This window comes from Lampetra planeri, chromosome 21 (genome assembly GCF_965212315.1).
Source record: "Lampetra planeri chromosome 21, kcLamPlan1.2.h2, whole genome shotgun sequence".
NCBI classification, from domain to species: Eukaryota; Metazoa; Chordata; class Hyperoartia; order Petromyzontiformes; family Petromyzontidae; genus Lampetra; species Lampetra planeri.
Genome location: NC_136127.1, coordinates 4,808,838 through 4,953,016, shown reverse-complemented (window position 1 = coordinate 4,953,016; position 144,179 = coordinate 4,808,838). Strand labels below are relative to the sequence as shown.

The following is a 144,179-nucleotide window of genomic DNA, read 5'->3' as shown; positions in this document are numbered from 1 at the left end:
TCAAATGCTCAGTGGATTTTCCAGCATGCCTCTCTTAATTGTAAACGTTCAGCCTTTTTTGTTACATTTGCTTTGCCATTGTCCATGTTTTTGATTTATTTGTCATCATAGTTAATGGCATCCAGAATAAACACCTCATTCGAGACCAAAACATTGCACCTGGCGTTGGCATTGACATTCCTCGAGGTCACTGGTGTACAATGAACTGCATCAGAACATCAACGGGCTGATGCGCATGTCTTTTAAATGAATGGAGAATTAAAAACAAGCCAGAGTGGACTACATCACAAACCACTCTAGTCTGTGCTCTTTCAACAGAGGAAGAGCAAAACCACACAAGCTCTCTCCTGAAGCCCTCTCATGATTAGAAGACGTCAACATTGGCATGCAGCTCCTAAACATGTGTCCATATTCAGGAATAGCATCATAGTCAATATGTTTTGGTTGAAAGCTGTATTATTGAGGCACATTGGTATGTTACTTTAGAATTTGAAGGGGCCTCCAGTTTGTTCTCAAGAACGACCTTCAATAATTACCGTGGGTAAACGTGTGAAAAATTTGTTAGTGGACTGCGCTATGAACCTAACGTTTTGAGATTCATTCCCAGCCCAGGCTAACATCAGTAGCAAGTGATATCTGCACCAACAGTGACGATCATGGTGAAGTATAGTCAGGAACCCCCATGACTGAGACATCACAGTGAGGCCTTTAGCCGAAAATGGACTGACAAAGGTCTGTAAATGATCATTATTTTTCTGGACAAAGTTTGCACAATACTTATTAACCTCAGGCTGAGTCAACCTAGAGGAGGTAATCACCATTTTCCAAGTTTAATCGGTACATTATTGGAGGCTGTGTCCTCCTTGGCTGCGGTGGAGAGATGTTAACTACCTCCTCTGGTATACATGAGGTCGTTGGCTGTGTCCCAAGCCTGACTCCTGTATATTTGGCGTTTGCATGTTTCCCCCGTGGTCGTGCGGATTTTTTCTTCAGGTCCTCTGGTTTTTCCCTCCACATTTAGAAACGTGCCTTTAGAGCAGTGGTTCTTAACCTTTTTGGAGGTACCGAACCCCACCAGTTCATATGCGCATTCAACTAACCTTTCTTAATTGTAAAAATAATATATGATTTTTTCAAATTAAAAACATAGGTATATTTTTTACTGGTGCACAATCATATGAGTCGGGTGTGTGTCTTAACCTCCGCCGAACCCCTGAGACTGACTCACCGAACCCCTGGGGTTCGATCGAACCCAGGTTAAGAACCACTGCTTTAGAGTATTTGATTGAATTTCGATTTAAAGCTTTCGTGACTGCAGGGATTCATCTTATTGGTTCTTTTGGTAAAGTCACGTAGAAGGGAAGTAATAAAATAATACAAATAAAACAATAAAATAATTCTCACGACGTTTAGGCTACAACGCAAGCCACTCCCTTGAGCTATCATTTGTGGCCAGGTCACTTCTGAAAAAAGAGCTATATCGCTTAAGTGGGCATCACCTGGTGAAAAAAAAAAAATGTTTTAGGTTTATATCTGACCTGCAAGAGATGGGACTCCACTGACTAAACACAGCAGCAGCAGCAACTCCGTGTGGAGCATCCGAGGGGGGCCCACCGGCCGGGTAACCACCACCGGCACCCGGCACAATTCTCACGGCGCGGTAGGGCAGGGCACAGCGCTCGTAACCCGCGTGCCCTTGCGGGAGAGAAGAACTTCTGCAGCTGATGACGAACAAACCCCGGGGCAGTTGTACACAAGGGTCATGCCAGAGCAGCCGAATGTATATTTACTCAGTGCACAGCAACCTTCGGCTTCACCCCCTCCGCTCCCCCCCCATGACAGTTCTGAGGATTTGGGAGACGAGCGATCTCAAGGTTTTGGCGGTGTGGTCCCAGCTCCATTCATCTCCTGCTCGGCCGCTGTTGCAACTGCGGGAGGAAAGAGGTCGTAATTTTTTGCCCCAGCACCAATTAACCTCTTAATTGAGGGCCGCTGTTCGTTGGGTATGACTGAAGCCTTCACTGGAAGCCGGATTTGCTGAAAAGCCACTCGGACTAAGCAGCACATAATTGCAATTACGTGTGCGCTAACTCTATTTGAGCACAAATGACTTCCACTTGTTTAAAGCCATTTGCGAAACAACATTGCATCATTGAAAACAAGCCCTAATTACCCCTGAGAGTGTGTTTTATATTTACAAGGAGAGCTTTAAAAACACGTAATGAAACATTGCCTATCTCTTGGGGATATTATAATACTGATATTATAATCACCCAGAAATGTCTGTCCGTCCCGCGCGTGACGTCACTCCACATGAGGCCCTCCCCCCTCATTAATATTCATGAGCGGGTGGATTTTTCAACTAACGCAGAGGAAGGTCGAGCTAATTTAAATAATTTATTACGCAAATTCGCTTCAAATATGACGTTTCTTTACAGAAAGTGACGGTAAAAAATAAATCTACGCAGCACAGTGCTACATCCGTGCGTGACGTCACTGCAAAAGAGCTCCCCCCCCTTCATTAATATTTATGCACGTGTGGAAATTTACACTAACGCACAAGAAGGTCGCACACTCCACAATGTACGACAGGGTGCGAGTCACTGAAGAATATGCCAAGGTGAGGTTTATCTGATGATAAAAAATTACTGTATTGACCCAACCCTCGATATCATTACCGGCCCAGTTGTGAAAATAGTTCAATGGTGAGACAAAAACAAGAGCAAAATTATTAAGCATCCAGATGTCTAGATGGTACAAATAATTATTAGTGTTGTTGTGGAAAATATAACATGGATGGCTTGGTGTGGTGCAATATGCGTGGCAGCACAAAGACGTGGATGTGTGGATCAGTGGATCATGCACCAATGAAGCTCACCTGGGAAACAATGAATTAAATGCAGAAACTCGGTTGCTGACCTATTGACATTATAGGCGCGTGGGTTTTCTCCTCGCACTACTTTGATATCCTCCTAGACAAGCAATGCACAGGCCTTTATCATTCCACTGCTGGATGAAGGCCTCCCCACGTCATGTCAATCATGCGGCTTGTTCAATCGTGCGTGAATATGCTGGTCAGTTCGGGTTAGTGAACAGCAGAGGTGTGGACTCGAGTCATGTGACTTGGACTCGAGTCAGACTCGAGTCATGAATTTGATGACTTGCGACTCGACTTGGACTTGCATAACAATGACTTTGTCCCACCTATGAGATGTGGACTCGAGTCATGTGACTTGGACTCGAGTCAGACTCGAGTCATGAATTTGATGACTTGCGACTCGACTTGGACTTGCATAACAATGACTTTGTCCCACCTCTGGTGAACAGGGTACTCAATAGCTCAGGGATCACCTACCACTGGCATACTATTCCCCATTCTACCATGAAGACCCAATCAGGCTGTGTTAAGTAATTTTTTCGAAATATTGTTATTATTATATCCCATGGACACTGAGTTGAGCGGTAAGTCTTCGGTGAGTGCTGCGTTAAACAGCATGAGAGTCATAGTCATGCCAGTTACAACAGTGCGTTTAATGCAAATTCAAGATGCAGAAGGGAGATAAATCCAAACGAACCACTGAATGTCCTACTTAATTATTATACATTTGTGGCGAGGGGGGGTGCAGGGGAGGTGTGCCACGGTTGTGTAATGGTCAGCACACTTCTGCAATCCAGAAGTTGGCGGTACGATTCAATCTCCTGGCACGGAAGTTGAACTAACAGGCCAAGTTTGTTAAATTCCCCTCACCTCCCCCTCTGTCCACCTAGCAGAGGAGGATAAATGGCTACACCACTGGTCGTGTATGGTAGGTTACAGTGTCGGTAATCCTGCCTCTTCCTAGGCATCTGGCCACTGTGGAAGAGTAGGCCAAAATCCCTTCTTAGAGGGGGCTTTCTAGAGCTCCCTTTAGCAGAGGCCCTTCTACCAGCAGTAATGTGAGCAACCACTTGAAGGGTTGTCCCTTTGCCTATCCTTTGTTATGTAATTAACTCTTGTTTGTCCATCCAGGAAATACAACTTTCCAGATGGTTGAAAATGTTCGGTTAAAATGGAACTGTGGTGAAACATTGCATTGGTCACCATTACAGCATTTGTATATTTCAGGCTTTATACACTTAATAATGTCTGTTTTGCAAATCTCTACAGAGCAATTCTGCGTGCATTCCACACGCCCGTAAACATGGCGGCAGTTTCACATTGGCTCCTTCGCCAGCTATGGCCTCTCTGAATCTCCCGCCCGACATAATTAAATAAATAAAGTTCGCTTGTGGAAAAAAACCTGCAGTAACAAATTAAAATCTAATTGGGGTTATTTACCAGACATTCCTGGCCTCCCATTGGCTTTCAATAGCAAACGCTCTGTGTGCATGTAGCCATACACTCGAGTATACTGAAATGGCATTCAATTGCAATCCATTTGTCTGGGATATTTTTTTTTGAAAGAAGGAAATGTGGCATCGTGACTCCCAAGTCTGGAGTCAGAATGAGAAATCAAGAAACACGCGCTCCTACCCAGAAGAAATGCATCCCACAGAGACCGTAAAAGACCACCAAATGCACATGAAATGTCAATTACACGTTGGCTGCAATACATTACATTAATGCTGCTTCAGCAAGGCTCATAAACAAAACAAAAACACACTTGAAAAGGCGAATGCATAAAGGCGCAGCCCTGCAGTCACCTGTTAATGCCACTGCTGGTGGAAGAGCCTCGACCAGAGTAAGCTGTAGAGCCCCCCCCCACCGCCCAAGATGGTATTTGGCGAGACGTTTTGGAAGAGGTGGGGGTACCCACACTTTACCCCACAACCACACACGGCCTGCCAATCGACTCATTGTAGTGACCCCCATTAATATTTCTGGATGGACAGAGGCAGTGGGGAGGGGGAATTTAAGACAACTCGTACCATTGTTTCAGCTGCCACGCTGGGAGAGTGAGTCAAACTGGAGACCTCTGGGTCGTACGTCTCTAGTGTGCTGGCGATTAGACTGCGGGGCAGCAACCCCAATGCGTCAACGACCAATGGGGACAGCGTTCTACAGAGGCTTTGAGCCAGTTGTGTAAATTCTGCATTCCCACACCAGAGACCAGTCTCTCTACAGGACTAATCGCACAACCTCGAAGGGATGATTAATTAACCCTAGACTGGGATTTAAAACTAAACCCACTCCGACTAAAAAGTTAGTTCGATGTGTTTGGAGTAAAAAAAAAACTAAATTCTTTATCTTTGGGTCAATGTACAATTCTCATTGAATCAACGTCACGACAAACTATATGTGGCAGCGAACGTATGGTACTACTTTTGATGTATGGTTTTACAATGGAGCACTCGCTTCCCAGAGGCAGAGTTCAGTGAAATCTCAAGTGTTAAAAAAACTACACGTTAAACTAAGTTATTCAATGAGTAGAATTCACTCCGATTGGAATTTGGATTTGCTCTTAAAACCATTCCGTAAGAACATATTGGAAAAAAACAAAATCTCAAAGCAGTCAACTGCAAATGTTTACTTTGAAAAAAAAAACCACAATAATGTCGGCAAATGTGCAATGTGCATTGCATAGCGCTTGAGTCACCTTTGCACGGCATTGTTATCACATATTTTCTGGTTTGCTCAATGCCTGTTATGGAATTTTAGCTCATGCAGTCACTGTTTATGGTTATTCTGCCCCTTGTGAAGATGTCATTCGGACTGACCACACCCGGTAATATGTTTACAAAACATTAGGGCATGTATATACATTCGTTTACAATCCACTGGAGAGCCCATTTAGATACCACTGTTGTTTTTTTTTCCAATTTGAATTCACGTACACTTGGTTTAGTGGAAAGGGCCGGTTCTAATGTTGCTTGACACTGACATGAGCCGTGGCCAGGAAATCGAACTCGTCTGTCAGTCGCACGGCGTGCGCGCCTCCACATGCGCTCCGCACGCAATTAACACACGTGGAGAATGTGATTCACACACGTGGCTTTTGATAGAAGCCTCTACGTGAAAACCCGGTGTCGATTTCGAGAGCCTCGCTACAGCGAACGCGACTGCCAAACAAACGCAATGGGCGCCGCAAAACATAAGCGAGCATGGTGGCGTTTGACTCTTTGGAGCAACAAAAATATAAATACTTCCAACGGCATCAATGAGACTATTGAGCGTGGAACGCCGTGTACCCTTGGCCTAAGGCGGCATCTATCATCTGGCCCCCGTGAGTGTTTACTCCGGTGATGGCACAAATGTACGTCAGGGTGCGAGTAACAAAAAAAGTAGCCGTTGAACGGCGCTGCTTTAGAAAGCGCGCATTTTTTGCGTCGAATGTGCTTCGTGTTGTTTGCTCCGTGAATGTTAGGAAACGCACAAAATGTTGGGCCACACCTCAGACACTCGTGTATAAATTCGACTATTCACTGCCCAGTGTGCTTCGCAGCATTTATTCCTGAGAATTAAAAACTGTTTTGAATGCGTTTGTTGTTGCCTTCCATTGATTGCTGCACGGCTTTACAAGTTATTTGGGTAAATGTTGTTCTTCTGGTTTACGACGACCTTAATGTAGCTTTGTTTTGCCGTTTCGTGCCTACCTAAATGTATTTTACACGTCATTTGTTTGCGAAACCTTCAAAGGTGACATTATTTATTCTAAAACTGCGTCGTTTAATTGAATACGCCTGCGAGGGCAGAACCTTTTAAAGCAAAACGCATATCCTATATAACACACTAGGTCACCGTTCCACATTCAATTTATTGTTGCGATTTTGCGAATGCACATTACGACATGTCATTTAAAAATCATTTTTTTGAAGGTTTAATGACCATGTGTTCTGTAATTTGTCTAATTTGCAGGCTTTCAAGCAAAAACGTGCACTTTCAGCTCACAAATCATTTACCATAATTACAGAGCGCCATTTGCCGATATGTGGCCTATTATATATTTTTCATTTTAAGGCCACAGTGTTATTGACGAATGTGTTCAGTTTTTTTGTCAATTGTTTTTATGCACCCCTAGAAAAAACACATCACCAAATAACTTCTCAAATAGGTGTATTTTGAGACCTCTAAATTGAGGCCAACTTATAGCCACGATTACTGCAAGATCCGAGAGATGTTGGTGACATGGACTGGATGACGGCTATAATATCGCGTTGCTACTAATATGGCAGTGTAACAACCACTCAAGTCAAAATAGACTCAGCAGTTGTTTTCCATTGCCATTCAGAGTGGTGAAAAAATACTTTGACAATTTGGATGATGGCATTCTGTAAAACATAATATGGGGTTTGAGAAAAAGTATCACAGTTCGTAAAGGAATTATTCATACTGTTACTAGAAACATGTGCATTATTTCATATTTTGACAGGAACACATCGTACAATAGTTGTTCTATTCTTGCATATGGCAGCAGAAATACGTTCAAGAGCTAAATCCCAATGTCGTGGTCTCCTAGCCACGAGAGGGTTTCAGGAGAGAGTCCGTGCAGTTCTGCTCCAATTATATTTTAAAACTGAATGTTACCATGGCAAAAAATGTTTTACCGTATTATGTGCCGAATGAATGACAGTTTTCCTTTGGCGACTCTGGCCCATGCCATAGGAAAGTGGGATTTCCAGCTGTGGCTCAGCATTGCCAATGGAGAAAGAGCCACTCAGTGAAATATTAATTTGAGCAAAAAGGTTAATTGGTGACTGCCTGCTATTTGCCCATCATTACACTACTTTTTGGTGGAAGGATGGTCATATTATAACAAGCTTAATTAAAAACAATCCAAATTTTCTAATTGACGTCTGAATATGCACAGACGTGTGCCCATTCTGTCCACTAAACTTGCCACATTCGTAATCCAAAGTGGCTGGCGTTAGGGAGGAGCCAATCCAGATGGGGGAAACGTTTAGCAAATATACAGAAACTGTAGAATCACGTCACTCATGATTGGGAGGCATGGCTAGTACAGAGAGCGCTGAGAGGGCGTGATGTGCCAACTCCACACCATTCTTTGGGGCTGTGGTGCAACAGAATGAGCTCATGAAACATGGAAGGATTGTGCAGCCTGAGCCTAATGTAGCCAAATGGGAGAAGTGGCACACAATGACCAACCAATGGAAAGGGTCGTTGCATGCATGTCAGTGATAATGAAAATAAATTACAAAGGTGGTCCTTGATGATGAATGTTTACGAATGGATGCTGTTGTTTATGCGTTGCGCTGTGAATACGGTGACTTTTGTTTGATTACTGACTACATCAGTGGTCCCTGTTAGGAGTCTCTCCTGTGGTTGACTAAGACGTAGATGGGTACCCAGTGCAGTGTGTGCTTTCATGGACACGGTTTGTGAATTGCAATGGGATAGTGGCTGTGTGGGTTCGTGGATTTGGCGCTGATGGATCATGAATATTTGCATCATCATTGGGCCCTTCCTGCAGAAATAAATAAAATCATCCTCATCATTACCATAATCACCTTGATCTGGCATCATCCCCGTGAACATCATATTAAATTATCATAATTACCATTAGACCCATTAGTGTTGTTATTATCATCATACTCATCTGAATATAGCATTACCATAACCTCCGATTATCAACTTTGGCTACATACGGTGCGAAAGAAGTTCAACATACATCAACATACATATGACATATGTTCGGTGGCATTTATTTTGCGGACATTCTGGCTGGCTCCTGAAAATTCCCCAAAAAGTGTGCAAACAAACGTCGCTTGAATCAATCACTTCAAATTGACTTAAGCGTAGAAAGAAAATCAAACGTTGGGGCTTTAAAAGTGTGCATATCAGAGTATACTTCAAAATAATAGTGTTAGTCACTTCCACTTATTTTGCTGCCAACTTATGTATAGATAGCTTAGTCATGTTCCCTGCAACAGTTTCCCACTTGCATGATCTAATGGATGGAGAGTGAAACCCAAGTCAACAGTGAAACAGGGAGCCAACACACGGGACAGCAGCAGGCAGCCCAGACGTCCAGCATTACTCGCAAAGGCATGGAAACTAGTTTGTTTTGGTTCTTGCATAAACCCAACAAAAAATGGGCAGTAATACTGCCCCTAGGTTGACTCAACCTGAAACAGGTACCCAGTTTTATGAAATTCACGGGAATGAGTCAAATGTCTAAATTCTCACGTAAGCATTTGATGTTATTCATCTTTCATTTACAAATATTAATACTACCATGAGTAAGTTTCGGAAATTCTGCTATTGTATGGTGGGGGGATATAGTCATATCATACAACAGTGCATTTCAGTAAGAAGGAATACATCTGGTCAGGGTGGCCTCTAAGTGCATGAAAAAGAGCAATGTTTGTTTAAGAGGGGTAGCGTAATGTAGACTGGAGTGCGTAGGTAGTGAGAGGTACGGGGCAGAGATGGTGGGTCGGGTATTTGGAGAAGGCTTGAGTGGATGGGTGTGGTTGGGAGAGGGCGCATGCACGCGTGCGTGGGCAGAAACGTTGACAGGTGTAGCTGTGAATGCTGGCCGAGATTATTCAATGTCCACTTCCTACTGAGAACGAAGCACTTTCTTAACGCTCTGCGAAAATGACTGAAATTATCTCACTCCGCTGATGGGAGACGGAGTGTGTCGAAATTGGTCCAAAGATTTCTTGTCTTGAATTCATGCTGCTGAAGTGTTGTAGTCCCAGAAGGCCTTGAGGCTGATGGGTTGCGTATTATTTTTTTAAATACTTTAATTGTTTACGTGGAGAGACGATATATATAATGTAAAGGAAACATATTTGTCGGCTTATTTATTTGTTATTCATATTCTAGATGCGAATGATTATTCAAATGAAATACAGCCACTAATATTTTTCAAGGTAGTGTTTTTCAATTAACCAGAGCCTTCATTCACAACCTGTGAACCCAGACTTTTTATTTGCAATGGAGATATTGAAAAGTACCGCATGTATAAGCACGTAAAAAGTTGCATGTTTGTAAGCATAATTTCTTCAAGAAATTTATTTCAGAAATTATCTTTTATTGGTAACATAAAGTAACCATGAGAGTCGTTGTGGAGAATATAAGTACCGTATCAAAATAAATAAGCAGGCGACTTAGGTCCCTAAAAAGTATAAGCTTGTTTTCTACTTCGATAACAGGAAGTGTAAACTCACTTGTATTTCTTACGTGGGAGGGACATGTATCAGTAGAATTTGCCTGCTAATTTATTCTGTTATTGGTAACAACAAATATAAGCAGAAATCAGTTATATCTTCACACATACAGAAACATATGTTTTAGTCCATATGAATTGATGGTTTAAATCCTATGGTAATCCAGACATTTCTGAAGGACATTATTCATCTTAAAGGGATTCTACTGCATACAGGTTGCAGGGTCGATGCCATCTTCCTATGCAGCAGTTCAAACAATGTTGAAAGTTTAGTGAATACCCCCTGCCTCTGTCCACCCCGGAGTATGAATGGGTTCACCACATATTCTTGGTTCTTTCGGTAAAGTCACGTAGAAGGGGAAAAATAAAATAATAAAAATATGAAACAATAAAAAAAATTCTCACGACGATTCGACTGCAACACAAGCAATCATCATCAGGTGTGAAATGCACAGCAAGAAATTTAGAAAAAGTGTTCACCACAGTTGATCAGCAGGTAATGTGTGGTGGGGTAAAGTGTGTACACTTGCACCTCTTCTAACACGTCTGATCAGCGGGTAAGCTTCAGTGGTGTGTCAATCCATGTCCCAGAAAGGCACGCGTGTGGGCTGCAGTGGTCAGGTTTCCTGTTGGTGCTGGGAATTTGCCAGATCATGGCTCGCTTGGGCACTTGCATCAAAAGACCACCCCCTCTGCAGCTACATACAACGACACTTTCTCCCTGCCCACTCGTTTTTTCCATGCAATTCAGCAACATTTCGGCAACAACCGACTCTTGCACAATGTACATAGCTCAGTGGAATTCATCAAATGTTCGTGCCCAATTGGCATCGTTTATATACTTATGCGAACAACAAAAAAGTTGTGGGTCTTGCCTGCTTTGACGTGGTTTCAGCTTCACAATCCATTGGAGGCATATTACTTGGTTCACCGGTGATGAGCATTTTTCACGAGACCTTAAGAAATTTACAACTTTTGGCTGAGCCTGTCCCATGAGTGAAACCCATCAGCCTCTGCACCTGTAATATTTGAGGACCAAATTAGAATTATTGTCGTAATTATGAGCACAGACTTCATTATAGTTGTGCCAAATGTCAGCTGTTTAGCCCATCTGGAGCAGCATTAGAATTTTCGTCAGTTATGATCAACTACACCTATATATGGTTTGAATGGCATGTATATAACACCAGTCAACAGAATGGATACTTTAGTTAGACTCAAATCCCAGTCAGGAACAACTCACCATACAATTGCTGTCGGTACGATCAAATGAACACTAGCCACTTTTTAGAAAGATAAAAGTGGCCAAAGGAATATGGAATTTCTATGAATGACGGAGCACCACGCTCTTCAGACGAGAGATACACTGGCTTTGATCTACGTTTGTTAATATAAATGGTAATAAAATATCAAGGAACAGGCTCTTATCTTTAGGCTCTATGATGGGTCATGCTGCCATAGATATATTAATCGCATCCACAGTAGTGCAGTCAGAACAGCTCTCTTATGAAAACGCAGACCAATTTGCAGTGAAGTTGTCTTTAGTTGATACGTTGATCCGTACCAAGTGACTGACTCGGCACCTAAGTAGAACTGTCCAGATGGCCACAGTGACAACATTAACATAATACGAGTCAGCCATATTGCATACATATATGGATTATTATTTTTTTTATTGACCAACAGACATTTAAAACTGGACATGATTCTCATGAAACTTTTTGGGCTAAAATAATAGCAGCTGATGATTGAAAATGTGGGCACATTGGAAATCATGAATGCACCTCCTCACCCAGCCTTGAATGCTATTTGCAAAAAGATGCATTTTATCTGTCTCTGCCTATGTCTCTCGTCCAGTTCACTCTCTCCTCTGTCAATGAGCCTGTCAATTTTACGGTCTTTCAGTGGGAAACAAAAAATTAACTTTAAAAGGCAAAAGCAAATCTGGCAATCTGTAGCCTTTCTATTTACATGCCACGATGAGAAGAAAACAATAACTCATGAAAATAACTGTAAATAAAATAAAATAAACCGAACGCGTACATACATTTACAAGAACACCGACAAAAAAATGCAACATGACCCCCTTGTGTCTAAAGGCCCAGACAATCCCCACCGGGGCCGGCTCGGTAAAATAGGCCTCTGCAACAGCTGTGGGCCTCATTTTTTTATGATCCCGGTAACAGGATCGTCTTGGCAGGCCTGAGTCACGCCGGCCCTCATGAGCTGCCCGCTGCTATTTTTTTTGTCCTTGCATGTGTTTGCACACGTATGTATGGATGGGTGTGTATGTGCGTGTGTGCAAGTGCTTGCATGGGATATTGCGGCTGCGTGAGTGGGTGTACGTGGGTGCACACGCACGTGCGAGTGAATCAACAAGAAAAAAAACACTGCGCTTGTCCAAGCTCGGGGCATTTTAATAATACATATTGATTCAAAGGCTTGCTAGCTGAAAACAAGTATTCAGTCATGAAGAAAATGAACATAGTATCTTCATGGTTTTTTGTTATTTTTATTTAAATATTACATTCTCGCTAACGAAATGTACTTTCTTTTTCAGGTCGAGTGAAAAGTTCTCTCTGCTCAGAGTAGTGTGGGGGAGGAGTGATAATCTCCATTGGCAGCTCTGAGCCAACATTCTTATGGCAGTTTATAACAATTAAAACCATTGTTAACTTGATGTAAATCTACAAACATGAAATGCAATTTCCCATCGCATACTGTATACGCAGTACAATATAGCAAGATGAATGTAATGAAATGACACTGAAATATAGCAGCGTTGCTATCCAACATTTCACATGTAAATCAGTGGCATTCTTCGCAATACCCTTAGCCCTTTAAGTGCCTCTTTATACTTGAATATGCATTCAACACAAGAGGACTGTACCCGTTTGAGACACGAGCACCACTTTGTGAGGGGGAGTCGACATTGGTTGTCCCCACCATGTGGACGTCTAATTTCCACGCCTGGCTCAGGGTTGCAAATCGGATATGAGCACAGCCTCAATGATCATTTGAGCAGGAAATCACTGAATATGAGTATAGTATGATCCTAATAGCCCGCTGCCACAATTTAAGTTGCGGCTCGGGCGCAACTTGAAGTGGGCTCTGCACACCTACTTATGTGACAGTGTGTGGGCATATTTAAATTGTTTAATTATAACTATTTCAAAAGTTCCGTGGCATGTGTGGCAATGGAGTGTACTGTACACGAGTGGTGGGTGCAGTGGTTATCACGCTGCTCTATGAGTCCAACAGTAATGAAATCTATAATGACGAGATAACCCATCATAACAGAAAAATTGTGCACGACAGAAAACCAAGGCTGAAAAACACGGGAAAGTATAGATTTGAAACTGGCGGTTTCCGGCCGATGCTATTTTCTATTACGATGGGATTTTCGTGTAATTTACAGGCCTATATTATGTTGGCATTAACCAAGTTAATGAAGAGTGTGGATATGGGGACGCCACATATGGTTCTCAGAGGCAGACTTTGCAGCAGTGAGCATTGGTGACTCTTCTTCTTCTTCTCTCGTATGGATTGATAGCAGATGAAAGATATAGTTTTAGATTTCTTTATCCACTCAATTGTCCGTTGAGAAGCAGAGTGGATCTCGTCCATTCATCTTTTAAACGAGTGAAGACAGTAGCAGTGGAGTGTTTACGATGTGAAATTTCGATTTAAAGCTTTCGTGACTGCAGCGATTCATCTTCTTGGTTCTTTCGGTTTTATTTTTATTATTTTATTACTTCCCTTCTGCGTGACTTTACCGAAAGAACCAAGAAGATGTTTACGATGTGGTCGATGGTTTTCAATGTGTGGCCGCACTCGCAGGCTGCCGAATTTTCGATGCGCCATTTGTGGCATCGGGTGGCCAGCATGAGCTACGTGGCCCGGTCCTGATTTGGTTGATGGTCGACCATTGACGGCGCAGTCCAGACTCGCCTCCATCTTTCGCCTTCATTTGTATTTGTGGCGCGGAGTGAGGCTGCTGTGATCCAGAAGGGGTGGCGTGATTTTAGACGAACAGGCGGCGCTGGGGTTATGTCCCGATGTTTCTGACGGTGCGGGTTGTCGATACTTATTTCGTACTCCTGGACGGCCGCTGTTTCAACGAAATGATTTGCACGATTGGTTACGTACGGTGCGAACGAAGTTCAACATACATGAATGAGTACCTGGTGCATTGTGTATAGTGGTGCTGGCCACCCACCCCCTCGTGTGCTGTGCAGCCTTTAATAAGTGCTTGGCAAGAGCACTTGCCTGTTGTCTACAGAGCTAAACAGGGGGAGCGAGATCATTGTATTCATGGGTGGTCGGGAGAGATGTTTACCAGTATTCCCAGAAAAGAAGTCCGAATATGAATGTATGGGTGTTGAACTTCTTTCACACCGTACGTAGCCAACCGCGCAAATCGGAGCCGCGAATACTTTTGTTCACTGGGAGGGAAAATTCGTTTCCCTGGTGCGAACCGGGTTCTGACAGTGGCACTCACACAAACGATGTCGCGTATTGCTGATGACTGTCTGTGTGCTTTGCGTGCGCTTGCACACATGTGCTCAGACGTGCGGCCGCGCATCACATCGCATCACGTTCTGGCCGGCAATGTGTGTGTGTTGTGTGGTGGATGAAAGGAAGTGGGGAAAGTTGGGAAGGTGTCTCAGTGGGGTAGTGGGGGGCCGAAGTGTGTGGGGGGGGGGGGGTGCTGCCCCATACGTGTCCCTGCAATGGTTGCACTTGCACGCTTTGTAACAACAAACCGTGCGTGGAGCAGCCGGTCCACAGGCCCAGCCACATGGCCCTCGAGCGATCAATCACTCAGGGGGAGCCCAGCTCAATATTTCATACACGCAAGCCAATTCCTGAATTCCTAAAACACAACAAGCCGAATTAACACGTCGATCAAAGTCATACAAATTATCTGGTGAGGCTGCTGCTGCTGCTGCTGCATTGGCAGTGGAACACAAGCACAACTAATAAACGAAAACTCAACACAGCTGTCAAACCACGCAGTCGTCAAATCACACTGAGCATACAAACAAATGAATAGGTTCCATTTTGGGCAATGGCCCTTCTTCACAACACAGAGAGGGAGAGAGAGGCCAGAAAAGGTATCGCCTCTGTCTGCCTCTCAGGTCCCTCTATTTAGTCTATTACAATCACATTCCCCTCTTGCAATACAGCATAAATAAATGCATGGGTTTGATTGTTTGAACAAACAAAGAAGGTGCATTATATTTAGCTCACTACAGTTATCATCTCAGGTGAATATGCCCCTTAGAGACAGGTATGCATTAGCAACATGTACATTCATGCCAAGTGTAACTGCACTGATATCGTGGTTAATATATATACTGTTCATGTTTGTGCATTAGAGTCTGTCCGAGTCGGAGTGATTTTGCTGCTCATATGAACATTGATGCCGTGCTTATGTCCTGTGTACAGTCCTGGGCTGGTGGTGGACGTTCCCGTTCCTATAGCCGGGGCGAGCCTAGCCTTAGGGCAAACCAATGTTAACGTCCTCACAAAGCGGTACCTGCTTTATCGACCCCAGAGGGATGTTGGGCTGAATAAACCAAGATTTTAACTCGCAGCCATTGCGAGCTGCTCGCTATAACGCTGACCGATCCGCCATTTATTTAGGAAAGTAAACCCTGAATCAAGTTCAATTTCACTTAGACTTATCAGCAGAGTGAGGCCGGTTAAATGCTGCTGGCTAACCTGGTGTTATGGACAACCAATGCCAACAGGTTCTCATTGATGTTTGGATTTGCTGCGGTTGCTCGCATTCATGCATTACATTTTTTAGTATGAATTTAAATCAACCTACAAATTAAAATAGGGCATTAAAACATTACATAGCATTAAATAATGGACAATGTAGACCTTGTGTATGTAGGGCAGATATTGAAGGCGCACTATAATTATTACATGTTGACAAAGGAAATGGAGCAAAATCTCAAACGTACTCAAACAAGCCTTGGAGAGATGCATGCTGGGAATGATACACAAAAAAAAGAAACCGTTGAGATCAGAGAGCAACTCCGCGTTCGAGAAATGATGTTGACTGCTAATAAATATAAATTGACTTGGGCAGGACATGTCGTTCACTGGGATGATGGGCAATGGGCAAGACCGATGCGGGAAGGGCAGTCAAAAGAGACAGCGCATCTGAAAGGAGGACCACAGTGGAGATGGAGTGATGAGATCGGATAATGTGCGGGACCAACATCTTCTATGGCATCGCAAGCGCATGAGGAATGGAGATGACATGGGGAGGCCTTTGTCCAGAAGTGCTTTCATCGTGGCTGTTCACGATGATGATGAGGAACACTGAATTTGGTACGTATTTTAAGGAAGTCAAATTAATGAAAAAAGTTGTAACCATCTTTACTTTTACATGATTATTCTGTATGTACTGTACTCTTATCGAGTACAGTGCATGCTATGAGTTGAAATTGATTGCAGGTTAGCAGAATGTTGAAAAGACTAAAACCCCTGAGCATGCACAACAGTATGTTATGCTTAACAGCGTGCAAGCCTTAAAGTTGTGTTTATTTATTTTTTATAAAATGTTCTGCTTGGCAGAAGCACAGGAAAGATAAAACCAGGCTGTGAAAACTTTACATCAATGACACTGGGAAGAGCTGAGTAATACCAGACCTTCCCCTGCATCACAAGGTAAAGATGTTCACTTCATCTGACATAGTCCCACAGCTGAATTGGGCAGTGACACGGCCAAGTGGTAGCGCGTTCGCCGCTTTTTGCAGAGGTTCACGGTTCGAATCCTCTTGTCGCCATGAAAATTACCGCGGGTGTATTAATCATGATAATGTCAGCCATACACTTTAAAGTGGACGTACAAGATACCATGTCATCATTTGCAAGAGTAGTAAATTGTGTTCCAGCAACAGGGTCCGAATTTGAGACATTCGAAAATTAACCGCAATTACTCAATTTGGGGTTACACACACTGGCGGAGCCAGAGCTCTTCCCTGTCACGATGCGATACTCTACCAACTCACGAAGTTTCGAAAGGACATCCGTACATTTCACAAAACACAACTCGCATCCTCGTTACATTAATTACGATTCATGCTGTGGTGGGATTCGAGCTTACTGACCTTTGCAATCTGCCACCTCAGTGACAAATTAAATCACCATTAGTTTTCTTGGCAAGAGTTGGCTCCCCAACTCATTATTCATTCATACAAGAACTATTTTCTTGTCAAGTATGAAAAAGCGTCGGCAATATTCCGCGCTGAAACGAGTCCTTAATTCCGTGGACAGTGGCCAAAGTAAAATTAACGTGAGTCAAGCGATAGAAAAAGTAAATTATACGTAGTGCGCTGGAGATACGTGCGGCGTCGCTTAGGGAAAACATTACTTGGCAAACGCTCAACTTTGCGCTAATTTCACGGGAATGCTGTCCCCTGGATATATTTTAACAAACACCCTCCAGTCTCCTGTACGTCAGCTTAGCGAGTATTGCCAGTGCATGCCTTTTACCGCAAAAAATCTGTAAGTGTCAACATAAACACCAGATGCATGAAATCCTCTCCATGGCACATATGGCTGTAATTTATGTTCAGCAACTATCAAATTCCCTCATTTATTTTAATCACAATAATGTAATACGTTGGGAAAACATATGATTTGCTATTGTCATGTAGTGGTTCATCGATGCATTCTTTCAAATTGATTCTGACACGCAATGTGCATGATCTAATCATGCATTGAAAAATCAATAATTTGAAAATCATGGAAATGTAATGTAATTTTCTCTAGACTTTCATGGCTGCAGGAATTCATATTATTGGGTCTTTCGGTAAAGCCACGTAGATAGATCAAATAATAAAAAATAGCAACATCACGACGTTTCGATGGCAACACAAGCAATCGTCATCAGGTGAGAAATATTGCGGGAAAGCTGCTGAGAATATATGGTGGGAGTGCTGCTAAGGTAAGGAGTTATAAAGGTTTGGGATGGGTGTAGCCCAAGAGTCAGTGGGAGGGGCTAGAGATGAAATTTGTATGTAAATGTGAGGTCGGGTAAATCTTGACAAACGAAGCTGTGGGGGTGGCCATTATATTGTGAAAGATTAGCATGTCAATGTAAGAAATTGGCTTGTAAATGTAAGCTCGGAGAGAGCATCGCCACATGGAGGTGGACAAGGATGGCAGGCCGCCATTTACTAATACAGCTAACGGTGACTGTGTTAGTGAATGTTACTCAGAGAGTCGAAAATAACTGCTAACATAGGTAGATAGGGAGGGAACATCACAGCCAGTTATGACCTAAACTGGTTAATAACGTCCTTCCAATGATTGCTCAGTTTGTACCCATCTTCTCAGTTGAAATTGTGTCTTTGTTTATACATCTGGATGGCTTCATGAACGAATCTTTGCTGATAGCCAATGGGCTTGCAGAGTACCCTCGTCTTGGCAAAATCTATTTCGTGTCTGCCCACAGCGTTAAAATAATGATCAGCCACGGCTGAGGTATTAGTCCTGCCGTGTTTCAGATCTGCTTTGTGTTCACGAACCCGGTCCGAGATATGTCACTTAGTTTCCCCAATGTAACAGTTGCTGAAGACAGAGCTTCGTTTGTAGACAACGGGGTATTGCATGTCAAGGATCACATCCTTCACAGATGGGATTAGATCACGAATTGTATGTACAGTGTTGAATCGTACCTGGATCTTGTGTTTGCTCATGATTTTGGAAATCTGTTTGGTGACCCCTGCTATGTATGGCAAGGTGATGGTTTTGATTGGGTCCTCAGATGGTTCTTTCCCAACGGTTGGGGTGATAGCTTTACAGATTGTGTAGTCTGAATACACATTCTTCTTGAGGGCGTGGTGTACGTGCTCCAGTTAACTGGCTATTTGGTCTATCTACGTGGCTTTACCGAAAGACCCAATAATAAAAACATTTCTACTTTAGACTGATGATCTGATCGAACAAGGAGGAAGATATGATCATAAAGGAGTTCATGGTTTAAACCCAGTAGGCCGCGCTGGTTATTACTGCAAATTATTCAATTGGAATTATACCTATTCTTGGGTCTTTCGGTAAAGTCACGTAGATAGGTTCAAAGAAAATAACAAAAAATAACTAATTATACCATGGCACGTGCCAGGCTAGGTGCACCTTGAGGCATCAGTTTAACACGTAATTTAACACAAGTAGTTACATATATAATGCTGTCTGTATATGTTGATGAAATAACTAAATAACCATTAATCTCACATTTTCTCCATGTGTCTCCATAGATACCTATTAACCTCCATATGCAATATGTTAATCAACTAATAATGTGTCAATTCAAATGGACTCTCACAGAGAAAGAGAGGTGTCTGGGAAAACTCACAGACAAACTGGGAAAGCAGCCAGAACCGGTGTTAATATTTTTCCCAAATTCTATGATCCTACAATGGAATGATTTCCAAAACCAAAACGAACAAAAAAGCAATGCACACACTACCTAAAATGGGGCTGGTGTCCATGATCCCTGCCACCCTCTGTTGTAAAACTCAGCTAGTAGGCTAATGTTACAGCAGAGCTTGGTGGTCAGATGTCGATGGTACACCAGCCACAGGATCTGCAGAACGAAGGAAGTGATGCCGAAGTCGAATGATACAAACGACATTTGGTATGATGAGCCCTTTAACTTGAACTTGAGTGCATCCCCACCACTCAGAGCATGGCAGAGCACAATGTTTAGGGGTGGGGGGAAACTGTTGTTCATTAGGGGAGCAGACTTACCCCCAGGTGGCCTCATGGAATTGGCACTGCGGCTAATGATCAAACCTAGGGCTCTGCTGCTGCTATGGCTGCTGGACGCTAAATCTGCTGTGTGCCCACAGAAGTAAGTTTGGGCAGACTGAGCGAGATTCCTCAAACACGGGTCTCAATTTGGTTCCCTGACCGGACCTCAGACGGCTGTGCAGGAAGGGGTTGAGTGACTGCGGTTCGGCCTTCTGCTTATGTCTGAAAGTGAAATCAATTGCCCAAGGCATCTGATTACCAGCTTTTCAGCTCCTGAGCTCGTTTCAAATTCTCCACGGGAAGTAATGATTTTTTTTGTCGATGATACAGTTAAATAAATGACGCAGGATTAACAGATGTTATTGGCAAGAGCACTCCATATAATATATGGCAATCCAGCAACATTTGTTTAACTGCATCATTGCCTGGCTCTGCTGATGAGACCCACCATTTCCAAACCGGTTCATAGTTTGCTTGTTTCAACAAATGCTGTTCCATAATTAATGCCTGGACAGCAAACAGGCTCATAGAATAAAATATATTTTATTTGTAGTCAGAGCATATGGTTCTGCTTCAACAGTACTGCATGTGTTTGTACCCATAATGACCCATGGCAATGCAGAATTAATGAAAATCTAAAACCTACTTAATAATTTTATAAATATAATAAATGTACTTTGTAATTGTATTGTAAAACTTTAAAAATAGGTTTTGCTGTCATTATTTAAAGCAAAATTTCCATCTAAAAATCGCTTCTGGTCTCAATGAACTAACTGGGTTTAAAGGTCACGTGTATACTTTAAAGGTCATATGATACTAATGATTAACAAATGTTAATGACGTTAAACAAATGGATATCGATTAAGGTGTTTATCCATTACTGTTTTCCCTCCAACGATCACAAGCTGCACACTAGCGCGTGGTGAAAGACCCGATTTAGTGCCGTCAAAAAATAAACACGAACTAACATTCTGACAACATAACAAAAAAAATAAACACATTAATCAATAACACTGCGGCCTTCAAAGGAAAAACATGTCTCACTAGCCTTTTGCCCGTCCAAGGACGGGTGTATTGCAGTACATCTGAAACTTGCAAGCCAAATGCAGACCGCGACGTGATATTCATTGCAACAATACGTGTGCAGTTTGTAAGGTTGTGGTTACACAGACCTATTTTATTTTAAGGTTATAATCCCTTGTTCATCATGACGTCCATTTTACTTCGATGTCTCAACAGCGTTACGGAGACCGCGTGACGTGAGGGTTCTGCCTTTGTAGTGAGGGTTGTCAGTTGACGCCGAGGAGGGGTGCGGAGGCGCCTCGCCCCATGTGGAGTGACGTCACCCGCTAATTATTATGAAAGGTGGGAGGGGGTGTCCATTTTGAGAACGTCACCTTATAATGAGTATTAATGAGGGGAGCTTTTCGATGTGGAGTGACGTCATCTGCTGATGATTTTTAATGAGGGGGAGGGTGCTCCATGTGGAGTGACGTCACCTGCTCATGATTATTAATGAGGAGGGGTGGAGGGGGTGTCCATTTGGAGGACGTCACCTGCTCATGAATATTAATGTGGGTGGCTGGTCGATGTGGAGTGACGTCACGAGCGTTAAGGACAGATTCCTGTGTGATTATAGTTGTAGGTATAAGTGATGTTTTGAGCAATGTTGCTTGGTATATATGTAGCAACATCGTGGATGTCACTGGGTAATGCCGGCTCGCGCGAAGCACGGCGTACGATGTATTATCATCACGGACACCCCGTATATGTGGGTGTAGTACCAGCCCCAGAGGGGGCTCGGTGAGCGCTGGGCCATAGCGCTCAGTGGCGCCACGCGAAGCGTGCTGTGAGAGTGTCAGCCATTGGATGAGGTTACCCCAGGCCATGGCACTCTGGTTGACCCTGGAAGGCACGTGACAAGCAAGATCTACACAAGGGGCTCCAAGTGGGGGCTGGGGGTGGTGACGTGCCGGGGCGAGATCCTGCTAGAGAGTTCGAGAAGGTGGTCGTTGGCCAAGGGTGGAGCCAGCCACGGCCAGCGAGGGTATAAACCGGTTCCCTGAGAGGGACCGTGGTTCTGTGTTGCCGTGGTCATCTGAAGATCTATGTTCGACGTTTTACGTCCAAGAAGAAGTCACCAACACGTGGGCCTGGACCCAAGCTGGGGTCCGGTCCATTGTAGCTACTCCCAGTGTGATTAGTGTAGTTAGCCTGGTGGTCCACCACCATCGGATGTTATCTGGTAAAGGGGCAGTTACCCCTTTGTGTTAAGTGTGTTGGTATTAATAAATGGGTTGCCTCCAAAAAGTACATCTGCGACTCAGTTGAATCCACTACATATATATTCCTTTCAAGGCTTCGGTGTTATTAATGGATGTGTTGAGGTTTTTATTATTTGTGCTCGTGCACCACTGCCAACGCAGTAGCATCGCCTCATAGTTTGTTTAATTCCAACAACATAGTCACCATGTGGTGATTAAAATGACCATCTTTATGCTTTGTCTGAACTGAAGTGGAGAAGGCACTAGAACAGAGAGGAATAACATGGACACATTAGCAATAGATTATGATGATGATGATTATCGCCAATAGTGGTTACTCTCAGTAGCTGTGAGGTTCTGGGGGATTCCGTCTGCTGTGCTTATCTGGTAGGACTGTGGTGCTGGTAGGATCCATGTTCTTTTTGTTTCCTCCTGGGAGGGAACTCTGGGCTCATGTGAGAAGCTGAGGGACCTCTCCAGGCTTGGTGCTATGGACACTTTTGTGGTCACTGCCTCGACTTTGTCTGTTCATATGTCCGTACATATGTTGAACTTCTATCGCACCGTACGTAGCCAACCGTGGTTATCAGAGGTGCCGTTCGTCTTATGTTTTCCTGCGTATCAATCTTGATTGAAGCTTTTGTGACTGCAGGAATCCATACTCTTTGGTTTTTTCGGTAAAGTCACGTAGGTAGAAAAATAATAATAGATCACGACGTTTCGATCGCAACACAAGCATTCGTCATCAGGTGGGACAACCACAGCAAGAAAAAACTGCTGAAGGAGGTGAGAGATCTGCCGTGGAAAGAGGTTATATAGGCCTCCTCTCTCCCCCCCCCTACTGCCTAGGCCTATATAACCTAGTGCCACGGCAGATTTCTCGCCTACTTCAGCAGTTTTATCTTGCTGTGGTTGTCCCACCTGATGACGAATGCTTGTGTTGCGATCGAAACGTCGTGATCTATTTTTTTTTCTACCTACGTGACTTTACCGAAAGAAGCAAAGAGTATGGTTTCCTGCGTATCCTCGATGTTGTTCGTGTTGTGTCTCTCTGTATGTGTGTTGTATTTCTATAACAAATAATATCTGGCTCTGTGCTGTTCAGTGTCCGGGGTGAAAAGTAGGGCTATGTCTTTTTCCCAATCCTCGCCAGCTGGCTCAACATCTCAATGTATAAATGAAATAACAGAAACAAATTAATTATACTTCTTCAAGCGGAAATACTTTACTTTAGCATGTACTGTACAAGTAAAAAAAACAAAACAAGATATAATTCTTCGCCAATGCTATGTTCATGTCAAGACATATCCGGATCTTTGCTCAAATTTGACATTCACGGAGAGTGCTTCACTATTACAGAGTTTGAACTTTACCGTGGAATCTGCCAGTAGTGGTTTGTTTTTGAACGTTTTTTTGTGCATCAATGGCTGATAGGGAGACAAAAAAAATCCCACAGAACTCTCGGTAAAAAAAATAACAAAGGGGCTTTAACGAAACGCACACTGCGGCGCTGTCAAACGTTTTTTTTTGTAAAAACACGACTCAATGGGTTCCTCAAGGTATAGAGCTCTTGTTTTTTTTTCTTTTTTGCAGCAGTCATCGTTTCTCAGATTTTATCAGCTGTAGACACAGCGATCATGGCGTCCACCTGTAATCTCACTCTCATAACACAGGGTGGAAAGATCTCTTGCGGGATCAATGCTACACTGTGCCTCAAAGCGCATATACTATAAATTATTATTGTTATTGTGTACAACATATTATTGTTGAAAAAAAACGTACGGTCCTTTGTGAATCCACTGCTGAATGAAAGACTCCCCGTGCCTTGACGCTTATGAGGCTTGTTTGATCATACTTCACCACGCTGGGCAGGGCAAGGCAGGTTGATGAAAGTGGTGCCCAGGTTTGGCTGAGATAGCACTCACCACTGATGTTTGGCATAGCCGGGCATCAAGCTTGTGTTTGTGATTACATAGCACATTGCGCTAACCACTGTGCTACCACTCCCCTCCCCATACATATAAATAATACATAACGTATGTATATATATGCATTATAACATTTCTTCTTATTATTATGTATCATATATTTCAAAGCTACTTGCTCACACGATGTGCGATTGACTTTAAATCCCAAAATGACATCCTTCACAGGCATTAATACTTCACAGGCATTTTCGCACGCGAAGGGAAAATAAAACACTGCACAAAAAGGAGACTCCTCATTATTATTGTAGTGAGTTCAACTGAGTCGTAGACGTACTCTTTGGAGGCAACACATTTATTTAACACCAACATATGGGGTAACTGCCCCTTAACAGGATAACAACCTATGGTGGTGACCACCAGGCTAACTACACTAATCACAAAATAAATAGCTACTACGGACCGGACCACAGCTTGGGTCCAGGTCCATGTGTTGGAGACTCTGGAGAACGTAGAACATAGACGAAGGTTTCTTCAGGATGAACAACAACGCCGGTCCCTCTGGGGGACCCGGCTCATATCCTCAGCGGCGTGGCTGGCTCCGCCCTTGACCACGCCCACCTTCCAGAATCCTCGAGCAGGATCTGGACCCCGACCACGTGACCACCCCGAGCCCCCACTTGGGGCCCCTGTGTAGACTTAACCGGTCAAGTGTCCTCTGGGGTCTACCAGAGTGCCAAGGCCTATAGTAACCCTATTCCCATGGCTGGCACTTTCACACCCTATCCTGTAGGGGTCGGCACTGCACGCCAACCGTGGTGCCATCCAGTGCTATCGATCAGCGTTCAACAAGCCCCTCTAGGGCCGGTACTACACCCACATTCTAGTGGTGCCCGCGATGTCAATTCACCGCACGCCGTGCCTCTCTAGGGCCGGCATTACACAGTGATATCCGCGATGTCACGACATAATTATTATTGGATGCAAATCTGCAGTGGGGCAATCTTTGCAATCAGAAGGTTGGGAGTTAAAATCCTGGTCGGGGGTTGTCTCATCCCTGTGGAGTCGAGCGATGTTGCTTGTCCTCCAATGAACAGCCTTTCCGAGAGTGCACCTAAGCGACACACAAAGGCCCATTCATGACTGCAAGTAAATCTCTGCCAAGGAAAAAAAAACTAACCAAAAAAAATCACGAACCAAAAAAAGAAACATAATGCAGAGAGTTAATTACCCATGTCTGGCATTAGGGTTTTGTGTATTTACTTTCAGCCACTGTGTCGTATTAAGTGAAGGCATTCTCCTTTTCACCTTCGACAACACAAAGTTGTGTTTTCTCAACTGCGGTCTCTGTGGGCTGGCTTACAAATGCTGCTGTAGATAAACAGCAGCGAAAGGTAAGTCTCTCTCTCTCTGCTCAAATGGACATTATAGTGATGATAATTCCACATTACCACGGTGGAGGATAGTATATTCACGGAATGACCGCTATCCTTGTCCTGCACAGTGGTCTTTATTGTATCAACCGGAAAGGGATGATGGTGATTACGGGGATTAAAGACAAACTGGTCTCATGGTGTGCATTATAAAACGTATCTTCATTAAATTGGCGGTGATTTGTAGCTTTCCAATATGTAACCACAAGTAAGAATTATTTGCACAACAATGATTACATTATTAAAATGTAATCATGCATGACCATTGAGGCTTAAATGATTGAGCTTAAAAGAAAAAAGTTGCTTATCAGGGGGCTAACACTCAGAGCACCGAGCCAGCACTGATGAGGTCCTGGGTTTGAACACCAGGCAAACCATGTATGCTTAAGCTGAAAACTCAACACATCCGTCAATAACACCATGGCCTGAAAAGGAAATACTGTATATAGAATTTCAAACGTTTCAGGCAATCCCCCTTCCAGGTGCTGTGAAGAAGGACCATTGCCAAAAACGTCGACTATTGCACTTATTTTGGCTTGGGTTTTTTGTGACTTGTGCTTGTGCTTCTGCATCACTGTGTTGTGGCTTGGTCACCCAGTGACAGCCCAAAGTATCATCGCATTCCATTTGGTTTTTGCTTAAGCAAACAGCAGCTAAGATTAATAATAAAAAAATCTCAATTCGATTGCCACATCACAATACACATGTGTAGCAGCAATGTGTGGGCGGCTGTTCAGCAGGGTACAGTGGGAACACAAGCAAATGCTGGACCATTTTTGACATACAGTGTCTCACCAGGAGAATCAGGCTTGTTTGAACAAAGGCTGGTGAAATGGAAGATGTTAGAGGTAAGGACCCTTTGTTTAAGATAGGTGTCCTAGCTTGACGCAAAATTTTATGACATTTGACACAAAAAAGTAATCATTAGCGTTGTTGTCGAGATGTAAGTGTAGTGAGTCCAACTAAGTCGCAGACGTGGTCTTGGAAGCAACACTTTATTCAGTAACTCAACACAACATAACACAACCTACACTTGGGTGTTGAATGCCCATCTCGCCACGCTACAGCAGAACTAGACACGGTTCGCTATCCCGGCCCGGACCACGAGCTGGGTCCCGGACCACGTGGCTAGAGGCTTCTTCAACCCAACGTGGATCTTCTTCACCAGCAACACGAAGAACCCCGCGTCCTTCACAAGGCCCTCGTTATATCGGCCTGGGCTGGGGCTGGCTCCGCCCCTCACCCCGCCCACCTTCTAGATCTCTCGAGCTCTTTCCCGAAGGCTCCCGAGAGCTCCTCTATACCACGTGACCGCCCAGCGGCCCCCGTCCATCGGTGGCCCTCATCCAATATCATCTGGTCACGTGTCAGCAGGTCAACCAGAGTATCATACCCGAACGTAACCCTGGCTAGCTGACACTCCCTCTCGCTCCCTCACCGGGAGCCCGCACCGCACACTGTACGTGGTGCTTCCGTGCTGACCAGCGCTCACCCAAGTCCCGCTAGGGCTGGTACTATGCCCAGTAAGTGGGCTACACATAATGCCAACACATTATCCGCCGTGGCTTCGTAAGCCCAGCACCACACAGTGACAATTACATTCACTACATAAGTAACATTGACGACCAAAGCAGGAGGATTTCTCCACAATTCTGGCTGTCGCCCGATGAGGCTGGTTGTCATTACCAGCGAAACGTCGTACTCGAATTGTAAATATTGTGGGTGTGCTGAAAAAGTAACAAATTGGCATGTTTTGTTTATGTGACAAACCTTACTAATTGGCTGTGTCGGGCGGTAGTGCGTTTAACTACACATTTATATTTATGTGATCTAACCCAAAAAAATCTCTATTTTCGATAATATTTATATCTCTCCCTCCACGCAAACAAATGAAAGTATTTGTTTACACTTCCCGTTAACACAGCAGATAATGATGGTCACAATTGTGCTTTATTTTACCAAACCAATAAGTCTAAAAACACGATCGGCCACTTGCCTCCTTTCCCAGCTTGCCATTTACTCTATGAATGAGGTGCACAGTAATATGAATTTTCGATCTATAGCCTGAAAATTAACACATTTGAAATTTGTTGGAAAAGTATGCTTCTTCATTGTCATTGGAATCAATTTTAGAAAACTCTATTGCCCGTTAAACAAAAAACAGTCAACTATTGGTAAGGGTTTATATATATGTCACTTTGAAATTATTAATTATTTGAACGGGATGTCATATTTTTGGGGCTATTGTCTAACATATTGTGATTGCATGCTTTCCAAAGGAGCCACAAATAGAAATGTCTTCATTTCATACAACACGATGCCCATCGTACAATTGGAATACAAATGGGAATATATATCCAACCGTCACATTTCCACTCTGACCAATTAACCGGTCCACACCCAGTGCATTTTTGTGAATGGTGTAACCGTAATTTTCTGTAGATTGTCGCAATCTGACTTTTTTCACACTGAAAAATGTATTCCTGCTCCCACGTACGTTTATACATTCACTCACTTCTAATGCAGAGCAACGTTCATCTAAAGCCGTTGGAATTTTATTTTTGTCCGGTAGCCTACATGAGCAAAGTGTAACTTGAATTTTAAAGATGTTCACATACCAAACTGACCTTTTCACTTATCCGTCTATACCTTAGTACTTACCTAGTCGCATATGCAACGTTCTACTGTATGTGTATATCTTTTATCATCGGTCTAAGCTATAAACTAAACTACATTTTGATTTAAAGCTTTCGTGACTGCAGGGATTCATATTCTTGGTTCTTTCGGTAAATTCACGTAGAAGGGAAACAATAAAATAATAAAAATATAAAACAATAAAATTATCACGATGTTTCGACTGCAACACAAGCAATTGTCATTAGGTGTGAAACCACGAATTTTCTTGCTGTGGTTTTCACACCTGATGATGATTTCTTGTGTTGCAGTCGAAACGTCGTGATCATTTTATTGTTTTATATTTATTTGATTGTATTGTTTCCCTTCTACGTGACTTTACCGATAGAACCAAGAATATAAACTACATTTATTTTTATTTTAGTAGGAAAGGCCCACGAAGCTTTAATGCTCTTTTTTCAGAAGCGACCTGCCCACAAATGTGAGCTCAATGAAGTGGCTTATCGCGTGGAAATTTATAGCAGCCGAATATTCTAAACGCTCAATTCTAAATGTGGAGGGGACAATCGGAGATCAACGGAAACAAAATCCACGCGACCAAATGAGGAGAGACATGCAAACTCCAAACATCCAGGCGTCAGGGTCGAGATCGAACCCGCCTCCTCCTGTATACTAGGAGAGGTAAGTTAACATCTCGCCGCCTAATGCTAATCAGGATGTACTTAGCAACTATTTTAGACATCGTGTTTCGCACTGTTCTAAGGTTTTAGTTGTACCCCCTCCAACTCCCACTGCGGATCCGCAGGACATTTCAGAGAGGAGTGGGAGCCAAGAGAGGGAACAACCCACGAGGGGGAGGGGAGGATGACTGAAGGGAAAAAGCAACACAACCGCGAGGCGAGTAACGGGAGGGAGATGAATCGCAGTCAGCATGGAGCATAGGGCAATGACGTCAAAATAGGGAGGCCTCAGTCCAAAATAGGGAGGCCTGATAGTGGACAATGACTCACGGTCGCAACAGCAGCCTGTGTTAACCATCACGTAGAATCAGTGTTTAGTATAGGTTAATATTTGCAAAGTTTTTGTTCCGAGATAGTGAATCATTTGTTCCTTTTTGCGCCACATTTAGTTGCGACTTGCTCCATTAAAACATATAGTTAGTTGTTACAGTAAGCTGTAACAACTAACCCCCATCCGGCAGGCGGTCTCGGCCCTCCCTCCCATCTCCCCTCCTTTTTCCCTTTCTTTTAAATATAGTCTCCCACCCACCCTCTCCCTACCATCCCTCCTACGGAATCAAAAATGTGCCCCCCCCCCACCCTCCCATGCCAATTCATTCCCCACAGGGAGAGTCACGAGCCCTGAGGACACAACCCGCAAACCCCCCCCCGCCGCTGCCGAGTGTCCTCTCGCCTATAACCGCCGGACATGCAATGGGTTCGATAATAACAATAATAAAAACAAGCTTCTAACAACTATGCAACGGTCATTATCACCATTGGTGGCTCGGAGCCAATGGAGGGAATTCCATGCTCGTTTAAGGAGGGCGAGTCTGTCCAGCGGATGACCGCTGTTGACTTCTCACAAATTGGTACTTATTTTAATGACACTGGGAGGGTTGTGAGTTGAGGCAACGCCAACTAGGATTTTTGCTTCCCGGAGAATGCTTGAAAATTATGGCTTTTGCATCCAGGGCCACCCAACTGGATCATGATGTCAATCGATCACGGCAGCTATACTTTATTCAATGTAACGGCCTCGATGAAGATGTCTCATTAAGCTTCTCTTTGAAAGTTTGTATTAGGTCTGAGAAAAGAAGCACCTGAAGATTCACGCTTTCCATTAGATTGAGAGGAGCACATCAATTATAATCCTGCTATTAATTTACTTGTTAATCCAGAAAAAAAAACGATGATGCAAATAACTTCTTTTTACAGGAGGGCCCTGATTTGGGACTACTTTGTAATATGTTTTCAGCCAATTCGTGATGAGTTTATATACAAGTTAGAGACAACCGGAGCACCCCGAGAAAGCCCACGAGTGAGAAGCCAACACTGTATCCTCATACAGGTAGAAACAGACTGTGATTCGTCTACTCGCTGTACCTTCTCCAGGCTTTGGTTCCTCCTCGACACGCGCGGGAAGGAAGTTTCACAACATTTGTGCAGCGATCCCACAACACTCGTCTCCAGAGTGCTGGATTACAGGCATGCATAGCCACTACCGCCTGGTTAAAGGGTGTCCATGAAGGTATCATGCATCGTTAAATCTTCATATGTCATTAGACTGCACATAGAGTGGAGCGCGTCTGAGACGACGTCCACTGAGGAGACAGAGCAATGAAATCAGAGCGATGATTGCATCCCAGGATAGTGAAATGTTGCAGCGGCTTGTGGAATCTATTAATTATCCAGCAACAGATTGACCGTGGCTGATGATGACTTAAACGACCCAACTGTTTACGGATGAGCATTGCAGTTAAATGGGTTGTCAATGACGTATCGCAAAGCACTTTGGAAGCATACAGTACTCGCAAATTACCAAAAACAGAAGTTCGGAACGATAAATAATGAAAAAATTTGGAATTAAGTATTTGTGTTTATTTTGTGCTGAAATGCCATCGAATTTTAACGCGTGTCACAAACATCATCCAGACAAAATCTCAATAAAGGTATAAAATGGAAAAATATGAAGGGGGGGGACAATAAAACCATGTAATTTTGGACAACATAGGGAGACAAAACAGTGGCGATCCGTGCCCACAAAAACACAGCGAGAAACCGCCACCCCACCCGCAGCTCGCGGAGCCCTCAGAGACGCCGACAGCGCACGAGTGTCGAAGACACCAAACGCTTTTCTTAGTGGGAAGCCAAAGTAAAAAAAAATGGCATCTGAACAACCAAATAATAAACCAACTGACTTTTAATTGTTAAGACATTCTTATCCAGCCGAGTATGCTGGTTCCCGTCTTGGTCGCGCTCAATCTTTGTCAACGTCTTGTTGAACACACCATGAGGGCATGTTTTTGTTTGACGGTTGTTAAGTATGTACGTAATGCCACACGAGCCCAATGCTATCATCGCATCTGTGCTGTGAATGAAATGCTGCACTGTGTGTGCTTGCTAAAACAAAGTCCAATACACAAGCCGAGTTGTTCATTGGTGAGACAAACTCAAAACGTCTGTCAATAATAATGTAGCTGTAAAAGGCAAAACATTACATAATAGGCAACGATGGCCCATCTTAATTGCACGTACAAATAACAATGTATTTATAACGACTGTAAATCGTTTTTTGTTGTCACAAGAATGGTTGCCCAATGGATGTTGTAACAACTACAGTACCAGATAACATTTAAATAGTGTACATTTTGTTATTCTTTGGGTCTTTCGGTAAAGTCACGTAGATAGAAAAAATAATAAAAATATCACGACGTTTCGATCGCAACACAAGCGGTCGTCATCAGGAAAAGTGACGACCCGCTTGAGTCGCGATCGAACCGTCGTGATATCTTTTTTTACTTTTTATAATTTTTTTCTATCTACGTGACATTACCGAAAGACCCACAGAATATGAATTCTTGCAGTCACGAAAGCTTTAAGTCAAGTGTACATTTTATCAGACGATATTTGAATAGAAAGAAAAGTTGGTTAGAATTTCACCAAACTGTTCAGAAATAGCATGAAAAACCACCTCCAAACATTTGTATAAATATATGAAAAGTGATCTTGAACAACAACAAAAAAACACACACACCAGCATTCCTTTGGAGAAAAATAATCAAAAATCCCAGCAGTAGAACTCCTATTGGCATTAATATCGATTAAACTGAACTGAACCACGCAACACGTGGTCCAAGTGCTTAACATCCAGTCCATTGATCAACTTATATAATACCATATTCCCATGGGGGGAGTTTGGGGGGGGGGGGGGCACGGGGGGGGGGGGCAACGCCCCTCTCAAACTGGACACCTTTATTTTATCTTCAGTATTGCAAATAAATTGATTATTTGCACCCGCGATTCCTAATGTGAGGGACAAAGCGAACCCCCTGCCCCCCCCCAAATATAGAAGTCAAACTCCACCTATGCATATATCGTATTCATTGTGTGGACAGTGATTATAGCGGTTGAAAAACATGTTGACATTGGCACAGAAATCTGAAATTGAAGCAGTTTGGGGTTTTTAATGAAGGGTCCATCGTGTGTCCTGCTGCCAGTCATTATAAATTGCACATGTGAGTCATAAACTAAAAGCCCTTTCCCTATTAGGGCTGCTGCACATTCTTACGTGTTTGAAATATTGCGCGTGAATGCAGTTTACTGTGAAAATATCCCCGTACCAAAACCACCTGTCATTTCTAAGAAACATCTTCAACCCACCCGCATATCTAAGGTCTCAGAAAAAAAATTATCAGCTGGGTGATTTAACAGAAACTTGCTTTGTGCGCTAAACATCGGGTCTTTCCACCAAACGGAAACAGAAGCGGGACTTCTCACCCCCGAGAATAATATGTGCATTTATTACAGGAGAAGTTAATCAACTTGGAAGTTCGGAATATAATGTGGCAAGAAAATAATTTCATAACGAAGAGGATGTTGTGATGAGTGGGGCCTGTGCATGGGCTGGAAGAGGGCAGGTTACCAAGGCGAGGGATTGCATTGGCACTCAGATATCGTACGGCCAAGGGGAGCATTGAAGCGAGACAGTGAAACATTGCGAGAGCAGACATTGCATCCTGCAATGACCTCTTGACTTTGACCTTAACCAAATGACCAACTCAAGCAAACCGAATTTAGCTGCTCGTGCAATTGGACACTCTTCTGCCTTTTTTTTCCCAACCGGTGGCAGTAGGGGCCTCAACAAACCTAGCGAGTGCTGCGCCACTTTGTCACATCAGACTCTGACCCAACGTCAATAAGTTATAAGCGGCCGCTATGAATGTCCGGCCGCTGTGAATGTCCTTGGCAAGGCCACGACCAGCAATGTTCCAAGCCGCACAAGTGGACTCGCTGTTATTAATTTACCGCCCCCATCCCCCCTCCGCCCCACCCCCCCTCGCCCGTCTGTGACCTGCTTGTTGAGTGCAATGAAAGCCATAGTGTACCTGCTGGCGGGGGCGAGCGGGGCGAGTGGGGCTCTGGCAGCTTCAACTCATGCACAATCCAAGTGAAAAAGCAGGCAGCCTTCCTTCACGGGGCTGCAAGAGCGCAGCACCTGGCGCTTACGCACAGCGCACAACACACAATCAGGCACAGAGCGTGTTGTCCTGCATGAGCCAAGCACGTTAAATATTCCGTTAAATAATAATAGTATTATTATTTTCTGTCATATTAACATATGAATGCATACACAAAGCCAAATATTACTTCTGTGACCTTAACAGACTGTTGGGGCAAGTACTGTTAGTGAGCACCTATTACGGCTGGCATGGCACACAACGGGGTGGGTGGGCTAGCACCACTCCTGGCCACCTTTGTCTTCCGAGTATTGATGTTTACACATCGCACCAGGATGAGTCGACCACAGAGAGGCCTAGGACTGGTTAAAATATTCGTCACTGGTGCTAGCCGCGAACCACTATGCTACGATACTCTTAGGTTTTTTTCTACGCTACTGCTCCCCACATTGGCGCGTGGCCCGAAGAAACTGCTAAATTGTGTTCAACTCTTGTTCATAATAGTGGCACATCATCTTTGAACCTATTGGCGGTACACCGGTGCGCGGTATATATTTAAAAAAATGTAAATTTTCCCGCGATTCGCAACCCCGGTCAGAACATTTTCCAGGCTGATGGCGTTGGTGCGTCAAAATCAGTTCTCGTTATGACGAAGCGGTCGGAAGACGGATGTTTATGAGCAGCTGAACACGAAGCGTCGCAAGTCTGTGGCCGTAAAGCGAGTAACCCAACCTTGATGACGAGTGGCTGGTTCCGTGTTCGGTCGAACGCTTCCTCGATTCAACGGACCCAAATCAATGGTCAACATTTTTTGAGTAAGTCTCAGTTGCCTAAATAAATATTCGAATCGTGTCAAACTTGTCGATGGGGATAATTAAAGACCGATAAACAGGTTTTGCTGATTCAAATTTTGATTTTAGACTGTTTCATGAGGACCGATGTGTTATGCTCCACCGGTGTACCGCCAATACGTCCAAATACACATACGCATGCAAGTAAAGACTGTGCAACGCACCAACTAAACCCACAACGTCACATTAGAGAGTGGATTGGGCCAGGACCATGCTCAAGCTGCTTTAGACTCCCCAGTCAGGGCTGATGTTTATATTCTGCATCGAGTACCGCAATCATTTAAGGCCGTGCAAACCTAGGGGAGGGGATACCGTTTGCCACTAATATTATCCATGACCAGGAACAAAACCCAGGAATTTAGAATCATAAAGCGGACGTTAACCACTGTGATATAACACCCCACCTAAAACACACACATACAGAAACATACATATACTTGGCACAGGATATGTACACGCTCTCCTAGTTAGTCTAATAAGGCTGCTGTTTGCATAAACAGCAGTCCCACGCATGGTACACCACCCCTAATAACCACTTTTGTCTCTCTCAGTGTATATATTGATAGCACCATCGCCTCACATTGACTCAGTTCATGTTGTGAGTTGACCTATGTCAAGCCCATACATCAGTTAATGTGCATGGCCAGGTTTTAGATACCTGGCCATAATAATACACTCGCGACACACAACACATGCACACACACAGGGCCGTAGGGCAACGCTACTTAATGCACAAACAGGGTGCTCAAAACAAGCCACTTCCCTTCCCAGTCTCTTAAAAACACACAAGCTGCATCACTTCTCAGCGTAACCTTCAGCTTAAACCAATTGCCACTGCTGTTACTGACTTTTTCCAAGGTACAAGGAATATAAAACACATGCTTATTTTTTGTCGTTTCCACAACAAGCAACCACTTCCTGCAAGTCCATTTAAACAATAAGAAGAGACCAAGTTTCAAGAGGAACATGCTGAGCACAAAGCACGCGCACAGTATGCTGGACTTGCCGATGCAATGCTCGCATGATGGAATGTGCTTTTGTTGAGAGTAAAACTAAATAGTTGAGGTCTCTTGAACACTGTCCGAGCAGCGGCTGGCTTTGGAGTGAACCAAGTCATTAATTAATGTATTCAATGCCCCAAAAAGGTTCTGGTCATTGTGGGTGAGTAGTATTGACCCATTTTGGAACCTGGGGATCTTACCCCTGGTGCATTTGCAAGTGAGGATTTACACGGTTTTAAAAATGAATACTGTATGCATATTGATAATTATTTTCAAATAAACGTAAGTTTACTAATAGGGGTTTCCCCTTTTTTTCTGGTAACAAAACTGACACCTTTTGCAAGGAATCATGTTTACATTAACCACAATACTTGCAGTCAAATGCAAACAAAAAAACATAAGTTTGATTGACTCTATTTCACATTGGTCAGTGTCTCTAGGACTGAATGATTGGTAATCATGAACCTCACATGAAAACATCACAGAAAGTAAAAAATAGTATTGTGTATACTGTATATATATACATCCTAACACTAACATGGTGGCCAGATATGTTTTCCCTTGCCATGTACACAGGAAGTCGTGGGTTGGATCCTGACCCTGACGCCTGTGTGTTTTAAGTTTGTGTGGTTTTTACCTTCCACATTTAGAAATGTGCGTTTAGATGATTTGGCTGCTCCTATCAATATTTCCACATGATAAACCACTTCGATGAACTCAGAATGAGAATATTTATTTAGACTGGAGAAATCTGATGACCTGTGAAGTTATTTTTCACAGATGTCCAGGCACCCCGCTATTTCTCAGCACTAAGCGCGCATGTTGCCAATGACCCAACAGGACAAGACCTGAGATCTGCTCGTGATGATGGTGACCATGATGTAGATTGTGGTGGTGATCATTTGTGGCGATCGTGATGGTGGTTGTGATCATGGTGCAAATCGTGGTGGTGATCGTGGTGGTTCTGATTGTGGTGGTGGTGGTGGTTGTGATGGTGATTGTGGCAGTGGTGATCATGGTGCGAATCATGGTGCGAATTATGGTTGTAATTGTGGTGGTGCTAATCTAGGTGGTGATGGTGGTGATCGTAAGCAGTTACTGAGACTGCACGTTCCAGGAAGCGGGCGCCGTTGCATGCAACGAGCTACTGGACAAACTCACAAACAACAAGCGCCTCGAGTTCAACCACTTCGAGCAAGACCTTTACATTCATTCAATGTCCATACTGCGATGATACGGAAATGCGCTATTAGAGATGGTTTTAAATGGCTATTTACATTACATTTCCATCAATTTGATAGGCGTGTCGGCCGTGGGGAGGGTGCAAGAGGTGACCGGCGAGTCATCCCTCTAAATTCTCCTCTATCTCCTGCAAACCGTGGAGTTTCCACCTCTCTCGGCCAGGTCCAGACCTCTACGTTGGTCATCCAGCTTTCCCTCTGTCCTTGCACTCTGCCGTTGAAGTCTTGCGTTTGCCGGTCCGTGACGCTGCTATCACATGGCCAAACCACCGCAGTTCTGCAGCCCTCTCCGTATAGTTGCGAGAAAGGGCTGCCCGGTCACTCGCTTTTCCTCGTGATGTCCGAGCGAAAGGGCACCTGTTTGTGCAGTGCGCCGCGCACGGTGCATACGTATGCGCGCAAAAAAAGTCGTCGGAAACGCGGCACCGCAAACCGTTTGTGCACTCCGTGTCCGCTGTTGGGCGACCAAGATTCACGACCATGAAGAGCGAGCACCGCGGCGCAGACAATTGCCACAGGACACGTTTGTATCTCACCTGGAATGTGTACTCTGTTACACCAACGTCACTGGGTAACCTAACGCTTTGGCAAAGTTGTGCCTATTTCCATCTAAGCGTGAAACATACTAATTATTAGACTAAGTTGCTGGGGGGTGATGACAGGAATTGAGCAACTGCATTGCGGCGAGTGGCAGTGTAAACAAGCGCACTGCCCTACTTGCATTGCAGTGAGTCAGCTCGAGGGAATTTTAGGTGTGCGTCAAGTTCTTTAATTAACAGGCACACATAGACAACTACAGTCCTGAATGCCCAAGGCAAAAAAGCCCTTTCCGTTCACCTTCGCTCAAGTGAATAACGCACAGTGGCGTGTGAATGCATGGGGAGCTGCCACAGTGGTGTAATGGTGAGCACACTGGACTTGCAATCCAGACGATCGCTGGTTCAATTTCACCTCCCGGCGAGGAAGTTGATACAAATGCATTATTAGAACGCCCCTGCCCCTCCCCTCGCCACTGTCCACCCAGCAAGTATGAATGCTGAGTGATCGACAGGTTAATTGTGGTGGACTTAAAGTGTGGGTAATTCTAGATTTGAAGCTTTCGTGACTGCAAGGATTCATATTCTTAGGTTTTTTCGGTAAAGTCACGTAGGTAAAAATTTTAAATTAATAAAAGTAAAATAAAAATAAAATAAAAATCACGACGTTTCGGAGGCAACACAAGCTTCCGTCTTCAGGTGGAACCGTCACAGCACGATACCTGTATCAAGTGACTTGATAGCTGTATCAAGTGACTTGATACAGCTATCGTGCTGTGACGGTTTCACCTGAAGACGGAAGCTTGCGTTGCCTCCGAAACGTCGTGATTTTTATTTTATTTTTATTTTATTAATTTAAAAATTTTACCTACGTGACTTTACCGAAAATAAACCTAAGAATATAAAGTGTGGGTACTCTCACCGCTTCCAGCACGTATGCTCAGCATGGAAGATTAGACCAGATATACTCCAGAGCTACCTCTCAAGTGGAGGCCCTTCGTCCAGCAGTGACTTGTGCAAGCACCTGCAGGGCTGCACCTTTATCTTTATTCTCGGTGCGAAGTGCTTGGCTCAAGAGGCACTCTCTCTCACGTGAGAGAGCCCCCTGAGGAAAGCTCCTTTTGCAAAGGCGATCTCCGATTTCAGATTGAATTACCGGCCACACAAACAACCAGTAGCAATTAATATCTGGACCCGGCCCTTGCCTCTATCAGATTTACATGAGCATCTGGTGTGGTGTATGAACAGCACTAGGGAGACCGAGGCCGTTTGACATGGTGCTGTGCACACCAACCCGCATGTGTGCCAGTCAAGTCTTGGGGAATATCGTTGTAAAGTGTACGTACAACATACACCACGCAGTGATATGTACAAAGAAGCAGCTATTATCATTGACTCTCGTCTGCAAATCCAGTATCCATCCCCCAAGTCCACAACAACTCTGAACTACTTTATTTTAGCAGATAAGGGCCACTGAGATATACAGCTCTATTTCAGAAGCGACCTGGCCACAAATGATAGCTCAACGAAGTGGCTTATCATGTGGACATGTAGAGCAGCCAAATGCTCGGAAGGCATGTTTCTAACCTTCACATTAACCGTGATTTGTTACTGATAGATGAGGAATCACCTGAACGTGGGTGTGGCAGGTGCTTGATTCCTCCTATTATCTGCAAATGTGTATTTTGAAGAGGGGTCGCATTCAAAATGAATATTATCCGTGTTCATCCACAATTTTATTTGCTGATTATAAGATATGCAGAATTTGTCAGCTAATAAGGTGAGAACTCTTTGTTTGCTGCTAATTTCTATAAACAGCAGCACTTGCTTAAATGCTGATAAAGAGGTGTTCCATTGTGCACACGGGTGAGCATGTGTGTGTACGCACTCTATATAAGTTTGTGTTATGCATTCTCTAATATCCCATTATCAGAACAGTACACATACTTCCTGAGTTTAATTTAACCCGTAGGTTTTTGCGACCAATGTGGTTAATGTTTTTTTTGGGGTTTTGCACAAAACGCCTACCACAAATGAAATCCGCAATCCAATTTGAGTTCCACACCCAATGCCTTCGTAACCCATTCGGGAATGTATTCTGGTCAACCACCCACCAACAACACAAACATCTCCCCTCCTCCTCCTCCTCCACCCCCTCCTCCTCAACAACACATCTACTTTTCCATCCTCAAACCACAAAAGCACATTTCATAATTCTCTAGATTGATGTGAATTGCTTTCCACAGCACGGTGCCGTCAGTTAACCTACGGGGCCACAAAAAGCCCATTTATGAGTTCCTCTGCTACAAGCAGAACACAAGTGTTCATCTTTACACATGCAACACACATGGCCATTGTGCATATTGGGCCGATGCGATGATATGCTGAAGGAAGATCCTTGTACGCTTTTAGATTTGCCTTCCCCGGCTTTACAGACTTGCCAATAATAGAGGTTGCATTTAGAGTTATTATACGAAACACACAGTGCTCGTTTTTCCATCAGCGTTATAAACAGTGCCCCGTTTTAAATACGAGTTGAGCCCTTTAGCAGTCTTCTTCCTAGCATTGTTCCCGCTGTGGCACAGGGTCCGCTTTTCGGCATTGTCTTCTCCATTTGGCTCGGTCGAGGGCATCTTCGGGGGATGCGTTGACCGTCTTCATGTCTTCCTTTATTCGATCCATCCATCGCTTCTTCGAACGTCCGCGTGGACGGCGGCCCTCTGGCTCAATACGCATGGCCCTTTAGCAGTATGGGTAACAAATTCCAATCTGTGCTCCATAAAGATTGGTGGTGGCAGTGCCGGCCTTAATATCTGCTCGTGAACAGCACTTGCCCCAACAGTCTGTTAACGGTTGTCCTTGGTGGTGAGGGTCACCTGTAATGCTGCAATGTTGAGGTGGGGTAGGTAGATCCACGAAGAGACGGTGCCTTACTTTAAGAAATACAGTTATGAATTAGTTAATATTGAATGCACAATGTGTTGTATTATAATGAATGCTACCTAACGGATGTTGACTTGATCGCATTAAATGATATGAAGGTGAAGTGATCCTCTTGATTCGAAATCGGATGGGGTGTGAGGTAAAATCCCATCATAACCTCGAGGTCAATAGAATGATCTCCAATTTGTGTATAAGCCAAGAGTGGGCATCCCATAGAGGACCTAGCTCCTGCCATGGGAAGGGGAAACTTCCACGACTGGGCTCAGGACTGCCATGGAGATGTGTGATGCTTCCATGATCATTTGAGAAGGCATATTGGCTTTTATAATTGCAAAGGTAAGCCTGCTGCAGGTATAAATTCGGTTTTAAATCACTCTGTGTCTCAGCACGATTGTTGTCAGTATTTATGATGCTGAATAGATTATAGAGTGGTTAGTATTTGCATGGGCAATTACAAACATGTGACGTCATCATGAAAGTAGCACTGCAAGATGCCCCTACAGTGTGGAAACGTTGGCCCGGGATAATAAAAGATTGTAGAAATTGCTCTACATGTTTCGGACAGGTGCCAAACACAGGCGTATATGTCCTTCATCTGTCCCTTTCTGGGGGCCTCAGCTCCAGACGAGGGAGTTTAGAGGGCCATGGGTGGGGGCTGACGGCTGTCTGCTGTAACGCACAACCAATTGAGAGGGCCAACATGGAAGATCCCTGGGTTTGATCTTCCACGAAGCTCGTGGGCCACCCTAAACCTCATCCGCACAAACCATGGCAGATGCGGATACCTGGTGGACAAATAGAAAATTAAAAACCCTCCAATGATGCAATTCCCGATCCACAAATACAAAGGAAATATCACAGCAATACAGTCCGCTGCTTCTGACGCGGTTATGTGGCTTGATCACCTGAATGGGAAATTGTAGTTGTTGCTGCATCTCCATACGAAAGAAGAAGAATGGAGAAGAGAAAGTGGGAGGTGGGGGGTGGGGGCTGGATTGGCAACTGAACAGCGTGCAGGAGAGTTCGCCTGTGTGAGCTTGTGAACAGTGAGGCGCTTTCCTTTCCTATATTTTCTAAAAACACCACAGCACACCTGGGACTTTTCCACGGTACATTGGTCTGCAGCGGTACACCGGTTGCAAAGCACCGTGCTAGATGGTAAGATGTTCGGAATGTACAAACTACCTCAATGGTCTCAAATTAAATATATTTTAAAACGCCCTTAACTTATTGAGGAAAGCCTCAATAATTTGCCGGATTATTTTTTAGATGAGTCCTACTGCATTGGGTTCGTTTGGTAAAAAAAAAATTAAGTGTTTGTCTTGCGGGAAGAAACAGGAGTACGTGGAGAAAAAACGGTCTGTTCTTAAATATGCAATAGTGTCTATATTAACTAATGCCATGTATTTTGAAAAAAAAGTATATATGAATTAAACAAACAATGAGTAATTAAGATTGAGGGTATATGAAAAAGTAAGTGAACCCGTGGTTTCATTAGCTCAATTAAGGGAATAACTAGAATGAGGTGTTTAAATAATTAGGTAGCTCTTCAGGGGCGAGTTTGCATGGCTCCACCTTATTTAAAGATCAGAAACTGTGTCCGTTTCACCATACAGATGTGTGGAAACAAGTCATGCCACGATCAAAATACATCTCTGAGGACCTCAGAAAAAAAGTGTTATTGATGCTCATCAGTCGAGAAAGCTTTACAAAACCATTTCTAAGGATTTGGGGCTCCACCAATCCACTGTCAGACAGATAGTCCACAAATGGAGATAGTTAAAGACAACAGTCACTCTACTCAGGAGTGGTCGTCCTACCAAATATATCCAAAAACAAACTGGAAAACCATGAAGGAAGTCACAAAGAACCCCCAGCGAAATATCCAAGGATCTGCAGGCCACTTTCGCCTTGGCTAATGTGAGTGTTCATAGCTCAACTATCAGATAAACACTGAGCAAGAATGGTGTTCTTGGAAGGATAGCAATGAGAAAACCACTGCTCTCCAATAAGAACATTGCTGCCCATCTGAAGTTCGCCGAAGAGCATATATATATGGTCTACAAGACTTCTGGAACAATGTTCTCTGGACAGACGAGTCAAAGGTATAACTCTTTGGCCTGAATGAGGCACGATATATTTGGTGAAAACCAAACACTGCTTTCGAACAGAAAAGAAAAACCTCATCCCAACCGCCAAGCATGGTGGTGGGAATGTGATGGTTTGAGGCTGCTTTACTACCTCAGGACCTGTAACGGCTTGCCATCATTGACACAACCATCAATTCTGCATCCTATCAGAAGATTCTAGAGGAGAATGTCAGGCCATCTCTCCGTGCGCTGAAGCTGATTGCAGCAAGACAATGATCCTAAACATACAAGCAGATCTACAAAAAAATGGCTGCAGAAGAATAAAGTCCGCATTTTACAACGGCCTAGTCAACGTCGGGACCTAAACCATTAGAAATGTTGTGGAAGAACACTGAAGCGAGCTGTGCAAGGCAACTCTCAAATGTCACCAAGTTGAAGGAGTCCTGTAAGGAGGAATGAGCCAACATTCTTTAAATCCGATGTGAGAGACTGACCAACGGTTAGAGGAAACGCTTAGTTGCAGTCACTGCTGTTCAAAGGGGTGTCACAAGTTCCTGAATCTAAAGGTTCACAAACTTTTTCACACGTGGTTATTGAATGTAGAATCATTTGAGGATAAATAAATGTTGAAAGAGTACCAAGTTTTAGTGTCATTTGTTTAATCAGCTTATCTTTATCTATTATTTGGACTTAGATTAAAATCTAATTCAGATATAATTTTCGTTTTTGGTTCTTTCGGTGAAGTCACGTAGAATGAAAATTAATTCAGTTATAGAGTACGACGTATAGATTTCAACACACGCAATCGTCCTCAGGTAAAAAACAAACCTAGTGAACTTAGAAATACAATGCAATCCAACACAGAGAGTCGGCTAACACAACAGTCAACACCTTACCTGGTTGATTACGTTCTTCTAAAGATTTCTAAATTTGAGAGAGAGACAAAACACAGACACGGGGACACACAGACAGACACACAAGCAGAGAGACAACACAGAGACACACAGAGAGACACACAACATAGACACAGTGTGGAAGAACGTAATCAACCAGGTAAGGTGCTGACTGTTGTGTTAACCGACTCTCTGTGTTGGATTGCATTGTATTTCGAAGTTCACTAGGTTTGTTTTCTACCTGATGACGGTTGCTTGTGTTGCAATCGAAACGTCGTATTCTATTATTTTATGTATTTCCTTTCTACGTGACTTTACCCAAAGAACCAAAGAATAATTCCTGCAGTCACGAAAGCTTCAAATCAAATAAAATGTTAGGTTTGAAATGTGTAAAATATGTGAAAATCGTACAGGGTTCACAAACGTTTTCTCGGCACTGTAGATTAACATGGCTATAACAACTGCGGTTTAATGTTGGGTGGTTAAGGGATAAGTGAGTCACAGTCCTTTTACCATTAAGAAAATGTACACAGTTCCCAAATGACTGCACCGTTACCAAATAACTGCACCTCCGGCATTGCGTAATTCACACCCCACAGCATTTGCCTATTTTAAAAAGGAGAGAAAATTACAACCCTAAGCACATTTACATGTTGACTTACACAATCCAACCGCAGAGCGGTTTATTCCATGATCTTTGAAGGACAATACATTCGGGAGGGAAATACATACGCAACCGAACAAAGTATCGAGTTACTCTTTGGAACTTTCGGTAAAGTCACGTAGAAATAAATAAAATTAAATAATAATAATAATGAATTCATTTCTACGCGACTTTACCGAAAGAACCAAAGAGTAATTCCTGCAGTCACGAAAGCTTCGAATAAAAGTATAGAGTTTTGGGCACGACCGAGACTATAAATAAAAGCTGTTGTCCTTTAGCAGCTGTTATCGCTTAGGATGCAGCGGCCATGTGGTTAGAATTGGCGATTGATAAGAAGTTGACTTGCAGGAAGTATGCTGTTTATAAGGAACGCTACATCCGGGTCAAACACATGTTAATCTGCTCAAACCGTGGGTAAATACTCGTGTCAAAAATCATTTTAATGAACGCAACGTTGCAGCCTCGCAATTGCTTTCTCACGCCACTGCTGACACAAGAACTACACAGAGAGGAAGCTAAAGAAAGCTCCTCTTGAGGGCATTTGGCCGAATGTTCCACACTGGTCAGATGTCTTGGAAGAGTACCCACATTTTACCCCACCACACGCGACCCGTCTGATTGACAAAGTGTGAGGCACCCATTTATATCGCTGGGGGGAGAGAGATGGGGGGAGGGGGGAATTAAAGAAACTTGGCTAACATTTCAACTTCTCCACCAGGAAATCAAACTAGCGACCTCTGGATTGCAAGCCCTGTGTGCCAACTATTACACCCTGGAAGTTCCCATAATGTTATTATAGTCCTTTATAAATCACTTATACGGACTTCAGTAATGTCAAAGTGTCCAACTGCTCAAGGGAACAATGGCCGGTGTTAGACTTTTTTGTTGGCCCTAAAGCACTGTTAAATGCCCACAAAGTGGTACCCATTTTATTGACCTCAGAATGACGTTAAGCTGCATTGGCCATGTCAAATTTAACTTGCAAACCTCCTTTAACTCTTAACATGTCACGATGAATGTCATTCAACTGTAGTATTGCACATAATAACATGTAGATATTAATAATATGGCAATGGAGCTTGTAAAACCTTGGGAGCTTGGCATTTGCCAAAATATCAGAGGTAAAGGTGCAGCCCTGCTGGTAGAGAAGCCTCTGCTTGAGGAAAAACCTCTCAAAAGAGTATTTTTAGCCTGCTCTTCTATGTTGGCCAAACGCCATTGAATAGTGGAGAGATGATAACGATCTCTCCTGGACTACAGGAGGTCGTGGGCTATATCCCGACCGTGACGCCTGTATATTTGGAGTTTGTATGTTCTTCCCGTGATTGCGTAGATTTTTCTCCGGGTCCTCCGGTTTTTCCATCCACATTTAGAAACAACATGCGTTTAGTATATTTGGCTGCTATAAATGTTGAGATGATAAGGCACTTCGTTGAGCTATAATTTGTGGACAGGTCGTTTCTGAAAAAAAACTAAGTTGCTCAGTGGACCTTACCTGGTCAAATAAAAATAGTATGTTTTAAATATAGTTTATAGTTTTTACCGCATTGCATGCAGCCTGCATATGAACCAAATTCCACCCTGACCCAATATGGATCCAGTCACTTAGTCCAAATATCCACTTCTCAAATGTCTTGTTGTATCGTAGCATCCTTATGTGGCAAATACGTTTCCAACGAGACCAACAAACACATATTGTAACTTGAATCTATCCGAGCGACCTCACTGAGATCTCAACATACGTTTCCAATGTCTTTTTTTCTGTGTCTGGCCGCGTGACTCAAGGGTGGATGCTGACCGAGCTTATGTAAGCAATCGCAGCACCAGAGATATGCATGGATGAAGAAAATTCTCATAATCCTGACTCATTTATCCCTATGTATCATAAACTTCATAATCTTCGTATTATCCATTTTATGAACCTCGTGTGTATGACACATTTTCATGCTTTGGGCAAAATCCTTTGAGCATCAAGAGTAATATAGGAAAGGCATTAACATTAATCCAAAATTGATGAGATGGACTCCATGTCCTATCCAATAACTAATACTGTACATGACAAAATAACATGTGGAAATTTCTCACCACGCCTTGCCAAACCACAATAGAATCTGTGCATACCCTGTACCATGTCATCCTACATGTGCCACCATTTGTTTTATTGTCCACGTATAGCCCTTGTAGCATTCCACTGCTGGATGAGGGCCTCTCCTTGTCGTGCCAGACGTCGGGGCTATTTTACCACACCATGCTGGCCAGTGTGGAGTGGAGAAGGCGGGAGCATAGATGTTGGAGCATAGTACAGTACAACATCAGACTATGGTAATGCCACCTGGTACCCACAGAATATCACAGCAGTCACCTATGACACATGCATGGTGGTCACCCTGCCAAACAGTATCCAGGTTCAAACCTGCTGAGCTTTTGGCATCTGATGAGATCGCGTGCACACCAGTTGATGTGGTCAAGTTATTTATAAATGTTAAAATAATAAAGTAAGAAAGCCGTCATTTATTCACCTTCAAATAAACATGGACCAATGCTCATCTTCGTTGGGGGCTCTGATATGGTTGTGAAAACTCCACATTCTTATGCAGGGTGCCAGTATTTACATTTAGAGTATTAGGCTGCTATAAATCTCCACATCACAAGCCACTTCGTTGGGCTATCATTTGTGGCCAGGTCGCTTCGGAAAAAAGAGCTATATAGCTCAGTGGGCTTTACCTGATAAAATAATATATATATACTGTACAGTATAACCAAATTTGAAAAAAATATTCAGAATATTTGTATGTTAAAATGTAGCCTGTTGCTGACGCACCACCGTGTTGCGTGCAAGTCAAGACAAAAACTAGCCGGTTGAATTTCGATTTAAAGCTTTCGTGACTGCAGGGATTCATCTTCTTGGTTTATTCGGTAAAGTCACGTAGAATGGAAATAATACCGAACTAGATCAGTTAGACAAGACACTCTACAAATCACACTTATCTTTGAGTGCAACAATGTCGACATCGGATTGGGAACACGTGGAAAAAATGACTGCCTCTTCAGCTGCCGCTATGTCGACTAAATGTAAGGACAACTTGATTTCCAAATTCAACCGCCTCTCAAACAAGAAACCGGACCCACACATTGAAAAACTAGATGTTAACAAAGTCGTAATTAATCGCAGTAACAGTCCTATTTCTGAAGGTTTGAAATCCGTTTTAGCTAAAGGACTAAACTTTGCAGTCACACCTAGACACATACCAGTTAATGATATAATTGCTCGAGTAGATGTAGCTCTCAAGGGCTTGAGTCACATCGCTGCAGACGTAGCAAGATCTGAAATCTCTGTAACCCTCAAAAACGCTAAGATGCCAGCTAGCAACATCAGCAAAGATGAGCGTTTTGAATTAGCTCAATTAAAAAAGAGGGATGACATTGTCATCCTCTCAGCCGACAAAGGTAATGCCACTGTCATCATGGACAAAATAGAATACAACAACAAAATTCAAGAACTACTCAACGATGGCAGCTATACAAAAATAAAAAGAGACCCCACCAACAGCCTCGTCTCCAAAACCAACAACATCATTTCTGCTTCAACCGCATTAATTGATCAGATCAAACAGTTCTCGTTGAAACCTTCTGCAGCCAGGCCACCAAGATTGTACGGCTTGCCAAAGATACATAAAGAAGATACACCTCTTCGTCCCATTGTCTCTACTATCAACTCCCCCACTTACAAACTGGCTCGTTTTTTGTCTGAAATCCTACGGCCTTTCACTGGAAAAACCACCTCTGCAGTACTAAACTCTACTGACCTGGTATCGACAATCAAGGGGATTGCCCTGTCCCCAGACGACCTGCTTGTCAGTTTTGATGTGGTTTCCTTGTTCACCAAGGTGCCTGTGCCTGACACCATCACAATCATTGAAGACTTGGTTCATCAAGGACTAAATGCTGGGGTACCCCCCCTGGTGAGACACTGCTTAACCAATACATACTTCACCTGGAATGGAACCTTCTACAAGCAAATTGAGGGCACCCCAATGGGCTCCCCCCTATCTCCGGTTGTAGCCAACATCTTCATGGAGAAATTTGAGACGGACGCCATCCAGACTGCCACTCTACGCCCGACCTTATGGAAGAGGTACGTAGACGACACTTTTGTCATCTGGCCACATGGCCGGCCTGCTCTAGACCAATTTCTCGACCACATCAATTCCATACACCCAGCCATCAGATTCACCATGGACGTCGAAAATGATGGCAAGCTACCCTTTTTGGATGTCCTAATCAAAAGGAGACCTGATGGTTCAATGAGCCACTCTGTCTACAGGAAAGCCACCCACACGGATGCTTATCTAAAACCGGATTCCCACCACCATCCATCCCAGAAGAATTCCCTCATCAAGACTCTATATCATAGAGCCCAATGCATCTCCGACCATGAACACATTTCCAGTGAACTCAAACACGTACGCCAAGCTCTTAAGGCTAATGGTTACTCCGACTACACAATCCGCAAAGCCATCACTCCAACCATCAAGAAAGATCCTGTTGAGGAGCCTTTCAAGACCATCACCTTACCCTACATTGCTGGGGTCACAAAAAAGATCTCCAAAATCCTGATTAAACACAAGATCCAGGTCCGATTCAACACAGTACATAAAGTCCGTGATCTGGTACCATCTGTAAAAGATGTGATTCCAGACATACAGTACCCTGGCGTCTACAAACTAAGTTGCCTCTGTGGAAGCAGTTACATTGGGGAAACCAAACGACACGTCTCAGACCGCATTCGTGAACATAAAGCTGATCTAAAACACGGTAGGACAAACACCTCAGCCGTGGCAGACCACTGTTACAACTCAGTGGGCTCACATGACATTGACTTCTCCAAGACGGAGGTTCTCTGCAAGCCATCTGGCTATCATGAGAGATTCGTTCATGAGGCGATTCACATATACAAACACAGAGACAATTTTAACCGAGAAGATGGATTCAGGCTTAGCAATCATTGGAAGGACGTAATAAACCATTTCGATACACATTAGGGTGAGTTGAATAATACATAGTGTTATATTAAAATGTATAAAGTATAGGGTGGTTTACAGCAATACAGTATATAATTTAATGTTGGGTTTATCTATGGCAGTATATAGTACTGTATATGCTAAGAGAATAAAGTTTAGATGGAAGTATATTATATACTTCTTACGACGTAGAATTGTAATTTATTATTTGTTGTTAGTAACTCAGCTTATTGTAGAGTATAGTAAGTTTCAGTTTATATTTTAGTTTTTTATGTAGTTTTTACTTTGGTTTTCTACGTGGTTGTTTGGTAAATGCAGCTACATATCACTAACATTCCTTTCCTTTATTAACGCTGTTCCTTGCGCCCCCCCCGTGGTGCTGTTGATCCTGCTTAATGCATGGGCATAATGGGACTTTGAAACCCCTCCGCCCACCTCCTACGCATTGTCCATTGGTATGCTAAATTCCTCTTCATATGCACATTCTTTTGTTAAGGCGCTCCTCCTCGCAACACCTATATAAGCTCCTAGCTTGATAATGTTCTCATTCTTCGCCTGAGGACGGCTGCTTGCGTTGTGGCCGAAACGTCGTGAGAATTGTTTTATTATGTTTTATTTTTATTATTTTATTACTTCCCTTCTACGTGACTTTACCGAAAGAACCAAGAAAATGAATCCCTGCAGTCACGAAAGCTTTAAATCGAAAAAAAAAAATATTGTTTTATTTTTATTACTTTATTATTTCCATTCTACGTGACTTTACCGAAAGAACCAAGAAGAAAAACTAGACGGTGTTCATAGAAAACAATCAGACTTTTCTGGTAGGAAAGCCCCAAAAATAATGCAATCTTGAAATCTTCCTCGTTCAACGTCCCTCCATTTTTAAATTTCAAAAGTCAAAGTACCTCAATGCTCAATGGCAGCACTCGTCGCTTTTGGCTGCCCTGGTGCGGGGGCCAGTTCCTACTTTTGGTACTTGTGGTACTTAATTTACTTAATTTAGCAACTTCGGAGATATGATGGGCTTAAGAATATTCATTTGTCACTCTAATTTTAGACGGATTTATTTTTAACATGTCCCGATTTATATTTAGGCGCACCTTTTTTTCTTATATGGCTAGAATATAAAAGTAGGCCAAAATGCCCCTCCGGAGAGGCGCTCTAAAGTTCACTCTAGTAGGAGGCCCTTCCACTCAGCAGTGGCATGAGCAAGGAACTACTGTGCTGCTCCTTTACCTCTTTCTTGAATCACCAGTTAAACGTCCGTTCACAACTCACCACTCCCATGTACCCGGACCACACTGATGTCAAGTCAGCGCCACGCTAAGGCACATGCCAAGTCCTAAATCTGCTTATACTTACGAAATGGGGGTGTGTCAATGTACTCGGCGATCGCGAGCGGGGAGTGTGCGTTTGCTTAGCGCAGAGCGCAGCTGTTTCTGTGTGACTGTTATTGCGCCGTGCGCATGTGTTTGTGCACAGTGCTGTAGTTCGTGTAAAGTGCTATTATCCCCAGTGACTGGGTTCCATTCCTGAAAAAGAACATCATCGCCAGCATGAATTGGCATCTGAAACTGGCCTGGGCTGTCTATAGGTTGACTCAGACTAAAATTATTAACATTCAAAATAGATGGGGGGGGGGAAGGGCAAAACCCAGCAAGGTGCTCCCCACACTTTTTTTATCCGTATTTGACTGTCTTCATGTTGTTATGTTTGTGTGTCTCTCTCTCTCTCTGTCTTCTGCCTCTCTTATTGTGTCTCTGTTTCCGTCTCCGTGTCTTCACGTGTACTCAGTCCCAATCTGTCTCTTTATGTCATCAGCCACACTGTCTCCATGTCTCTCTGTTTGTTTCATGGCAACCACTCACCTTGCTGCCATGCTTCTGCCTAATTCCTTCCCTGTCCACATCCCTGCCCCGCGTCCGCTTGCCTGCGTCCCACCAAAATAATGTTGTCCCACGGTCCAGTGGAATGTCAACATCAACAATGGGCAGACAAAGGCAACTTGGCCCGCATAGTTCTAACCATACCACTGTCATGTAATGTGCCAGCCTTAAAAGGAGCTTGCGAAGAGAAAATTTCGTGATAGTTTTAACAAAATATTTGTTTAATTTGAAAAGCATCCACTCCATATCTGACAAACAGTGGTATGAATCAAATTCCATTTTAAAAGCATATTTTCTATTAGCCTTTCGTTTAAGTTTACTTGTTTTTTCTTGAACAAACAATTGCAAAATCCTTGTGTTATAGGACACAACCAAATGCTTATCCAAACGTTACAAATGTTTACGACACTACTACACATGTGTTTGCAGCTGTGCTCCATAGATACAATTGAATTCAGTTCCCGAAAAAGCTATCAGGACCTCAAAAACACATCAGAGAGCAGTATTTACCACACTTCATTAGATATGTCTTGCATGGACCCTCTGTAACTCAGAGCCAAAACCAAACAGTTTCAAGGTTGTTTTATTTAACTAGGTGGGAACTATAGAGGCCAAGATAGTCTCATTTGCAAAAGTGACCTAAGGTTAATTAGGATTATACAACATTTATCCATCATTGCAATTGAGCAATTGGTGACAATTTTTTTTACTTGACAAATTTGGATCTAACGCCAGCATGCCACGACCCACTCTTGCGAATGACATCAGGGGAATCTTTTCAATTCTATGCAACATAGCAAACTTTGCAATCGTATGTAATGGCTATTACACACCACAGTAATAACCAGGGCGGCTACTAGATTCGAACCACGAACCTCTGCGACAAGCAGCTAACGCGCTACCACACTACCACTAGGCCACATCACTGCCACAGTAACAAGTGTAATACAGTAGCATGGCAATGCAGAGCACATTCAATCACGATATAGTAGCATTCAACGGTTTCTTTGCTCAACTCATATCCATAACATAATATTATGGTTGGGCTGACAACCCGTATAGAACGTACAAAGTACACAGTTACATACATGCACATCAATGAGCCTAGCTTGCATGGCAGGGTTGTTTTCATGCGGGTAATCACACACACACTGTTCCTGACATGTCTGTGCACCTGCGTCCCTTTCATACTCGCTACCAAACCTTCATAATTCACATGCAAACCACGTGTCACAGAATCTGTGCAATACAAATTGGATCTATGTAGCATCTAAATATGGCTGTATCCCAAGACACTGCATCCTCTATGTAGTATATGCAACTTCATGCTATCCTATTGTAGATTGCCTATTTGGTATTGTTCAAAAGTAGTTTCATTGTGTGTCGTCTGAGAGTCTGAAAACACAACAGCTGACTGGAGATGGGACCTGGAATGGCAAGAGTGACCGGCGGCAGGATTTACAGCAAGTACTGTGGTGTTACTCTGCTCTCAATACCTGGCAAGGTTCTGGCGAGGCTCGTGTGCATCTGGCAAGGGGCTGCAATCATCTGCTGCAGATTCCGTGCCTCGAAATAGTCTGGCTTCACACCAAAAAGAGTCAGCGGTTGACCGAATGCTATCGCTTTGTGTTCTTATCGAGTGCCGTCCGATAGTTTGGCCAGAAATCACTTTCAGCCTATGTTGGTCTTAAGAAGGCGTTCAATCAACGTGTTTTGATTTATGTTTGCTTCAATGCTGTGTACTTTGTTTTGCTTGTTTGACTTTTGTCATTGTTTTTCCAGGACACTTGCAAATGAGACTATATCTTGGTCTCTTGATTTCTCACCTAGTTAAACAAAATAAAATAAATTAAATCACGACGTTTCGGGTGCAACACAAGCGTGGGACAACCACAACAAGAAACAATTGCTGTGGTTGTCCCACCTGATGACGGACGCTTGTGTTGCGTCCGAAACGTCGTGATTTAATTTATTTTATACCTACGTGACTTTACCGAAAGAACCAAAGAGTATGGATCCCTGCAGTCACGAAAACTTCAAATCTCGATTGGTTAAACAAAATAAACTTTCAACTTAATTCGTTGCCTTGAAAGTCCTGGAAATCTGTGCAATTCCGGCAAACATGATGGATCTGATGGTTGGCCTGAATTCAGGAACTGAGCACTATGAAGTGTGGTGGGTGTACCTCTGACTTCTTCCCAGTGAATTATGGGGGAGATGCAGGATGCATACTTGCCCAAACACTTGAATAGACAATGTGCTCTTCGGGGAGTTGACCATAGCCTCCAGAGTGTATCTATTGCTGAAGTGAGCCACTGGCCTTGATATTGGAGATGATTCTGTGATGTTCACGAAGTCACTGGACATCATTGTGTTGGCTATTGTAGCCCTGGATATAGAGACAGTGCCATTAGGAGTGCAAGTCTCTTTGGTTAACAATAAAGTGCAGGCTTTCCATGTCTCTTTTGATGGTGCTGTACAGCCTTCCCGAGTGTGTGGTGATCATATTGAGGTATTTGACAGGTTAACTTACCTTGAGAGCATTATCCAGAACACAGAAGGTTCAGAATCAGAAGTGCCAAGACAGCTGGGACTGGCCTACGTGGGAATGGATTGCTCTAACCACAGTGCTTGGCTCTGATGTTATCTTAGCAGAATGATGAAGCTCCATGTTTTCAAGGCTCGTGTGCTTCTTGTATTGTGCTGTGGAGCTGAGATGTGGACACCCAGATCATCATTAGGGGTACGACTGAAGACCTTTGTTACCAGCTCTATAGAATCATAGGGTACCGATGGAAACATTTGTAGGCATAGGATACTGCAGATGATGCTAGCTAACTGCATGATATGGGAAGGCCAACTATGGCACTTTGGGCATGTGCACCCCTCGCTTCCCCCTTGGTTGACCCTGCCCACCAGGCCCTGTGAGCTAGAGAACCTCGTGGGTGGAGGAGACCGAGGGGTCAACAACAGGTGTTGTGGCTGCAGCAGATCGACTGTTACTGTCTAAACTAGGTGATAGGATCAGATTGACCATTACTGTCTAAACTTGGGGATAGGATCAGATTGACCGTTACTGTCTAAACTTGGGGATAGGATCAGATTGACCATTACTGTCTAAACTAAGGCATAGGATCAGATCGACCATTACTGTCTAAACTTGGGGATAAGATCAAATTGACCGTTACTATCTAAACTTGGGGATAGGATCAGATTGACCGTTACTGTCTAAACTTGGGGATAGGATCAGATCGACCATTACTGTCTAAACTTGGGGATAGGATCAAATTGACCGTTACCATCTAAACTTGGGGATAGGATCAGATTGACCGTTACTGTCTAAACTTGGGAATAAGTTCAGATCGACCGTTACCGTCTAAACGTCTGAATAGGATTAGATTGACTGTTCGTGTCTTAACTTGGGGATAGGATCAGATTGACCGTTACTGTCTAAATTTGAGGATGGGATGGGAGCTCGCTTGGGAGCTTTGCCAGGAGGGACCATAGGCGTTGGTGCCGGAGGGAGGATACTGCTATGTGCTTTGTTTGCATATGCTCCGGCATTATTGGCCATTTAGGCTATTTAAGTTCATAACAGAAGTAGTTTCAGCTGCTGCCATCCTAAGACTGATAAAAAAGAATGATAATGTACAGTGCCCTTGACAATCCATTACTTAACTCAGGTCTCGACACACTGCCAGTTATGGGATTGTTTGACCATACTACAACACGCAGGTCAGTATGTGGTCAAGTACTAATGATAACAGTTATGGATACAATTTGCATTGATCGTGACTGTACAGCATATCTTTGCTGCGTTCAGGTCACAGCATTGAAATTGGTATATTGACAGTTTATTGAGTGGCACATTTATTATACGTATTATCTCTGATAATAGTGGATAATTATGTAGTAATACTGAAATAGTAATAATAAAAGCACTAAATAGTTTTGCTATCATAATATTTATTATTATTGAACAAAACAAAGTACGAATTATATCTTCAGATCACGGAAGCTAAGCAGATCTGAGCCTGGTTATATAAGTGGCAATCATGTACGTTAATAGAAAATTGGCAACCTTGGTAAGTATTTGAAAGCTAAAGTATTTGAAATGTGTTCCTATAACTTGGCCTTGTGCTTTCTAAAAATGTGGCCCTGCCTCTTCGTCTTGGGGGTACATAGCAACACCTGCAAGCTGAAAAATTGCCCTGGGGCCACTGTATATCAACTGCTGCATTCATTATCTGGGACATTTAGACGTTAGAAAGTCCATCCATTTATCTTTGCACCTGGAGAGTTTCACCTGCACACCCAAGTGTCAGGAATTTTTTTTTCATATTTAATTGTTTGCGAGGTAACTCGCCAATTTTGTCTGCTGTCTCATTTTTGGCTAGCTGTGTTTATAAATGGGAATTTAAAAAATATATTATCCAAACTAGTGCCGCAATGGAGTATTACCAGAAATATTGTATTCTTTAAAAAAAAACGTCATTTTGCCGACAAAATCTTTATCACTTCTGAAATGATAAGATCTTACTTGAAGTTACTATATCAAATGTTAAAAAGCACAAATGTTTTTTTAAAATAGATCTTGTTATCCCGCAAAACACCAATTCAGGAGTAGTTGTATAAGGCTGAATGTAAATACTCAACAAGTAATTTAAATATCCAGGTCAAATTTATTGAGACAATTAATTGCTGGCGTTTGTGGTGGCAGCGTGCAGCTCCTGTGTTCCTCCATTGAACGATCTTGTGGGGCAGTGTGCGTTTAAATTATATTATCACATTCTCACAACTCTGACTGGCACCTCGCAGATTTATTTATTTAATCCTTTGGCCAAAAAGTCCGTAACATTAATGATGTGCCTCCAGGGACTGAATTGTCAACACACATGGGGTGTGGCGCAGAGGCATGTTAAGCGCTATTGACTGGTTTGGCAACCTTTCTTGCAAATGCTGCTGAATGACACCCAAACCGACAAAGCACACCGCATTCTCGTGGTAAAGCAGCCTTAAGGCTGAAACAACAGACGTATACTGCACGTACATTAGGCAGTGGAAGACCTCTTAAATGCATCCCTATTATCCACTCTCATTGTAATCCGCGCCTCAAAATATTTTTTTTATAAGTCTATTATCCACTATAATGTTACATAACAATCTGTAATCAACACTTATTTGTGTTGATTCATCGGAACACTCAAGCCAGTACAGTAGCATAAATGAAGATGTTCCTATGGCTTACGTTCATACCATCGTGTTGTATATTAGAGGTGAACACTTGTAATCCAGCAGAAAATCACCTTGAATTGTGAAACTCTCAATGCTGCTGAACTACTAGGTGGTCATGTGATGGCAGCACAGAAAGTGGGTTCATAAACTCATCCGTGTGGATTCTAGATTTGTAGCTTTCGTAACTGCAAGGGTTCATATTCTTGGGTTTTTTCGGTAAAGTCATGTAGGTAAAAAATTAAAATTAATAAAAGTAAAATATAAAATAAAATAAAAATCACGACGTTTCGGAGGCAACACAAGCTTCCGTCTTCAGGTGGAACCGTCACAGCACGATAGCTGTATTAAGTGAATGTATTATCGGTGTGGACTAGGAGTTTCCTCATTCACACAAAAAGATTGGCTCAACATCCCCAAAGCAGGGCCCTCCATGAAAAGAGTCGAGATTCAGTGATGTTTTTTTTCCTGGCTGGACATATTATAAGGATTTGGCACATATACAATAGCACCTTAAGCATATTGTGTACACGGTGTCACGTACGTTATAACGCGTGGCGATTCATCACAAATGTACACGGTACGTGTGTATAGCACACTCGACTTGCGATCCTAGTCTCACATGGTGTTGGACCAGTTGACGCCAAAAGGCGCCTTTTGTGGTCTATTGTGGTCTATGCAAACATGACTCCTTGTAAAAAAGGTGTCAGTTTTGTTGCCAGATAAAAGGGTAAAAAACCAATTATCATATTTTTTACTGGCAAAGGAGTTTCCAAAGGTGTAAACATTCCTATTCGTAATGGATTTTTGAGTCGGCTCGCATAAGTAAACCGTGTTTCGTAAACCCTCCTCCACCCAATGAAGTTGTCATGTGAACAAACGCGTCAATGTCTTACTACTTCAGCTCACCAAATGGGTAGTTTGAATGTTTCACTGATGGATACAACCGCCATCATCAGGCCGTTGCCAGAATTGTGACAATGTTCTCCAGCCTTGGGTCTTAAATAGGCGGTGTGGTGTCATCAATGTGAGGCCAACGAGAGAGCAGGAAGTGGCAGAAAGTGATAGGGGATAATGTATTCACATCATTGAAGTTATTTTAGCTTACAATCGCTTACGTTAGCGGTGGTAATATAAAGGTTACTATTAAGGTTACTTACGTGATGAAACGAGTTCATCAAAGCTAATTCGTCATACTAGATGGTTGTTAGATTATAAGTACATTGTGATATGAAGTACACATATTTTTTATTCCGACGCTAGTTAGTGATAGTTAAGTAGTGATACTAAATGGTTAGTAATGTTATACTAACATCGTTTTAGTTTCAATAGATGTAAATACACGTAGTTACTACTTTATAAAGGTTGTCACGTGATTCACTCATGATGCACTTCCAAGCTGGACTGAGCCTATGTCTGCCAGCAATGTTGAAATTATTTGGGTGAGTTTATTACACCCCCTCTCGCCTCTGTCATCCCTGCTGTATATTTGGGCACTCCACAGTTGATCAGCAAAGCCACGTGTAGACTCCCAACTCTTCCACGATGTCTGCTCAGCATGGAAAAGAAGACCAAATCCCCGCTAAACGGGGGGCTCCTTTGAACGCTCACTCCGCCAGCATTAACAGGTCTGCACCTTTATCTTATTATCTTTTACCTCAGTTATGCATTACACAGCAATGGTTGTCCGATGCAGAGACTGGCCCCACCAGAGGAATATGGACTTTCCATAGCACATTGGCTTGAAATCACAGCATTACATAATGGCATTGCTTACCTAACAGCATCCCCATGTGTTCACGTATGGCTTACGTGTGGTGATCGTGACCGCCATGTGGTTTATAAACAAAACAAAAAGGTCGACCAGTTGCTCATGATAGCCCGGAACCACTCGTTGAAATTCCACATTCCTATGGCAAGGGTGATGACAATCTAAAGTACAACCATTGTCGACTTCCCACCGCAAAGTGGCACTCGTGCCTCAAAGTGGCATTAATGTGTTTTATGCCTCTATAAATAGTAACTTAAAGCACTTACGGCACCACACGGCTGTTGTATATTTGTATACATTATGGACTTTTTGCAATTTAAGCAATTTACATCAAATCAAACTGCATGTGCAATAACAATAATACATACATACACTGTGTCCGCATGTTCAAGCAGGCTGAACGTGCAAAGTGTACAGAAGCTGACAGCATTGGCACCTGTCTGGGTTTTTTGGCCGCAATAAACATTTGGCTGTTGGAGCTGTTTGCTTGATGAGTCACTCGGTCTCCAGTCCAGATGCCGCTTCACATACAGCACTGTATTTTACTGTGCCCATCCGACTGTGGATGGAATATAGCTCTGTTGGGATACAGCGAAAAGCATCCCTGCCATAGGATCATGAGTTCAACGTCCATCGTGGTAAAGCTGACAGCAGCCCGCGAAGATTGAAAAACGGACTCCCACGGGGATGTGTTTTTACCTCGGGGCTGTTCAATCTCTACACAAGAAACATTCCGGCGACATCCTCCCGCAAGTTGACATGTGCGCATGACATCGCACTGTCAACCCGAGCCCGGACAATAGAGGACACTGGAAAAGTCCTGGGGAAAATAATGAAATACTCTGGAAGCGAACTTCAAGAATTGGCACATTTAGCCAATCGCCTCCGAAAGTGTCGTCTCCGTCTTCCACCTGAACAAAAGCCAAGTCGCGAAAACATTAAATCTCAACTGCTGGAGAACGCCGCCAAAACACGACCGTCACCATTCCAGATATCGACGCAAGCCCTTGTCCACTCCATTGTGGAGCACTGTGCTCAGGTGTGGAGTGCCATCGCTCACACAAACCTCGTCGATAACCAAAATCAACACCCCACTTCGTATCATCCACGGCACCGTCGCCCGGAGTTCACCCCACTCCCGTGGCTTCCTGTGTTTGGAGAACATCGTCCCCACCAACATCCGACTCGATGCCACTCTGATTAGACCTAAGAGAACCCGTACACCATAGGCTGAGATCCAGGAAACCTTTCTGATTGTGCGCCTCCATTCTAGCAGCCGAAAATAAAAACATCGGCACTTGCTGGACAGAATCGTGGTGTTGCTATGGACGTGGCTGACTGTAGAAGCACTGTGCTTCTCTCTCTCTCACGGCAACTATGGACCTCGTTGAACTGCACTCAGTTTCATTCCAGTTTCAGTTTCATTTATTTGGAATATCCCTGTGAGCCATTCGGCTCTTGATTCGCAACGTGGGAAATGCGCATCCTCCCTTCCACAAATTGAAGGTCAAAGAATCGTCGTACTGCAACTGTGGTGTCCAGGTCATCAAACGCATCACTAACGAATGCGCCATCCACGTACGCGATCCACACAGTGTCTATTGCCTTCTTAGATTGGTTGGAAAAAAAACCCCGAGCATTCAACGATAACACGATTCAAAACTGTTGATTTTCCCTCTTGCCATACGAAAGAGACAGAGACCACCGGCACATTAATGTTGGCGAACCTGAGCTGGTGGTTGGAAATTCCATATTCCTCTTATGGGGGGCAGTTTTTTCGATTGGACAATCACTGTTCTGCCAAACCTCTACATTTCCCCTGCACAAACAAGAAATAGGGCAGTGCTCATCGACACTAATGACCCCGAGCCAACAGTGACATTTCCACATTAACATGACGGGGGTGATAACATGCTTGTACAATATTTTATATATACTGTACAATATTTTATGTATGTTGTTGGCAGCAATGGGTACTGACTAACACGGTGAAGTGTGGTCAATTAATTCCCCACAATGCACATGGCGTGGGAAGGCCCTCGTGCATCAGTGGACTGACAAAAGGGCTGTACTGTAAAGTAGTTCAAATGTACAGTGAATTTCCATATAACTGTAAACACGTGGAGCGCGCCGTTGGAAGAACCTATAATTTTCATTTATCCGCAGAAACTGCTTTCAGTTGTTATCTGTGGGCAAATGTGAACTGGTTCAATTTTCCTAACAATTCCGGATGACGCCTCGGATAACAAGAGGGAATTTATTGCTTCCCAGAGTTCACTCCTAATATCCCGTGGGGAAAGATTGAATACTTTAATAGAAATAATCAACTTTTAAAAAAACGATAGGTTTGTTTTGCTATCAATTGGGGTCAACGAGTATCAGAGACATCATGGGACCTCCTTTGCCAGTACCAAAATATACCAATAGGGTTTTTCCCCTTTTTTCTGGCAACAAAACTGACACCTTTTGCAAGGAATCATGTCTACATTAACCGCAATACTTGCAGTCAAATGCAAACAAAAACACAATACTCTGGTAATTTATGCATTGTCTTTGAAACTGATTGGTCCACACCAGAGACAGCTTTCTTTGGAGCCTCGTCTCATATGGTGTTCGACCAGATGACGCCAAAAGGCGCACGACTTTTGGCGTCATCTGGTCGAACACCATATGAGACGAGGCTCCAAAGAAAGCTGTCTCTGGTGTGGACCAATCAGTTTCAAAGACAATGCATAAATTACCAGAGTATTGTGTTTTTGTTTGCATTTGACTGCAAGTATTGCGGTTAATGTAGACATGATTCCTTGCAAAAGGTGTCAGTTTTGTTGCCAAAAAAAAGGGGAAAAACCCTATTGAGTATCAGAGAGTTTGGGTCTCAGGAAATGGGATAAATATTCCATTGCTAATTTGGACTAGCACAGTTTTTACGAGTCATTTAAGAACAAGTGAAGTGAATTCTGAGTTGGCAGCACTGAGTGTGGTGATTGTGCTGGGAAATGGAGGGGGGTGGGAGTCTCCGAGAGTTGGGGGTGGACTTGGGAGAGAACTTTAAATGCGTGGAGTTTATCATTCGCACCGACCGGCTGCTGACGTCTAAGGCTACGCTTTTGTCACGGTAAATTGTTGTGAAATTCACGGCCAAGATGCGGTGGGGTGGGGTGGGGGGAAACGATAATTCACGAAGAGGGCACGGTGGGGCGGTGCACCCTCCTCTACTTATTCTAGGTGTGTGTGTGTCTGTGTGTGTGTGTCTGTGTGTGTGTGTGTGTCTGTGTGTCTGTAAGGGGAGTGGTAGTGTAGCGGTTAGCACGCTGCGCTACGTGCCTGGCCACCCGGGTTCGATTCCTGCTCACGGCCAACACCAGTGACGATTATCTGAACCGGTCTTGGGCCTCCCCTGCGTCGACTCAGCCTCAAATGAGTACTCGGTTCGGTGTGTAAACATCGTCACTAGGGAGACAAAGGCGTGGTGCTGGCCACCCACCCCCTCGTGTGCCGTGCCGGTCTTCATATGGGCACTTGCTCCAACAGTCTGTTAAGGCTACACGGGGGGCCTTTGTCTATATGAATCTCCGTGTCGATGTGTGTCTCTCTGTCTGTGTATATGTCTTTCTCTGCGCGCACATATCTTTGTATCTCCGTGTTGTTTTGTATCTCCATGTCCCGCTTTGCATATCTCCGAGTTTCTGTGTGTGTGTATCTCCGAGTCTGTGTGTGTATCTCCGATGATCTTTGCGCGGATCTTCGTGTGTTTTTGTTGTTGTATGATAGTATGCGTGCGTCTTCGCATGTCCGTGAGTCTACGTGGCTCTCCGTCAGTGTGTCTATCTATCGGTGTATCTGTGTATCTCCGTGTTGGCGTGGATCTCCTTCTCTGTCAGAGTGCATGTGTATCCGTGTCTGTCTGTAGATCGCCGTGTTTATCTCTCTGTATCTCCGCTGGCTGTTTTCCGATTTGGTTGTCAGGGCCGGGTTTTCTCCCAACCCCCCCCCCCCAACATTCCAACCATGGAAACGTCTAATCTAACGTGTTCCAAATTTTAACAGCCGTTTCTAATATTTCACTGGACATTAGTGTCATTCAAACTCACCATTTCCGTGATGACCTCTTATTTACAAAACCGCAGCCACGGTTATTATCCCCACCATGAATGTCCACACACCAGGTACTCGTTTAACAAAAAGCGGACCTTGCAGAGACCAAAGACGAGATCAGATATCGCTTACTACTGACTCATATTGTGCGTGGTCATGGAATCTAACCCAGGTAAAAAAAACAGGTTGGTAGTGCAGCCAATAAACGGGGCATCTGTGACACACACAGAGAGCCCTTTAGCTTACACATTCTTGATCTGTGCATGGGTATAGTTTTACAAACCCCTTGTGCCACATGCCCTGTGACATCCCTTGACTTGGAGCGTTTTAAACAAGTAACAAAGCTCTATCGCATGTATTGCTTTGATATAACAAACCAAAAAAATAATTAAAAATGCAAAGACAAAGGCCCCCCCCCGTGTGGACTTATACTTTTGGGGCAAGTTTGCTGCAAGCGATGTTTATCGGGTTACTCATTTTAGGCTGAGTCGACCTAAGCGACGCCCAGACCATCGTCAAGAAAGAGCTCTTTCCTCCTGATGACGATCGCTTGTGTTGCGATCGAAACGTCGTAGTTTTTTGTCATTTTCTTTGAACCATCTTCGTGACTTTACCGAAAGACCCAAAGAATATAAGATGAAGGGCCCCCATTAACAATCTGCCGGGCGTGGTGCTGGTCACACGCCCGGCCGCCTTTGTCTCCCAAGTAGCGATGCCTTAACACGCCGCACCAGGTGCTCATTTGAGGCTGAGTCGACCTAGGGGAGGAGGCCCCGCACCGGTTCAAATGATCGTCACTGGTATCGGTGGCCGTGTGCGGGAGTCGAACTCGGGACGTGGTCGGGGGGTTCCTAACACAGAGGGCAACACCACACACACAACACAGAGGGCAACACCACACTCACAACACAGAAGGCAACACCACACTCACAACACAGAGGGCAACACCACACTCACAACACAGAGGGCAACACCACACTCACAACACAGAGGGCAACACCACACTCACAACACAGAGGGCAACACCACACACACAACACAGAGGGCAACACCACACTCACAACACAGAGGGCAACACCACACACACAACACAGAGGGCAACACCACACTCACAACACAGAGGGCAACACCACACTCACAACACAGAGGGCAACACCACACTCACAACACAGAGGGCAACACCACACTCACAACACAGAGGGCAACACCACACACACAACACAGAGGGCAACACCACACTCACAACACAGAGGGCAACACCACACTCACAACACAGAGGGCAACACCACACTCACAACACAGAGGGCAACACCACACTCACAACACAGAGGGCAACACCACACTCACAACACAGAGGGCAACACCACACTCACAACACAGAGGGCAACACCACACTCACAACACAGAGGGCAACACCACACACTCAACACAGAGGGCAACACCACCCTCACAACACAGAGGGCAACACAACACTCACAACACAGAGGAGGGCAACACCACACTCACAACACAGAGGAGGGCAACACCACACTCACAACACAGAGGAGGGCAACACCGCACTCACAACACAGAGGAGGGCAACACCACACTCACAACACAGAGGGCAACAACACACTCACAACCCAGAGGGCAACACCACACTAACAACACAGAGGGCAACATCACACTCACAACACAGAGGAGGGCAACACCACACTCACAACACAGAGGGCAACACCACACTCACAACACAGAGGGCAACACCACACTCACAACACAGAGGGCAACACCACACACTCAACACAGAGGGCAACACCACCCTCACAACACAGAGGGCAACACAACACTCACAACACAGAGGAGGGCAACACCACACTCACAACACAGAGGAGGGCAACACCACACTCACAACACAGAGGAGGGCAACACCGCACTCACAACACAGAGGAGGGCAACACCACACTCACAACACAGAGGGCAACAACACACTCACAACCCAGAGGGCAACACCACACTCACAACACAGAGGGCAACATCACACTCACAACACAGAGGAGGGCAACACCACACTCACAACACAGAGGAGGGCAACACCACACTCACAACACAGAGGAGGGCAACACCACACTCACAACACAGAGGAGGGCAACACCGCACTCACAACACAGAGGAGGGCAACACCACACTCACAACACAGAGGGCAACACCACACTCACAACACAGAGGGCGACATCACACTCACAACACAGAGGACAACACTACACTCACAACACAGAGGGCAACACCACACTCACAACACAGAGGGCAACACCACACTCACAACACAGAAGGCAACAACACACTCACAACCCAGAGGGCAACAACACACTCACCACCCAGAGGGCAACACCACACTCACAACACAGAGGGCAACAACACACTCACAACACAGAGGGCAACAACACACTCACAACACAGAGGGCAACACCACACTCACAACACAGAGGGCAACACCACACTCACAACACAGAGGGCAACACCACACTCACAACACAGAGGGCAACACCACACACACAACACAGAGGGTAACACCACACTCACAACACAGAGGGCAACACCACACTCACAACTCAGAGGGCAACACCACACACTCAACACAGAGGGCAACACCACTCTCACAACACAGAGGGCAACACCATACTCACAACACAGAGGAGGGCAACATCACACTCACAACACAGAGGGAAACACCACACTCACAACACAGAGGGCAACACCACACACTCAACACAGAGGGCAACACCACCCTCACAACACAGAGGGCAACACCACACTCACAACACAGAGGAGGGCAACACCACACTCACAACACAGAGGAGGGCAACACCGCACTCACAACACAGAGGAGGGCAACACCACACTCACAACACAGAGGGCAACAACACACTCACAACCTAGAGGGCAACACCACACTCACAACACAGAGGGCAACATCACACTCACAACACAGAGGAGGGCAACACCACACTCACAACACAGAGGAGGGCAACACCACACTCACAACACAGAGGAGGGCAACACCACACTCACAACACAGAGGAGGGCAACACCACACTCACAACACAGAGGAGGGCAACACCACACTCACAACACAGAGGGCAACAACACACTCACAACCCAGAGGGCAACACCACACTCACAACACAGAGGGCAACATCACACTCACAACACAGAGGGCAACACCATACTCACAACACAGAAGGAAACAACACACTCACAACCCAGAGGGCAACAACACACTCACCACCCAGAGGGCAACACCACACTCACAACACAGAGGGCAACATCACACTCACAACACAGAGGGTAACACCACACTCACAACACAGAAGGCAACAACACACTCACAACCCAGAGGGCAACAACACACTCACCACCCAGAGGGCAACACCACAATCACAACACAGAGGGCAACACCACACTCACAACCCAGAGGGCAACATCACACTCACAACACAGAGGGCAACAACACACTCACAACACAGAGGGCAACACCACACTCACAACTCAGAGGGCAACACCACACACTCAACACAGAGGGCAACACCACTCTCACAACACAGAGGGCAACACCACACTCACAACACAGAGGAGGGCAACATCACACTCACAACACAGAGGGAAACACCACACTCACAACACAGAGGGCAACACCACACACTCAACACAGAGGGCAACACCACCCTCACAACACAGAGGGCAACACCACACTCACAACACAGAGGAGGGCAACACCACACTCACAACACAGAGGAGGGCAACACCACACTCACAACACAGAGGAGGGCAACACCGCACTCACAACACAGAGGAGGGCAACACCACACTCACAACACAGAGGGCAACAACACACTCACAACCCAGAGGGCAACACCACACTCACAACACAGAGGGCAACATCACACTCACAACACAGAGGAGGGCAACACCACACTCACAACACAGAGGAGGGCAACACCACACTCACAACACAGAGGAGGGCAACACCACACTCACAACACAGAGGAGGGCAACACCGCACTCACAACACAGAGGAGGGCAACACCACAATCACAACACAGAGGGCAACAACACACTCACAACCCAGAGGGCAACACCACACTCACAACACAGAGGGAAACATCACACTCACAACACAGAGGGCAACACCATACTCACAACACAGAAGGCAACAACACACTCACAACACCAGAGGGCAACAACACACTCACCACCCAGAGGGCAACACCACACTCACAACACAGAGGGCAACATCACACTCACAACACAGAGGGCAACACCACACTCACAACACAGAAGGCAACAACACACTCACAACCCAGAGGGCAACAACACACTCACCACCCAGAGGGCAACACCACACTCACAACACAGAAGGCAACACCACACTCACAACACAGAGGACAACACCGCACTCACAACCCAGAGGGCAACATCACACTCACAACACAGAGGGCAACAACACACTCACAACACAGAGGGCAACAACACACTCACAACACAGAGGGCAACACCACACTCACAACACAGAGGGCAACAACACACTCACAACACAGAGGGCAACACCACACTCACAACACAGAGGGCAACAACACACTCACAACACAGAGGGCAACACCACACTCACAACCCAGAGGGCAACATCACACTCACAACACAGAGGGCAACAACACACTCACAACACAGAGGGCAACACCACACTCACAACACAGAGGAGGGCAACACCACACTCACAACACAGAGGGCAACACCACACTCACAACACAGAGGGCAACACCACACACACAACACAGAGGGCAACACCACACTCACAACACAGAGGGCAACACCACACACACAACACAGAGTGCAACACCACACTCACAACACAGAGGGCAACACCACACTCACAACACAGAGGGCAACACCACACACACAACACAGAGTGCAACACCACACACACAACCCAGAGGGCAACACCACACTCACAACACAGAGGGCAACACCACACTCACAACACAGAGTGCAACACCACACTCACAACACAGAGTGCAACACCACACTCACAACACAGAAGGCAACACCACACACACAACACAGAGGGCAACACCACACACACAACACAGAGGGCAACACCACACTCACAACACAGAGTGCAACACCACACTCACAACACAGAGGGCAACACCACACACACAACACAGAGGGCAACACCACACTCACAACACAGAGGGCAACACCACACACACAGCACAGAGGGCAACACCACACTCACAACACAGAGTGCAACATCACACTCACAACACAGAGGGCAACATCACACTCACAACACAGAGGGCAACATCACACTCACAACACAGAGGGCAACACCACACACACAACACAGAGGGCAACATCACACTCACAACACAGAGGGCAACATCACACTCACAACACAGAGGGCAACATCACACTCACAACACAGAGGGCAACATCACACTCACAACACAGAGGGCAACATCACACTCACAACACAGAGGGCAACACCACACTCACAACACAGAGGGCAACATCACACTCACAACACAGAGGGCAACATCACACTCACAACACAGAGGGCAACATCATACTCACAACACAGAGGGCAACACCACACTCACAACACAGAGGGCAACATCACACTCACAACACAGAGGACACACACCACACTCACCACACAGAGGGCAACACCACACTCACAACACAGAGGGCAACACCACACTCACAACACAGAGGGCAACAACACACTCACAACACAGAGGGCAACATCACACTCACAACACAGAGGGCAACATCACACTCACAACACAGAGGGCAACATCACACTCACAACACAGAGGGCAACATCACACTCACAACACAGAGGGCAACATCACACTCACAACACAGAGGGCAACACCACACTCACAACACAGAGGGCAACACCACACTCACAACACAGAGGGCAACACCACACTCACAACACAGAAGGCAACAACACACTCACAACACAGAGAGCAACACCACACTCACTACACAGAGGGCAACAACACACTCACAACACAGAGGGCAACACCACACTCACAAAACAGAGGGCAACAACACACTCACAACACAGAGGGCAACACCACACTCACCACACAGAGGGCAACACCACACACACAACACAGAGGGCAACACCGCACTCACAACCCAGAGGGCAACACCACACTCACAACACAGAGGGCAACACCACACTCACAACACAGAGGACACACACCACACACGCAACACATAGGGCAACACCACACTCACAACACAGAGGGTAACACCACACTCACAACACAGAGGGCAACACCACACTCACAACACAGAGGACAACACCACACTCACAACACAGAGGGCAACACCACACACACAACACAGATGGCAACACCACACACAACACAGAGGGCAACATCACACTCACAACACAGAGGGCAACATCACACTCACAACACAGAGGGCAACACCACACTCACAACCCAGAGGGCAACACCACACACACAACACAGAGGGCAACACCGCACACACAACACAGAGGGCAACACCACACTCACAACACAGAGGGCAACACCACACTCACAACACAGAGGGCAACACCACACTCACAACACAGAGGGCAACACCACACTCACAACACAGAGGGCAACACCACACTCACAACACAGAGGACAACACTACACTCACAACACAGAGGGCAACACCACACTCACTACACAGAAGGCAACACCACACTCACAACACAGAGGGCAACACCACACTCACAACACAGAGGGCAACAACACACTCACAACACAGAGAGCAACACCACACTCACTACACAGAGCGCAACACCACACTCACAACACAGAGGGCAACACCACACTCACAACACAGAGGGCAACACCACACACACAACACAGAGGGCAACACCACACACACAACACAGAGGGCAACACCACACTCACAACTCAGAGGGCAACACCACACTCACAACACAGAGGGCAACACCACACTCACAACACAGAGGACAACACTACACTCACAACACAGAGGGCAACACCACACTCACAACACAGAGGACAACACCACACTCACAACACAGAGGGCAACACCACACTCACAACACAGAGGGCAACACCACACTCACAACACAGAGGGCAACACCACACTCACAACACAGAGGGCAACACCACACTCACAACACAGAGGGTAACACCACACTCACAACACAGAGGACACACACCACACACGCAACACAGACGTCAGCTAAACGCCAGTCTCATTCGCTACTCCCCCCTCCCTACCCCACTAGCAGTGTGACTCACCGCCTACACATTTCCTCTGGCAGTTATTTTATTATTTTTCGTGTTTTCTTAAAGAGACTCACACTTTTTGCGCATAGCTCAGTGGGCGAAGTTGCATCGCAGCGAGAAGTTCTCCCACTTCTTCGTTTTAACACTTTTAAAAAGTTAACACAGCGAAGGCTGGCCGAGGTGGGCCATCACCGTTGGTGTCAGATTTAAAAGTGCCATGCCACCTTAAAGGGCCCTCCCCCGCCTGCCTCTCTGTATTGGCCAAAGTTGTCACATTTCTTCTTGTTAAAGTCTGGGGCGTACGGATAATATTTTTTTTCCAAAACGCGCGTATATCGTATCCCCATCATGGGAGGCTGCCTCTGGCTCACGGTTTCCGGTGAGTGGATATTTCCGCAAATGTTTAACAGTGATACAGTAGTAAGTCCGTGGCGAAAGAAACGAAAGTTACGTACTCTATGCCTTTATACAAGTAGCGAAATATGAGTTCATTTGTGCGAAGTTTTGCGTTTTGTATTTCGCTTTTCGCAGTCTTCTCACAAACAACCTCGTTGCAGTGTAACATTAAGACAGTTAACGGATGTTACGGCTTGCTGACGGTAAACACCTACTTTAATGTTAAATACAATACTTGGAGCCTTAATAAAAAGAATATGCTCACTTGTAAAGATGAAGGGTAAACACTTAAATAGTTATCAGTTATATCACGCGTGTGTGTGCACTGTCGTCTGATGCATTGTAGTGAGAACAAATACGTTGTGGGAAGTCAGAAGTGGGTCGACATTTGGTTAGACTGGCAACCTGGCCATAGTAATGTGGAATTTCCACCATTGGCTCGATGATCAGAGCCTCTAACGGTGATGAGCTGCAGCTCAGTGTCTCATTTGTACAGGGGGAGACACTGACCTCACCTCGAATTGTAACGTTTTAACTTAATTCATACAAAGTTCCAATTAATGCCACCGTATTCATCACGCACCGTAGCATCATTGGTGCCGTGCTTAACACTGCAAATGACACAAGTGAAAAGTCGTGGTGGTTATTGCCACTGTCGAACCTGCGACTCGTTGTTGTATTGCTTGCTAATTTGGACTGCGTCACTGCTGCGAAAGTCCAAGTAACAGAATACGTAGATTATAGGCTGAAGATTTAAATGGGCCCCTACAAGTATGAGCTTCTAATCTTTGGATAATAGCTTGGTTGCCTGGTGGCAATGGCTTGCATACAGTACTAGTGAAACCCACACACGTGTGTTAGACACGAATCTTGTGTTTTATGTATGACCCACAATTCTAAAATTGCAGTACAATCCTAATGATGATCAGAGTTCAATTCCGAGCCATTCAGTATCACCACACACGTGCACTGTGTATTGGATCTGGTCATCATCCGGATGGACTCGGGACAAATTAATTTCCAGAAATATTCTGCTGCTGGATTCACTCCGAGTGTGCAGTATTCGCTTAGGTGCATTAATAGATGATTGCTAACAGAACCCTGAAGTAGCAGTGTGAAATGAACTTGGGGATCTTTGTATACAGTAATTGATATCACCGTGTTATATCTATAAACTCTTTCTACATCATTGCATTACATGGGGTAATGGGGTCATGTGAGATCTTTCCACGTCAATCAACAGGTGCACGTAATTCTGCTTATGGAACTTGCCCACCAGCATGGAAAGTTACGAAACTGGGATGTCTGGAAAATGTGTGTTGCCGTCAACTCGTCTTGACATTAGCAATGCTTCTTCACGTTTTTCATTTGCCTTTGACAATGCAGAATTTTACCTTTGAAACACCTCCGAGTGCGCTTTGTATTGGGAAAAAAAGGCGCAGTTAATGAAGTAAAGTAGCAGGGAAACTGGCTAAACGGGACCAAACGTGTAACCAAATCAATATGAACTCTAAATAAATAAACTCTAAATTAAAACATCCGAATGTATCTTGACTTAAAGCTTTCGTGACTGCAGGAATTCATTTTCTTTGGGTCTTTCGAAATGTTATTTTCTTTGAACCTATCTACGTGACCCAAAGAATATACATTTGTATATATGTTGAACTTCTTTTGCACCGTACGTAGCCAACCCCGCTAATCGGAGGTGAGAACGACAACAAACTAAACACCTCACGGGGGCTTCGTACAGGGTGCTTCATTTATAGACATCCCAATGGCTTCGAATAACTCTCTTACAATGTTCGCAATACTTTGTTCAATATCGATTGGCAATGTTGGACAACGTCTATCAGGAAAGCGTTCATACACTTAAGACAATCATTATATTGAGATTGGTGGGAGATAAGGCGAATATTTTTCATAAAATTTAGTTTTATCTGGAATTTCACTCTAGTTGTGCATATTGTATGTATATGGCACGGTATTATATATGTATACATTTATCACCCTGTATTTTTTGGGGGAAACATTTGAGTGGCAGAGTGTAACACGCACTGTGCTATGAGTGACCATGGCTAAATATCGGTGGCGAGTGATATATGAAGTTTTCGCAGATCCTACCTGGGCCCTCTCCGCATCCCACACTCACCAGTGTGGTGAAGTACGGATTTATTAAGTTAAAACCTACATCTGAAAGGCGTGGGGACGCCTTCATCCATTAGTGGACTGACAAACAGCTGAAAGTTATTATAAATAAACATTTAGTAGTACAGTCAACGTAATCAAGACTAGTACTATACTTGTATAGATACAGTACAGCAGTATGGTTTTCCAAGTAGTTTTGGGCGTACTTTTTGTGGAATTAATGAAATTCTGAAATCTCAAAAAGTATTCCATCAACACACGGATGCACACGTATTCACTGATAAGGCTGCCAAGACAATAATGCTATTCTCAGTTGTTATAACAATTTGAAAATGAGACACTTCCCAAAAACTGAATCACACATTGTTTGGCCTCATTTGGAACACATTGTGTAATTTACAAATCACTGCTATGAACTCGGTGCTACGGATGCATACATTGGGAGTTCAATTTTGGTCAAGGCTACCATCAGTGGCGAGTGATATAATGAACCTATCTGGGAATCCCCTTAACCTACGAAACTTTCAACTAAATTCTTTTTTATTTACCAGGAAACTACCACTGAGCTATATAGATCGTATTCAGAAGCGACCTTGGCCACAAATGAAATCTCAAATAAGTGGCTTATGTGGAATTTTAAAGCAGCCAAATACGCATGTTGTTTCTAAGTGTAAACATGCAAACTCAAAATATTTACGCGCCATTTGTATTGAAATAGCATCTAAATGTGACCACATCTCAATGCTATATGGACAAAGGGCTGTACATGATATCAATATAATAGAGGTAATTTCCAAAAACAGATGTATCAACACAAAAGTGTGTGCTCAAAAACAGCAGGAAGCACAATTGCCATTATTCCAGTCTTGGATGCATTTCATGTAACCACCATAGGATGCATTTCATCCTATGGTGGTTACATGTAACCAACATACTGCATATACCAGTGTTGTGCGGTGAGGTCAATGGTTGGGGAGGCACTGGCTAGTGTCAGAGCCAGATTCACACACTGAGGGGGGCGTGTCCTCACTGAGGGGGGCGTGTCCTCGGTGAGGCAGATGTGATCGCTGCCTCCCCTGGTGCTTTTTCATTGCAGTTGCATGACGAGACCAGCGAGCCTAAATATCTTTATACACATACGTGAAATAAGTTACCTGGAGTATGAAAGGTGACGACATGAAATGAAGGGGTCTACAAACATTACATTGGTGACATACTGAGATAGTAACAGGCACGCGCTTATTGCCCGCGCTCCATCCAGTTACTGAGGGGTTGCGCAATCGGAGGGGAGGCTGAGCTTTTCGCTGCCTCACCTCTCGTCTTTTCCTGTATTTGCAGTGGAGCTCCGCAAATTTGGCGATTTTGACTATAAAAATGATTGGAATCGTACAGAAATGACATTTATAACACAGATCAGTGGAAAAATCGTAATATTTATTTCATTTGATTATTCTTTTGTTTAACTTTTTGTAACAGCTATTATAATTGGAGTATGACAGGTGAGGCTCTGCCTCCCCTGCCTCCCCTGACCGCACGCCCATGGCATATACAATGCTCCCAGCCTTGTCTATGCCACCAGCACGAAATAAATGAAAGCGTGGCCCTATATTTGGGCTGTGGGTAAGGACCCAATATCTAATTCCGTGTGGTTGAAATGTGATTCGAAGGGAACTCTTCAAGTAACGCCTCGACGAGACTTTAGGATCAGAATGCTCACAACAAGTATTCTGTTCTTGTGTATGGCATGCGTATAAGATCCAGACATGCAAATGTCTGGATCTTATAAGCATGAGAGGGCATCAGGAGAGAGTTGGTGTAGTTTTGCTATTCCTGCGTGAAAGGAGTGCAGACTATAGGGGTTTACTATACGGCCCGTAGCTTTGGTTGCATGGCGTGTCTTAAATTGTAATTTTACATTCAGGAAGGAGATGTGCACATCGACCTGTTGATGTTCTCACGTGGTTGCTGGTTTCACCGACGCCTTCGAGGAATGTCAAGGCCAGGAGGTGCGATGATGTTTTGTTCTCGAATGAGGTGTTTATTGTGGACGTCCGCATTGTTCCACTCTAGTTCGCCAGCATTTTTCAGGATCTGGGTGACATTCTATGATGGTGACAGCAGCGTTGATCTCAGAAGGGGGATCAGGACTTGAGTCAGTGGCGAGGTTACATTGTTGAGGTCTTGGTGTAATGGGAAGGTTGTCATTGGCAATAAAACTTGTAAACTCCCTTACAGTTTGCATGTCTCTGCGGACAGCTGAATGACCTAGATGGACCTAATGGGCCCCTGTGGTTTGCAGTAATTTCATGTTCTTACGCGAGGCACTTGGGCTGTGCCCACTTGTGTTGTTGTTGACATTGGAGCTTGGCTCACCGACCTCACAGGGCAGTTCCACGTGTTATGATGCGGACCAATCGAACCCACATGCCACAGGGAAGCAAACAGTAAACACGAATGGGCAAACCGTGAATGTAAAGTAGGGGGCATTGAATGTGGACGTTTGTCTCTCTCGGACACCATACTGTATAACTGCAACGCAGAACCGTATTTGCCAATAACCCCATTGGCCATATATGATACTTAATAGATTTTAATTGTATCAAGCTTACTTCCCTGCCTACTTCATATAAATTGCCCTATCTCTGTGTACCCTACATTAATGGACATCTGTGAAAAAGAGCTTTATAGCTCATCGGATTCCTCCAGTATAAACTAATATTCTGATTCTGATCTTCTGAATCTGATCAATACTGTACCGTATGTATGCACACGCGTACTCCCTATAGTCGTGTATGAAATACACAGCACAGTATATAAAGTTTTTTTTGTAATGTATTTTACTTTGTACACAATTAGAACATGTTTTGGCCTGCCTGGCAATAAAGCAAGTGTGAAGATGTTCAAACACCAAATAGAAACCTTTTGCAAGGAATCAAGTTTGCATTAAGCACACGTACTTGTGGTGAACATGCAAACATGCACCGATAATATTGTATACGCATTGCCTTTGAAACTTGATTGACCTACACCAGAGACGGCCTTCTTCGTTGCCTTGTCAAATGCAATGCAAGTATCAGCACACTTATAGCTTGGGTAGGCCAATCAGTTTTTAAAACAATGCATATATTATCAGAGCATATTTGCATGTTCACCACAATTACGTGTGCTTAATGCAAACTTGATTCCTTGCAAACGGTTTCTGTTTGGTGTTTGAACACATTGACACCTGTTTTATTACCAGAAAGGATCAAACCCTATTCTTATTTTTCATACTTTGTTACGGGCAAAAAAAGGTCACGTGATATTGTACACATTCTGTTCTGCGTGTTACCTCATATCTGCTTTTCAAAAGACAAGTTGTCGCAATAGAATCGTACTTGTTTAACTGAATTGCTGGGTGGATTATTCCTAACCTCTCGTCACACCTGTGTAATGATGTAATGTAAATCTTTCAACCGTTTGGGTTTGGTCGTTACATAACTAGCTCCAGTATCAGTTGTGACCCGAAGGCAATCATTTGCTGCTGCTGCCCTCAATTGCATCATGGTTTAATTATTTGCAAGAAAACTATTCGAAAAATTATTGTTAACACAAAGGAAACCCTATTTCTCTGCATCCTTTCTCAATTTAAAGGTAAAGGTGCAGCTGTGCAATGGTTTGCTCATGTCACTACTGTACTTACTAGAGAGCCCTCTAGCGGGTGTTTGGCCTACTCTTCCACCACACTGGCCAGACGCCCTGAATATATGGGAGCGCCCACACTTTACCCCACCACACGCACACTACCAAGTGACCCGTTAATACCTCTGGGTGAAGGGAGGCATGGGGGCGGTTAAGAAACTTGCCCAACCTTTCAAACTTCCACGCCAGGAGATTGAACGGGCGACCTCTGGATTTGCAGTATCTGGTATGCACACTTACATCAAGGCAACATCTCCAATGTAACCACGGTTTAAACTAGTTTTACCGTTACACTATGTTGTAAGCTATCGCTTTGTCACAGTTAAGCCACGGTGACTTCCTACTGAAGCAATGGGGTGACATCCAGCTCCATTGATGACCCTGAGCTCGTGGCATAAACTCCACATTGACATGGCCGAGGCCAGTTAGGGAAACACCTGTGATATCCAACAAAGTACTGCGTTATAGGCTGAGTGGACCTTCAATGATACATTTAACTCGCAATCTTCCAGAAGAGAGTCGAGTATAATCCCTATCATCGCTTTTGCCATTCTGTCCAGTATTTCTGTCATAGTAATTGCACACTGTGTCCATAATATATGTTCACCGTTATCGTGTGTTTTGTCATGTGACATGATATTTATATCGTTAATCATTAGGTCATCTGCATTGCCCATGTAGTAGCTGGTGTGCATTCTCTTGCTCAGAAAAAATACAGTATGGTAGTCTACTCTCCCCACAATAACACCATTGAGTTGAGTGTTAATTCAGGGTAATGATCCATACAATGTATTTGCATGTTGGCAGTGTTAACGCCACACGTACTACAGTGCCGTCATGTTTGTGCACCTAGAAATTACATTAAATGAGGTGGCAAGGTGGCTTAGGGGTCAGATCACTGAGCCGGCACTGCTGGGATACCGGCTGTGAATCCAGAGTAGGCCGCCCATCACTAAGCTAGATTCTCAAGTGTAGGGAGTTGATGTTCTCAACCTGGTCAGCTGTGATAGCGCAACAAAATACCATCATAAAACGGCTGGCTACGTACCTCCGATTAGCACCGTTGGCTACGTACGGTGCGAAAGAAGTTCAACATAAGTACGTACACATTAAATTTTGATTTAAAGCTTTCGTGACTGCAGGGACATATTCTTGGTTATTTCGGTAAAGTCACGTAGAAGGGAAATAATAAAATAATAAAAATATAAAACAATTAAAAAATTCTCACGACGTTTCGACTGCAACACAATCAATCATCATCAGGTGTGAAATCCACAGCAAAACATTTTTTTGCAAGAAAACTTTTGCAAGAAAATTGTAGTTCTTTTGACAGCGTTTTCTATAATCGATGTCTGACACAGGGTGATGCACTACTAGCTGCATAGTTCTTAATGACATGTTTTTCATCTCGTGGCATGTGCCAATGCTCTAGCACAGCTGAAATGTCATTGGCAAAACATATATAGATTAACTGGTTGGGTAAGCAGGCGGTACACCAAATGTGGACTCCACCTGTTCCAACTTTGTGGGATAGAGTGTTGCCCCCTTGCACGTGTGGGTTTTCCCTGGGTGTTCTAGTTTCCTTCCCCAAGTAAATACTCATTGAGGCACCACGGTGGCGAGATGTTATTTGCCTCGCCTGATATGCTGGTCTTTGGTTCGATCTCGACCCTGACGCCTGTATTTTCGGAGTTTGCATGTTCTCCCCATGGTTGCGTGGATTTCTCTCCGGGTCCTCCGGGTTTCCCTCCACATTTTAAACACGCATCTTAGAGTATTTGGCTGCAAGAAATTTCCACGTGATAAGCAACTTCGTTGAGCTATCATTTGTGGCCAGGTCACTTCTGAAAAAGAGCTACGTAGCTCAGTGGGCCTTACCTGGTGAAATAAAAAATATAATCTTGATTTGAAGCTTTCGTGACTGCAGGAATCCATACTCTTTGGTGCTTTCCCACCTGATGATGGACGCTTGTGTTGCGCCCGAAACGTCGTGATCTATTTTATTTTATACCTACGTGACTTTACCGAAATAACCAAATAGTAAAAAAAATGTACTTCATAGTTTAATTGTCCAGTAACGCCGTAATATATAGAGGACTGCAAAGCATGGGTAGGATGGGGGGGGCGAATCGGGTACTGCCTGCATTGTTTGTATAGTACAGTATGTGTGGTTCCTTGTGCCTATGAGTCGTTCCTTCTCATCGAGAGTCAGCGAATTCCGTGCTCGTTGCAAGTTGAAAGTATTATTCATGAGAATGATGATCTGGACATCACTTAGAGGATAGCCTGTCAAAGTTTAATTCGGTTCGTCTAAACCATAATAAGACCATCAAGTAAAAATCTAGTTTATAGCACCCTCTAATTACACGACGCTAATGAAGTAAAATTAAGTCAGACATCAGTAATTTATCTTGAAGACAAATGTGGAAAAGTCATTACACATTACATAAAATATCTCCCATCTCGCCAGGTAGACTGCTGCTGCAAGCGCTGTAAGCAAGCACTTCTTGAAGGCAGGCACAGCACATCATGGGGTGATGTGGCCGTACTGAATACCTTTCTTTCCCTAGTGCTGATTTGTACAGGGTACTCATTTTAGGCCAACTCTGCATAGAGGAAGCGGAGGATTGGTTGACATACCAATAGCCACTGGCCAAGAAACATTAGATTTCAACAGTGCTCTCTACATTACGTTTTTGGCACTTCAACTCGATGGTCTTGGGTTTCGGATTTTACAATGATCATTCCAGCAAATTACGCTTCAGGTAAAGGCATTGCACCTTGAAAATCTGGCTACTCATGCTGTGTCGGTCATGGAAGTTGACTGACCATACTTCATTGGCCTGGTCAGTACAGGTTGGTGAAGGATATACTGTACTGCATAGTATGCTTAAAAAATAATACCACACACCATGCTATATATAACATGCAGCAGTCATGGGAAATCAATAAGAACAATGTCAGCCAAATAGCTAATAAATCACGACGTTTCGATAGCAACACAAAAGCCATCGCCTTCAGGTGAAACAACACAGCAAGCGGACTGCTGAGGCAGGAGGACACGTAGCGAGAAAGCCACCGCAATCAGAGGCCACAAACGCCTGTGCTGGACACGACCCAAGGGCAAGTGGGCAGGGCTGGGAATGGAATTTGCAAGTCGCATTACATTTGCTAAGTTTGCGAAGTTTGATAACTCTTTTTTCAACGGCTTTACTTAACTTGACTCCTATGTTTGTCGTGGTCAAATCTTGTAATCAAAAGTTAGTCTACTTCCTGTTGCCCAATCAATTCCAAATTTTGCACACGTACTCAGATCCGGTGACAATGCATGCCGGTATCAAAATCGGCATCAATTAAGTGGCTCTTTTAAAGCAATTAACATTTTGTATGGTCAAAAAAGGCCGCGGTCCCTAAACTGTGGAATCGCCTCGCCCAAGAAGCAAGCGCCACGTGTCTCGGGCGCGCCTGCTCCGTGTCAACGAGTTACGGGCACCCTCAATCCACACAAACAAAAGTTGTACATTGAAGATTCATTCATAAAATAATCAATTAATTCAAGTAAGCGTTGATGTGGGAGCAGGCGCCGCATCATTGACGAACTTCTCGACGGTGAGTTAAACGAAGTTGTGAAAAAAAGTTATTTAAACTTCGTTCCTCTGTATATATGTCGTGGTCAAATCTTGTAATCAAGATGTCGTCCGCTTCCCGTTGTCCAATCGAGTTATTTACTTTTTAGTGCACTTTAAAGTCAACCCGTTGGTTTCAAACATAATTTTTGAAGGAGTTTATTTCTCTCTATCAACTTGTTCCCTCTGTAAATTTCACCCCCACCCTCTCGCCCGTTGCGGCGGCCCCTCCCCCCTCGGATTGGCCGAGGTGGGCGAGCTCTGCGATCCTGCATTTACTTGCAAATCCCATCCCTAGTCCCGCCCACTTGCCCTTGCGTTGTGCCCACCACAGGCGTGTGTGGCTTTCTCGCTACATTTCCTCCTGCCTCAGCAGTCCGCCTGCTGTGTTGTTTCACCTGAAGACGATGGCTTGTGTTGCTATAGAATTGTCGTGATTTATTAGTTATTTTTTTCTATCTACGTGACTTTACCGAAAGAACCAAAGAGTATGAATTCCTGCAGTCGCGAAAGCTTCAAATCAAGAATGTCAGCCAAATTTATTTTTGCTTTGCTAACACAGGAGAGTATCTTTACTCAAACGTTGCAGCCTTCTTAAGTTATTTAATAATAGCTTGTAGGTAATTATCATTGGTTGTTATAATGGTTGTCTTGATGGTTAATATTTGCCTAGATTTATTTCTAAACCTTTATTTTTCCAATATATAGTGAAAACATCTTCTCATATCACTCTGAATAGCTTTGCTGAGAGCATTTTTCATTTCTTACTTTTCAATGCAATCTTAACATAGTTATTCAATATTCATAATAGTTTTGTAGGACTTATATCCTGGAAATATATTTATTAAGTCCTTGGTTTCTGAGAGCCAGATACCTGCTTCGGGTTCCACTGAATCAAATCACTTTTCATAATCTACAAAAGTCATGCAGAATGGCGTTTAATATACAGCCCTGTATACATGTGTCTTCTTGAAAATCTGATCGTATGTATTGAACCTGGAGAAAGCCTTTTGTAAATTCAACTGTCTATTTGGTTTTATTTAACCTTCGTGAACATTAATGCATGCGATGGACGGCTAATTGATGGGTGTGTAATTTTTAACCCTCGTGCATCACGTCCACTGTGGTACAACTGTGCTACGATGTGTTGGCGTTTTCAGCCAAGGTGCCATACGCTTCAAACATCTGCCACATGCAGTCCTTCTCCGTTGGCCGTCAGCAATTCAGTGTGGCCACCTAGTGGTGGAACACGTGACTGCTGACGGCAGAAACGCAGTTGGCAGCTGATTTGAGGCTCTGTGTCCGCTGCATTGGACATTATCAGAATTTGTGTGAATCAATTCTGTGAAAAATGCTTCACATGTTTGGAGGATTCCTTGACTGAGACGGAATTACATAGAAATAAATAGTTCGGTTTTGCTTTTCGTACGGTAACTTATGTTTGAGAAAGCTAAGTGGTCACATCCGTATCACAGTTTTGCTTATACTTGGAGTTAGTGTGTTAGTTAGTCTAAGGTTATGGCAAGGTTTGTTTTATGTAGTTGGGAACACGGTGTAAAAGCATGTGACTTGAAACCTTAATACAAACTCAGGATCTCAGCAATGTCATTTCGGTGCACTGAGCCAACGCCATATTTTCAACTAGTCCCCCACGCCCCAGCGCCAACTGCAAGATAAGATCAAAGTTCAATTAAATGCTTGCCCACCTGTATCTGTGTGTGTATGTATGTCTGCATCTTTTGGATTCCTCCCGCTGTAGTTGGAGTCTTCCTGCCGCTGGTCTCCAGCTTCCCGAGGTTCACTGACATCTTACCGCTGCAAGGCACGCAGAACTCCGTCCTCTGCAAGTTATGCGATGACATGAGCGGCCCGTTCGCCATCACCACGGCCACGTGCGACCCTAAGAGTGATCTGTGCACCAGCGGCTGCGACCGTAGCTCCACATGCAGCGACTCCTACTGCGCTGCTTTCTGGTAAACACCCTTTCCCAGCAGCTGTACTCCTATGGGGCTTTGTAGACTTGTGCGTCTTGATTGCACTCGTAAGTAGTCCGTTCTGAGTTGGGGAACGTCTGCTGTGATGGAAACCCAAGTAATCAAGGACGATTTAATATTGAGCCTGATTGAGTTAAAATTGTCGTGCTTCTGTGTCACAAAGGTATTTGGAGTAAACTCATAAGTTGGTTAATTGCATGCACTGTCGTAAAAAAGTGTTTTGAGTTCGAGCTGGCAACCTCTGGATTGCAAGTCCATTGTGCTAACCATTACCCCCCTCCCCCCCTCCGTGGCAGCATCCTTGGGATGGTTGCGTCGCAAACTGGCTGAGTACAAATGCTTTCCTGATCAATCGAAATAGGAAGCCTTGCCGAGCCTTTAAGTCTCTTGGCGAGGCATCCCCCCGCCCCATAACTGCCCCCCTCCCCTCCCGGTCGTGAACTATTATACTGGTCAACACACTTTTTCTGGCATAAGGTATTCGAACGGTTTTAAGGTAATTTAGGGGTGCTGATTCCAAATCTGGCATCAGTTTTTGTCTATCACATCAGATATCCAATATTGAATTTTCAATAAAACTGCAGAAGAAAAATATTAAATAAATGTGGATATCTACATAAAATTATATTATAAAGACACCCTAAAAATAAAGCACCATATTTTAACACTAAAGCAGTCACTGACTCGCAATCATAAGTGACAGAGTTAATTTCGGGTAAAATCAATGAAAATGGGGTATGCCGATAGCATAAAAATGAGATGTGATAGAGCAAATCTGAGATAAGATTTGCAATCAGCACCCTGAAATTAGTCTAAAACAGCTGCAAAAGTCCAGGCCAAATTTGTTGTTGTTGTTGTTGTTGACCAGTGTTATTCTTGTCGGCACAGGAACGACGACGGCAACTCGATAAACGTGAGCACGCAGTGCCTCTCCCTGGAAGAGTTGGTCGCCAAGCTCCCAGGGTTGAACAAGAGCACCGCCAACAACACCAGCTGCGTCAAGCAGACCGTGCCGCCTGGCTCCAACTTCACCGGGGCGTGCGTGTGCAAGGCCGAGGAGTGCAACCACTACCTGCCGATCAGAAGCCACCTTCCTTCCCAACAGCCGCCCTTCAAGAACAATTCCAGCACCGACAGTAAGCACGGCCACCGCTCTGCGGCAATTGGGGGTGTGCATTGTCTTAAAATACGCTGCCAAGCTTAGCAGTGTTCATTAGGACGCTGTCTTTCTGACAGCTCTGTTCTTCACCTGAGGACGGCTGCTTGCGTTGTGACCGAAACGTTGTGAAAATTGTATTGTTTTATTTTAAATATTTTATTATTTCCCTTCTATGTGACTTTACCGAAAGATCCAAGAATATGAATACACTGCAGGAGATTGCAAAATGCAGTGCGTTAATTATTACTTTTCTGTTGTTACTGGTCGTTAATGGAAATCAGGCCCCGATAAGTATTTTTCAATATCCATATGCTTATAAATGTGTACGCATTAACACATTATGTTAGAATTGCAGCAATTTGTCACTTTACTCGAATTTAAATATTTTGATGAGAGCACTGGATTGCAGCCATATTCCACTCCCAAATTGCGTCGCATTTTAATTATTCAGAATGCACTGCATTGGAATTTCGCAAGCCAAAATTGAGTTGTTTCCCATTGTATCCAACTCGTGCCAATCACAATACGTTGAACCGCTGTGCAGACGACGACGATGGGCAAAAGCTGTACCTCATCATCCTGCTGGCTCTGCTGCCCGCGCTCGCCCTGATCGCGCTGGTCATGCTCACCTTCTACACGCTGTGCGAGCGGCACAAGCGCCGGGGCCCCCACGGCGCTGCTGCCCTGCCCTCCAAGGAAGGCATCAAACCGCCGCTCGGCAGGGGCCTCTCCGCACCGTCCTCGGGAAGGACGGCGGGCGGAAGAGCGACGGCCTCCGGCGGCCGGAGGGCGGCGGGTGGCGCCGGCGGCGAGAGCAGCGAGCGGTGCGCGCTGCGCGACGACCAGTCCGACGTCAGCTCGACATGCGCCAACAACATCAACCACAACACGGAGCTGCTGCCCATCGAGCTGGACGCCGAGGTGGGCAAGGGGCGCTTTGCTCGCGTGCGACGCGCCAAGTTGCGGCAGAGTGCGGCTTCGGACCACTTTGAGACGGTGGCCGTGAAGATCTTCCGCGCGGCCGAGTTTGCGTCGTGGCGCTGCGAGAAGGAGATCTTCTCCGACGCCAACCTCAAGCACGAGAGCATCCTGCACTTCCTGACGGCCGAGGAGAGGCTGACCACCGAGCCGGAGCACGACGGGCTGCACGCCGGTGAGTGGTGATGTTTAATCTCGCCAATCGAGCACACGGCTCGAGAGGGATCCATCCCTGCGTTTGTGTTCCAGACTGTGCGACATGACTTTGGAGCCTCTTTGGTCGCGCTTTGGTGACGTTCAAGCGACGTCACACCTTTTAACGCGTCAACGTAGTGACATTGCTAGGAAGCCATGGCGGAGCACCTTATTGGAATTTTAGTCCTTTTTTCTCAATAATTAAGCTTAAAATGCATGTTGGACAACTGAGAACACAAGGCCTAGCTGTGTATCCCCAGCATATTTGTTCTTTTCGGCTGTGTGTTTAAAAATAATGTTTCTGCGTACGTGGTCGTGGACTGCAAATTAGTCGAACTTCTCTTTCCGTGATGCGGACACTGATTGCTCTGCTCATCATCATCACTAAACCCTGCCAAGGTCATGCAGTAATTGTAAGAGTTAATGTAAGAATGCAATTTCTGCACGATCCACCAAACCTACTACACCTGGTATCTGGGCTTAGCTAAATTAAGCGAAAAGCCAAACTAGAGAAGGTTTTATGTGTAGTCATGTGACCGGGCTGAGAGGATTAACTTACTACTCAGTTTAATAAAGCATGGTTTAAATCTACATTTGCATTCCGGTTGCGAGTTGTGTAACATTAGTAAAGTGAAATTTCCCATTAGATCTTGCTGATTTACGTCGCAAACTAAGGGAAAACCTTAAGCTGTTTCTGCAACTGATCACGGGGCCTTCATGGGAAACTGAGCACGCATAATTTTCAAATGTCCTCTGGGATGTCAAATCTTGTGACAGATGAACATCAAAAAATATGTCGAAGCCAACATTTTTGCTGATGCTATGCGTGGCCCCTGCATTGAGCTTGATATCGATGATGACGGTAATGGCGTTAAGACCAGTGCCCTAACATCAATGATTCATGAACCCTCCGGAAGCCACCCGTCCGCTATGATTGCTGACCAACTCGATGTGGCGCGACAGGCATGGCAGGCGGTGGCGGCGGCATGGTGAAGGAGTACTGGCTCATCACAGCGTACCACCCGCGGGGAAACCTGCAGGACCTGATTCTGCGCAAGGTGCTGAGCTGGCGCGAGCTCATGCTGCTGGGCGCGTCGCTCGCCCGCGGCGTCGCGCACCTGCACAGCGACCGCACGCCCTGTGGCCGGCCCAAGATGCCCATCGCGCATCGCGACATCAAGAGCTCCAACATCCTGGTGAAGGCGGACGGCACGTGCTGCCTGTGCGACTTCGGGCTCTCGCTGAGGCTCGACCCGTCCCTCAGCTCCGACGAGCTGGCCAACAGCGGGCAGGTGAGAGTCGCAAAGACGGAGGCACAGATCCCCCGTCTAGCCTTTAACGCACTGTTGGGGCAAGTGCCTCTTAGCGAACACCTATTTAAGGCTGGCACAGCACGTAAGGGGGTGGGTGGCCAGCACTGCGCCCTGCCGCCTTTTTCTGCTCAGTGCTGATGTTAACAAATCAGCACCAGGTACTCATTTCAGGATCAGTTAAGATATTCGTTGCCGATGTTGGCTGTTAATGGGAATAGAACACAGGTGCGTAGAATAGTGCGCTAACCACTACACTGCCGCTCCCCACGAGTGAGACACACAGATGGATAATATAATCAGATGGATGATTGATAGACAGATGGACACTGACAGCCATAAAGACAAAAAAATTGACTACCAGATGGAAATATGGATGGAACTATGCTAATGTTTAAAAGATAATATTGCTGAAAATGGTGTGTCAGTCTTTTAGTTTGTTGATCAAAGACCATTTTTAACTGATCTGCCTATCTTTTTTCATAAAGTTCCCATTGGACACTCATTATTGTCTAAAGAACCATCAGGGTCTGGTTTGTCAGTATATTATATCAACATAGATCTATTCGTCTACTGCGTGAAGAACCCATCAGAGACCGGTGGTCGTCATCATCACACACGTTGAGGAAGGGGAGAAGTATAATGAGAGACGGAGATACCATTGAATACACAGAACTTTGTATGAGGTAAAAAAAATGTTTCAATAATTTGGTGAACACACTATAAGATGATTTAAGTTGTCAGAGCATCCTATGTCAGTCTGTTGTTTAAAGACCGCATCAGAGACGGCTCCCTCAGCTTCTTGTCCATGATGACATGAGAGCTCACCGATTTATGCATGGACTGGCAATGGACACAGTGCGAGGCTCTCAGTAATATGGACTCTGCTGCGACGGTTTAGCTTGCCATGTAAGCAATACTGCGGGTGACTGCTCTGCAGGTTGGCACGGCCCGCTACATGGCTCCTGAGGTCCTGGAGTCGCGCATCAATCTCGAGGACCTGGAGTCCTTCAAGCAGGTGGACGTGTACGCTATGGCGCTCGTGCTATGGGAAATGGCATCTCGCTGTGACGTCTTAACAGGTTGGCACGAGCACGTTGAGTGTGTGGGTGTGTGCGCAGGCGGTACATCTGTCAGTCATCTCAGTTAACCCATAACATCTGGGTCAGTCTCGCGACCTCATGTCAGTGAGCGTTTGACACTTCGCGTGGCTTCACAGTGCACCTAGCCTGGAACAAGTGCTGTGGTGACGTCTTTGGCACTTAGTGGCAAATGTCGGCTGTTGTTGTGCATGTGAATTCCTGTGAGTGTGTAGTGACATCAGTGACATGTAATGTACATATAGGGTCACCAGGTGGTGCTGTGAACAGGGTGATACATTTACATTCTGCAGGTTGAAAGTTCAACTGTGGATGCAGGTTAACTCCGATCATCATCCCTGTAGGATTGATGAGTATCACTTTGGGAGAGGTCAGTAGTGGTTGTGCTATGGATATATTGGTCCCTGCCTTAGGAATGTTGACTTTCCACCACTATATTTGAGCGGCAGGGTGGCTCAGTGGTAACTCGTGTGCCTCACAGTTATAAGGACGTGTATTTGATTCCTGCCTTTGGCGCTTTTATGTGTGGAGTTTGTATGTTCTCCTCCTGTTTGCTTAGCGATTCCTCCAGGTTTTTTGCTTTCCTCCCATATAAAAAAACATACAATGTAACTAACATTGGCCAAACATCCCTGCAAATTACTAAATTTTGATCACACAAATACTAAATCATCCCCCTACTGTGAAGATTTGGCAGGACCCTCCTTAAAAAGAGGCCTACGTCTATCAGGCTAAACAAGGGTATATCGTAAAAAATAACCATCGCCAGGCCATCAGTAGATATTAGATAAATCCCATGCTGGTTTGAGCAGAGACAGTTTGGTACAGTATGTATGGATGTATGTTGAACTTCTTTCGCACCGTACGTAGTCAACCGTGCGAATCGGAGGTGCGGGGGAAGGACAACAAACTAAATACCTAACGGAGGCTATGTCCCGCCGTGTGCTTCTTAACTTTGAATCAATGGATGACCTATACATATGATGCATGCAAGTTACAGTACAATGTTTACAAGTACGGTAAGCCTTACCCATGTATCGATAGCTACATTTTAATCTGCAGTTTTATTGAGGGAATGTGTGCTGTCATTTATTGAGGGTCTATTGTTGAAAAATCGCCAGGAATTTGCACTTACATACTTTCATAATTTCTATTTATATATTCATTGTGACTTTACTACTTTTCCTATACTTTGCACTCCTATCGTTTTTTGTATTGTTGTTGTAACTATCTGACATGCCCCAACTGGACATCTGTGAAAAAGAGCTTCATAGCTCATCAGATTACTCGTCTAAATAAAGATTCTGAATGATTCTGATTCAACGACCAAGGCAATGTGAGCTGGCGTATTCCTGGGAACAAACGAACCTAACAGAGGCTATGTCCCGCAGCATGGCTGTGGTGCAGATGTCCTGTGAAAAAGAGCTTCATGGCTCATTGGATTCCTCCAGTCTCAATTAACATTCTGATTCTTTCAACGACCAAGGCAATGTGAGCTGGTTTTTATGCCTGGGAACAAACGGGCCTAACGGAGGCTATGTCCCGCTGCATGGCTGTGGTGCAGATGTCCTGTGAAAAAGAGCTTCATGGCTCATTGGATTCCTCCAGTCTCAATAAACATTCTGATTCTTTCAACGACCAAGGCAATGTGAGCTGGTTTTTATGCCTGGGAACAAACGGGCCTAACGGAGGCTATGTCCCGCTGCATGGCTGTGGTGCAGATGTCAAGGACTACGAGCCGCCGTTTGGCACCAAGGTGCATGAGCACCCGTGCGTGGAGAGCATGAAGGACATGGTGCTGCGGGAGAGAGGTCGCCCAGACATCCCGGGCAGCTGGCTTCTGCACCAGGTGACCACCGCCTAACAACACTGCAGCCAATGTGTATGTAGAATAAATCTGAGCGTGCAGGGCGGTGCAGGGTTAACACAGTGAGAAGGGCCCGAGTTCTGTTCAGAACCTTTGCGCAATGTGTGGAGTGTTTTAGGTTTGTCCCCCTGTTCTGCAGCGTGCGAGTGAGTGGAGTGTGTATGTTTTTCTCCTGTCCTACATGAGCATCGTCAAATTATTCAATTGGGGTTACACATAGCAACATCGGCCCGAGCACAAACACTTGATGGGATCTTGAGGCTCAATGAGGCTTTCTTGGGTACACAAGCATGGCTTTGTAAGCTAATGGTTTACCCAAGTGCGCAGCTATGGCGTTCCTGTGTTGATCAGTGATTCAGTCTGTGCAATTACATTTTTATTGTTAATTACCAAGATATATAAAGTAATGATATATATTGAAATTATATATATAAACATTTCAATAAATATTAAAGGACTGACTGCAATGGCAGTTGGTGTATATAAATGAAAAAAACATCACTATTGCTGTCAGTAACCCTACTTGTTTCTACAAAATGTCATAGAAAATGGGAAAAAAAATCTGAAAAGAGCACAAAGCTTGGCAGAGGTCCACGGTGGGAATTACTGTACACTGAGAAACAAAAAGAGGGACATGAGGTAGATAAAATAGCCAAGTTGGAGATATAATAAGTTTTACCCTTTCTGGCAATAAAACAGTTGTCAAGATGCTAAAACACCAAACAGAATCCTTATTCAAGGAACCCTGTCTGCATTAACCACACATACTCGTGGTGAACGTGCAAACAAAAAACATGCTCTGATAATATACGCATTGTCTTTGAAACTGATTGGGCCACACCAGAGACAGCTTTCTTTTGATCCTAGTTTCAAACAGTGTTCGACCAGAGAACGCCAAAAGGCGAACAGCACAAAGGCAATGCACCATCAGGGCATTTATAGCTCGGGGTGAGCAGCTACAATATGGGACCTCGACTGTTAAGAAGTTTACTTGGTACATGTCGCCAGAAGGGATGCTGTCCAATGATTGAGACAAATGACGGAGCGATTGCCAAAGTACGGAACACGCCCTTGAAAGGAAATCCACCGCGGAAATGCAACAATGAAATCAGGTTGTGTGTGGGTACTATGCGAATCGTTGTCTTGCAGGACCGTGAGCTTGGTGACACTTTGGGTAGGCCTTCATCCTGCAGTGGATTCATCAAGGCTGACGATACCATATATATAATAGGCTGGTGCCGTGGCAAAATGTTCATGTCACAGCAAAGAAGAGTAGCACAGTCAGAAAATCTTTATAATGACATATACATTAGTTGGAGAATCCAGCAGGGTGGCACTGTAACAAAGTGCCTAAGTCACATTCAGGAAGTTGAGAGATAAAATATTGGTGAAGATCAACTCGGCACAAAAAAGAGAGTAAAGCATTGCCAACAGTGTGACTTGAAGGGATGCTGGCTAATGGTCAAGACTAACGACAGAGTGGCAGCCAAGTATGGAACATGCCCGAGAGGGTATCCATTGCGAAGATGAAGCGTAGTGTGCAGTAGGAACTAGGTGTATTGTTACATCACAGGACTATGAGGCCTTTCACTTGTTCCGAAAGACGGAAGCCTCAGTATGAAGACAACACACTTTAATGTGTGCTGCCGTCACGTGTCTGTTGCAGGGAATGGGCTTCCTGAGCGAGATGATCACTGAGTGCTGGGACCATGACCCAGAGGCTCGTCTGACGGCGCAGTGCGTGGCAGAGCGCTTCAGCCAGATGGAGATCGCGGAGACGGAGCGGGAGAGGGAGCGCGACAGTCAGCCGCCGCCCACCGACGAATCCTCTCCCGCTGAGAGCTCGGACAGCTTTGAGGACAAGGGCGAAACGCAGTGTCTCATGGGCAGCCCTTCCCGCTGAGGGGCATGGGGGACGCAGGGGAAAGAGAACACAGCCGGAAGTCTTGGGTTAAAGTGATGGGTGTGCACGTACGCGGCCACGAACACACACGTGGGCGCGCGCGTGTAAACAGAAAAGTTATCTTACGCAGTCGACTGAGTGCATCATCAGCTTAAATGCGCACGGATTTGTTGGCCCTGTTTTTCGACTATTACTCAGGCACTCTATAAGTTTTAACGAGCTTTAAACGTCAACATGCTCCCAAGGCCATGCAGATTAACCAAGTCGACTTTATGCACAGAGTGAAGAACGCAGTTTAGTTTTGCATTTGTAAATTTAGCACGTGTACAGCACTTTCTTGACAGTGCATGGACAATCATGAACATTTCTAACATGTTAACACATACATGAGCAAGATTTATTATTTTGTAAACATAAATACATGTGCATTTGTCTCCACACACACCCCTATATACAAAGATAAATATCCCCCACAGATGTTAACAGACTTTTGGGGCAAGTGCTGTCAACAAACACCTATGAAGGCCACTAAGGTGCACAAGGGGGTGGGTGGCCAGCATTACCATATATACATACACAATATTTGTTTTCATCAAATTTCTTTTCTACTCACAGCAAGACATCATTTTTAATATTTTATGAGACATTTCCTCAGTGCTGAGGCATTGAAAAACACTGTAAATGTAACTGGGTTCCATTTGATGTAAAACAATTGGGCTATATTTTTCAAATAGTTTTTATTACAGTATTATTTCAATGATATGACATTTCCAAACGTATATATTATACATAAAACTTTTCAAAACAATGGCTGTAATTTAATGATACAAAGGGAATCACTTTTTCTCAATATAGGTTGACAGTATTTGGAGCCATTTCCTTATCTCTTTTTTACAAGGGGGTAAATAGAAAATGAGATCTAATTTTTCATGGAACTACCCAGATTTATCACACTAACCTTGGGAAAGATTCACTATAATAAAACAAGGACTGGAAAAGTATCCATACACATTTAACGATTGTGGAGTTTGTCAACATACAAGGGAAGACCAACACATGTTGCTTTTACATTAATACATTTCAACCATCTCAAATCTTCATCTGCTACGTCATCTTCCAGTGAAATGTAAAAAAATACACAATCGAAATGGAATTTGCAAATGAAGTGCAATGGGATGGGTTGGCTCTCCAACTTCCAATTATGCAAGCATTAAAAACACGTGCATATCCATGACCGACTTTAGCTGATGCAAATCAAATGAAAACAAACGATGTCTCAAACTAGGCATGTGGAGGAAATAGGGTTAATGTGATACAAAAGGGAATTTTATACTGTAAAGCAAACTGAATGCATGAGGGTTTTATGTTTGATTTGCCTGGCTGTTGGTAAACCAAAGGGCATGTATATGATAGGGCATACCGACGCAGTGCAAGATTATATTGAGAGACTTGTCACAATATCTGCATAAGTTGTGGAATGTGTCACTTTTTGGAAGGGGCATTTTGTGAGGCCTGGAACAGCTGCTGAAATGACATTATCCTTGCTTCTGTTTGTATAAGTTTGTTTCGTTTTGGGTTTTATTTTATAAAACCTTAGTTTGAATGATCAAATATTGTATATACGTGTGTACAGTACAGTATATTAAAAAGATATATGTAAAATGCATAGCAAAATATTAACGTTTTGGGCATGGTACATGACACTAAAAGCTCAAAGTGCAAGCGGCTTGCAACATGTAAATATGAATGTTTTATTGAAATGTTGATAAGATTGATGCTATAAAAATATAATTGAGAGTTCTACAGTACTGTAGTTGAACGGAAGATATTTTATTTGAATATTTTAAAACATATACGTTATTAGTAAATAATTTGGCAAGAATTAATTTGTGACAAGACATCTGAAACTATGGTTTATAGAGAATTTGATATTACCATATTCCTCAGATTATGATACCTTTTCACTGTATTTTAGAGCCAAGTTGTTACTTATTACTTTCCTTAACATTTAATAATCCAGAGCATATGGTAATATCCGAGGAAATTAATAGATTTCACAACAAAGGTGGGCATTGCACATACAAAAGCTCTCAGCCTTATTCAAACCACCAGCTCAAAATAATGTGGCCTTTCAAACTTACTCAAAATGTGGGCATCCCCACAACAGGCACTAGCGAAACAAAGGCAAAACTGTTGACTGGTTTCTTCTTCATTACGACTCATCAGTACGGTACACTCAGCACTATTTGCTGCTGTCATATGCCCCTAGGAGCCCCGTATAGGAAGAGGACTTGTACATTTACACCGTGGCAATCGCATTAGCACTTGCCTAAAAGTCAACCATGACGAGAAAACACATCGCAACAGAAATAGTATTGCAGGCTGCAAAGACAACAAGAGGTGTGCATTGCTTATAGCAAAACAAAAGTTGAAAAACAAGCACCTTAGGAATACGTTTGCAAAGCATTTTATGGAAAATGGAATACGCATTAGCTTGTTGTTGCTGGTCACAAATACTATACAGGTTCAGCCCAAAACATGTACATTTCAATTGTACTTAAACGAAAGTGAATGTGGAAATTGAAGCCATGTATTAACTGGGAAGATATGCTCAACAATTGAACATTTTAATACAAGGGTGTGTGCTTACTACGTGAAAACTGTATTGTTTTCTTGCCATTGTTTTTGTATTTCTGTTAACAGCTTTAAGAAGTATTCAAGTGTTACTAACCACGATGTAGTCTGTGCAGTGTTATTATTTTCAACTATTTTTGAACATTTGCAAGTGTATAACATTTTGGCATAATACCGGTGCAAAGTAGATATCTGGCAGATTGGTAATGTTAACGCACGAATTCACTCAAGCAAATGTTACGAAGTAGTCTTTATTCATTGATAGAGTAATTGTCAATGGAAAAAAAACATAGATGTGACAATTTGAGGGTTTATTGAAAACACACTTGTCTTGAATGGTATTTCGAGATAAAACAGATGGGGTTGTGGTTATAATATGCAAGTTTATTTTGGTGAAAACTCAAGAGACCAGGAGTCTGATTTGACATGAGTGACCTGGGTCACCAATATGACAAGAGAAAAGTAGGGCAATGAAACAAAAATAATCAGAACAAAAACCACTGTGCCACATGATAAAACTAATATATAAAATGTATTAAGCATGGTTAAAATGATGTAAAGGTGAAACGGATATAATTTTCCAAAAGTATTCACAATAATGAGTCCAAATCTTGTTAGTTATCAAGAATTCACTCTAAAATGAATACATTATCACAGTGCCTTCCCTTTAGAGGTAATGTGTAGCACTTCAAAAACTGTATTGTGATTTCTAAAAATGAATCCACCAATGTGTGAACAAATTCTTTATTATCTTGTAAGGTATATATTACAGCACACTTTATATACAATATAAATATACCAAAGTTATTTTTTCCTGCTATATGCCTGTACTGTATATACTTTTTGCTGAGTGGACGGGATTAACAATTCAGTTTATGGGTGCGATACTGCAAAATACAAATAAATACATTTTTCATTACATTTTGACATCTGCCGTTGTTTTAAATATATAGTGATGCACATTCTTCAGATCCATTCTGCCCTGATTAAAATCTAGAACCCAGTTTTATTGCATAAACATGTTTTACTTATACACAGTAAATAATTGTAACCAGAGCAATCTGGAAAGCTGTTCCAGGAATTTTAGGTTATTTTGGCATGCCACATCCATTTCACTTTTTGTGGTATCATAAATGCATGAACCTGTTTTGAGGATTCTAGCCAAAAAGGTTTAATAATATAGAATGCATCGGTGTACCTTATACTCTAGTAGAAGTACCTTATGCCCATTAACCCTCCTCCAAGCGAGCATGGCAGCAACATGGAAATAAATATAAATTAAATCCTCGTTCTACATAAAGTGGGCACCAAGTATGAAGAGATATTTGTTAAAATTCTGTTAAATCGTTGACCACCGATTCAGACAAGATATTTTCAAGTGAAAAGCGCTAAAACATTCACAACACAACTGAAACAGGGCTTCTGAAGCTCCAGCCCTTACACCACACCACTATATGTTTCAACATTTAACAATTATCTCCAAATAAATTAATGTGTTACACGTGCCATACACCTGGTGACTGCAAAATAAGAACCCGAACAAGGTTTTTGTGTGAAGACTGGGATTTCAGAAGCCCTGCTCTAAACACACCACTTACTACTTAACAGACCCAGAGAGTTAATGTGTTGTGTCAAAAGACAATGGAAATTTTATTTCTGTACGAAAGCCAGATTAGTAGCCAAATCTGTATACAGTTCATATGTGAAAAAGCATATACAGTATGTGGGGAGAAACGTGTTACTACTGTGAAAATCCCAGTGCTTCTGGTAAAGATTCTGTCCATATATCTCGGTCAATGTGCACCAAAAGGGGCTTCCCTTAGGTCTACTCAACCTAAAGGCTGGTAAAATAGTCGTCTGCCAACGAGTGCAGTGAAATAAGACTGGCAGGTGTGTATGAGCCCTTCCTTTATTTGCTGTACATTTTAATAGTCGTTTACTAAAAGTCTTTCAAAGATATAACTGGAGTCCTTGTTTGTATGTGCAAATGCACGTGATGTATTAATCACGTGATTAAGTAGCTGGAATCATATTTGTCGCTGTTATATTATTCAGAACATAGCTAGCAATCACGGGAGTTGTGAGCTTCCTTAGTTGAATCCCTTGGTGCAAACGCTGCAAAAACTAAGTTGGAGCCCTCTGCAATAACACGTTGCACATTGTATTTGTTACAATCACAGACATGCAGCGCTTGCTGGATATCATCTTCAAGATACTTAGGCTCTTGTTTGCTTTGGATTTTTGGCACAACTTCTGGAAAACCAAACGTTGGTAGTCAACCCCCTTCAAAATAAACTTGCAATATGCTTCTATCAGCCCCAGTCCTCCCCTCAACCACACGCACTTCCATTTCCAGAAATCTCCCAGATCCCTGAGTTGTGTTTGTGGGAGACAAAATATATTGTATTGAATAAAACATGAGGGAAAGAAAATAAACAGAAGGGTTTTAGAAGTCATGATTGTAACATGGGAAGCAGGTTATTAAAATGTATATATTCTGTACTATACTGTGTGCATATACTACAGATCACCAGGTCACCATTGTAAAGGTGATGTCGCCATTGTAAACATAATGGTCAGACATTGATTCCACAAGTTTTACCAAATCAGGAGATACCAAATTTTTTCTCTGGCCCATAATTAGCTCAGTACAAACAGGCATTAAAGTGCCACTTTGTAAATAATAGGATTTGTAACTATACGTTAAGTCACGTAGGTATAATAAAAAATAGATCACGACGTTTCGATCGCAACACAAGCAACCGTCTTCAGGTGAAAGAAGATGGTTGCTTGTGCTGCGATCAAAACGTCGTGATTTATTATTTGTTCTACCTACGTGACTTTACAGAAATAACCAAAGTGTATGGATCCCTGCAGTCACGAAAGCTTCAAATCAAGATATATACGTTAAAACAGATTTTCACGGGTCTTAGCATCTAATGGCATATTCCCCTGATTGGAACCAGCCAGTGCAGAGAAGTCTTCTTGGTTAGAGACCAGCAAAGATAATTAAAATACGAGATTGATTATCATGCATTATTCTCATACGCTGAGCATGTGGTAAAGTGCTGTCCTGTATTGTGGACCAGGTCACCTGAAAGATCTGCACGGGCAATTCATCTCACAGGCGGCAGGCAGCCTGGACGACAGCAGCAGACTTAGTCCCGACCCCTTTGGTGGCCCCGCCTGGCAATAGAGGCACGGTCAGCAGGCGCTTCTGCAGGTTGACCGGCGAGTCACCTTGCGTGCGGTCGCACCCTTCAAGGCAAAGATAGCAAGCTACCAAGAGCCCCCTGAAGACGGCGGTGAGCAAGGGCCAGCACTCTCTCCGGTTGGGTGGGTGGGGGTTAAGGTGGTAGCCACGACTTCGCCAATGGTGGATTCCACAACTCCAGACACCGCACCGGAAGTGGTGTGTGGCCTAAAGTCCTGGCTTCCGCAGCAACTGTGGAGTAAGCCATCCCATGGATGACAAGTCTTATCACCTCCGCTAGGAGTGCTTTAGCCGAAGCAACTTCAGTCGACAGCCCCCATGGCAGCATGGCCTCCTTCTGAAGTCGCAAGTGGCAGGACTCCGGTCAGGTATGGCAAGCAGAAGCCTATGAGAATGATGGTAACCTCATGGGCAAGTGTGCATCAGGTCCCTCTCAATAACATTTTCAGCATACCACATGTATTCATGAGCACTAAGTTCTATGTCTTTTTTTGTGGGAGTGCTCTACTCTGTGGCCCAGTAAGGGCCCTGCTCCTACCACAACCAATCTGGGTTTGACAGGTATATTAGGAATGACTTTGCTGCTAGGCCATACAAATATGTAAGATTTAGTTCTTACATATTGATTTTTATAGGTCTTGGCAGCTCCCACAGGGATCCCTCCCAACTCCCCATCTCAGCAGCGCTGCAGTCGTTAGGCATGTTTCCTTTACAACCTCCCGTAGGCAATTGGGAACCACATGGTCAGACAGACAGGATAGGTCAGACCCCTTGATGCCTAAACATACTGCCAAGTGTTAGGGACTGAGTTGTGTTTGCACTGTATGATACATACCTTTTAAGCTTCACACCTGTTATCTTCCTGAAGTGGTAAAGGTGGAGCCCCATGTCTCTTATATGTTGGGAGTACAGGAGGGGTGGCTTTCCAGAGAAGATTCTCTGCACAGCCTGGTGTTTACTCAGAGTAATGATTGTGGGTGTTGCCAATACCTTCATAAATTCATCTTTACATAAGAATTACATATTAAAAAATACATCACCTGCAATCATAACTGATATGTATAACTGTCAAAGTTAATTTTTAGTAAGAAGTTGATAGTGGGAGCAGTGACCCTACAATATCACGGAGGACATCACTACTCTCCATACCACCACGAAAGAGGAGGCAGCCACTTGGTTTCTGCCAGTCCCTCCTCTCATGCCACTCCTATTTCAAGCAGCATCCAGTATATTGCGCAGGATGGTATGTGGTAGTCCGTTCTAAAACCGCTACTGCAAACAATATATCTACCTCCTGAAGCAGATTGCCATACAGGCAAGCCCACCGCAACAATAGAGTTCACAAAAATAAAGAAATATGAGAGCAAAACATATAAGTCTTTGGCTGAATCCTCTTATGGACATAGGTTGATAGGCAGCCAGCCAAGGATGTCTTCTCTGCATGGCCCAATTCCAAAAGGAGCAAGATATCTGTTAGTTATGGCTGTGGGTGCTGCCAAGATGTACAAAAACATGAACGTGTTACACGCCAGCAAGCTCCAGTTCCCGCTCCGGGTCCCATGTTGTGCTGCTTTGGTCTGGGTCAGTGCTCGACTCCTCTCCCAGACGCTGCCACCAAGCTCGACGCAGGCTTCGCAGGGCTAGGGAATGAGCCTGCCGTGCACGGGCAGCCACCGGGCCCGAGCGACTCCTCAGAGCCTCCACATCGCGTGGAGATGCCTGGGCTGGGATTGGTATGTCTACAGCACAAGCACAAAATCGTAAACACCAAAGGTCATGTACTGCTGGTGCGGTTACCGTAATGCATTCATATGTCAGGCTCAAATGATCCTGAACCTGTGGTGGAATTTCCACATGATGGCAGGAGCCAGTCAATAGTCTAAGGAACCACTATTGACTTCTCATTCTCGCCTCGGTGGCAAGATGTTAACTCCCTCGCATGGTACGCAGGAGGTCGTAGGTTCTATCCAGACCCTGACGCCTATACATTTGGAGTTTGCATGCGTTACATTTACACATAAGAAACTTCCTTGAGCTATCATTTGTGGCCAGGTCGCTTCTTATAAAGAGCTATATAGCTTAATGGGCCCTACCTGGTAAAATAAAAAAAAACTGTAAAATTAAAATGAGTAAATAAAGTGGTAATCGGCTTACACTCAAGACATTGCAAGATCTTACAATTACAAAATTACAACACACCTGAACACAACTGTACCAAGAGACTTATACAACAGGGAAACTATTCTGTCTGAGCTGTTTGCTAATCAAGTGGATTATATGTACAGAATATTATATACAGCAGAAACATTATGGACAAATAGCATTCAAATCAGGCTAAGATAAAGGATAAAGGGAAACAACTCAATGCAGACAAGAGGGAAGTTAGTACAGAGCAGCACATTTTGTCGGTGTGGTTTGGTTTGCACGCACACACACATAAGGGCTGATACGCACTGGCAAGCAGCTCGGCTTGAGTATTAATCTGGGCGAGCGTGGCCGCCCTCCGCTGCTCAGACCGTGGGCCCAGTTGCCTCTGCAGCAGGAACTGTCCCAGCAGCGCCTGTGCATGGTTGTGCAGCTCACGTGCCTCCTCTCCATGCATTGGAGTAGCCTGGTGAGATAACCAATGTGGACAAGAGGTCAAGTTTTGATTTAAAGCTTTCGTGACTGCAGGGATTCATATTCTTGGCTCTTTCGGTAAAGTCAAGTAGAAGGGAAATAATAAAAAAGTAACAATATTAAACAATTATTCTTATTATTTCCCTTCTACGTGACTTTACCGAAAGAACCAATTATAAGAGGCCAAGTATTTTTAAGATATGTATGTTGAATTTCTTTTGCGCCGTACATAGTCAACCATGCTAATCGGAGGTGCAAAATAAAAGTCAACATTTTATAAATCACACTTTGCATGTTTTTGTCAAGTAGAGCAACTATATAGCCTTATAATTTGTACTCTTTGCTCATATAAACATGCAAAGCCATAACTATATTTAGGACTATATGATGATTTGAATATTTTTTTTGGTTCAGACACCAGATCAAAGAACGTCATATAAAAGTAGACAAAAGAGACCATTTGACATCAATATAAGGCTCCTATAAATGGTTGACATATATTAAATATCACTCATTGATTGATGAATAGTATATCAAATAAACCATTTTAGTTGCCATATATTAAATATCACACTCATTGATTGATGAATAGTATATCAAAGAAAACATTTTAAGGATGTCTTTACCATATTTAGCCAAATGAAAGACAATTTAATTATTTTGAAATTCACCCGTCAGTGACCGCAACGGAGTGAGATTTCTCGTTCAACTCTTTAACACCGAACCAAGGTATGTGTAAATAAACAGCAGTGGGTCCAGATAGGTTAAACCCAAGGGTACCGGGTGCTTCTGGATGTGCTCTTCAATGTGGGCGCGTAGTTCCATCCGCCGCGCATCGCTCATGCCCCTCCAGCCCAGTGAGCGCGATGATGCTGCTGTCTGCTGGGAATGCCGTCTCTCCAGGAATCTGCGCACCTGCAGCAGGGGACACATGGTAGCTGGTGCAAGGGCCACAGCCACTTGGTCCATAAACATTAAGGATTGAGTTATAATTAAATATAAACAGATTAAATTTCGATTTTGGTTTCATTCAGACGCTGTCTCCCTGACAGACCTGGTCTTCACCTGAGGACGGCTGCTTGCGTTGTGGCCGAAACGTCGTGAGAATTATTTTATTATGTTTTATTTTTATTATTTTATTATTTCCCTTCTACGTGACTTTACCGAAAGAACCAAGAAGATAAACAGATTACTTGGTAAGGGAATGTATGCTCCCAACCTTGAGAATAAAAGTTCAAATCTCAGCTGGACCCATTCTTTTGGTGATGCTACACTCGTTGTTTGGAATTATACAGTTGCTGTCCAAGAGAGCGAATTGGTCACCACCACAGTAACGTGGGAATTTCTACCACCAGCAGATTATAAGATACAATTAAGAAAACATGTAACTCTAACACAGGCTGACACGTCCATGTATACTCACGGCTCTCTGAATGGTAACGGCCGCCTTTGCTTGCAAAAGCAGTTGCCGGTCTCTCCTGAATGCCTTCCGTAATTGAAATCCACGCCATCGTGCCTGAATCAGTACGGCAGCGCGGGTCGCCTCAAATGCCAGGTACCGATCCATCTCGTCTGTGATTGGGTACATTCAGAGTGAGTAAAATAAACATGGTGGCTCAGTGACACTCAGCATCATTCTAAGCCATCACTTGACTCTTTAATAATAATGCAAATTTACATGGAAAATCCACATTGAATATGAAAATTATTCTTAACGATGGACCTGCAGTGGGACATTTGGCCAAAGTCATTGCTGAATGTGGACACGTGGGACAAAACTAGAGTACCAGAGAAATCTCACTCATACAAGAGGTAACATTCACCACAACCATCTCCTGTCCATTTTGCAGCCCTGGGCCTACAATACCTGGACAGCTCTGGTGGTCCCCTATCCAAGTACTATCCAGGCTCAAACCTGCTTGGCTTCTGAGATCCGAAAACATCGGACACATTCAGAGTAAGTACCTGGGTTGTATTAGGCAATGGCTCTGGGATAAGGCCATGCTGCACTATGGCAACCATGAGAAGGAAAAAAAACAACATTGTCTAAACAACCTTCATCACGTGGACGGTGAATCAGAGAGACTGGTGGGTTGGTGGAACCCTGACGGGTTGGCCATAAAAAGCCGCCACCACATTTAAGGCTATCTACTTGCCAACCTGCAATAGTCTTTCAATCGGACACGTCCACTGCCTGGCAAGTAGATGCTCCTACCTCCACTGTCCTTCCTGGCCTGCCCCATCTCCAAACATGCAGCGCAGGAAGACATTTAGTGATCTGAGCCCAAACTAGGATAAACCACGTCTGTTTGTTGGATCCAAGGGCTTGCTATAAGGGCTGTCGTGGATATACCTCAACTAAAAACGTTTCGTGTTAAGTAGGATTACATACTAATCCAGTTAAAACATGCTCTTTTAAAAGACTCGTTTTAAGAAATCGTCTGTGGTTGGTGCAACTGTCAGCCTGTGATTGAGACATTACGGGCAGAGTTGTCATAACGTACTGGCTGGCACAATTTCCAGGAGGAGCAGTCGACGTTGCCGGGAAGTGCGCATAGCTCGCTGGCGACGTATTATCAGCTCCTGACGCAGCTCTTCTTGTTGTTGCTGCTGCTCACTTTGTAATCGCTCCTTCTCCCGCTTCTGTCTGCATCAGCACGTATTGTTTCAATCACAATTATTTTCGGTAAATTCCCCATATTGGACAATTATCGTGAGAGCTATACCCATAGAATGAGTCAACAATCTGTGCTTTTGGATAAATTGCACATTTGAGGTTAATGAAGACTGACCCAATCCATGTTTTCATTGTGACTCAATGAGCCAAATTTTGAGGTGGTTGGAAATATAACATTCACCAGACCACACCATTGCTCTAAGTTGGATTTTAAGTATTTTTAAAATCTAACTTAATATTTCAGGGTTTTTAGTGGAAACTCATTTTCGACTCAGCCTATAACCTTTTTGCACTAATTTGATAAGTACAACTTTGTAGGAAGTCAACAGTGGTTGTGAAATAAGTTCACTCATCCTCACTATAGGAATTGAGATTTTTTTTATCACCAGTTCAGAGATATAAAATAGGAGTTGAATGGTTCTCCATTCTCAGTTGAGAATGGCAGGCTAAGAAAATATTTCTTTATCAACAGTTTTAATTCCTGATTATTAATATTTCACTCAAATATGCTTGTTGGTTAGAGCAGCAATGTAACATATACGTAAATTACACAAACATATGTACCTGAAGCTTCGCTGCAGATATGTCACAGCGTGTGGAAGTTTCTTAAGCCTGCACCTTGCACGGTATGCTCTCCACGCACTCTGCACGACACTTGCTGCTTTGTGTAAATGCTGAAACATGAATATCAATATGTATGAAAAGAATGGGTGTGCTTGATTTAGGAACTCAGCAGTGAAGATGGATTCACCGATGATACATTTTGATGAATCATACATTCAATATTGCAGTCAACATAATACTGAAAAGGCAATTGTCTTGCCTGTGGAGACTCCGTGGAACATTCTGAAAATGACAAAGGTTTTTTGCTCTGTATTTAACACTCTCAAGATATTTGGTATTTAATTGTAGAAAAAAAATACATAATGCAAAAGTATAACATTCGTGTATTACTATAAAATAAGGTGGCATGCATAATTGCAATCCCAATTTATACCTGAACAGAAGCAATTTATGCTTCATTTAAACAGAAAGTTGACAATACCTGTAATTCGGCCTGCTTATTAGAACCGGCACTCAGCAGATCCAGTAAACGGCGAAAGTCTTTCTCAAAACCCTTGCCAATCCACATGTTAAGCAGCAGTTGCAAGCCTTCCAGAAAACACATCCACCACAGCGAGATGTACATTGGTACCAACATGACACCATATTGGCAAAAATACATATACCTAACTACACATTCCCGACAATTAATTTACATGAACCTAATGATTTTATTACCTTATTAAACAATTTGAAGGTTAAAAAAATCAAGAGAATCACATTTATATATTCAAAACTTGGCATATATTTTAAAAATGCATAAGCAATTCAAATTACATAACCAGGATGCACGGTTAGTAATGGACCATTTATTTTAAATCCACCTTGGTGTTTCCAGACAGATAACTATAAATCAACCATATGTTTAAAAACATTATTGTGGACTTTTTCATGAATCCAGATTTGTATATTCATGTTAATAATCTTTGGATGTATAGGGCACATAATTTCCGCAGCATCTCAAAGCACTTTTCCTTTAATGTTATCTCAACCATTCAAAGGAGGCACCCAGTAACAGCTGTCCAGCACAAGGTGATTCAGCACTGACCTACACAGGTGAGCAGTCTTCCAGTAGAGGTCTATGTTGATATTATTTTGCCAATTAAACATTTCGCAATTATCGTTTTAAATTTGGAAAATGAAGCAAGCATGCACACAATTTCCATGTTATCCAAATTCAGTAATATGGGATTACAAAGCACACGTTTCGACATGGAGCAACTTTTATTTATGGATGAGATAACACACAAGTGAAGTAAAACACAAGTGTGATGATATACCTCTGCAATGAATACAAAATAGGGAAAAAAATATTTGATTCTACAAAAAATCTAAAAGGAAAAGTATATCTCTGCCTACACAAGCATTGGGGTAGTGTGCTTATCTATACTGTCAGCCCAGTGTGAATGCTAAAAGTTAAACATTCATGATGGTCGCCGGTAAGCCTATATGAAGACCACAGCTGAAAAGTGGTACTCAGTGATTTGACCCAGGAGACATGTTGATTCTTGACTTGTAAATGTTTGATTGAGTGCTTTAACCAGAGCACTTGGATGGTTATATAAATTAACCGGCCGGTGGTGGTGCATAACGATACTGAACCTATCTACGTGCCTTTACCGAAAGACCCAAGAATATGATACTGCAGCACTTTTGAGGCAAGGGGTTGTGGAGTGCACACAATTTGCAAAGCTTCCTTTCTCCATGGGCGTCAAACCCTGGCCTGCCAGGAAAATGTGGCACAAAGTGCAGACAAATATCATCTGTCCCCTGTATGGGACAGTGTTGTCTGTTCGCATTGCAGGTTTTCTCTGGGTGCTGGGGTTTTCTCCCACATGTATAAACACTTATTAATTAAATATCGTAATATATAGAGCACCGCAGAGTTTGGGCAATTGTTGGCACCGGTTCACTGGCTGGCTGCCTTCAATCTTTTTTGTTGTTCCTCAGCATTGTGAGATGCAATTTTCATGAACAACAACACTATATGAAACTAAACATCATTATAATTTAAACACATGGATAAATTACTGAGCTCTTACCTTTGAACCTGGTGCTGAAGGATGCTATTATTGGATGGTGGGACTCAGCTATACACAGCAGTACCCTTGCCACCCCGCCCCCTAACCGAGGGTCAGAGGTCACAGCGAGCTTGTATACTAGTTCATCCAAAATTGCATTCATGGTCTTTTCGTCCACTTCACCGACAGCTCCCCTATGATGAGCAAAGTAAATTTTTATAAGAAAACATTCAGCACAAGAGCTTAATGAAGTCACGTATTTTGTAGATGCAATACAATATATGGGAGAGGTTGGAGATAAAAAATGATTAAGCATATCAATTGACACAATGTCATATTTTATATATCTACGTCATAATTTAACATTGTTAAACTGCATTAAACTATGAAATAGAATGCATTGGCAGCACTTTAAGGATTGGACATTATTTACCACCACTGCCATTACAATGCCTTTCAACTGAAAAATATGCAACAATCTCATGATTCTACCCTCACATATTTTATGCTCCCTTTCCATATACTCTACAGAATAGTCATTGTTAAGGTCTGAATTATTTTCAGCCTCCAAATGAACGCCAAAAGTAAAAATGTATCCCTGCTCAAATTAACATGGCAGCATTCAACTCCACTTGTAGCACTAAACCAGTGGTGGAAATTTCACATTCCAATAGCTAAATCAAGCCTCTTAATAGGACAACTGCATAATTCTGTCAAAAAGGTGCAAATGTTGCTGACCAAATGCATAATAGGTCATATCTACTTCTGAGAAAGCTGACTGAATTTATATATCCATCTGTGTGTTACTGTGGAGTTGAGTGCTCTAACCACTGTCACTCAGATTGCTGTTTGCTAATGACAGCAGACGTATAGGACTTTCAGCATGTGCTTCACGGTAAAATAATCAGTTCACACGCTCCTTGCCTGTTGGTTCGCAGGACATTTTGAATGAGCGACATGGTGGAGCAGGCTGTGTCTGTGTCGTCTGTGATAAGCAGCTGTTGAAGGTGTTCAGACTTGAGTGCTGAAAGAGATAACAACATCCCACAATATCTGTTCTTAATGTCATTATTGGTGAAACCACATAGGTCGCCAATAATAAGGCTGACATCATTAAAATCTTGGTCTTGAACAGATATTCTTACACTTACTGGCTCGGTGCTAACCGGTCCCCTGAGCCATGCACTCGTTAACTGTTAAATGTTTCAAAGGCTTTTAGTCTGTAAAGCGAACACAAAAGTTGCACTGGTGCTTTTTAATGCATGGTGCATGATGTCAGTTAATCAAGCTGAGGTCATGGAACTTGCTGTGTAAAATAATTGTTGCAACCTGAGAAAACTGTGTTCACTTTTTCACTTGTTCACCCCTAAGGCACTGGATCAAAGCCATTATAGCTCAGTGCACATTTGACCTCTACATCACTCAGCCATATATTTGTAATATAAGTGTGAAGATTGCCTGCAGAGATGTAAGAAAATGAAGTCTATGTTTATAAAAGTAATTGTCTATTGACTATTGTATTTAAGAGATTTTAACTCCATAACAATAACTGCCTACTTTACATGTTTTCTTCACTCAGACCTCACTGCTTACTCCTAATGAAGACTTCATATGCTTTCCAATACCCTTTATCAGCCATCCAAAACTATATTTTAAAAATGTTGACTTAAATATAAAACTATGCAAGTGGTCATGTTTTAAATAATGTTGTTGATGATGTAACATTAAAAAGTACTTGTGAAGTAAATAAGTCATTACATATTTTGAGACGTATTCTTCCTTGTGTTTTTTTTTAATTTGAATTAGCTCAGTAACCAAGTTGGGGTTGTCAGTGGAAACAAGATAGGTCACATTGTATCTTAACAGATTGACTCACCCCTTGAAGTAAGCTCAATGTGGCCTCCAAAGAGCCAGCAAATTGAATCCACCACACTTTGAAAGTTACGTAGAAAACCATTCTTTTCTTCTTCCTGGGTTAAGAACAAATTTTAACCTGTGTACTTTACATAAACAGTGACACTTACAACCAGAACCGGCCCTAGACCTTTGGGGGCCCTAAGCAAAATTTGGTTGGAGGCCCCTTTGATGTATGATTTTTTTCACCCACTAGCTAGCAGTGACTCTAGGGGGCCCTCTGCTGGCCACGGGGCCCTTTGCAATTGCAAGGGTCGCTTAGTGGCTGGGCCGGCTCTGCTTACAACACAATTATTTCATTATATACGAGGATAAAAATATATATATCAACTACACACTTGAAGTCATGCTTCAATTTGCTCAAAAGACCGATTTAATAATTTACAAACTGAGTTATTTTGCATTGAATGAGTCATATTTGTGTTATTGCTAGTATACAAGATTAAAAACAATGTAGTGCATTCCAATAATCATTAGATATGAGAAACACAGTTTCTGATTATTCTAAAATGTTACCTGTCACTGCCTGTGAATTTGCAAATGACCTATATAGGTACAATGACACACTTTTAACTTGTAAAACCAATTTTGCAGACATTAACCAGATATTCCAGGAGACAGCTAAATTTTTTTCTGGTAGCTGCATTACAAATTAGATAACTGTGCTTCTACCATCTTTCCCTTGAACTACCTCTCCTATTGTTACATTCATATATTCTTCTCGTCCCCATTTCTTTTGCCTTGCTTAAAAGAAAATGACATCTTATTGAAGTTTGTATTTTAAGGATATACATATCAGTTGTTTTATGAACAGTATTTGTTCACTTAGTGCCGTGGTGCTAATGGTTAGCACACTGGACAATCCAGAAGTAACCGGTTCGATCTTTCAGTAAGTTGAAACAATGATGCAAGTTTCTTAAATCCCCCCACCTCTGTCAACCCAGCATGTTTAAATATGTATTGCAAGTTATTCGGTCTGCAGTTTGTGCGTAGTGTGGTAAATTGTGGGTACTCCCAACTGTTGCAAGACATCTGACAAGTGTAGAAAAGAAGACCAATATATCCTCTCGAGCTGTTCTGTAGAACTCCCTCTCCTTGACTCCTTTCCACCAGCAGCGATGTGAGAAAAGTATTACAGGGCTGCAGATTTATCTATAACTTTTATCCATATGCATGAATAAATACAAGCACACGTGTGACAAAGGTGTGTGTGTGACCTTTCGCGCATGCAGCATGCGAGCCTGCAGGCGGCGTGCCAGCAGCAACATTCCTTCCAGCGCAGCTGGCAGCACCTGCGAGTGGAACTCCTCGGCGTCTGTGAGTGGCTTCAGTCCAACACAGCACGTACTGTCGGCAGAATAAACCATTACCCCGATGACACTTGTTGATAGGGTCTGGGGCTTGCACACTTATGATGACACTAGTTCACTTACAAATCCACATTAGACAGACCAGCCTTATTACAACTCCACAATAGCTCAGCTATGTCCCAGGGAAATAACATGAGACAAGATAACATCTGACGCAAAAAGCAAGGCCTTAATATTGTACACGTTCATGGGAAAGCATAAGCCAAAAACTTATATCCTTCATCTTTGATGCTACCGTGAAACATACAAATATTTAGCAGGCTAACATTTTTCATAGCAGAGATAGTGTAGCCGGTTTTACTTGCAAGTGGAGACCACCCTTTACAATGAGGTACCTCAAAATTAATGGAAAGTGGTCAACATGCTAATATAGACTATGGTAATCAGGAATGGCATTTGCAATTTTATTGACTCTCAATATTCATTGTTGCTAAAGAGGGTTTATGATACTTTAGTGACAATTTGCAATGAGGCTGTTCATTAATAATGGACATAGAATAAATTCACCTGAGTATTTGAGCAATCTGGGCAGCAACAGGCCACCCTTCTTGTGTACGTGAGTAGTCTTTCTCCAGGACTAATATTAGGTACTGCACCAATTCGTAGTACCATAGCAGCTGCTTGATGCGGCCAGACTCCTTGCTACCAGCTGGTGCACTGGCCAGAACATCTGCATTTTCACAAGACAAACATGTCATTAGAGGCCATCCATTGAGTACGTACGCAAAAATCTGTCAAAACTTGACCCCTCCCTGTACGCACGGGTATTTTTTACACCCCCCCCCCCCAACTGCGTACGTATGCTTGACGCACTTCCCCCCCGAATCCTATAGAACGGCCAATATTTAATCCACGCAGAAACAATAAAGGATTAATTATATTAACCTGTTTAAGAAAACAGATAGTCCACCACTGGACTATCTAACTCATTTGAAGGCCAATGTAGACAAATTATTATCGAGGCTTCACCCCCCCCCCCCACCCCGTTTCCTATGCATACGTACATTGTCAGTAGCAAGCGTACGCATTTGAGTCAACCCCCCTCCCCCCTCCATGCGTACGTACTAAATGAAAGGCCCCTTACTTATCATTCATATACTCTACTTGTATTTAGTTGTTTTACCAACTGTGCCCATGATAATAATTAAGCTCTATTCGATATACAGTACTGGAGGCTCCCACTAACAGCTGTGTGACAATAAGAAACAATAAAATAATATCTAGTTGGGCGTCACTGCAGCGTTTTATTAAGAAATATCTTACAGCTCAAACCTGATGCACCATAGCTGTAACATAAATTACTTGTTGATCTCTCAGATTCCACTATTCATACCCAAGAGCTAGATATGACTTAACTGAAAACACATAGCAAATGATAATAACGAAAAATGAATCACTGGTGATTTGCCTGGACCACCAAGCCCACGTGCACTTGAGTACCATTACATCTTGAACACAGAATCTGAGCAAACCAGTCGCCTATTACAGTTTATGTAGTTTTTATATTTAACAAGATGGAAAACCGCAAATTCTTTGGAACGCAGGGGGGTGTTTAATAGTGTTGGCAAACAGCCATTACAAATGCTGTTTCCGAGTAGAAATCATTTGTAATATATCATTTTAAATGATATTTACACTGGAGAGACCCAATGAGACATCAACTTTTCATTATTTTGCAATGTCAGTCTCCCATAAAATACAAACTTGACTTTGTTTAAGTTCAGTAAAGGCAGTTTGGTCAAATCACATACTTAAACATCAGGATTCTGCTATTCGACCATTAAAATAAAATGTTATTGTTTTCAATGTTTATGTAATAATGATCGATCAATGATGGCTGTTGTAATCTGCGTTGAAAACTATCACGCTAAAATATTGAGAAAAAATATTTATTTAATTCCAACTCCAATTAGAGATGTGTTCTATGCTGGCTAAAAAGTTCAAATTTTATTCTTTATGGGGATAATTGTTTTTTTTTCCAATGAAGATTGGCAAACCTTGTTTTCAAACTCGCTTAAATATAATGAATGGTGTTCCACTGCCACCTGCTGCCTAAATATAAACACACCCTATAATGTAACAATTTAACGCGTAGCGGTGATGAATATTATGCGTGCGAAGAGCACGTGGATTATGAAAAAAAAAATCAGACATACTGTATTGACAGAAACGTTGTCTTGAGCAGAAAACTAAGTGAAGGAATGCCAGCCCAAGGCGAGAACGCGCTTTAGAGGATGACGATCACGGAGCTGGATTGATGAAGATGATGACTGCGCAGGTTGGCGAACAGATGGCATGTGGAGTGGCTAAAGTTCCTCCGGTGATGAGTTTACCTCTTGTTCCATTGCATTTTTTTTTACCCTGCATTACTTTTATTGACAATACGGGGTAAATCGCATGTCTGTGAGAATATTTGTATGCTTAAAAAAGAAATCCAAGGAGATATGCCAGTCAAGTTAAAGGTTAAATTTCGACTATGAGATCTCTTTTACCAGTGGCAAAATATGATAGTAGGTTTTTACCCTTTTAACTGGTACAAAACTGACACCTTTATTCAAGGCATCATGTTTGCAATGACACCAGAAGGCCTTCTGGTGTCATCTGGCCCTACACCAATGGGGACTAGGCTCTAAAGAAAGCCGTCTCGGGTGTGGGCCAATCAACTTCAAGGACAGTGCATATTATCATCCTTATCAGAGTTGCTTCTTTTTGTTTGCTTTTTTGACTACTTGTGTTGTGGTCATTGCAAACATGATGCCTTGAATAAAGGTGTCAGTTTTGTACCAGTTAAAAGGGTAAAAACCTACTATCGTTAAATTTCGACTTAAAGCTTTCGTGACTGCAGGGATTCATATTCTTGGTTATTTCGGTAAAGTCACGTAGAAGGTAAATAATAAAATAAAGCAAAAAGAATAAAAATAAAACAATTAAATAAAATACTTTATTTTATTTTTGATTGTTTTATTTTTATGATTTCATTATTTCCCTTCTACGTGACTTGACCGAAATAACCAAGAATACAAGTTAAAGGTGTTGCCCACTTAGTAGTAGCAACCACGTGGGGCACACCTCCGTCAGCAACCTTCGTCCGGTGGGAATCACCACGTGGCCATCGCAAGAGGCAAGCCAATCCATACAGAACGACGCCCAGTGGACTTCGCACAGGGTGGTACTCGTTTTATAAACCCCTAATAAAGGGATAATAGGTGGAGTCCACCTTCTAACCACATCACTCCACGGCCGTATTGCAGTAATAAGACGAACATCAATCAGAGATCGAGTTGACCCACCATCATTTCTACGTAAAGAAAGCGGTGGTCTTCTGGTGTTATAGGCATTTGGAATTGGCTCAGGGTCCATCAACGGCGATAGCAATGGGTGTCCTGGTAAACATTCAATTGAGCAAATACACTAAATGTTTGTTTCACTTCGAGCGCATTTGCCACCATTGGTGTTACAGTCACAACTTTACTGTTATTGCAATTACTGCAGGACCATTGGACCACGTGCTCCTCATTCGGTCTCCCGGTGTTTCTAATCCAATCATCTTATCATGCTTCTTTGCGCGCTTTACACTTCGTGCTCACAAGAGCCGAATGGCTCACAGGGCTATCTCCATACAGTATATATATAAAAAAGGCAAAGTTGAGAATATGTGTGTCTGTTTAAAATGTTTAGCGTACTTCCCGACATGCACCAAACTTGAAATTTGCCATGTGGGTACTTTCCAGACTGCACACCATGCAAAAGTTATACAAATACACTTTAGTTTTTTTTTGGGGGGGGTGGGGAGCTCAATAATGCATCAATTTTTTGCACGCGAAGTGAACTGTGACGTCAAATCTGTCACGTGACCCGCGCACGTGGAAGCGTAACGCATTGTAGTGTAGTGGTTCCAGCGATTATTTGAACCGGTCCTGGGCCTCCCCTAGGTCGACTCAGCCTCAAACGAGTAACTAGTGTTGTGTGTGAACATCGCCACTGGGGAGACAAAGGCGGCCGGGCGTGGTGGATCCAAGTCCCCGGGCGAAGCCGGGGTAGTACAGCTAGTACCTAATAAATGAACTGAACACCTTTGAAGATGACAGAGGTTATTAATGAGAGCAACAACAACAAGCGGGCTTGTGCTGGAGACGTCGCGGCTCGCGACCGAGGGGTCAAGAACAATAACAGAACGGCAGCCACGGCATGGAACGCATCGCACACAGCAGGCACAGATGGAGCGATGCAATCAGGATTGTGAGAGATGACGGCGTAGTTGGTAGCGTGCAGCAGTGGACTGAGCATGGCTGGTGATGGAGGAGACCTTGGAGCTGGAGGAGCTCCCTGGCCACGTCTCCGTCGGGCGCGTCCGCCACCCGCATGGCCACGTCCAGCACGAGCGCCTCCACGGGGTCCGAGGCGCCCGCCTTTGAGCCTTCGCCGTCAGACATTTCTGTTTGAAGTTGATTTTAAAAGAAGAACAAACTTAAAAGAGGATAACAACAACGATAACAACGCATTGAGCCACGAACAAACGCGACGTAAATCTTCCAGTCTGGATAAGTCAAGCCGAGCCCCCACCGGGTTTTGATTGGCTCGCGCTTGTCACGTGGGGTTGTTTTAACCAATCACAACGAGAGTTTCGCGCTCCGCCCGTTGCCAATGCAGACTGCGGAATGTAACCAGGGACCCCACGCGTCACCATGGCGACGGGATTTAACTCAGACGCATGCGTGGCAACGACTCACTAATTAACTTCTGTGCTGTGTATATACAACGACTCACTAATTAACTTCTGTGCTGTGTATATACAACCACTCACTAATTAACTACTGTGCTGTGTATATACAACGACTCACTAATTAACTTCTGTGCTGTGTATATACAACCACTCACTAATTAACTACTGTGCTGTGTATATACAAAGACTCACTAATTAACTTCTGTGCTGTGTATATACAACGACTCACTAATTAACTTCTGTGCTGTGTATATACAACGACTCACTAATTAACTACTGTGCTGTGTATATACAACGACTCACTAATTAACTTCTGTGCTGTGTATATACAACGACTCACTAATTAACTTCTGTGCTGTGTATATACGACGACTCACTAATTAACTTCTGTGCTGTGTATATACAACGACTCACTAATTAACTTCTGTGCTGTGTATATACAACCACTCACTAATTAACTACTGTGCTGTGTATATACAACGACTCACTAATTAACTTCTGTGCTGTGTATATACAACCACTCACTAATTAACTACTGTGCTGTGTATATACAAAGACTCACTAATTAACTTCTGTGCTGTGTATATACAACGACTCACTAATTAACTTCTGTGCTGTGTATATACATTAACACATTCCTGCGGAGGGAGCTGGTAGGAACGTTGGGTTGCTCGGTCAATGGCCAGGGGCAACGGCGGCGTGGTGTATTCCGCAAATATGCCCGACTGTGAGGGCGGGCATAAGCCGGCGTGAGTAGGTTAAACGTTGAGTTTTATAAAGGCACCACGGGGTGACCAGCCCCTCCCCACCCACCCCCCCACCCAGCCCCTCTCCACCCTTCCCTCCCCACCCAGCCCCACCCTCCCCTCCCCACCCAGCCCCTCCCCACCCCCAGCCCCTCCCCACCCAGCCCCACCCTCCCCCACCCCCAGCCCCTCCCCACCCAGCCCCACCCTCCCCCACCCAGCCCCACCTTCCCCCCCACCCAGCCCCACCCTCCCACCCCCCACCCAGCCCCAGCCCCTCCCCACCCAGCCCGACCCCTCCCATTTTTGGATGCATGACGGACGGAAGGACACAATAATCCCTTGTGGGCTGGTGGAACCAGGTGGTTCCTACCAGTAAAAAATGTATTCATCTCCAAGTGCACATGACGAAACAACACGTTTCAAAGACGCGTCCATTGAATCGCATCCAATAAGACCGAGTACAATGTTGGACCCCCAATGAATTGACCCGTGACTTTTTTTTTCCTTTGCATATTCATTTCTGTTTTAAATCAACCTTATTTGGAAAATTATTAAGTTTTTGAGGATTAAACAGGGGTCACAAGACATTTGGACCACCCTGTACAATACTGTCCAGTAAATGTCGATACATGGCCCAATGTTCCACGTTAGCTGAAACTTTGAAAGGATCAAGGCCGTAATTATAATAAATATTGGGGGGGACACATCCCCCCCAATATAACAACAATAAAAACAACAATTTGATGAACCTTGGCCACAATATCAAGACTTGTCTTCATATAAATCAATGCATAGATTTCTGTTTATATGATTTGTGGTTATGGTTGTTCTTTATTAATCCCTAATCTCTGCCATTACGTACAATGAAACAATAAATGGTAAAAAAGTAAAAACAGCAATGTAATACAATACACTATTAGACATTGTTGTAAAAAATAAATAAAAAGTCCATCCCATGTGTTAGTGAATTATTTAATATTTTAGGCAGGAAATTAGTTTTCAAATTTAGATATTTTTCTGGGTTGGGACCCCCAGACACCCTGGAAGATTTGGTCCCCCCCAATGTTGTCTCCATGACTATGGCTAATATCAGTGGCGAGTTGTATCTGAACTGGTCCTGGACCCCCTCCTGCACAAACCCACACTGACCAGCGTGGTGAAGTATGGTCAATCAACCACTGGCACTGCTATGGCATGGAAGGAGGCCTTCATCCAGCAAGTGCACTGACAAAGAGCTGTAATCTGTTATGGTATATATAAAAAAAACATAAAAACGCATCTATTTTACGATTCTGTATTATTCAATGTATTGTAATTACATACATGTGTAGTGTCGTGTGTCTCTTCTTCCTTCTTGCTCGAGGCTTGTGTGTGGGTGGTGTGCGTCGCACACACTCGGCGCGGCTTGGCTCTGCCCGAGCCGCGCCTCTCTTCTCGAACCCACCAGAGGGTTCCAGGGGCTTCCCCACGAGGTCTACCATGACCCTTGCCCCAGTTCCTCTGCCCTGCCTGCATACCCGCGTATATGCTCTGCGCTGAAGGTGCCCGCCTGCATATGCTGCTGCTGTACAACAGTCAGCGCTATGTCACTACACATGTCTAGTGACATCTCAACAAGTCAGACCTGAAACACGGCAGAACTGATTCTTCTGCCGTTGCCGATCATTGCTACAACTCGGTGGGCTCTCATGAAATTGTCTTTTTCGAGACCAAGGTTCTCTGCAAACCTCCCGGCTACCATCAAAGGTTTGTACACGAAGCCATACAAATATACAAACACAGACATAATTTCAACCGTGATGATGGGTACAAACTTAGTAATCATTGGAAATATGTTATCAACCACGCAAAAAAGACTTAATTACACTTTTTTGGACCATCTTATCTGACAGGCACTATTTTACTTTTCTTTACCGAGTGTTAACATCCCCACTGTTTAACAGTACTCTCTTCATTGTTCAGCCAGCATTGGTATAAACATGGGCATTTTCGTTCCTTTTTTCTATCATGTGTATCAGGCCTCCCCTCCCCCCTCTCTGTCCAATGTGTTGGCGTGTGCAGCAGCAACCGCTTCCACGCCGTCGTCCATTCTTTTTGGCCCCGCCCCCCCCTCTCCCTCCCGATGCGTTGTACTTGAGCCCCGCCCCCCCTCCCTCCCGATACGTTCCATTCATTGGCTACCACATTCTGATGAGCTACCCCCCCCTCTCCTCCCCCTTCAACTTGCTTATAAGGGATTATATCTTGAATCGTTGCCTCACTTGATGCAGCTAATTCGGCTGTGACGGTCCCACCTGATGACGGAGACTTGTGTTGCCTCCGAAACGTCGTGATCTTTGTTTTATTTTATTTTCATTAATTTTGATGTTTTACCTACGTGACTTACCGAAAAAACCTAAGAGTATGAATCCTTGCAGTCACGAAAGCTTCAAATCTAGAATTAAATGTGTAGTGACATCGGGGATGTCACTGTATGGTGCCGGCCTGAGAGGGCCGTGGCGTGCGATGCACTGTCATCACGTACACCCCGTGGGCGGGTGTGGTACCAGCCCTAGCGGGGCTTGGTGAGTGCTAGGATAGCGCGGGCACCACGCATAGCGTGTGTGGTACCAGGGGGAGTGGGAGAGTGTCAGCCCAGGGGCAGGGTTGCCCCAGACCATGGCACTCTGGTTGACCCCGTAGACACGTGATCCGGAGTGTCCACAGAGACAGCCCCGGGTGGGGGAGCTAGGGGGTGATCACGTGTCCGGGGAAAGCTCCCGAGAGGGAACAAGAGGGAGCTAGAACGCTCGAGAAGGTGGGCGGGGCCAAGGGCGGAGTGGCCTCAACCTGGGGGCATATACGGTGGGTCCTTGAAAGGGACCGGGGTCGCTGCATTCTACAAGCTGAAGCTCCACGTTTACAAGCTGGAAGCTCTACGTCCTACGAGGCATCAACACATCTGAAACTTCCTCTACTTGTGGAAAACAATTTTATTCCTGGGATAGATGTTTTTGCGATAGCTGCTTTAAATGTTCCACTCAGATTCAATTCCTGTCATGTGTTAGGGTTCCACACTTCTCCCTAAGTTTTGAATTGCCAATCATCAACCTCCTGTTTTGCTGCTTTTGCACTCTCATTGCTGAATTTTCTCATTTCTAATATGATTTCCTTAACCATTCAGTTCGGTATATTCAATCTGGTGGAGTATATATCTGTCTCTGTGTCGACTATATTTATCCTCTACCTCAGCATGCCTTTTGTGGTTTCAGATCATTTGGTGTTTGCTTGCTTTTAACACTTTCCCTTCACATTGAATGCATTATACATTGCGATGCTATTTATTGGATTATTTAATTGAGAAACTTCCATTTCGGTACAACAACAAATGCCTGATTGTGAATTTGCAAAACTAATTATGGTGTTGTATTGTTAAGGTCCGATACCTTCATATAAACAATTCTTACAGCATGTTAAGCTCTCAGTTTCATCAGAGGTGCTAGACATTAAACGTCAAATTAATCGCGCACTTCAACCTAAATGCAATACTTTAATTTATTCTTACTTATTTGAAATATCTGTATTCATGAACATAATGTATGAAACATTTTCACAAATTGTACTGCAGCAAATAATCACGCATGGCATTTAATAGATTATATAATTTACCAAATAAGACTCTTGTGAAAAGGGAGCTTTCAAAACACAATTAGGCTGCTGATCTGACATGAATATTGAAAATAATATTTAGTCTGTTTGCATTAGAATATATCTGATGATGTCTGTTAATGCATGGTGTCGAAAATGTTCTACCAATTCCAAATTGCAGTACTGTATATATATCAACCACTAATACAAGTGAATAACCATAGAAACCGCTTGTGCCTTCACTGTACTGTATAGCAAATAGTTTGGTAGCTTAGAATTGCACTTGGCACCATAAATTTGTCTCACTCCAAAAAAACAGCTGTGTGTATAGCAATCGCTTGTTCATGCCCCATTGAACAAGTTTCCCTTCCTCCACATCACCTCCACAAACCCGAACACATTTTTTTCACCTTGAACTTATGCACACCTGCTAGCCATACACCGCCACCTTTCCAATAGTGGCAGTAGCTGTGATCCCACGTGTAATAAATGCATTAATCCATCGCAAGAACTTCGGTTACCTAGCAGAAAGGCAGTATATGGAGTGTGAGGCGTAGACCCAAATGAACTTATTGTCCCACAGCTCATACTTTATAGCGTTACTGGCTCTGCTAGGTGTATTATAAAAGTGTAGATTTAAGATAACCTGCACAGACCCCTACTGATGCAATATAATAGACGAGGCAAGTACGCAGTAAAAACAAATGACAAATGGACCTCTGTGAATTGCATGCACATTGGCAATTGACGTCAGTGCAGAATGTGGGTCTCTTGTAGTGACAGTGGATTTAAGTGCGAGCCTTGGGATCCATGAATGTACTAGTCAACACAAACTGGAAATAATGTAGCTCACTAAATATATTTTAAGGGAAAATGTCTTTAGTAATATGTGAATATAAAACTCCAAGGTGAATGTTACACATGTTCAGGATCACTTTACTATAGTGTAACTCAACAATGTACTAACGACGATTTTGACAATATTTAAATGTACAGGATTGTTAAACTGTTTATAATTTGGTTTCACGCGTAGGATTTCGTGACAAATTATTAATTGGCTGTGTCGGGCCGAGGTGGGTTTAACGACACATTTATATTTACGTGATCTAACCCAAAAAAAACCTTTTATTTTTATAATTTGATTAGCGAATCTCGCTCCGAACCCATTAAATATGTAAACCTCCCATTTACCAACCCGAGTTGACCAGCATGGGGAGGCCTTCATCCAGCAGTGGATTAACAAACGGCTTTAAAGGTAATTAATGAATTACTGAATTATACTTTACAGTGCTCATTGAAGGCTGCATCGACCTATGTGAGGCACAGAACACGTTACGATATAAATTTCCACTGACGTTATCCGTGGCCAGGAATGCAACTCATGAGGCTGGGTTCAAAGCAAGGTGTGCAAATAATTGTGCAAATATTTTAAACGTTTGCATCATGGTCAGGCAATGATCACTCACATACGCCCAAGTGTAGACCATGCACCTCGAGCAAAAGTATCCAAACAAATGAAATAATAACACAGCGCACGTGAAAAAGCTCTAAACCAAACGTTCTTTCACGCATTACTGGGTAGATTGTCCCAAAAAGAGCCCTCTTTTTGCTCCCCTCCACAGAGAAGGGGGCTGAGCCCGTCAAGGCTCGAATAAACAAATGCAGCTGCACCATTGCACGGTCCGACGGGTCAGAGACGTCAGAGAAACAAAAGACGTTGACCAAATATGCCCCACAGGGGCTGCACTCAGCAACTCACCAAAGCGTGGCATCGTTTTTATTCACTTGAAATGGGTGGGTGGGGAGGGGGTGCTTTATGCATACAGGTATAACAATAGGCAATGTCAAATGTTGTTTGGAGGCGTTTATTAGCCATTAGAGTATTACGGGGATTAACGTATCGTTAGTTGTGTTAGTCGTGCGTGTCAAGGGCATTTTTGCGCCATAGGATTAGAAATGTGCTTCCTAGAGCAGAACTATGATGTTTATTATTACACCCTGAGCAACACCCTCCTGAAAAGGTGTGTTAAATACTCTTTGATCTTCCTGCGTAAACGAGGATTATTGTTTATACCATCACCAGAAAATGCTGCACTCTGTATTTTAGTGTACAGAAAAACATTATCAAACCTTTGAGAGATGTGTAAAAAAATATGTGTTGGTTTACTTTCTGTGTGCACATGTGAAGACATGTATTCGCTCATAATGTACTGTAATGTAATACACAATGTGGATTTGTATAAGCTGCAATTATCGAAAAGTACGGTAAATCTGCTTCCTTTAACAAATGTTCACGGGTTTTGTATTACGTAGACGCGTGTTCCCTACTAAATGCTAATTATACGTTATCCTGTTATCACCTCACACAATTTCTGGAAATGCCTGCAAATGCTGACACTATAGGGAGCTAACATTACAATACATTCCACATGTAAAATGTTAAAATGTGTTGATCTAATATGTGTCATCTTATTAAAAAAGTTAAGTTTTCAAGACCTGTGTTATCACTGCGTGTTATTGTTGTAAGAACTGTTCTTACATAACTACTCTACCAAGTTACCCAAGTGTTCTTTACAAAAGGGAAATGGCTTTGTTTGGGTCTTCGCCTGTTTAAATAAAAGATAGCATCAAACATCACCAAAAAAACCCTGGCCATTGGCTACTTCTTTGCTCATCACAGTCGCTTCTGAAACGAACGTTAGAACTGCGTTTCTCAAATCGTAGGGTGCTCAGCCCCACTGGGAAACCCAAAAGTTTTTCAGGGTGAGCGTCGGCTGAGGCACGGAGACCGTGCAGGAGATATTCCAAAATCGTACGTCAATGCCACGCTGCGTACAACACGCGCGAATGCCCAGCATCAAGCAAATGTCTAACAAAGCACACGAATACACAACATGACACAAATGCCTTACTAACAGTGTATTGACTAGAGGCGTAGACATCTCCTTGTGTATTCTGGCATTTTGTCATCTGGGAGGTGGTACAGGGGCTGGGGGTGGTGGGGGGGGGATCAGTGGTCTTTATTGGGGGGGCATCATACCACAAAGGTTGAGAACCACGGCCTAATAATATTAGCCAAACCCATAACATCCTAAAGGATAGACTGGCCTTTTATGGACATGCCCATTGGTCTCTTCTAGTGGATCGTCATAATCATCATCAGCCGTGGTAAATACACTCCAGGGTTGAGGGCCTACCCAAACCATCGCCATCTCTCATCATGCTCAGATGTAATAGATGGGCTCTAACATGCAAAAAATATAATCGGTCATCTAATTTGCATTTTATTTGGTCGGCATATACTTGTAATAATGCATATCTTTCAAGTTACTCATTATGTAATGACAGATTGCCTCATCGCAAACGTGACACGTGAGTGTCTCACCATTGAAAATTGCCAATACAATGCACAAAGCATGTTATTTAAATGTTGCTCACAGAGGTATGACCGTATAATGCTGCAATACTAAGGAATGCACTTTATAACCTATGCAGAGTGTGCAGACGACAGCTTGTGTTTTGTTTGTACAGCCTCGCATAGTGTTGATTCTGAACGGGTGTTGATTTTACAGTCATATAAATCAACACAGGCCTAGGCATTTGATGTGTGTATGAATGGCTACATGCACATATTGTAATGTACAACCCATATAAGTATGTGTTATATATGTGTGGAATTATACACAATATACGTTTATGGATGCTCCCCTCTATGCATAAAGTCACGTGGCTTATTGTCAACATTCTTTATTTCACAAGAGCCCATTGACGTTGTCTTTTTCAAAGTATTCTAGATTTTAAGCTTTCGTGACTGCAAGGATTCATACTCTTAGGTTTTTTTCGGTAAAGTCACGTAGGTAAAAAATATATAATAATAAAAAATAGAAATAATAACAGAAGTAAAATAATGATTTATTAGTTTAAATCTATTAATATTTGTATTATTTATTATTATTATTATTGTTATTATTTTCCTACGTGACTTTCCCGGAAAAAAAACCCCTAAGAGTATGTTTTTCAAAGTATGTTGTTGAACCTTTTCCGGACCGTACGCAGCCAACCGTGCTAATCGGTTGCCAACGGAGACCTGGTGATATGTCTGTGAAAATCATCGCTTTCAGAAATAAATACTCTGTGTAGAGCTAGAGTGGTGGCTCGGCAGTAGAGCGAGAAGCTCGCAATCGGATTGACTCAACTCATCCTCGCATCATCCCTCCAGGGTTATCACTTCGTGAGGAAGTCATAAGCGGTTGTCCTATGGAGAACATTCACCGACACCATAGTCATGTTGCAGGGGTCGACAACCTGCGGTTCTTTGGAGCGGCATGCAGCTCTTTAAGGCCCGATTCGTGACGTTACGTATTAAGGATCGTCTCGTATTCACATGCATTGCGGCTTTTGAAATATTTAGTTTCTGACGCAATTAGAAAACATATGCATCTTCTTGTTATTTTGGTTGCTGACTCCTGGTCATGCAAAACTGTCTCATGACTGTAAGCACGCGATGAGCACCGCTGTGGCGAGATGTTAACTACCTCCCCTCGTATACAGGAGGTTGTGAGTTAGATCCTGAACCCTGGCGCCTGTATATTTGGAGTTTGCATGTTCTCCCCGTGGTCGCGTGGATGTTTCTCCGGGTGATACGGGTTTTCCCTCGACATTTAGAAACAAGAGTTTAGATTATTTGGTTGCTCTAAAATTCCACATGATAAACCACTTAATTGGGCTATCATTTGTGGCCAGATCGCTTCTGAAAAATAGCTCTATTGCTCAGTGGGCCTTACCTGGCAAAAGAAAAAAATGTTTATAGTTTTACCACCCCTCAATGCTCATTTCAACACTAGATCACTGACTTTTTTACTTAGGTGTGAGCATACATATGTAATGTGGTTCCATACAAACATGATTGGCTACTGTGTACGTGAAGAGAATGATATCATTCTCTTTAATGGCATTTAAAAAGCAGACTTTCTTTTGGCTGCAGTTATAACTGCCCAGAAAAGAAAAGGAATTTATAAATATTGTACAGTGTTGTTAAACAGAATAATCATTGGTTACAGTGGTATGTATTAAATACTGAACTTTATATGTTTAATGCAATCACATTGGGGTGTCCAAATTAACAAAAATATATAACGCCATGTAGTAATGCATTTAACAAAATGCATATTTGAGTGTATTCATACTTTAAATATCGCATTATCAAGACTTTTAGTATACCCTGATAATATTTAGGTATATGTACAGAATTTTGATAGGAAGGCAATCATATATTTGTAAGTATTTATACAAGTACTAATTTTGTATTCTTTATAAAGTGGTGGTGTCGTGGTTAGTGCATTGCGCTACGGACTTTGTGATCTAAGTTCGAGTCGCAGCCACAGGTAATGTCAGTGGTGGGTGATATCAAAACTGGTCCTGGAGCCCCCCCCTTCAGCACAATGAATTGACCAGTGTGGTGAAGTATGGTCTAACAACCCCCACAACTAACGTGCTTTTCTCTAGCAGTGGCTTTAAAAAGGCTTGTGAATTACGTGTATTTATTGTTTAACATGTAATATATGCATATGCGGTCATTAAATAGTTATGCATATTCGAATAATGTCCTGGAAAGGCTAGACAACTGAAGTTTGGTTGAAATAAGTAAAACCCATGCTTAAACCGTAAGTAAAAGAATCTGATATCCAAATTTGTTTTGCGATTCTCAAAATTGGAGGGTCATTTTGTTTTACTTTTTTGTTTGGAACCTGGATCTGGAGTGGCCTTCACCCAGAAGATTAACGAAAGGCTTTTTGTTACAAATACGTATTGAAAATATGTGTTTGTAGAAAGCGGCTGTACCTTAAACAAGTCGTGGAACTGAAGGCGTAGTAGATGTGAGGTTAAGAAATAAACGCACGAGATGGGCAGGTGAAGAGGTAGCGAGGTGCACATGGCACGAGAGGCGGGCGGGTGGGGTGCACGTGTTGGGATGGCTCGAGTAGGGAGGGAGGGCTTGTTGGAGCTTGTGTGTCTGTACGTGACGCCACACTGGGTGTTGCAAGCTCAATGCGTGAATTGAAAAGGAAAGAGCAAGCGTGTTACGCTCTAGCAGCAGTGAGTCAGTGAGGTTTTTTTTTTAGGGCCGCAGAATTACTTAAAGCACAAGCCATTTCATCTCGAACACATAACAACGAACGCTGCCACTTTGCACTATTATAAATACGTCGACATGGAAGCAGCCTCCGCCAAACTGAAGAGGCGTATTGATGCGTTCGAGAAGCACGTCGCATCTTGTAGGTCCTCGTTCGATGTAGGGTTGCTGTACCGCATGCTGAGGATCTTTTCAGAGTCTCAGCGCAGTGAAATCACGGGGCTCGCGGCTCTCAGAGGTCCTCAAGCAAGGGGAGGAGGAGGAGGACATTTAGGAGGTGCACAAAGAGAAGGAGGACATTTAGGAACAGGACAGCGTGCTGGACCTTCAGGAGCAGGACATGGAAGAGGACATGTAGGAGGAAGCGAAGGAGGAAGACAGTTGAGAGGGGGACAAATAGGGAATGGACAAGGAGGGAGAGGACATTTAGGTGGGCCACGAGTGGAATCCTCCGAAGTCAGCACCTACCTCACCTGGCTTGCTGAATACGTGGGCTACTTGGTCGCTCTCAAAAAAGTGTTCGATGAGCGCATTTTCATCCCCCTGTGCGAGAACCTCTACTTGAACGAGGGATCGGTGCAGGTGCCAGCACCCAATCGTCACTGCGTGGGCTCTGCCCAGTCCGCCTCCTCTGGTGTCTCCAGCCGCCCCAGCACAGATGTGAGCAGCTGTGACTCCCAAGACTCGAGTTCTGCAGAACATCACCATCAAGGACACGATGATCATCATCAGCACCTCTTGGGAGGTCCACAGCGATCCGTGCCCCGCATCGCCGAGTGCCTGTTTCGCCTGCGAAAGCAGTGGGCTCTGCTCCTGAGAGGTGATGAGCTCAGAGATGAGTATTTCTCAGCCGAGAGCGGACCGGCATTGCTCCATTTCCAGGGCTGCGGCTCCTTCTACAAGGTGCTGCGGCTCGTGCCCGACATCTTCTGCAAGGCCCTACGGGCTGCTCGTCTCTGCAGGGAGTGGGTGGATGCCCACGGTGCGACGCTCGCCACTGTGCACGCCATCGATCCTGCTGCGCCTGGCGCTCTGTCCTCGGAGCTCCCGCAGCTGGAGATGTCCGAGATGTTCGTGAGCAGGTGCGACCGCGTGGATGAGCTCAAACGCTCGGTGGACAGCAGCAAGGCCAGACTGATGGCCCTCAACGAGGAGCTGGAGGCGCGGCGCAGCGAGCGCGACTTGCTGGAGGAGCGGCTCGGGGTTCTGCTGCCCGGAGCAGATGACATGGGACGGGTGGCTCTGCAGGAAAGGCTGGAAGTGGCTCGGAGCAGGGTCGATGTTCTGGGGTCAGCGATCAGGTTGGAGCGGTACCGGCAGCGGCTACTGGTGGGGGACTGGCTGGCAGAGCTGGAGTCGCAGCCAGACCGTATTCGGCACGCGGACAGAGTGTGAATTTCGAAGCTTGGTGAGTGTTGTGGTTTGGAGTTGAAATATATCTGGATGTTTTGATCGAGGGTATATGGGGAGATAAATGAAGGGACTATATTGTTATTTAATCTTTTGTGACTGCAGGAATCCATACTCTTTGGTTCTTTCGGTAAAGTCATGTAGGTAGAAAAATTAAATTAAATAAAACAAAAAATAACATATCAAAAATAATCCAGCAGTGGGACTGCTGAACCAGCAATGGGACTGCTGGATTATTTTTTCTGCCTGAGGACGACTGCTTGTGTTGCGATCGAAACGTCGTGATATATTATTTTTTTGTTTTAAAGTGAAATTGGCTGTCAAATCAAGCGTGGGCCTGTGCTCATATCCGCTGGCGTTCTGAGCCCCTGATTCCACATTGCTTTAGTGGGAGCAGGTATCGCCATATCAATCTCCCTTATACAGAGGAAATGCACTAATTTAATGTAATAATATGTAAAGGTTATTATAAATAATGTCACTGTACCCTACGTTTTCTTATAAACAAAACTAGTTTTGACGTAAGCATTCGACACACAACGCAGTAGGTATGTGTGTGCACTCATACAGGTTGGAGTGTTCTTGCAAAACTAAACTTAATCCAAAAAAATCAACATCTCAATGTTGCATAAAAAAAGAACTGTTTAATTAGTCTAAAAGTACGTCACATTGTATGAAATATGACAACGCAACACATTCGTAAATAACACTGCTTTAGCAGAAACATTATATAATAAGCAACTTCTTGGGAAATAGCCGTTCTTTATAACATATCTATGCGCACATGTATGCACTATGAAGAATTGCCATTGCTCTAAATGTCACTTGCTATATATGTTATTTTAAGGGAGTGTTATTGATGAATGTGTTGAGTGCTTTTCGTTAATTGCGCTTTATGTACCACTGCCAACATAGCATCGCCAAATTATTTGTTATGGAATATGGATCAGAAACGTATTCATGTTTGTCCTTCCCCGCACCTTTAATTAGCACGGTTGGCGACGTAAGGTGCGAATTGAGTTCAACATACGTACATTGACACAGAACAGCAGAAAAATGCACAAACAGGATGGCCAAGTGCCACAGAGAACATTTACATTACGTAATTTTTTTTGCAAAACGGATATTTATTAAGTGGTACGGAATTCCATATCATTAAATACATATATTTTGTAGATAGGTACAGTATATATTTGCACTATATCCTATACATACAAATCCTATAAAGCCTAGATTATAACTTGAATAGCCCAAGCAAGAATGTGGATGTTTGAAAAATGTGTTTGTTTAATTCATCCAGCATTAATACCTGTTTTGATAACATCAGCCTGGGCATTATGCTGTTTGACATTGTGCTTGTTTAGCAGGTGTTTCATACGCACCCGTATTCATGGGCTGCAAGCAGTAATGTGAGGAGCATTCATTCACATTGAGGGCTCAGCAATAGCCTTTTTTATTTAGCAAGAGTTCGTGTGGTGTCCATCAAATACGCGTTATCTAAAAAGCACAAGTCTGGAATAATCGTCTTTAGACTATTAAACTGGATGGCCATCGCTGAATATTAATAACAGAGTGGCATCCAATGAATTAAACGTGTCCAAGATGATGCCCACCGAGGAAATGGCGCAATCCATTCAGTTCACGTGCAGATGATAGGTGGGTTAGTACATTGCAGGATTGTATATGTATGTTGAACTTCTTTCGCACCGTACGTAGCCAACCGCGTTAGTCTGGCTGAATGTAAAAGTATACACATTTTTGCATCTATATCAGGGACATGTTTCAGTAAATTTCGCACGTATACATTTCTATTTTTAAGTAGTGCACATGTGTCTGAATATGTGTTGTTATCGTTTGTAGGGACACTTACAGGGAGCTGTAATGGGACTCCTGGAAAAAGAACCTGGAATTTGTGCTGAACGAAGTGGGTTGCAGCATCCACATAATCAGACTCTGATGCGCTGGCTATTTTGAAGCTGTGAAGAAAAATAATGAATGTGAAAATGCCAATAAACAACTACGAGCATGTCTGACGATGAAGAAGATGTCAACAATGCATGTTGTATGTAAAACACTATTAGTTACGATGGTTCAATTATTTGCACCCTAACATACTAATGATTTTGTCAAAATGAAAATGTAGCAAGCATGATTTATTTTCTGGTGAATATGTAGCATGTGCATACACATTGTGTTTGTATGTAGCGTGCTGGAGTATCAAATGTAAACCTTCAATTGTACAGAAAGGCAAATTAGAAATAATATTGTACTTGTTACTCTATAAGGGCCTGTATATTGTGTGTTCTGTATGTGTAGTATTGGTATGAGTACCAAGCCTTTAGTATACAAATTGTACATACAAACTTAGAAGTATTGACTGTTTATAATAGTAAATTGACTTTGAGAAGGCATATGGCTGGAAGGGATGATGGACAACGATGGCTGCGAAATGTCAGCCAAAGGAGGGAACATGCCCAGTGCAAGATCACAGAAGAGATGGAGTAATGAGATTAAATTCAATGGATTTTGACATCGTGAGACCGTGAGGGGTGGACATTATGTAGGGAGGCTTTCATCCAGCAGTGAATCATGACTGATGATGGGACATCTCACTTGGTATACGCGTCGTGGGGTTGATCTCGACCTTGACTCCTGCATGTTTGGAGTTAGCGTGTTCTCCCCGTGGTCGTGTGCATTTTTCTCCGGGTCCTCCGGTTTTCCCCTCATTTAGAAACGTGCATTTAGATTATTTGGCTTTTGCTATAAATTCCCATGAATGATATACGCCACTGTATGAGCCATCATGCGTGGCCAGTTCCCCTCTGAAAAAGAGCTAATAGTCGATTTAAAGCTTTCGTGACTGCAGGGATTCATCTTCTTGGTTCTTTCGGTAAAGTCACGTAGAATGGAAATAATAGAATAATAAAAATAAAACATAATAAAATAATTCTCACGACGTTTCGGCCAGAACGCAAGCAGCCGTCCTCAGGTGGAGAGCAGGTCTGTCTACTCGTCCTCAGGTGGAGAGCAGGTGTGTCTACTCGACAGACCTGCTCTTCACCTGAGGACGGCTGCTTGCGTTGTGGCCGAAACGTCGTGAGAATTATTTTATTATGTTTTATTTTTATTATTTTATTATTTCCATTCTACGTGACTTTACCGAAAGAACCAAGAAGAAGAGCTAATAGCTCAGTTGGCTTTTCCTGGTAGAATAATACGTGAGTTTAGACATCCACACTGTATGTGTGGTATTGATACGAATACATTAGAATGCCATACATATGCAACATGAATATTATTACAGTGCAGAAAAAACTGAAATGGCCATGGCTTGGGGAGGCCTTCATCCAGCAGTGGATTGAATCTGGCTGCTGCTGATGATTTAAGAATTCAATAAATAGTAAAATATATGAATTAGGCTAACTCATACCAAATGTAAAAGCCCTTCAGGACCAATATATTTCACCATAATCTTCAGTATTTACCAGGGGAAAAATATAGTCGAGTGTTATTTTCCGTGAGTGTCATTAGTAGAATGTAGCCCATTAAACAAAGGCTGGGTTGCCTAGTGTTATAGGTAAGTGCCCACCATAACAACTTTGGGGTACATTAATTGGAGTATAGAAAAAGTGTACATTTAGTCGTGTGCGCTATCTTGATGGATTGTGTATATACACTCATTATGAAAAACAACTTCCTGTTGAAACCATTAACAATATGCTGCTACAACAAAACGTTAAAGTGTTCTTGATCGAATGAGCAATGAAGCAACACTCATCCATGTGTAATCCTGACTCAATGGTGGAAATTGAAGTGTCTCATAGCACTACCACTCATTATGAAAAACTGTATTAAATTCAGAAGTGTGTCTGCATAGGAAGCGATATCCATACTTAATGAAAACGCAATAGGGGATCGTGATGTTCATTATTAGTTCCTAGGTGAGAGCAGAAATTAGTAGGAGCTAGGGTTGTCCAGTACTGTACTCGTTTTTTTCCCCCATGGAATTGGACCAAACATCTCAATGCAGGACCATCCTGAAAATGTGATAAGGATTATATTCACTTGATGCAGTTAATTCGGCTGTGACGGTCCCACCTGATGACGGAGACTTGTGTTGCCTCCGAAACGTCGTGATTTTTGTTTTTATTTTATTTTATTTTCATTAATTTTGATGTTTTACCTACGTGACTTTACCGAAAAAACCTAAGAATATGATTCCTTGCAGTCACGAAAGCTTCAAATCTAGAATTAAATGATAAGGATTAGTAAAGCTTTTATTTTTTATGACAAGTATCATCTATAGACTGAGGTGGCCAGGAGACAGCAACGCATGAATGGATTGTCGACTATATCTGACAAAGCTCTGCTTTCTTTCCAAGTGAAAATTGCTAATTCATGAAATTGAGACTTACCTGGGTAAATAAAAAAACGTTATTCTTATCATTACCGTTTTAAACCCCACAATAAGTTGCATACAGTATCTGGTCGTGACCCCAAAGGCTATACAGTATATCCTGTGTAAAGAGGGAGCCTTTTTCAAACACTAACTTCCTGTCACATCGACATCATTGTTTATTTTTCACGTTCAGCATCAGTACGATGTGATGAGGGCTCAGAGCATGCCCATGCTTGTTTCACTCTGTGTGGGTTATTTCCCTCTTAATGGCCTATGCTGTGGCAGTGTTGGAAGGTACCTTCGCATTGATTCTTTGCAAGCATCAGTTCAAAGTGTCTCCATGCTAAAATATGCAAATTATATTTCGATTTAAAGCTTTCGTGACTGCAGGGATTCATCTTCTTGGTTCTTTCGGTAAAGTCACGTGAGAATTATATTATTTTATTTTATTATGTTTTATTTTTATTATTTTATTACTTCCCTTCTACGTGACTTTACCGAAAGAACTAAGAAGATATGCAAATTATGTTTATGTTCTCTTCCTGAAGTGGTGGTCGAAATTACACGTTGATATGGGAGCATCAGTCTATCCATCGGGCTCTTTGTGTGTATGTTGAACTTCTTTCGCACAGTATGTAGCCCACCGTGCAAATACGAAGTTGTCTGTACATAGATAGAAATAGTAGCCTATGGTTACCTAAATTTTACTCAGTAATACAACGTGGAGCTGGCCAATTGACTGAGGGGTCAGGGCACTGAACCAGCACTACTGAGATGCTGGCTTCGAAACCCCGCAGCCACTTGTGGTTCAAGTGAGTTTTCAAGTGTAAGGAGTCAGTAATGATGTCATTAGAAGAAAAAAAACATCATTAAATACGGTTTTCATTAAATTAGCTTTTCACAACAATTTTAAGCCACGTAAGTAGTGCCCTCGTGTGGATAAACAGGCCTAAGGAAGTGACTTCAGAAATAGTCATGTGACGTTATCTTCCAGGGCTGTTCTCCGACACAAGGTGATGCACTCATTTTGCATGCGTCCAAAGGCAATGTCCTACTCTTAGGTTTTTTTCTTTTTTTTTCCGGTAAAGTCACGTAGGTAAAGAACAATGATGAAATAATAATAAATGAAAATAACTAAACTAAATCAGTGATTTTTTTCATTTTAATTTACTTATTTTCATTTATAATTATTTTATCATTATTTTTTTACCTACGTGACTTTACCGAAAAAAAAACATAAGAGTATGATTCCTTACAGTCACGAAAGCTTCAAATCGAGGCAATGTCCTAGTCTACACGGATAGCACCATTGCAATGTAATTGGGAGTTAAAGCAAGCATTGTAACGCAACATAAACTCAAACTCTATTGATTTTAATCTTGATTTGAACCTTTCGTTACCGCAGGAATCCATACTCTTTGGTTCTTTCGGTAAAGTCACGTAGAAAAATAATAATGGATCATGACGTTTCGATCGCCACACAAACGGTCGTCCTCTTTCCCATCTGAGGACGACCGCTTGTGTGGCGATCGAAATGTCGTGATCTATGATTATTTTTCTATTGATTTTGGTTTCCTCAAACTATTTAACCTTTATGTAAATACAGATGGCAATGACAGCTAAATAGCTGTTGACAACCCCCCCCCCCTTTGGGTCAACATGGAGGGGGCACGAGAGCAATCAAGTTGTCTTGTGATTCACTGTTTGTGTTGTGGGCCTTATAGAATGATCACCTTATATGTGTTATGAGTTTTGGTGAGTCACACACATCATCCCAAGTGAGACCCTCATGAAAATTACTCTGGATAAATCTAGGGCATAAAAAAGAGGTTGTTATTAGATTAATGCTTTGTCGAGTGCAGAGATCGGCAACATGCGGTTCCAGAGCGGGATGTGGTTCTTTTAGGACTGCTTCATGACATTATTTATTAAGGACCACCGTAGTCACATGCATTACGGCTCTTGAAATATTGAGTTTCTTTACCGAATTCGACAAAAATGGCTCATTTGTTATTTTGGTTGCCGTTCCCTGGTCGAGTGGAAGCAGCAATTCAGCATTCAAAAAATACTTGAGCAGGCAAGGAACAAGTGTCAATACATCGTACACCTAAAAATGTGTCAAATAGCAATAGATAACAGAAATCTCGGCATGCTTTGCGCCTAAAAATTAGATCACCAATCTTTTCTAGATTTGAAGCTTTCGTGACCGCAAGGATTAATATTCTTAGGTTTTTTCGGTAAAGTCACGTAGGCAAAACATTAAAATTAATAAAAGTAAAATAAAATAAAAATCACGACATTTCGGAGGCAACACAAGCTTCCGTCTTCAGGTGGAACCGTCACAGCCACGACAGCTGTATCAAGTAAATGGTAGCTCTTGTAATCTCTCATTTACTTGATACAGCTGTCGTGGCTGTGACGGTTCCACCTGAAGACGGAAACTTGTGTTGCCTCCGAAACGTCGTGATTTTATTTTTATTTTTTATTTTTATTCTATTTTACTTTTATTAATGTTAATGTTTTACCTACGTGACTTTACCGAAAAAACCTAAGAATATGAATATCACCAATCTTGTGCATATGCTACACACGGCCTTGTGATGGCCACTCACTCAATAGAGCCAAGAACGTCAGGAGCACAGGACAACTGTGTGCCAGTCTCGTTGCAGTATTATTAGGACTCATGACTACATAATAGCCACGTGGGGGAGAGGGCTCTTCAGCATTAAGTCACTCGGACATAAATGACAGGAGGCAAATGTGAGCGAAATATGTGCAAGAATGATGATATCGTTTGGACATGCAGAGCGTGCTGGGATACGGTTTGTAGGTTTAAATAGATTTTTGCGCATAGATTATGGCTTTTATTATTGTCGGTGTAATTACAGTCAACGTTCGATTATCCGTGGATAGATGATTTCGGATTAACCATGCTTGCGAAATAAATAAATTATAATTACGCTCACGCTGTTTTTATTCATTGCACCTCACTCGACGAGGTTTATTGGCTCAGTTACTACGTGACCACAAACGTGTTGGTAAACGAACTGAGAAGCAATAAAGCACGCGCATTATATGTTTCAACGCAGTGTCACAGATTCATTCCTTCATGTTTTGCATCATCAGCGTTGTTGCGTTATGCAGGATAACCATCCCACAATTACGGGCAGTGGTGGCTATGGACCCCTTTAATCCAGCACTGGAGGCGAGGGTTTATGGATCGCACAAATGTTGTGAAACATACGTTGCGAAACTCCCTTGCCCGGGGTTGCAAGGTTAAAGGGGTACAGCAAAGTGTGGACTAATTTAATTTGTCCTTTCTGTATGGGATAGAGTGTTGTCCCCCTCACACGCGTGAGTTTTCTTCGGGTGCTGCGGTTTCCTCCTACATGTAGAAATGTGAATTGGCTGAAAAAACATCTTAATATATAGAGGACTGCAGAGCCTTGGAAATTGTTGGCATCGGCTCACCACGTGCGTGTCTGTGGTTCCTCGGTAATTGCGAGATGAAATTTGCACGAACGATGCTATATAAAACGAAACATTGTTATTACCTCCGATAGTCGAGCTGGCTGTAAAACAAAATCGTAAAGTTTTCTGAAGCAAAAAAATGTAAATTAACTCCCTATAACTCAAAATGTGTTATACTTTGAAAATGTGTTTCTTCTTCTTGGTTCTTTCGGTAAAGTCACGTAGAAGGGAAGTAATAAAATAATAAAAATAAAACATAATAAAATAATTCTCACGACGTTTCGGCCACAACGTAATGAGACTCTGCAGTGACAGTAAAGTACGTGTTTTTTTAAGATTAGTCATTCATATGTATGGTCCGATATTTCTGGATGAATACAATTCCGACTTTCCTTATACAATCTACAGTTTAAGAAGGGACAAAAAATGTACACAATCTCAATGTTATAAAAAAGAGCATTACATTGCAAACGTAACATTTAGTTCACAAAATATACCTAAACAAAACACATATTTCACTTGTAACAAAAAATGTTTCCCCAAGACCATGAACCTTATTACCAATCCAACTTCAAAAACTAATCACACCACCACCACCACACAGACCGCGAGCGCTCGACAGCTTCCAAACCTCTAAACCCCCGATTACGGCCATTGCACAACGCGCGGCGACGTCACGCCACCACGTGGTGTCACTCAGCAGGTGTCATGGCGGCGCAGGGAGGTGGTGGTGGCGGCGTGGGTGACGAAGGTCGAATCGCTCAGCGGGTGGACTCGAAGCGTGCGGGCGAGCTGAGCCAGGAGCAGGTGAACTTCATGCGCACCGTGGATCGCGAGCAGCTCCGGCGGAACGTGCACCGCCTGCGAGGGCGCAACATCGGAGTGGCGCTGGGCTTGGGGGCCGTTGTGCTGGGCATCTGTATCCTTGGCGCGTCGAAACTCGGCTCTGCCTGCTTGCTCGCCCCTGTCTGCTTGCTCGCCCCTGTCTGTTTGCTCGGCCCTCGTCTGCCGTGCACTGCGTGGCCTGTTACCCTCGTGTTCTACTCGCACGCGTCTTATCCCCGCACCGCGTAGCCTAGCGGTGACCCTCCTTGCCGCGTACTGTGCTAATACTGTACGTGATTATAGTACGAGCTTTAGTTCCGAACGGGCGTACTGTTGGTACAAGACTGCATTCATGTGTTGGTGCAGCACACGGTACGTGGGTCGCTGTGCTATCATCGCGCATGATTACTGTGCGTAGAACTTAAGATCACTATTGCACCGCACGTGGTATTGCACTCATCCGCACTCCGCGCTCTCCTCTGGTACTTGCCTACAGTCTTGTGTAGAGTCGTCAATGCAAAATGTGCACTTAAGCACCGATTGTCGCGGACCCCTAAGCTGAAAGTTGCACGTTCCATTGCCAATCAAGGGTTGGTAAAATAAGTACCTCTTTAACCTCCACTTAGAATTGTATAACAAGACTTACCGTCACGTGTACTGTTATCTGTATTTTGACTTGTGCTGTATATGTAACGCTGGATTCTGCGCGTACTCTCTTATGTGTCTGAACAATTCGACCCATCCATCGTACGATGATTTTCTCTTTAGCTCTGTTATAATAAACACTGGGAAGATATAGACGTGCGGGTTTGCTTGGATCTGGACCCACCATTCTATCGTTTTTTATAATATTCTTAAATACTGCCAGCACTTACCCTGATGGTTCAAAATAAAAAAAAAACACGGCGATGTATGCTGCCAAACACGTTGACCAGTAAACCAACCCTTAACATTTTCTGTAAGTGATGAGAAACCCATCCGAGTGCAAAGTGACCTCTCCCTATTGCCATCTCCGCTGCTTCCTTAACCCTCCACCACCCTGCTCGGCAGACGGATACACATTCTACTCTGTTGGACAGGAGCGTTTCCTCGATGACATCGATGCCGAAGTGAAGGCGGCAAAGGCACGCAGTGATGAGCGCCATTCCAACAATTAAACCGACCTCGCACGGCCCTGGGAGCTCCGGCGAAACTGGTCGATTGCTTCAGAACAGGACCAAGGAACTCGATCAAGTCTGAGCAAGTCCCATCGCTGAACCTCATCTGGCTGCAGTCGTTCAAATACACGAGGTTTTCTTCCAGCACCGTCTAAAACGTTGACCTCGTTAGTTTTTTGTTGCTGTTATGGGTCATTAACATAAATGTCAAAAGTGTATATCGTATTCAAGTCTCATATATATAAGTTCTTATTAAAGCGTTGACAATGTTTTGAACCCTCCTTGGGTTATGGGTTGCGCTATGGTGATTATTAAAGTGAGTGTTACGCACTTTGGGTTAGTGTTGGAATTCAGGATTATGGAGTCACGGTTAGCATTGGGGCTTTCCTGTGGATAATATAATTGATCATGTAAAATAAACACATGACAGAATGACCCTATGACTAAACGATGCAGTGAAGAAAACAATGGATTTAAGCGGACTTGAGGCGATTTGGGTGGGGTGTCTTTCCAGTCGCCAAAACGTCCCATATCAGCCCCACTTGTATTTAAAAATGTTAACATCCGCTGATGAATGTATTTAACAACAAAAATGTGTATTTTCAACAAGACTGACAACAGCAAAGGGGGCTATGAAAAAAAAAGTTGACTGGATTGCTGTGATATTAAACATGCATTATTTTCTTTATACGGTATATCCATAAGATAATTGTACTGATTATGGTACTTCTAATGTGGAACTGAAAAGTACATACTTTATTTATCATGGCAACATGACATTTTTTGTACAAATTGCATTTATGTAAATTGTCATCATTGCCTTGTTTATGGCTTAATGGTTCATTTGATGTGTAATGCAATATTGCATATTTGGCAAAATATTTCCCTCAATTTAAACCACAGTAATTCAAGTCAAATGTTATTACTTTCTAGAAAAATACATGTCATGCGATTATTAAGAGATTACATTGTTGGTGTGGCATTGCACCATTGGCTTAAAAGGGACATTTGAAAGACCATTACTGCTGTGTTAATGTGTGTATACACCGATACTACACATGTTAATCTGATGTACGACAATTTCCTCCATTGCACACAATAAAGCGCAGCTTTCTTAAACTTGACTGTTTACAACTTTAAAACTATTAACATGGCATTGCACATGCCTCTGAAGAAGTTGCAATCAAGATTGTATTTTTATCACCATTTAACCAGATGAGCTGCAATCAAGTGTATTTGTATCACCATTTAACCAGATGAGCTGAAAATTGCTTGTTTTTTTTAATAGTTATTCATTTTACAACTGGTTCTTTTCATGAATTTGGGCTATGACATGGCACAATAGCCACCTTGTCTGAATCTTTAACAGGCTCGGCCAGTCTCGATTCCTGCCACTCTAGGATGACTTGCATTTGTTATGTTCATTTCCTGTGGTCCTGCACACGCCGCAATGACTAGTGGTTCCCGTGTTTAGCTGTGCGATTGCATGAGAGACGCTGGTTAATTCCTGGGCTGTAGTATTTGAGTACAAAAACCCCACGTACCAAGTACTAAGCCACCCATTATTAAATGGCTAAGCAGACTGTCAAATATCCGTTTGCACAAAATATATATATAAATATCTTTCGGACCTTTTTGCCAGTATCAACATGAAAAATATAATAGGCTTTACCCTTTCTGGCAATAAATAACACGGCAACCACAAGCAGCCCTTCTGGAAGTGCATAATTTCAGCAGCATTGTTTCAAGGCAACCAAACTGGACTGATTTTGGCGTAATTGCTTTCATTTAGATTTGGGTTACTTCGTTATACATTTGATCTACTCCACCTGAACAGACTTTGTAACATAAAGTATCTTTGTCCCGCAGTGGTTCGGCTTAAAATCGACCAGGCAGCACTATCTGAATAGTAAAATTATATCATTCCCAGAGAGACTAAGAAACCCACTTCCTGTAATCTCTACGATCAAGTTGCCACTTTAAAATGTATGGCGTGTACTCCTTTTCACTGAGCCTCACTGATTTACAAATGTGCAATATTTATCTCAATAGAAAAGAAATTGTATGTATCCATATATCTGTCAACACAATTTTTGTTTTATTTACAAAATAATCGGCTGGGCGGCCTTGTGGGTGTGCATAATTTCAGCAGCAATAATTCAGTTCAAGAAAATTGGACCAGTTTCAACATGCAGTGTCTCATCAGCAGTATTTATCTTATTTATCTGTTCTTATTTATCTTAGCTCTGCTTGCAAGGTTTGATTCGCCAGCCAATTTCAATACAAACCTCAAGCCCCGCCCACCGAGTCTCAAGCTAATCCCACTACATCGCAATCCCCGCCTATCGAGGCTCAAGCCCCGCCCACCGATGCTCAAGCCCCGCCCATTAAGGCTCAAGCCCCGCCTACCAATAACCAATCCCCGCCCACCGATGTTCAAGCCCCGCCCATTAAGCATCAAGCCCCGCCTACCAATGACAATCCCCGCCCACCGATACTCAAGCCCCGTCCATTAAGCCTCAAGCCCCGCCTACCAATGACCAATCCCCGCTCACCGATGCTCAAGCCCCGCCCATCAAGTACCAAATTCCCGCCCACTGCCCCGGAAACGCCCAAAGTGAACCCAGGGCTCCTCTAGCCGAGTTCGCGGCCCGGCGCGCCAAATCCCGCACTCTTCGTGGGGACAGCTCGAGCATAAGAACCCAGACTTAAGTTCTCGGTACCCTCTGTGTGCGACCTTTACGGAGGCGATGCGGTTTCGGGCGAGCCTTGTGGACGTGGCTTGCATCAACCACTTTATACGTAGGGGCCCGTCGCGATTGCGCGCTCTGCACTTTCAACAGTAACCGTGGCATTCATCACGCAGTCGAATAAAACCCTCGTTCCATACACCCCCCCCCCCCTTACAGCCTCCATGTGTGGTACTTGGTAAAGCATTGCACCTTGTGACGGTGTCTCGGTGTGTGCGCACTGTGCACCACACCTGGTTTGTGTCGGTGTTTACTGTAATGAGCTCACGGATGGGAGGGCCGATAAAATTAGCACCGTACCACCTCCTCCTGTGTCTCAATCAGGTGTCAACAGCGTGCTTTCTAAGTATGGTATTCTTGATAAAGTCATCGGCTTTTTCTTAGAAAACATAAATAAGACTGTTCGTCACATGTGTAACGTTATTTTTTTTACTTTCCATTAGTCGCACGGCCTTCCTGGGAGGGCAGAGTTGCAGCAGCATTGAGTTCAGCACAACTGGCTTCGGCATTCAATGACGCATCAGCAGTCCGGTTTTAACCAATGGCTGTGAATTGCAAAATGTTCATAGGCAAGGGCCCGAGCCCTCCCTGTTAGATACGCAGCTGAGATTCTGCACTCCCATTTTTTTGTTTGGTGGAGGAACAGATACATGAGGGGAGGCCGATTGCTTATTTATATTCTGGTACGATTTGGTGGCTTTTGTTACAGGTCTGCTCACCAGCATCTCCAAGCTGACCAAGGCATGCACAATGCGCATCACCCCTGACCATCTGCACTTCACGCTGTCTGACCGGGCCTCCCAGGGTGGCATGGGCTTGTGGTGTGAGCTACATCAGGTTGGTTGGTTACTACTGCCTCAACTCGCGTGACATGTTGCACTTTAGGGACGTGTCATTTACATTGTGTTGGATGTACGGTACATGATGCATCATTTCTGAGATCGGTACAATCGGCAGCAGTGCGTTGTGGCGATCTGGACACAGGTGGTGGCATCACGCAAAATGTCGACGGTGTTATTGACGCCAGAAGGGTGATGGTCCGAGCCAAATTTCGGTACTCCAATTGTGTATTGGGATCTTTAATCGTGACACCGCCTGGTCAAGTTCCCTTAAAGTTCTGCTGATTGTGTTGATCGTATAAAGGTGCTCCCTATTGGCTGCTCTTCTTGTGCATGTCTCTCTTCTCCACCCGTCACATCCCACCTCCGCCAGGCCAACTTCTTCGATAAGTACCAGATGGACGGGGTCTCTGCGGAGCACAACGAGATCTACCTTGACGTGGCACCCGAGAGCGTGTCCCGTGCTCTACGCACAGCGCAGGCAGCCAAGACGGTCAAGATGAAGCTGACTCGCAAGCACTGCCCGTGCCTCACGCTCGCCGTGGAGCTGGTGAGCTCCGCAGGGTCGCCAGCCCCACTCCTTCGCAAAAATGCATAAAAATATTCGTGATTTAGTTAGTTGCCTTTCACCAATTCAGTTAGATTATTCCCAATCGCACCAATTGTCAGAAACTAAGCAGGTTTGAGCCTGAACACTGGATGGGCAGACGCCGTGCATTAAATAGGTGTTAGTGTCGTCTGTTGCAGGGATGCATTGAGGGAACCAGAAATAACTGCCCTGCAATTTGCTGTTCTATCACATTCTCCAAAATGTATGCTCCCCACCTTTACCAATCCTCCGATCAGCACGGTTGGCTATGTACGGTGTGAAAGAAGCGCAACATACATTTAGTCCTGCATTGACCAGCGTTGTGAAGTATGGTCAGATAAGCCCCACGGCCCACACAGTGTGCGGAAGCTCTTATCCAGTAGTGGATTGATAAAAGGGCTGCACGTGTACATTATTTATTGATCAGGTGTTACTGGCGAGAACCTTTGACTCACAATTGGAAGGTTGTGTGTTAAAATCTCATTTGTAAGGTAAAGGAGACAATTATTCCTCCTGGATCTGAACTTCTGGAAAGTCAACAGTCATATTAATAGACTGGCCATCGTATAAATGTATAGTTCCATTAATGCTCACTGCTGTTGTTGGAGATGAGTGGCCCAACGCTCATTTAAGTAGGAGTATCACAAAAGTGACCATGGTACTCATGGAAAATGAGCTCAACTTAGCCTTGTTGTGAAGAAGGGCCATTGCCAAAAATATTCCTATTTGTATTCTGGGTAGTTTTTTTATCATAAGGTATTGTTAGTGCCGAAGGTGGTATGTTTTTATTGAACCTTTTGTTATATACATGTGCTGCGTTTTGTTGATGCTTGTCATGTATTTACTGTGCCTCTCCCCACCTTGTGACATCACTGGATGTTAAAGATCGTATGACATTCGAAAAAGTGTAGGCCCTGTGTGCCGAATTTTTAAAATATACTCATTAATTGCTTCATTGGAAAAAGGAATAGCAATATTACCCCCTGCTGAGAGACTACTGCCCACTTGCAGGCCGGTGCTGCGTGACCTGTACGCATGTATGTTGAACTTCGTTCACACCATACGTAGCCAGCCATGCTAAAGAGGTGCGGGGGAAGGACAACAAACTGAACAAAGAACATTCATGACCCTGTGGCACACGACGACAGCTGCCATGAGGGGATCCCCCTAGGCTTATACACGACATGCTGAGCAATTTGTTGCATTATTGGTTCAATATAAATACAAGTGTTTTTCTCCCTGTTCTTTGCCCACAGTTGACAGTGACAGGATGCAGCCGTGTGGTCACGCACGACATTCCCGTGTATGTTGTGCCGCGACAGATCTGGTGTGACTACCGCGAGCCCAGCATGCCCGACTTTGATGTGAGACCCCGCACCGCCTCACTCACCCATGCTTCATTCCTACTTTAATTTGTCGATTAATATAAATTCGTAAGGTCATGCATCATATGTGCACAGATTCCGAGGGGGCACAACATCACCCGCTGTGCCTCCAGATGACGCAGTGAGGCAGGCTCCACGTTCACTGCAGTGTTAACACAATAATCTATTCTTGAATTGAATTGTGCCCTTGAATTGTGACAAATCATTGAATCTCGAGGGGGGCAAATTGCTACAAGCCGATTGTGAGCTGCATGATCACCAGTGTTGGGGTGTAACGACATTACTAAGATTTCCAATGGTGGTCAGCATGCACTGGTTGATTTCCAATGGTGGCCAGCATGTACTGGTTGATTACTTTTTTTCATTCTTTTTTTTTCTTTGCAATCAATAAACTGAGTACCACTTTGTGGCATGTCAGATTTGGTGGTTCCGTGTACAGACTGGACCCCACCATAGGATTGTGAAATTTATATCACTGGTTCAGGGCCTCTAATATAAATAAGTACCGCTCTGTTGCTTGTTTGAGCAGGGAGGTGTGTTAACTTTTACTGTTGATCACCCATCCATGTACTGTTCAAGCCTGTTTCTGCTTAGCAACTGGAGTTTGAGTTGGTCAATGAAATCAATCATTGGGATGGCCAAACATCCAAATTCAGGGACCGTTTTGTAATTTAGTCTCAACACTCAGTGCATGGGATTCCCTGAGGAAGTAAATGAGTTATTAATATGCTGACGTTATTTTTTCATTCTTGAACAATATATTGCATTCTGTCCTGTACATACTGTTTTGTTTTTACTTTCAGGTTGGTATTTACCTGCCACCCTTGAAGACACTGAAGGGTTTCTTGGAACGGATGAAGAGCTTCAGCAACTTTGTGGTGCGTGCGAGCATTCTGTGCGCTCGTGTGTCAGTACTGGTTGATGAGGCACTATGCCCATCGTGTTGAATGTCACTGTGCTATGACATCGTAACCCATACAGGTGGTGGAAGCCAATCAGAAGGGAGAGATGAACCTCAAGATAGAGACGGAGCTTTTGACTGTGACCACACATTTCCACGACCTGGGAAAGGCACCATGGGGTAAATGCTTACCCATTCGCACAATGCACCGCGTAAGAAACTGTGTAACACGTAAACGTACGCACACAGACCCATTCACACACATTTCAATACAAGATTCCCCATTTAGTCAAAGTCTCAAGGGGCAAATGCTAACAGTACACTCGGGGTTGGTGTGGCCTACACCAAACTTTTTTGCTTCTGTCTTCTGAAGGGAGAGATGAGCTACACCAAGTGGTCAATTAAGGCTGCATGAATATAGGAGAGGAACAGGACCACTTCAGATGCCATGTGTAATTGATGTAAATAGCCACGAATCTAGTATAGATTGCTGAGATTGTAATTCAGTGCAATAACCACTGCACCACTTTCCTACTCATACACACACATTCTTATGCACACATTTGCCCAGGAACATGTAGATATATGGGTGACGTACAAATGCACTGCAATACAATCCCAGTGACCAGAATTATATTGTTGCATGCACATCACTTTTTCAGCTCTTAACTAAAATCTATCCAAGGTTCTGAAAGGTCAGCTCACCCTAAAATAAGTACTGAAAATGAGACAACGGTGACTGGGTGTGTACAGTGCTGGCATCACAATCTTGGCCGTAAATGGTGCTTTCTAAAAGATGATGCTTTCACATTCGATGAAGCTCAATGGGTCGTGTTTCTCTCTGTTCGTGTGTGTGTGCAGTGAGTGACAGCACACAGCAGAGAAGGGGAGAGGAACGAGACCCAGAAGAAATGGCGAGTGCACGCACGGACATCCGGAAACTGTTGCAGTTTGTGTCCAGCCAGCTGATGACTCCGAAAAAGGCTGTTTGCAGTGAGTGTCACCTATTAATTAATGTTCTTCTTGAGAGCAACGAATGCTGATTGATAAGGTTCGCTGACAGTGATATGAATGGTATTTGAAGCATGACGATTCCCTCAACAAGGAGTGTCTCCTTGCTCAGCGAGAGTAAGAGTCGGGCACTGGTCACCTTTGTTCACAGCTCTTTGCCTGTGATTGTAATTCTGCATTCTTAGGATGGGCCCCTTATTTCCGTAGGATGACCACTTGACCATTCTACTGAGTGGTTAGCATTTTGATAGCACCGGAGGCATGATAGTTGGCCCTGTTAACCCCCTGACTGAACTCACAACTTGTAATTGTGAGTAGAGTGCATTGTCACTTCACCACCCAGCTGGATACAAAACCTGAAAAACGTTGATGGACATTTTGAGAGTAACCAGATGAAACAACGGCATTTTTGTTGTATGTATGTTGAACTTCTTTCGCACCGTACGTAACCAAGCGTGCTAATTGGAAGTGTGGGGGGGGGGGAGGTCAACAAACTAAACATTTTTGAAATTGTTTGAGATAAGCCTTGTTTTTGTGATTCCACATGCTCTGAAATAACATTGTTTTTGTTGGTCTTGGTTTAATAATATGCTGAAACAATTTATCATTGACTAAAATCCTTTTCGGGTTTTCATAAACTCACCTTATTGGTTTCTGGTTTTCATGAAATCACCTTTTCATTCTTTCATGATGTTGCCCACTCTCTCTCAAGACACTTTTCTCTAGAGGGTCCTGCTCATGATGCTATGTCAATTCTAAAGTAAATTCTGATAAGGTCATTAATCTTTTTGTACTGTCTTCTATCTAACATTTCAGCTACCTGCAAGTTGGGTATCTCAAGCACACAATGCTTTTTGCATAGCTCTAAGATGTCCTCAAGAGTGCTGGTTTTCAGTAATGCACTGCAATGACTGGCCAATTTTGTACTGAAAATGTTTTGTGGTGTGGTATGCAGACATAGTGGACAACAGCCTACTGCACTTCACCATGTTTCATGAAGACCACATCCTGCAGTATTTCATCCCCGCCATGACGTTATGAAATGTCTCTTGCTCATTTAAATTAACACGGGACTCTTCTGAGCCAGCTAAACTGCCAACATGGTCCATGCTTGTCAATGAGTGTGTGATGGTACCTGTGCGGGTGTGGTATGAATGCGGCGACCCGAGTTAAATTCCCGTTCACGGCCAGCAACAGTGACGACTATCTGAATTGGTCCTGGGCCACCCCTCGTTCGACTCGGCCTCAAATGAGTACCTGGTGCAGTGTGTAAACATTTCCACAGGGGGACTTAGGCGGCCAGGCGTGGTGCTGGCCACCCCACCCCAACTTGTGCCGTGCCAGCCTTCATTGGTGCTTAATCTTAATTTTTTAATTTTTTAGAACTTTCGTGACTGCAGGAATTATTATTTGCCCCAAACAGTCTGTGAAGGTTCTGGAGGATCTTTGTCTTTGGTGTGGTACCTGTTATCAGTTCAGGAACCCTACAGTCAGGAGTTGACTCTTTGGCCTTTCTACGTGCTGTGAAGAAAGACTGTGTTGCCAGAAATGTTGCCTACTGGAGATTTCCCTTGCTTTATGTGGTAGATACTTTTCAAAAAAAGGGCATACGAAGTGAAACTGCACGAGACAGCTGCCTGCTGAGTAGCGTATGCAGCACACACAATGTTGTCCCAGTCCAACCGCATGTGAGTGAATTAAAATCGCATGTACCTAATCATGGGTAGAAAGGAGCTAGCTGCATATCCTAGAAATCGCACAAACTGAACCCACATAAAGCAAGGGAAACCTGTATTTAGTTTTTTTCCTTTTAAGGCAGTGCTATTGACGAATGTATTGAGTTTTTATGTGCTTCTGGACCATTGACAATGCAGTATTGCCAAATAACTTGTTGAATCAAGAGTGGAGATCATTGTTTTATGTGACTTAAGTTATTACCTAATGTCAGTTGCGAATACTTTTTTACGTCGGTTGTGAGTGGTTGGTTTATTAAGTTGCACTTTGAGCGTTTTCCAATTTCACGTCATGTTTACGAGTTTCACATGTTAATCAAACGAGTTCCCCGTAAGACATTGGAAACTATATATTCCACCTTGATGATGCTTTTGGTGTTAAAATGCTAAGCCGAACTTTAGGATACTGTTACGTTTTGAGTTTTGTATAAAATTAACAATAGTGTTCAGGCTCTTTGTCAATCACTGCCGGGTGAAGGCCTTCCCATGCCATGTCAGCTGTGGGTATCAATCGACCATACTTCACGCTGGTCAGTGCGGGTTGGTGAAGGGGAATTCCCGTTCAGTATTGAATTGCCACTAATATTAACGATTGGCAGGAGTCATAGCACAACGCACAAATCATCATACCACCTTTCCAGTTTGCATGTTCTCACAATTAGTTTTTTGTACATATAGTTTAATGCTTTATTAAAAGCTTCATCCTTTACATTGCTTTCAGGGTATATGCAATGCCATTCCTTGTTTTAATACATATTGTACTTATTGTAAATGTATACAGTCTTTAGTTTTAAAACGTTAATATCCATGTGGTCCTGACTTTTCATGCCATGTAATTTGTTTAATTTACACCAATCAATCTCTTGATTGGTGTAATTTAATAAATTACAGACTGGTTTAAAAGAAGCACATTGTAGATTATAGGTCTGGTCAAAATATTGCAATATAACCAATTTTGGCAAGTTATAAACATATGCTATGAATAGAATCCATTGCCAAATTAAACATAACTTGTGCCAAACAGCTGCCCCTTTTAAAAAGTATTGGAGTTTTCGCCCACTTGCCTCTTACCAAAGTCTGTCACGTGAATTAAATTGTAAAGCCACGAGTTATGGTCCATTTAAAGTGTTACGCAGTGGATTGAAAACACAACCCGAAGCAAAGGTGACCAGGTTGTAATTCTGTATCCGTGATGATTCTCTGTTGATGCCTAAAAATGATGAATAGTTTAGCCTGTGGGTTATATATAGAAGCAACCTCAACATTTCCCACAACTACAAAACATGGTGGGTCAGATTCTTGTGTTGGCAGACATGCAGTCTCCACTTGTGTTTTGTGAAAAGCACTCAAGATCATTGCAATTTTTCTGCAGGTTTGGCTGTTTGTGCAAAAAATTGGCAGCGAAAGTGCCTTATCTGCTAACACCGATGTTGGCGTGTTGAGCACGTGCCAGCCTTTTGGATATTACACAATGGCTGGGTGCACAATTTTTGTACTAATAAAGTTTCATTTATTTGTACACGTCTTCTTTCATTGTCTTTCATATGACGCGTAACAAGCAGCCATGTTTAGCAGGCCCTTCAGGATACAGTGAATATGAAGCAGTGTGGAATGAAGAAGATCGCGAGTTCATCCCAGCCAGGGTTTGACTCTTTCCTTTCCTTGGGGCTTGATTAAATTTGTACCATTTTCTGGGACATGAATAGCAGGTCCCAGAGTATAACTCAGAAGTAAATACCAGTTGCGATGTTGGGCTTGGTAAAGCTATGAGGAATCTTAGGAGAGTTGCAATCTTTACTCTTAACACCCACATGCACTTTGGCTGTGAAATGTTTTCGGTTATGACATTCAGGATCGTACTACAATCTTAACCTGCCAAACTTATGATACATTTTAAAATAATGTTCTGGCCCCATGGTTGAAAACGAATGAGCACAGCCCTGTGCTCGTTTTAATAGGAATTCCAATTATTAAAGCCAATCAGAGGAAACGTCATTTTTGTTTGAACTTGAAGTTCCCTCATAATTTCAGCATTAAATATATTTATATTATGCTGCGCCATGTCTCAACTACAATAGAGTGCAGTACATCACAATTTACAATGTTTACAATGGGGCGGGGGTCTGTTTTGGCTAGGGCAATGGTTTCCAACGTTTCTAAGCCCATGGACCACGATAAATCCTCAAAAGTATATGGTGGATCACCATGCAGTA

At 43.5% G+C, this 144,179-nt stretch overlaps 5 protein-coding genes across 6 annotated transcripts; 4 read left to right on the top strand and 1 right to left on the bottom strand.

Annotated features, from left to right (window-relative positions):
* Window positions 1-68,936: 68,936 nt before the first annotated feature.
* Window positions 68,937-92,765, top strand: TGFBR2 (transforming growth factor beta receptor 2). 2 transcript variants are annotated; one of them, XM_078603782.1, is made up of 9 exons: window positions 68,937-69,237; window positions 73,321-73,405; window positions 80,466-80,679; window positions 81,589-81,836; window positions 82,404-83,012; window positions 83,996-84,324; window positions 85,283-85,424; window positions 87,164-87,291; window positions 88,976-92,765. In XM_078603782.1, exons 2-9 carry the CDS (start codon window positions 73,348-73,350, stop codon window positions 89,210-89,212), a joined length of 1,965 nt encoding a protein of 654 aa, XP_078459908.1. In that variant the 5' UTR covers window positions 68,937-69,237; window positions 73,321-73,347; the 3' UTR covers window positions 89,213-92,765. The 2 variants fall into 2 exon arrangements, with proteins under 2 accessions (XP_078459908.1, XP_078459909.1); XM_078603783.1 differs by lacking the exon at window positions 73,321-73,405.
* LOC144724545 (IQ calmodulin-binding motif-containing protein 1-like) lies at window positions 92,023-110,793 on the bottom strand. Its single transcript, XM_078603784.1, has 13 exons — window positions 110,571-110,793; window positions 106,772-106,934; window positions 106,112-106,241; window positions 104,857-104,950; window positions 103,905-104,004; window positions 103,002-103,174; window positions 101,402-101,508; window positions 100,921-101,030; window positions 100,184-100,326; window positions 99,103-99,251; window positions 98,460-98,594; window positions 97,515-97,671; window positions 92,023-96,799 (listed from the first exon to the last, which is right to left on the bottom strand). The coding sequence occupies exons 1-13, from the start codon at window positions 110,695-110,697 to the stop codon at window positions 96,582-96,584; spliced, it is 1,806 nt and encodes a 601-aa protein (XP_078459910.1). The 5' UTR covers window positions 110,698-110,793; the 3' UTR covers window positions 92,023-96,581.
* A 10,640-nt stretch (window positions 110,794-121,433) lies between these two features.
* Window positions 121,434-125,884, top strand: LOC144724543 (uncharacterized). The gene is made up of 2 exons (XM_078603781.1): window positions 121,434-122,904; window positions 124,767-125,884. Exon 1 carries the CDS (start codon window positions 121,575-121,577, stop codon window positions 122,889-122,891), a length of 1,317 nt encoding a protein of 438 aa, XP_078459907.1. The 5' UTR covers window positions 121,434-121,574; the 3' UTR covers window positions 122,892-122,904; window positions 124,767-125,884.
* A 5,557-nt stretch (window positions 125,885-131,441) lies between these two features.
* COA3 (cytochrome c oxidase assembly factor 3) lies at window positions 131,442-133,877 on the top strand. The gene is made up of 2 exons (XM_078603780.1): window positions 131,442-131,695; window positions 132,652-133,877. Exons 1-2 carry the CDS (start codon window positions 131,485-131,487, stop codon window positions 132,756-132,758), a joined length of 318 nt encoding a protein of 105 aa, XP_078459906.1. The 5' UTR covers window positions 131,442-131,484; the 3' UTR covers window positions 132,759-133,877.
* Window positions 133,878-135,386: 1,509 nt separating this feature from the next.
* Window positions 135,387-143,485, top strand: HUS1 (HUS1 checkpoint clamp component). The gene is made up of 8 exons (XM_078603778.1): window positions 135,387-135,560; window positions 136,218-136,345; window positions 136,721-136,897; window positions 138,193-138,300; window positions 139,125-139,199; window positions 139,303-139,402; window positions 140,084-140,215; window positions 141,189-143,485. Exons 1-8 carry the CDS (start codon window positions 135,509-135,511, stop codon window positions 141,272-141,274), a joined length of 858 nt encoding a protein of 285 aa, XP_078459904.1. The 5' UTR covers window positions 135,387-135,508; the 3' UTR covers window positions 141,275-143,485.
* Window positions 143,486-144,179: the final 694 nt, after the last annotated feature.

Coding starts and splice junctions, on each gene's coding strand:
- TGFBR2 (XM_078603782.1), top strand. CDS start 73,348: ATGTTCTCACGTGGTTGCTGGTTTCACCGACGCCTTCGAGGAATGTCA. Junction 83,013..83,995: donor GCACGACGGGCTGCACGCCG/GTGAGTGGTGAT, acceptor GTGGCGCGACAG/GCATGGCAGGCGGTGGCGGC. Junction 85,425..87,163: donor TCGCTGTGACGTCTTAACAG/GTTGGCACGAGC, acceptor GCTGTGGTGCAG/ATGTCAAGGACTACGAGCCG.
- LOC144724545 (XM_078603784.1), bottom strand. CDS start 110,697: ATGTCTGACGGCGAAGGCTCAAAGGCGGGCGCCTCGGACCCCGTGGAG. Junction 104,951..106,111: donor GCATGCTGCATGCGCGAAAG/GTCACACACACA, acceptor TTCTTAACCCAG/GAAGAAGAAAAGAATGGTTT. Junction 99,252..100,183: donor CCTGGAAATTGTGCCAGCCA/GTACGTTATGAC, acceptor ACCCAATCACAG/ACGAGATGGATCGGTACCTG.
- LOC144724543 (XM_078603781.1), top strand. CDS start 121,575: ATGGAAGCAGCCTCCGCCAAACTGAAGAGGCGTATTGATGCGTTCGAG.
- COA3 (XM_078603780.1), top strand. CDS start 131,485: ATGGCGGCGCAGGGAGGTGGTGGTGGCGGCGTGGGTGACGAAGGTCGA. Junction 131,696..132,651: donor GGCCGTTGTGCTGGGCATCT/GTATCCTTGGCG, acceptor CCTGCTCGGCAG/ACGGATACACATTCTACTCT.
- HUS1 (XM_078603778.1), top strand. CDS start 135,509: ATGCGGTTTCGGGCGAGCCTTGTGGACGTGGCTTGCATCAACCACTTT. Junction 135,561..136,217: donor TTGCATCAACCACTTTATAC/GTAGGGGCCCGT, acceptor CTTTTGTTACAG/GTCTGCTCACCAGCATCTCC. Junction 140,216..141,188: donor TCCGAAAAAGGCTGTTTGCA/GTGAGTGTCACC, acceptor TGTGGTATGCAG/ACATAGTGGACAACAGCCTA.